The sequence below is a fragment of the Dromiciops gliroides genome, chromosome 4 (genome assembly GCF_019393635.1).
Source record: "Dromiciops gliroides isolate mDroGli1 chromosome 4, mDroGli1.pri, whole genome shotgun sequence".
Lineage (NCBI taxonomy): Eukaryota > Metazoa > Chordata > Mammalia > Microbiotheria > Microbiotheriidae > Dromiciops > Dromiciops gliroides.
Window position 1 is genome coordinate 453105287 of NC_057864.1, and position 114975 is coordinate 453220261.

Sequence of the window (114975 nt, forward strand, 5' to 3'; positions counted from 1 at the left end):
ATTTCCATATTTCCTTGTAGAAATTTTAATAGCACCATAATATTACATTACATTAATATATGTCTAAGGATCTGTGATAACGTCAATATGGGTACTCCCTCCAATAGTGCAGATAACAAGCCATCCACACTTTCTTGTCCATATCCTTCCATAAAGCCTCCCTAGAAGAAAGTACCCAATATTCTGGGTGCTTCCTTCTAGGTCTTTTCACATTTTATGGGCACCATTGAAGCCTTTGCTCTACTCCATCTGTCATCCTTTGTTATATAATTAGACCATCTTCTTTTCAGATTATATTGGGTAGGCTCAATATCCCAACCCCTTCCCTCATGCAAATTGGGCTCATTTTTCCTTAAAAAGTATTGGTTCTCAGTGGCTTTTCCCTTAGGTGGGGCAGAGTGGATGGGGAGAACTTACTGGATATGTCTGTTTGCAGAGATTTACAAAACCTTTTTTGTAGAAAGGCTTAATTTTTAAGCAGTTAGGCACTGAGAGCAGCAGAAATCCTGCAAAGCTTTATAGTTCTCTGGGCCCTTGCCTTGTTGTTTCTTTGAGTGAAATCTTGATTTTGATAGCTAGAACTGCTTGTGCCCTGAATCTGCTACAAAGGGGTGTTGATATTTTTCAGGTAACATAGTTTATTAGCACAAATATTTCAGATCAATATTTAATGTTTTCTTTTCTTACAGTTATTTTAATAGCATTCTTTCCCTTTTTTGGGGGGTAAAGTCATATTGTTATGGTGTGTACTTTAGTCTGCCAGCAAACACTGTCCTACAAGCCTCCTTGAGAAAAAAAAAATGTTGCACATTATGTATATCTCAAAAAAACCCAAAATATGGTGCTCTTCTGCTTTGTTTTTATTCTAAATATGTTGTCATATCTTTCTGAAACCATTCTGAATTGAGTTGAAATTATTATTATTTAACCTTAATTTCTCGATTCAAATATATATATAAATGTTTTGGGAAAAAAAAAAAGTATTGGTCGGCTCAGGGAACTAAAGGCTTTGGCTGTTTACGTTACTTCCTGGTCACCTGAGTGAATATAAAGCACCCACAAGAAGCTCTTGGATGCTTGTTTGGTGGATAATGTTGGGCAACTCAAGTGAGGGTATTTCCTTTAGCTAAATCAACTTGAGGTATCTTCAATGCCTATCCTTTTCCTGCTATGGATAAGCGAATCTCTATTTAACTGTCACGTGACCTAGAAATGTCTCCTTTTTTTCCAATAACAAAGCTTCATTAATAGATTTTCTTCACTAGGGAACTTGATGTACCAATAAAATAATAGGTCTAGTCTAAATAATTCTATTATATTTTTAGGATAAAATCCAATCAATGAAATTTTGGGGTCAAAAGCTATTATCAGTTTTGTCACATTTATATGTATTCAATTTTACCATCAAGTTAACTATTCTGAAAGACTACAGTTGAGTGCAAGAGAGATTGTGTCTCTGAGGAACTTGGAAAGTTAAGTGTCATCTCTGAGGGGGTCTGAAGAGACATTTTTGAGATAACTGAGTTTACTTCTTATCCTGTGGAGAAGACATCCCAAGAATTCCTGAGAAATTTTAACTTCTATCCTCGGGGAACTCAGTTGTTGGACCTAGATTTCAGTGTTTTGGAGAAGTCAGAAGTTGTAGCCATTAGTAAAAAGGTGACTCTAGCTGTGACCTTTCTCACAGCTGAAACATTGTTGAAATATTTATCTATGTTTTAGTATTATTTGTTACTGTTAGTAGATCACATAGCTAGTAATATTGATGCTTGTCTAAGCCCATGAGACCAGAGTTTGAAACTGAAAAAGGAGAAAAAGCTTATTCAAAAAGAAGTTTCTTCTGATAAAGAAGGATGACAGCTTGGAGATAATTAATTATCTTGAGAGATTTTGCATTTTTTAATACAATTTGGGTGTAATTCCCATTCATATCTCTTAGATTGCCTTTGAACCCAGTTAGAGAGAATTAAAAGGTAACTATCAAATAGGCAGGCTAAGGGATGTGGTTTCGGGATTTTTGTCCTCAAGAGCACTTGAGAAGTATTGCTCAAAACCTGTATCACACTGACACTCTACAAAAGTTTCTGTGTGGGGGATCTCATCAATGGGATAGCTACATGTGGCGCAGCAAACATTTTCTTATATATATATAATACTTCATCTAGACTTCAGTATATACTGAATATATGTTACATATATTCATATATATATATATATAAAATACTTCTAGACTTCAGTGGTTATCTACTCTCAGAAGAACAACTGATCTTATTCAGCTAAGTGAAAATTAAATATTCATGTGTTCAGTATGGGAAAAATGCAAAAGGTGGAAAACAAAGAAAAGACAGAGCCAGGGAGCCTATCCTATAAACTGCTTCTTTTTTCCCTCTTCAACCAACCAATCAGCAGACATTTACTGAGTACCTATTGCTACTCTGTTAGAGGGCCAAGGACAGATCCTAGGGGAACACCCATAATTAGGGGTGTAGACTGGAGAAATTAACCTAACAAAGGAGACTGAGAAGGTGTGGTCAGAGAAATAGGAAGAGACCCATTGTTATAAAATGTTATGAAAACTAAGAAAGGAGAAAGTACAAAGAAATAGGTGACAGTTTCAAAGGTTGCAGAAATGAGGATTGAGAGAAGGACATTAGATCTGTCCATTAAGAGACCATTGGAGGGGCAGCTAGGTGACACAGTGGATAGAGCACCGGCCCTGGAGTCAGGCGTACCTGAGTTCAAATCCAGCCTCAGACACTTAACACTTACTAGCTGTGTGACCCTGGGCAAGTCACTTAACCCCAACTGCCTCACTTTAAAAAAAAAAAGAGAGAGAGAGAGAGAGAGAGAGACCATTGGAGAGGGCAGCTAGGTGGCATAGTGGATAAAGCACCAGCCCTGGATTCAGGAGTTCAGGAGGACCTGAGTTCAAATCAGACACTTGACACTTACTAGCTGTGTGACCCTGGGCAAGTCACTTAACCCTCAATGCCCTGCAACAACAACAACAATAACAGAAGAGACCATTGGTAGCTTGGAGAGCAATTTCAGTTGAATGATTAGTTCAGAAGCCAAGAGGAGAGAAAGTGGATTTTCCTAAAGCACAGGTCTGACCATGTCACCCCCACTACTCAAGAAACTTCAGTGCCTCCCTATCACCACTAGGATCAAATACAAAATTCTCTGATTGGCATTCAAAGACCTTCATAACCTCTTTTTCTTTTCCAGTATTCTTTTACCTTATTCCCAATCCAGAAGGACATTGGCCTCCTGGCTGTTCTACAAACAAGACACTCCATTCTTAGCCCCAGGCATTTTCTCTGTATGGTCTACATGCCTGGAATACTCCCCCTTCTCATTTATAACTCCTGCCTTTCCTTGTTTCCCTTAAGTCCCAACTAAAATCCCACCTTCTGGAAGGAAGTTTTTCCTAACCTTTCTTAATTCTATTACCTTTCTTCTCAATTATTGTTTTCTATTGGGGACAGCTAGGTGGGGCAGTGAAATCAGGAGGACCTGAGTTCAAATCCAGCCTCAGACACTTGACACTAGCTGTAAGACTCTGGGCAATTCACTTAACGAGGAAAAAAAATAATATCAATTATTTTCTATTTATCCTGTATATAGCTTGCTTTGTATACGTTTGTTTGAATGTCCCCCACCCCTTAGTAACTTGTAAGCTCCTTGAGGGCAAACACATTATCTTTTGCCTCTTTCTGTGTTCTCAGCACTTAATTTGGCACATAGTAGGATCTTTTCTTTCTCTTTTTTTTGGTGAGGCAAATAGAGTTAAGTGACTTGCCCAGGGTCACACTGATGTAGGATGGAATTTAGGGTCAAATTGATCGTGAGTTGTCCCAAAATAATTATAAGACTGGGGCAGCTAGGTGGTGCAGTGGATAGAGCACCAGCCCTGGATTCAGGAGGACCTGAGTTCAAATGTGACCTCAGACCCTTGATACTTACTAGCTGTGCGACCCTGGGCAAGTCACTTAACTTCAATTGCCTCACAAAAAAAAAAAAAAAAGAATTGCAAGACTCAGTGACTGAGTTTCCCAAGTTTTATTGCAATACTGTGAGTGAACACAGGGAGAGAACCAGAAAAGTGGAAAGGTATCTCGAAAATAAGGAAAGAAAAGACAGTTATATTTATAGTATGGATAAATTGATTATCAGTCTCATTATAATAATCTCCACTTTAGGGAGGGTTTATCCTAATTTGGAGTTCCTGGGGGCTTGGCAGGTACCTTTTTCAGTGGAGGTGTGTTTTGGGGATTTACGCGGTGAATCTGGGGACAAATTTTGCCTTTTCCTTGCATGTCACCTTTTCATTCCCCTGCTTAGTTTCAAAATATTTTCATTTATCAGTTTGAATTTCTATGCCCTTTCTGTGTATCATTGTTTGTTTTTTTTTTGTTTTTTTTTTAGGCAATGGGGGTTAAGTGACTTGCCCAGAGTCACACAGCTAGTAAGTGTCAAGTGTCTGAGGCCGGATTTGAACTCAGGTACTCCTGAATCCAGGGCCAGTGCTCTATCCACTGCGCCATCTAGCTGCCCCTTGTGTATCATTGTTAAAGTTAAGATCTCTATGACCTGCCTCTTTATGTTCTTGTTAAGGGTGGTGATTAATGTGGGTAATAAGAGCCTAGGCTCTGACTTGTTTCCCAAGTTTTAAGTTATCCATTAATCCCTTTTGGGGCTGGGGTCTGTAAGTTATAGCCCCTCTTGGAGCTCAGATCTAAATTAGAGCTCCGGTATTAGGTTTGTCTGTTAACCTTTTTTAGCCTCCTCCATCAACACAGCTAGTAAGTGTCAAGTGTCTGAGGCTGGATTTGAACTGAGGTCCTCCTGAATCCAGGGCTGGTGCTCTATCCACTGCGCCACCTAGCTGCCCCCACACAGTAGGCTCTTAATAAATGTTTATTCACTGACTGACTAAAGAGTTTACAATATAGTTGTGAAGACAAAACCTACACACTTGAATGAGTTTAAAGAGAGTGCTATAATTTGAGTGATTCTAGTTTCCATGCCAAAAAATTTCGACATATGGTCTGGTAAATATCACTTTCTTGCATAAATCTCCTTTAAAATGTAATTGTTGTTCTTGAAATTGAGAGTGTCCTAGAAAAACCTAGGTGATGGTTGCCATAGGCATAGTACAAACTGAAACCTTCAGTGCTGAGAGAATGTAAAGAAATGAGGAGGGTAGAAAGCAGATAAGGTGAAAGTCCAGAGACTAATTTTTTGCTCAAGTCGGATCATTTTTGTAGGGCCAGAGAATCTGGTCCTGCTAATTTCCTGTAGGGCCCAATTTCCTGTTTTGTTTTGTTTTTTTCTTTTAAAAAAAAACATTTGTAGACAATTCTTCCTCTTCATCAGAACCATATTAAGTCAACGTACTCCCCATATTTCCTGGCTAAGAACGATGTGAAAGTCCAGAGGCCTGATCTAGTCCCGGACTAGTCTAATTTCCTCGAGGGTCCAATTTCTCTCTCTCTCTCTCTCTCTCTCTCTCTCTCTCCCCTCATTTGTAGACAATTCTTCCTCTTGATCATGACCACGTTGGACCACGTTGGCTGCCTAAAAATGAAGGAAATTGTCGACTACCAGCAGCTGCCAAATGACCCATCCTGGGGCTGTAGCTTGTTATTCCCCCTGAACTAGAAGTCCTGAGGCTAGCAGAAAAGGCGGGAAAGGGAAATCAACTACAAGTTCCGACAGGCACCGCTCCCGAGCGTGAAGCCATCACCCGGCCTCGCCTCCCTCCCTGACGGCCCGTCCCCAACCTCCCCCACACGGAACGCTCCCGGTATACACTACATTTCCCGGGAGGCCTCGCGCCGCCCAACAGTCCTCCTCTCCCATTCCTGCTCAGTGAACGCCATAGGCTGGGCGTGCGCGCTCGCTCGCTCGCTGGCTCGGCCGCCTGAGGGGAGGGAGCGTGTGAAGGAGGGGGAGGACCGGGCTGGGGAGGGGGCGGGGGTACGGCTCTCTCGCTCGCTCGCTCGCTCGCAAGATGGCGGACGAGGACGGGGAAGGGATTCACCCTTCAGCCCCTCAGCGGAACGGCGGCGGCGGCGGCGGCGGCGGGTCCGGGCTCCTGGGCGCCGGGAACGGCGGCGGGGGCGGCCCGCGGGTGGTGCGCATCGTCAAGTCCGAGTCCGGCTATGGCTTCAACGTGCGGGGCCAAGTGAGCGAGGGCGGGCAGCTGCGGAGCATCAACGGGGAGCTGTACGCGCCGCTGCAGCATGTGAGCGCCGTGCTGCCCGGGGGGGCGGCCGACCGGGCCGGGGTGCGCAAGGGGGACCGCATCCTGGAGGTGTGAGTATCGGGGCCCCGGCCCCATCCCCCGCCCCGCCCCCGCCCCCCGGGGCTCCGTCTCTGCGGCGCTCCCCGGACGGCGCCCACCCTGCCCCCAGCCGCGGCCGGGGACACCCCCCAGACCCTGGCCGGGCCCATCCCTCTGACCCCCGTGGGGGGGCCACTTGGGCAGGACCCCCAGCCTCGATGCCTGCGCTTTTCCGCCCGTCGTCCCCCTTCGCTCGTGCCTCCTCCCAGTGCCGTGACAGCCAGTCGTTCCCCCGTGCCCCCCGCGTGTGCTCCTGGCCGTCCTCTCCCTTCTCCTTGGAGCCCTCTTCTGCCTTGGCATCCCTTCCGCTGCCCTTCCACTCCGGTACCCTCCCTGGACTTCCTTTTGTCTGTGTTTCGGTCCTCCTTTTGGGCACCCTGGGTCCCTACTTGTGCCGGGTGGCCTTTCCCATTCCCCTGCCCTACATCCTGTTCTTCTCTTCCCCCACCCCCCAGTCTTCAAGTTTCGTGCCTTTGCCTTTCTGCACAGTTTCGGCCCTTCCCTCCCCCTCCACTGCAGCCCATGCCTTTCCAAGTTCTCCACTTCATCAGCCTTATTGCAGCCCCGACACTTTGGGGACTGTTGCATGGTCAATCCCATTTTACATCAGAACGGCAGGGGATTAGATTTATATTGGAAGGTTTAGAAAGTGTGTGTGTTTAGGGCTCATCTGTGTTTTGGGTGTAGTACTCCCATCGCCTCCATTCCCTTCCCCGATATGTCCTTCACTACTCTTTCTGTATTGCCTGTGTTCCTCACTCCTTTTCTCTCGAACATCCTGCTCAGACTGGCTTGCGTCCTCCTCCTTTAGTAGAATATTCGGGCTTTGCTTCAAGTCTTCCTAAATTTGCTTTCAATCACAGAAGTCCCTCCCTGCCTTCAGGCCTTCACCTGGTAGAACTGTTGGTTAGGCCAGGGTTTAAGAGGCAGACCGTATCCTGAAGGTGTGTCTGGGGAATGGAGTGGCCTCTCCCTCCTTAAACAGTTGGCTCTTTCTGTGGCACTTTCCCCTAAGCTTAAGTTCCTCATCCTTCCTACCTCGGTGATAGTGACCTACCTAAGAAAGTAGGATGTTAGGAGTTCTACCTTCTCCCTGGATAGATGAATGTTTTCTTTTTCCTCTACTTTCAACTGCTTTGCAAACAGTCCTGCCCCAGCCTCCTATACCAATATATTAATCTCATGGGGTTCAGGGCACTAAGACCTTTATTGCAATGGTGATCTTTCTTTTTCCATTACTTGAGCCCAGAATTCTGTTCTTTCCAGGCTATAGAAAATCTATGCCTCTTATCCTCTCCTGTCAGCAGCCCTTGGGAGGTGTCAGTTTCCTTTCCCTGTGGAAGTTCATGTTAGGTTTATTTGCATTTACTTTTGATTTTCAAAATCCACAACGTTTCCCTGGGCACCATATAAAGGAAAAAAGTGGCAATTGCATCACAGAACTGAACAAATTGGGAAACCTTCTTGAAACCTCATCTATATACAACTTCCTTCCACTGTTCCAAATTCAAATCTTGTCCTTTCTTGTACCTTCCTTGGTCATGCTGAGTAAGAGTAATAAATCAATTACTAGGTAGACCTGACCTCCCCCCCCCTTTTTATTTTATTTTATTTTAAAAATTTTTTATTTTTTTTTCAGGGCAATGAAGGTTAAGTGACTTGCTAGTAAGTGTCAAGTGTCTGAGACCAAATTTGAACTCAGATCCTCCTGACTCCAGGGCTGGTGCTCTATCCACTTCGCCACCTAGCTGCACCCCCCCCAACTTTTTTTTTTTTTTAGTGAGGCAATTGGGGTTAAGTGACTTGCCCAGGGTCACACAGCTAGTAAGTGTTAAGTGTCTGAGGCTGGATTTGAACTCAGGTACTCCTGACTCCAGGGCCGGTGCTCTATCCACTGCGCCACCTAGCTGCCCCTTCCCCCCCCCACTTTTTGAAAAAAAGTATTGATATTTTTTGTTTTTACATCTCCTTCATTTCTGAATATATCCCTTCATCATTCTTCTAAACACAGGATTATAAAAAAAGGAAAAAGAAAGTTCAGCAAAATTAACCTGTACTTCAACTGACTCTGACCCTATTATATATACACTCTTCCATATCCACAGTTTCTCATCCCTTCTTTGGGACCAGGCTTAGTCATCATAATCACCTGTCCTTCAGTTATGTTTTCTTTTGTCTTTGTTCTTTCCAGTTATATCATCTTAATCACATATATTGTTTTTTTCTGATTCTACTTCCTTCAGAGTCAACATCAGTTCTTTTAAATCTTCCCAAGCGGGGGCAGCTAGGTAATGCAGTAGATAAAGCACCAGCCCTGGAGTCAGGAGGACCTGAGTTCAAATCTGGCCTCAGACACTTGACACTAGCTGTGTGACCCTAGGCAAGTCACTTAACCCTCATTGCCCCACCAAAAAAAAAAAAAGAGTCCCTTGGAGAGTAAATCTTCCCAAGATTTTTAGAATTCATGTTCATTTCTTATGGTACAATAATATTCCATCACATTTATGTGCCACATTTGTTTAGCTCTCTTCTAGTTCATGGGAATCTACCTTGTTCTTGCTATCACAGAAAGCGTAGCTATGGATATTTTGGTGTGTATGGGTAGATTCGACTTCTTAAGGGGAATGTTTGGTTGCCAGAGGAAGGACAGCAAGAATTTCGTTTCCTGCTTTTGATCAGGGTTGGTGAACATGCTTATTTTCTTATAAAAATTTATATGCTTACTCCCAGAAGTATTCCAGTTCTTCCTCTGTAAAATATTTAAGAGCACTCCTCTATCTTTTAGATAGGTTCTTTGGCCTATCATATCTTGTTCAGAAAAGCTTTGCTTGTTGACATCTCAAGTGGGGTCAGGGCTGAGGATAGGTAATCATTGTGTAGCTGTGGTTTGAATTATGCTTCCATTTATATCTTGATCCTGTGAGTGTCCACATAACTAAGTTGTTTTTTTTCTCTTTATGCTGTTTGTTCTTTTTTTCAATAGAATTACTGTTGTGTTTTTCATTTTTATACAGTTTGGACAATTTGTGGTGGTATGAGTGGGCAGAGGAACTTATAATTTAGGATTAAAAAGTGTGCTAGTTTGAATGTAAGTGAAATTGTTAACTAAAAACAATATTCCCAAAGGCCCTTTTTATACTGGGATATGGTATAGTGTTTGAGTCACGTTTAGCCACCATGGATCACTTTCTCCTTCTCTACAAAATAGTATCTGATTTAGGAGATTGTTCTGTTGGAGGGTTTGGTATATTGCATTATGAACAGGACTTCTGGGCTCTAAATCTTTACTGCAAACTCAAAGCCTTCCTGTTGAGCAAACTTAGTTTCCATCTTGTAATCTTTCCCAATGTAACATAATTGAGTGTCTCTTTCCTCTGATGTGAATGCACCCACAGGCTAAAGAGTAAAGAGTGCATCCAAAAAATAGAACCAAAATAAATGTCTTTGCACGGTGATAGTATGGGAAAGAACTGTTGACTTTAGGTTAGTTTTCTTTGTATTATTGCATTTATAAAGGTTCTTGACTGATTTCTTGTTGCCTTGAGGAAGGCTTTGGAAATGGAATTTGTGCTTTGGAAATGGAATGGGTGCTTTTCCTCCTTATTTTGAGGGCTTATCCTTGTCACTTGGTGACTTGTCGTAGTCTCTTGGGTATGTGCTTTTTAGGCAGATCTGGTCTTTGGGGGGTAGAGTTTGCAGCCTTCAGAATCAGTAGGTTTGTTAATATAGTAAGTGAAGGTCATGCCAATGCTTCATCATGTTGGATTAGTTGATTGGAGTCCTATTGAGATGGGTGATTGCCAGTCACCGTAGTGTTTGTCTGTGGTAATACATAAGAAAATGTACCTTTTATCTCAGATCTTTTACCCCTGAATAAAAAGTGAAGCATTGGGAAGATGCCTACTGAAAGCTAATTTTTAAAGAGTCAGTTAATTTTAAAGAGAATTCCCTGGTCATAAATTTTTTTTTTTGGCTTCACTCTATAAAAGTGTCTGTGGGGGAAAAGATGGCTGATTGCTCTTTGAGAAGTATCCATTACAAGTCAAGTTCAAGAACAAAATCCTAACTGAGTAGGGCCTCTTAAAAGCTGCTTCCTCCAGTGTGGCATGATTCCTGCTCTCCAGTTAATTTTGACAGAAGGAAATATCTGTTATATGACTGGGATTCTGAATTCAGTCCTTATTGTTATGTGCACTGTGGGAAATGCCAGAAGGAACCAAGGCTCTATTTAGAAAATGGATTTAATTGTTATGTTCCTAGTCTGAGTAGAAAAGCAGTTAAATATTGCATAGAACAGGAAAGTAAACTGACTGTAGTATCAAGATTAACTTGACTTTGGTAGCTCCACCTGTATCACTTCCATGATCTAAGATGCTAAACCATCATTGTATTTATTTGTTTGTTTTGCTCTGAACAAAGTTCCTTGACTTTGTAGAAAAAGTGTGGTACAGAATTTAGTTGGTTTATTGGGTTCTCCTACCATTCTTGATAATGACACACCGTTTTGACCTCTTTGGAGTCCGGCATGTCTTTGTAAACTCAGGTAAAAGGAGAAATTTGGTGGCCAGTCAATTACTGGAGATAATTTAATAGCTTTGTGTTTATGTCTTTATCCTCTTAATTATTTTCTAAGTTGTGTAAGACAGACAACTTAAATAGGTATTTTGTGTTCTTGTTAACGTCACTCAAATGACTGCTAGTGAAGGAACTATATCCATCATAATTATAAACCCAGGAAGTAACTTAGTTTTGTAGGGAGAGTGGAAAACAATAAAACTAAATCCAGAAATAGCCTGTACTTTCCTTTCAGAATCAGCTCCCATAGCAGTACTAAGACTAGGAGGAGGCCAGTTGTGAGTATATGTACATTTACCTCTGTGTATGGATAAGGTGGTATGCTGGGACCAGTTCTCTTTCCAGTCACATTGGCTTGGGACACCTTGCTTTCAGATGGTGTCTCCAGTTTGTTTCTGATGTGGACTTGTTAACGTGTCCCCTAAGGCAACAAATTACTTCTGAAATGAGTCTCATTGGGAATTCCTATGATCTGACAGAAGCAAAGTGACTTAATTGACACAGTGAATTCATTGTGATGCTTAAAACCCGTGCACATCTTTGCTATTTAACTGCACTGGTTCTGTCCTATGCTTGTTAAAGCTCATTTGGTTAGAATTTAGTATTAATGAATCTAAAGTTTGTCAGGTTAACTTTACTGTACCCCTAATCCTGACTAACTCTCCTGAAAGTGAATACTGTTAGACAGGAAAAATGCCTTAGGTATATAGTCCTATATCCTCACAAGTAGAAAAATAGCTCAAGGGAGATACTCTACCAACTCCTTGATGTGAGTGTTTCCCAAGGGTCTTTCCAGTGGTCCTGTTTTCTCTCCATATTCTCTCCCTTAGCAAACTAATTCACTCCCATGGCTTCAACTGCTCTCTCATAGCAATTGACTCTCCCACCTCTGTTTTCAGTCTGGACCTGACTTCTGAGCTCCAGACCCACACCTCCATCTTCTTCTAGGATATTTTCCCCTGGATGTGCTCTGGTATCTCAAGCTCAATTCCTCAATTAAGCTTGTACTGTTTCTCCCTACACCAGATTGTTTTTCCAACTCCATTATTTCTAATATTGGATTTTATCAGTCACGTAGACTCTCATGTTTGAAACCTTGGGATTATCTTGTACTTTTTTCTTTCTCTGTGTTCATATCTATCTAGTGACCAAGCCCTTTAGATTGCACTTGTACACTACATCTCCAATCTCTAATTGTCTTTGGCTTCAAATCTTTGCTGATTCCTTATTGTATACCAGGTAAAATTTAGACTCCGTTGTTTGGCATTCAGGGCACACCACAATTTGGTGCTATCTTATCTTTATTTTTAAGATGATTTCAAAGTGCAAAAATTTTATTTTCTCTCCTTCACCATTGAGGGGGAAAAATGAAAAACAAAACCCTTGTAATAGATATACACAGTCAAGCAAAACAAATTCCCACCTTGGTCATATCCAGAAATATGGCTCTGTTTGAGTCCAGCACCACATGGTCAGGATGTGGGTGGCACAGCTCATCGTGGCTCCTTTAATGGTGTGCTTTGTCATCTCCTTTCTCCAGTCTTATGATTATCTTCTTTTGTACTTGTTATTTACCTCAGACTGGATTACACTGAACCCAGAACACAGCCTGTAATGCCCCACCTCTGTACCTTTTTTCATGTTATTCCCTATGCCTGGAATGTTTTCATTTCCTTCTTCCCCCCTTCCCACCATGCTATGCCTGTTGAATTACTATCCATCCTTTTAAGTCTAACTCAAATGCCTCCTTTTCCATAAAACCCTTCTCTGAGTTGCATCTAGTATTGACCTTCCCCTTTGTACCTTACATAGCACTCGATTTTGTAACTCTCATGTAGTTAGGTAATATAGTGTATTTGAGGCATTTGGATTTGTATCTTATTCCTCGCCTTGACTGTAAGCTCTGTAAGGACAGGAAATGTGTCAAATTTTGTGTCTTCCTCAGCACCTACCACAGTGTTCTCCATAGGACATTTGGTAAATATTTGTTTAAGGGAGTGAATAGTAGCTCACTACCATTTATTTTGTATGTGAATGACAGAACATGGCTCTATGTCTATGATATCAGGGAGGGTGATTGGTCTCTTTTTTGCCAGAAGGGGAAATTATGGCATAAGGAGTCTTAAGTAGCTTTCTCAAGATTGAACTAGATTCAAGAATTTCAATGTTTGGTTTCTTGTATTGTCTCAGGTTTGATTTCCTTGGCTTTTCAAATCTGACACTTAGATTTAAGAGGGCATCTAGGGGAGAGCAATTTGAGTCTTACTATATGTTTCAAACCCCGAATTACTATAATCTGATTTTGGAATTCCTTCGGAATAGAAGTAAGATGTCAGTTTCTGCAGTCTGTAGATGCAGGATCTGGTGCCTTCTCCCTTTGTGGCCCTGTCACATCTTTGCTGACTACTCTCTGGATCTATTTTTTTTTTTTTTTTTAGTGAGGCAATTGGTGTTAAGTGACTTGCCCAGGGTCACACAGCTAGTAAGTGTTAAGTGTCTGAGATCGGATTTGAACTCAGGTCCTCCTGACTCCAGGGCCGGTGTTCTATCCACTGTGCCACCTAGCTGCCCCTGGATCTATTTCTTTAACTCAGAAATGTTTCCTTTAATCCTTTTCCTTTTGGCATGTTGCATATTGGTGGGAGTTTAAAAAATTAAAGACAGAAAGTGATCTATTTTAACACCAAGGGTCGCTTGCCTCTCCTACGTTCAATTTCATAATGAAAGTCAAAGAAAAACACTTCAAACAAATGTAAAGATTAATGATGACAACAAAGTTGATTCTCTTTGCTTGAAACGTCATCCATAATACTAAGAAGGTGAAGTTTTCTAGTGTGGAATGAGTCAGGTACTAGGTAATACACATACATTTGGAATTCATTGGTAATTACTAATTCTTTTGGTCCCTACCAACTAATAGTGGAGGAAATAGACTTAATCTGCAGGGTACTTGAGGACCTGAGCAAGAAATAAGGATTTATGATTTGTATGAGTACTGCTTGTTTTCTTCTCAACTGTGCACTTTCACTGTAATAGAAACATCTCCTTCTCAGTGATTTGTTGTTATTTAAGCTACCTGAAACTCTTCAGCCATGATTGCCAGACCTCATAGTAAGACTTCAAAAAGAGGTCTGTATCTTCTGGGGACTTGAGACATAAGTTATTAGCTTATTGCACTTTGGAAAAGTACAGAATGACCTCCAGGAGCATGGTGGCATTTGCTTATGCAGTTATTCTCTCAGCTGGTTGCAAGGAGGGCTGCCTGCCAGAAAGTCACCTTACAGAAATATGCAATAGCTTAACTAGATTGACTTTTTAAAAAATAGCGTTGGGGTATTTTTGGAAGGTACTATGCGTTTTTGTGTTGAGTTCTGTTGTCTGGTATATTTAAGCAAAGAGACTTATTAAATGAAAACACTTTTTTCACTATCCAGTTTTGAGAATGGAAGTTTTGAAAACATTGGACTTCTAGATTCTCCTGCAGATTAGACATTTGATGTGTATTCCCTCACCTTCCCTACTTTGTTTTTCTAAGCCTCTCACTATCATTAAGCTTCTCACTCCTCTTTTTTTCCCTCTCATAGAAGTTTTCCTACTATATACTAAGTTGAGTGCCTCTTGATCCCATACTTTCCCATTTTCTCCAGGTTGTTGCTGTTAGTACACATTCATTCTCATTCTCTTTTTCTCTCTCCCTCTTCCTCTCTCCCTTTCTCTTATGTTTCTTCAAATTTTTTTTTTGGAGGGGTGGGGCAGTGAGGGTTAAGTGACTTGCCCAGGGTCACACCACAACTAGTCAGTATCAAGTGTCTAAGGCCAGATTTGATCTCAGGTCCTCCTGAATCCAGGGCCAATGCTTTATATACACTACACCACCTAGCTGCCCACTTCGAGGTCTTTCTTCATTGATTCTTTTTCCTACCTACCTATAAACCTACTTAGGTCACTCCAAACTTTAAAAAAAGTCTTGCTTTGGATCCTTTTGCCCTATATGACTACAATCCTATTTCTCTATTCTTCATTGCTTAAGTTTCTGTGTCTCAGTGCATCATATAAACCCTGAGAGATATACAGGTCAGTCCCTCACAATTTAGAATCCTGAAAATGAGAGAACAAAAAGAATGATTGAAATTGACATTACCCTTGCATAATTGACTGCTCATTAAGAGGGGAAGGATATGTAACAGCTTTAGTACCAATGTCCACAGCTTTAAAAAATAATGTTAATAAAAATAGTGAACATTTATGTAGCTCCTTAAGGTTTACAAAGTTTACACATATCATCTCACATAATCTTCACAACAGTCCTCGAGGTAGGTGCTATTATCCCCATTTTACAAATGAAGAAGCTGAGGCATACAGAGTTTAAGTGACTTGTCCAGGGTCTCATAGCTCATGTCTGAGGTAGGATTCAAACTCAGGTCTTCCTGACTCCAAGTCCATCACTCTATTCACTATGCCATAACATCTAAGTTGTGTTGCTGTTTAAAATTGTCTTCATTGATAGACTTGTAATCATCATCTGTCTTGTCCTATGGGTTCTGCTTTCTTCAGGGTTCAATGTAACTTCATACAAATCTTCCTATATTTCTTTGAATTCTTCCTATTTATTCGGTTCATATGGTATAATAATATTACATACATTCATTTACTACAACTTAACTATTCTCCAGTCATTGGGCACACTCTTTGTTTTCAATGTTTTGCTCTTAGAGATAGTACTCATGCCATTATGTTTGTACAAATAAGTCTTTTCTTGCTTTCAGTAAACTCTGTGATATAAACCTACTTGTACAGTCTTTGGGTAAAAGGTAGTAAACAATTTTGTGACTTTTCTGTATAATTCTAGTTTGTTTTCCAGCATGACTGTGCCAAGGGACAGTTGGACCAGCAGTGAATTAGTGTGCCAGTTTTGCCACAGCTCTACCAACACTGAATCTTTTCTTTTAGTATTTTGCCAATTCGATGGGTGTACAGTGATTCTTCATAGAATTTTTTTTATTGTCTGTTGTGATTTTTCTTGACAAAATTGTCCAAGCTCAAGCCAACAAGCTTATATTAAGTGCCTTCTAAAGTACCCAGGGCCAATTGGGGATACCAAGACAAAACAAAAAACAGTCTCTGTCGTCAAGGAGATGTAAACAAGAATATATGTGATGATTTTTGGAGGAAGGAGCAAACAGTGTTAACTTTTCCAAAGGCTTTGCATGGGAAGTGCCATATAAGCTGACCCTTGAAGAAATTTATAGATTCTGTGACAGAGAAAAGAGGAGGACATTTCAGGCAGCAGAAACAGCATGTGCTCCAAGGCACCGAGGCAGAAGATTGAGTGCTGACTTAGGGGAAGAGGGAGTAGACCAAATGTAAGGGAACATATTGTGCAATAAGCCTGGGAAGTTGGTCAGTCAGTAAACATTTTGTAAGTGCCAGTTATGGGCCAGACATTGTACTAAGTGCAGGCTATGCAAAGGAGAACAGAAGACAGTCCTTGCTCTCATGGAGTTTACAATCTAATGGCACAGACAACTCTGTACAAATGAGATATAGACAGGTTAAGTTGGAAATAATAGGGGTAAGTTACTTGAATTTAAGACAGAGGCTTCCTGTTGAAGGTGGGATTTTAGCCAGGACTTGAAGGAGTTCAGGGAAGTCAAGAGGGAGCATATCAGGTAGTATGAGGGACAGCCAGTGAAAATGCCTGGAGTTGGCAGGTGAGGGTGTCTTGTTCAAGGACCATAAGGAGGCCAGTGTCACTGGATCTCAGAGTACATGGTGGGGTGTAAGGAGCCTAGAAAGGTAGAGGGGAGGTCAGGTTAGGAAGATCTTTGAATGCCAGAGGATTTTTATATTTCATCCCGGAGGTGACAGTGAGCCACTGGAATTTTGTGTGTCTGTGTGTGTGTGAGAGAAAGAGTAAGAGACAGACAGAAAGATATGATAGAATAGAGCTAGATTCTAAAGGGTTTGTATTGTATTCTAAAAGTAAAAGAGAATCATTAAAGTTTGAGCCAGGGAGTGACATTGTCAGATTTATGCATTAGAAATATTATTTTGGCAACTATGTTGAGGTTAGATTGGACAGGGAGAGACTGGAAGGTTGGAGTTCCATTTAAGAGGTTCTTGTAATGGTTCAGGAGAGAGGTAATGAGGTCTTGAACTGGAGTGGTGGTGATAGCAGTGTGAGTGGAGAGAAAAGGGTGGATTCGAGAGATGTGGTTGTGATATCAATACAACTTAGTAGCTGATTGCATATGAGGGAAGGGGAATTAATGTGACTCTGTGGTTACATAGCTGAGTGACTGAAAGGATGATGATTCTTGCAACAGAAATAGGGAAGTTTAGAAGAGGTTGAGTTTAGGGAGTATATTATGATTTAGATGTGCTGAGTTTGAGATTCCTGTGGAAAATCAGTATGGTGATATCACAACAATATCAAATTGGTAATTGGTGATGTGATACTGGACATAAGGAGCAAGATTAAGTTTGGGAGTCACTTCTCTATAGAAAATTTTTGAACTGGGAGGCAGCTAGGTGGCACAGTGGATAAAGCACTGGCCCTGGATTCAGGAGGACCTGAGTTCAAATCCAGCCTCAGACACTTGACACTTAATAGACCCTGGGCAAGTCACTTAACCCTCATTGCCCTGCAAAAAAAAAAAAAGAAAGAAAGAAAATTCTTGAACCTGTGGGAGGTGATGAACTTACTGAGTATTGAGAGAGAAGACCTAGTTTAGAACCTTAGCTGCCTCCAAACAGATACTTCCATTTCCTCATCATCTTTTCTCCCTTCAGTCCCCTGGACTATAATTTCTGTTCTTATCATTTTACTGAAACTGCTCTCTAGAAGTTCACCCATGACCTTTCTTCATGATCTTTCTAAACTTGATACTGATCTTCATCTCTTTCTACTGAAGCCATCTTTTCCTTTGAGTTCAAAGACACAGCCGTCTCTCTTGGTTCCCCTGCCTCTAACTACACATATAGCTTCTTTGTTAGCCCCTTATCCACTTACCATGTAATTAATGTGGATGTTTCTGATCAGTCCTTGGCCTTCTCTTTCCATTGTTAATCTCATTCATTACATTGGCCTCAACTACCACTTGAACAAAAGGGGCTCAGTCGTGTATCTATAGCCCTGACCTCTTCTGTGCTCCATTCTCACATCTCCAGTGCCGACAAGACATCTCCATTTTGATGTCCCACTGACAACAATGTTGAATTCAACATGTCCAAATCAGAGCTTTATTATCATTTCTTTGAAGCCTGGTTTACCTTCTGACCTTACTGTTTGTTAGTGCTAGTAGCATCACCATTAATTCGGTCTTCCATTTTCAAAACTTGGGGACTATTTTTGACTTCTCCTTTTCCTTCAATCCATAAGCAATCAGTTACCAATTCCTTCTGTATCTTCTTTCTCATCCCCAGTTTCTATTATGAACACAGGATCTTAGAAATACCTGCCTTAATTATTGTAATACCCTCCTTTTTTGTTTTTATTTTAAAATTTTTTTATTGAAATCTTGCTTTTGCATCACTTTTATTTACAAATAAAGCTTTCCCTTTCCCCCAACTCAGAATCATCCTTTATAACAAAGAATAAAAAGGATACAGGGGAAAAGCAGTTTAGTAAAACTAACCAACAGATTAGCCAAGTCTGCAATGTACCATGCCCACAGCCCCCCATCTCTGATAAGAAGGGTCAGATATGCATTTTCTCCCCTCTTCTTCTGAATCAACCTTGATCATTCTAATATAATAGTCTTTCATTAGTTCTTCCTGCTTTTACTCCAGCAACCTCTTCCTAATCTGTCCATACTGCTACAGGTCTTTTTACAAGTCTTCCTTATAAAGAGATTTATGTTATTCCTCTTTTCAAAGCTCTTTAATAACTTCTAGTTTCCTCCCAAGTACATTTCAGACTTTTTTATTTTAAGTGCTCCCTATCTGGATGCTACTGTACCTTTCGAGGAATATATTGTGCCTGAGCACATACTCTCAGCCTCACTTAAACTGAACTCTCTGCTCTCCTCTTTCCCTAATTTTGCTCATGGTTTTTCCCTGTGCCTCAATTACCTTTCCTCCTCAATTTTCACCTGTTGGATTCCTCTGCCCTTTGAAGCCCAACCCTAATGCTCTCTTCTCCGTGAAATTTTCCCTCACCTTTAATGCACGCCTGTACTATTGTATGTTAAGGTTATTTGTGTTTGTATTTCATCTCCTTGCTCTAGACTGTAAATTCCCTTAAGGGCAGAGACAGTGCTCTGTACATAACAGGTGCTTAATAAATGTTTGAATGAGTAGCAGCGGAACATTTAGTAATCTATGGGTTGTTAGGGCAGTGGGTTTGTATCTTGTGTCTTATAAAGAGGCAGTTTTTCTCTCACACTTTGGTTACTTTGGGTTTTCTAAGTTTTGAAAGTATGTCTTGTTCATTGTACTATCTAAATTTCATCCTGAGTTGTGTTATTTTTACTTGTATTGATCTCAGTGAAAATATAAAACTGAATTTTCTTTGTTGAATCACTTGGTTGGTGGACTATTGTAGCTTAGGTCTTTATGTTCTAATTAGCAATTATGTATGTTTGTGACTTAAAAAAATGTATGTTTCTGTCCCATTTAGTTCTGTACCATAGGCATATTAAGTGTGTGCCTTAGTACCTCAGAGTGTGGTTGTCATTTCTAATTGCTCAACTTAAGATAAGTTTGCACTGAAAGAGTTGATTGTTAAACAACTGTATCTAAAATAACAAGTTCTTTTTTATTTTTTAATTTAATTTAATTTTCAGTTCCAAATTCTTTCCCTTTCCCTTCTCCTCTACCACCTATTGAGATGACAAGAAAAACAAAATCCCTTACATAGAATTGTGCAAAAGAAATTCCTGCATTAGCCGTGTCCGAAAAGAAAATTTCAGTTTGCATTCTTAATTCATTTGCTCTCTTTTTGGAGGTACATAGCATGTTTGGTCATAAGTCCTTTGGAATTGAATTTAGTCATTGTGATCAGTTACTAAGTTTTTCAAAGTTCATTATCTTCATAATATTGCTGTTATCATATAAATTATTTTCCTGGTTCTGCTTATTTCACTTTGCATCAGTTCATATATGTCTTCCCAAACTTTTCTGATGTGTTCTTCCCTTTATCATTTCTTATAGTGCAGTTGTATTCAATCACATGCATATACCATAACTTTTAGCTGTTCCCCGATTGATGGGTATCCTCTCAATGTCCAATTCTTTGCTACTACAAAAAGAACTGTTTTGTACATGTGGGTATTTTCCTCTTTCCTTGATCTCTTCGGGACAGATTCTTTTTTGTGCTGTTAACTTGTTACCAATAGACAGTTGTTTGATTTCCAATGATGTGGATAGATTTGCCCAGATCCATAGTTTGGGAGATGGCTGACTGGGATTAAAGGACTGTGGCCATAGTTTGAATAGAGAAAACTAAGTGGTTCATGGGAATTGAGTCTATGACCTTGGCTTCATTAGCCATAAAACTTAGTAAAACAGAACTTAAAAAAATATATATCAAGGTTTCTTTTCAACCTCTAAATTAGATTTGTAGCTAGTTTTTTTTGGTAGAAGATTCAATACTTAGTTACATTTTTTAAAGTGGCTTTTTTCATCTTGATTGATCAAAGAGTCTCCAGTAGTGATAAATGCAACATGAAAAGAAAGTAAGAAGGAAGTAGGGTTGGGAAAACCACTATGGTGATTTCTGACCTTATTACCCCCTAATGGAATTACCACTGTGGAACATTCCCGTAACTTTTAGAAGAAATGTCCAGTCTTGCTTCTTGAACAGCTGTCATAGGGTTGGCTTTAGGAAATCTTTGAAAACTGGAAAAGATCACCCAGTGGCAGATATTTGTCAGTTTCACCCTGAAAACCTCTGAGATTCCTGTTGTACTTTGTTTTATGTTATCTGAAGGGATGAGGGCTTGGGGTTTAAATTTTATCTTTATCTTTGTGAAAAGGCAAGTGATTATTCTTCAAATTGATCTGAAAGAAAGGCTTATTTTTTATATCGAAATGATTATTTCTTATTCTTTTCCGACTCTATTTTGGCATAAAATTGAGCTGCTTGAGATGCATATTTATCCTTTTAAAAACAAATTTAGTTTATTTTTTAATTTTAAGCCCTTCGAATGGAAGAAAGCTACTTTATTTTTAATTGTGTCCATGTTGAATGCCATATTCTAATTTAAAATATGTAATTTTGTTGCTCAGAAAGCAAAGTAGTCACTGCATAATACTGTACTTGAACAATTTAGAGCATACATAGCATATTAGTACTTTTCCCCAAGTAGGAGAACCAGTGTGGATTTTTGGTGGGGTTTTTTTTTTTTTTTTGTCTTTTAAAGTATTTTGTTGTTGTTGTTCAGTTGTTTTCAGTTGTGTCTGACTCTTCCTGATACCATTTGGGGTTTTCTTGGTAAAGACACTGGAGTGGTTTGCCATTTCCTTCTCCAGCTCATTTTACAGATAAGGAAATTGAGGCAAACAGAGTGAAGTGACTTTCCCAGGGTCACACAGCTAGTAAGTGTCTGAAGCCAGATTTGAATTCAGGAAGATGAGTCTTCCTCACTTCAGGCCTGACCCTTTATCCATTGTGTAGATCTAAGAAGTCATTTAGTCTAAACCCCTCATTTTATGGATGAGAAAAATGAAGCCCACACAGGTGACCTGCCCAACATAGATAATAAATAAATAGTAAAACTCAGATTAGAACTAAGGTTTTTTAACTCCAAACCCACTTTTTCTGTTGTACCATAAAATTTACTATCACTGAGTCTTTAGATGACCCTAATATTCAGAGACTTCAGATTCTACCTTTTATATTGACTTTTTTTTTGGGGGGGTGCGGGGCAATGAGGGTTAAGTGATTTGCCCAAGGTCACCCAGCTAGTAAGTGTCAAGTGTCTGAGTCCGGATTTAAACTCAGGTCTTCTTGAATCCAGGGCCAGTGCTTTATCCACTGTGCCACCTAGCTGCCCTCTACCTTTTATATTAAAAGAGAAATAGATGAACTTTTTTCTCATTCCCTGATTGCCTAGCGTGTATGTATGCATGCATGCCTACCTCCTTCATGCGGCTAGGCAGCTCAGGCATATTTTAAAATAAAAATATATTTAACTCAAATTCTTAGTAGGATTGTAGAACATTTATAGTTCCTTTCCACCTTTGTATTAGAGGGTTTTGAGGTTTGGGGATCTTTTTTCCCCCTTCCTGTGTTCTTCAATGAAATAGTAGAGCATGAAAGACAGATGGGTCTGATTTATGTTGATATCACTGTGTCTGAGAGGCAGAAGTTCTCTTGAGAAGAGTGGTGAACTATGGGTAAAAAGTCCATCTCAAACAGGGAGCAGCAGCTTATTAGATATTTTGGTCTTTTCTTTCCTTTTTGAGAGCTGACCAGTAGCTGATAGACACTTGTCAGTTTCTCAGCCCTAGCCAAGAGTTTAAGGTTTGACTCTAATAGATGAGTTGTAGTTTTCTTTCACTTGCTGCTCTTTCTTCTGAGTGTATTTATTCTCAGTCTTGCTTATTTATTCTCCTGGAGGGCAAGGAAAGGAATCTTAACCTTTGGGTCACTGGATATTTTTGAGGTTTAGTGGGTCCCATAAAATGATGGAAATCTGTTAAATTTGATCCTTTTGAGGTTAGCTTTTGTTGTGTATCAAGAAACAGGCCTAGAATATATGATTTGTTTTTCAAGAAACTTAATTTCTCAGTCTTCTTGTCCCCAACAGGTAGAAACTTGTCAGAAGTTTTACAGTAAAGGAGGGTTACAGAATGCTGACTTTATCTGTGAGTTCTTGAAACTATCTAATAAGGTAGAGGTTCTTTACTGTTTTGTGTGTTATGGACCCCTTTGGTAGTCTGGCAAAGCCCCATGGACATCTTAGAAGCACGTTTTTAAAATAAATACATGGGATTACAAAGGAAGCCACATATATTGGAATGCAGTTATCACAGTCTTTAAGAAACAAAACAAGTTCATGGACTTAAGGCTAAGAACCCCTGTTTTAAGAAGGCAGGAAGGGGGAAGGATGAAATTACTTTCTTCAAATTCAACAAATATCTGATTGTAATTTGTTGGGTTGTATTTGTTTTTGGTTTTTTTAGTCTTGTAAAAGTTTTCTGCTCTTACCTTTATTTGGTAAGTTATTTGTTTCTGACTGAAAAGTGCACTGAATTTATGTGGGCGAGTGGGATGAGGCAGGGGTAAATGTTGAAAATTTAAAGTTTTCATTGGGTTGAACATGAGTGATATATTGCAGGAGGAAGAAGTGACATTTTTCTGACAAAATGCTGTTTTGGTTTTTTTTCCTTTATAGCAGCAACTGGAATAACTAATTGTATTTTTTTTTTCAGTGAGGCAATTGGGGTTAAGTGACTTGCCCAGGGTCACACAGCTAGTAAGTGTTAAGTGTCTGAGGTCGGATTTGAACTCAAGTACTCCTGACTCCAGGGCTGGTGCTCTATCCACTGCGCCACTTAGCTGCCCTCAGCAGCTTGATACCTAATCTTTTGACTTGAAGAGTTTTGGTGTTTTTAGTGTAGATGGAACCTAACTGTATATTTTTATTGAGAGCTATTTCTCATTCTAAAGTGACATAAGATCTAAGTAGGGATCAGAGAGGCAAACCACACATGTTAGGTGGATAACTTAGGTTTGCTGTTGATCAGAGTTTGGAAGTATTTCTGTGACCCTTGTAAACTGGATATAAAGCGGCTGGTTTCGGGGAGCATAGAGGACTATTTCGTATTTGTTGAGTGAAATGCACAATATCTGACTCAAGCAGTTGAAGCACAGCCCTTGAAAGCTAATGTGTTAGAATGCAGAAGCAGCTTTACTAATGAGCTTGCACTGCTCCTTCTTGGACCAGGTTTATTGCTTATACTTGTGTCTCATGACTCAGGAGTGGAATAGTCAAGGGCAAAGTGCAGCAGGATTTTGAGAGAATTACTCAATGAGTGGAAGGGAAAAATACTGGATTTGGAATCAGAGGCCTCAGATTCAAGTTCTGTCTGTTTCCAACTTCTCGGATGTTCACAGACAAATCACAACTGCTATGAGCCTCACTTTCCTCATCTGTAAAATAAGGAATTGAGATGGGACTGGATAAGCCATGATGAGCTCCAAGGTCTCTTCTAACTTGAAATCTGTGACTTCATGCTATTCCTTGTATTAGGTGTCTGTCTAAATAAGATGTGATCAACAGGGAACCAATTTGAATGGATGAAAGGGAGGCCACCCTTTGTTGGTCAGATGCTTACTTGCAGATTTAAAAAGACAACTCCTAGTTAAAGTGATGGAATAGTTCCTTATTTTAATAATCTAATCTTCATTCTTAGCTAGCCTCTTCCAGACTGTCACCAAGCCAATAAATAGCAGAGGAAATGCTTCCTAGTGTGCTGCCAGGGGTCTTATTTTTCCCTAAATTGTGAGGTCTTTTCACCTAGTTTGTAGCAAGAGTTAGGTGGGGTGTGTGGGGAGAACAATTTACAACACACTTTTTGAAATAGACTATCAGATTAGAATGCTTTAAAGTCTTATCACTTATATCCAAAATTGGGAACCTAGGCCTTCTGAAAAATGTATGAATCAGATTTGCTGTTCAATATAGTTAATATCATGGCTGTTTGTGTAGCATTTTACAGAGTGGTTTCCTATGTGTTTTGCAATTTGGTCCTCACAACAACCCAGTGAGGTTGGTGAAGGCAGATACACCACCTTACAGACAAGGAACTGACTCAGCTCAGAGTGGTTAAGGTCATACCACCAGGAAGTGAGGGGCAGAGACAGTCCCAGGATTCAAGTCTCCTGACTCCAGCTCAAGATTTTTTCTTTCCTCTGTCTTTTCTTGGGGAGGTGCTGGACTAACTCTGTAGTCAACTGTGTTGTCGTCTTTGTCATTAGAAGGCTTGGATTGTATGTCTTTTTTTTTGTCTTTTTTAATAAGGGGTTGAAACATAAAGCCAAGCAGAAGTCAGAGACACTAATTCTTAGCCCAACTACTTTCTATGGAAAACAGTAGGGCATTGGGAAAGGTTCCCGGAGTGGGCTGACTTCCCATGAAGTTCCCATGAAGGTGCTAAAGGAAGAAGGGTATGGCTTCTCCAGGAGGAGTGTCATGGGTGTCACTTACACATCACATTTCTAAAGATCAGTCCCCTACCCCCTATCCCAGTCCCTCCTCACTCATCTTCCTGGCACCCAAGAAGCCACTACAGAACTTCTCCATTCTCCTTTGCACAGGACAGGTGTTATGGCATGGGACTCGGGAGGTAGAATAAAGTGTAGGTGGGGCTGAATCCAACTCTAAACTGAGTTTGGAAGGATTTGAAAAAGTTTCTGATTAGCTCCAGGGACCTTAAAATGACTGCTTTGTGTTTCAGGTATGCTTTAGTCTTTAGATTTTCATGTACAGTGCTTGTCTCATTATAAAGTCTGTCTCATTGCCAGAAGTTATAGGAATTTCCTGCCTGCATTTGGCACTGTCTGCTGCAGATCAGATAGACTGTCTTTAACGTCTCGATGACATATAGGGGTATGCCACAGAGCAGGGCTTCTTCAACTTTTTCCACTTGCAACCCCTTTTCACCTGGGCATGTAGGTATATAAAATAGGTATACATAACCTCTTACCATTGCCACATTTTTGCGACCCCATATGGGGTCAAGACCCACAGTTTAAGAAGGTTTTCCATAGACTATGTAGTGGGTCCTTGCTGCAATACATATGATTGGGTGGTTGTGTCCCTGCTTTTTCATTCAGCTTTCTAATCTGTTGAATGCTAACTCTTCCTCATCTCCCTAGTAGGGTTTAAAGCAGCTTAGCTATTTGCCCAGCTGGTTAAGCTAACTTCAGAGTCTTACTTGAAGTCACTCCTATTATCTATGCTAAATACCATCCCATGGGAATCGAAAGGAAAGGAATAAGCATTTATATAGCACTTACTGTGTGCCAGGAACTAGATTATGTACTTGACAACTTTTATTTCATTTGAGCCTCACAATAATTCTGTGAGATGGGTATTGTTTTATCTCCATTTTTCAGTGGAAGGAACTGAGGCAAACAGAAGTTAAATGACTTAACTTGCCCAGGATCGCACAGCTAGTAAATGTCTTAAGTTCAGATTTGAACTCAGATCTTTCTGACCCCAGACCCAACACTCTACCACTTAAATGCCATGGCAGGAGATGGAGGTATGATGCAAGAATAAGAATCTCACTGACATGATAAAATGGTCTGGTGAGGCTATTATATGTTGTGTAAATTTGGCAATAGCCAGTTGTCTCAAGGGATGAAATTTTAGGTTTGTTTGGAAAGGTTTTGGGTTTTTTTGGAAAGGAAGGGGGTGAAGAAGCTTTATGGGGATTGTGTTTTTAATGCAAGTTTCTTTTTGAGTTAGCCCAAATGGTATATCATAGTAGATTGTCTTTTATTATGTTTTCCTTCTGTTTTGGTTTGGGAAATTTGTTTCTTTGCTGGTTGTAAGAAAAGCCTTTGTACCAAAAGTCCATCTTTTGGCCTCCAAGGCTTTTAAGTGGAAGGATCAATCACACATTTCTAGTTGTTATTGCCTGTAGATAGATGACCTTACAGGATTCTGATTTTGACTTATGGGAGTGAAGGGATAGTAAGAAAAATGAGGGGGCTATACGAAAATCAGGTAACACAATTGAAAGTGAGTATGGATCTTCAAAGTATCTTATTGATGTAAGGTACTGTGTTAATTGTGGGGCACTTGTTGCCTCAGTTTTTAATTGTTGTTTTATTATTACTTCAGTATTTCAAAAGATCTGTGAATTCCTTATGAGTATGCAGTTTGCATTAGAATCCCTTAGTCCATGGTTTTATTAATTACTGTTCCCCCTCCCCAGTTCATATCATGGCCAAACCATTGGCTTATAGTAGGCACTTACTAAAATATTTATTGGACAAATGAATACAGAGATGAAAAAGATACCATCTCTTGCCTTCAAGGAGTGTATAGATCTAATAGGGAGAGAGTGAAGATAACCTTGAACTTTAATAGATACAACATAAGTCAAAAGGTGATATTTACTGTATTAGAGAATAAACAGTGGTGTCAAGCTCAAAAGAGAGAGACATCACTTCTCACTTGGAAGCAGGGAAAGGAGAATTTGAGAGAAGATAGTATATAAATTGGCCATTGAAAAAATGGGTGAGATTGAGAGAATATTGTAGGCAAAGTCATGGAGGTGGGAAACAAATGACATATTTGGGGAATAGTGAATCATCTGGGGTGTATGAAATAAAACTGGAAAAGTAATTTGGAACAGGTTGCTAAGACCCTTGAATGTCATGCTAAAGAGGACTTTTTTGCATTAGGGAATCATTGAAAGTTTTTGAACAAGGGAGTCAGTTACACTAGCAAAGAAAACAAAATACTGTCAGATTTCTTTCTTGTGCTCCATTTATTGTTGAATTTGTTTAATATTCTTTTGTCTCCCAGATTTCCTCAGGAATTGGGCCACATGTAATTTCACTCTAATTTGTAATAGTCTTAAGAGAGATGAAGGTGTTATTTGAATTTCTATGACCATATAGAGACCTCTTAATTCTGAAAATGAGAGGACTGTTTATGAAGTCAGCCATCCTAGGTTTGATCTTTTTTTAATTCTTTTGTAACTGAAGGAATGTTCAGTTTTGCGTTAACTTGTAGATGATACAACATTCCTTCCACAGTTGAACCAAGTAAATGTTAGCAAATATGTTTAGAATATAACACTGATAACTGTTTCCTGTCATTCTTTGATGTTTTGGGTGGTCAACTTGCCCTTTTTATGTGAAAAGCAAAGATGAAGATGGAAGCCTACGTTAAAGGATCCCATTTTTCTGGAGTCTCACTTTTGGGTTTCTCTGACCATTTGTAGGGCCCATTACTTTGAACCACCCTAGATTTTAATTTTGTGAAAGATGTTGTAGCCTCTTTTCTTTCTTTTTTTTTTTTTTAAAGTGAGGCAATTGGGGTTAAGTGACTTGCCCAGGGTCACACAGCTAGTAAGTGTTAAGTGTCTGAGGCTGGATTTGAACTCAGGTATGCCTGACTCCAGGGCCGGTGCTCTATCCACTGTGCCACCTAGCTGCCCCTGTAGCTTCTTTTTTAAGAAAAAAATTAACTCAGCTGAGAAATGGTGGTTGAATGGTGTCTGTTCCTGAAAATTTCCCACCAAGCAAATTTTTCTTAAATGCCTAAAAAAATCTATTGGTCTTAGGTCAGAAATGCTATTTGAATTTCAAGTGTTGCCTGGAATTGCCTCATCTTTTTCTCCTTTCTAGCTCTTTAAACAAAACAAAATGCTCCCCAAATTCCTAGCCAGCTTTTCAGATATCTATGTTGATGGGGACATGGATGGTTAAAATCCATGACAGATTTGCCTAACTTCAATTTTACCTAGCATCTCTTTTTCTTTCCTACCTTCCCTTTCCCTAGAGGTATTAGCAGAGTACACTGTTAAAAGTGTGATTTCAATACTTTGCCTTAAAGTGTTGATAGTGATATGACCAAGTCACAGGCAGCACTGTAGAAGAGGCCATGTGGTGCATTGGAAAGAATTATGTCTATTTGGTGTTTGTCGAAGTTCCGAATTAGAAAAAGAAAAAAGAATACTAATTTTGGAGTCATAAAATTGGGGTTCAAGTTCTTGTTCTCTACCACCTTTGTGATGTGGGACAAGTTACTTAATCTCCATGGGCCTCAATGTCCATATCTGTAAATTGGAATAGTTGACCTCTGAGGTTGGGGTTTTTGAGTACTCAATCTGTGATCCTATGAAATGAGAGGAGAAATCCTTAACAATCCAAAAATGGAATCATAAATCGTTGATTGTAGAGTTGACTATGTTTTCGATTACTTAGCCAATTTGGATCTACAGCTTCAACTAATCAGAGGTGTAAAGACTTCTCGAATTTCTTCAAGAATGATTTCATCCTTATGTGATTGCTGGCTCTCTTTGGGATTCTGTGTATATCAAGTAGACTTGGGTTTGTAAAGGGTTGAGTAGTGTGTTTACTGACTCTAGTTCATTGCACTCAGACTGATGAATCAGGCAGACTGAGTGATCTTCTGTCCTGTTTATACATGATATTTTAGCTAGAAGACTCTAACAGAGACAATTCCAGTGACTGAAAAGTTTATAGAAGGTTTGTTACTAAACTTAGCATCCTTCTCAGGAAGGAAGAATTGTTGGTTTGGGTCAGAACTGGAAGAGAGGCCAGTTTTATGTGGTTAGAGGCCAGGTGTGTGTGTCCTGATTCTTGTGGGATATCCACAGGAGGCTCCCTCCGGGCCAGTTGCCTGGTGGTTTTTGATGGTTGGATCCTGTCCTTAGTTAAGGTAGTTAGATTGTTGAGTAAATCTTGTGGGACTTAGAAAGTTTTTGTACAAAAAAACCTTTAGATTTCTGGATTTGTCGTTTGGATTGTAGTTTAATTGTTTGCCCATTCTATGTACGTACTGACAACGGGGAAGGATGGGGACACAGGCTTCTTCTATAGGATCCAGGTGAAAGAGATAGTCATTTGTTCTAGTTCAGAATGAGTAGACCAGGCTTTGGGTAGAAATCATATAGGAGAGAGATAAGATGAATTGGAATAGGTAGGGAAAATGAAGCAAGCAGGCTAGAAAGTTTCTTTCAGTCTCGGTATCAGATGATGCAGAGAAAACATGATTGGGTAAGAAGAGAAATTCCATTTAATTCCTAAAGAAATTGCTTCCTCTAGAAGAAATTAAGTACTGTAGTAAGAAGGGTAGGCCATTTGGAGGACATGCATACAAATCAGAAAGTAATATAAAAGTACAGCCATTAAGCTGCACTTTGAAAACTAAAGAGATGAATTTGTAAAAATTTCCATTTAACAAAATTCCCCTGCGGTTACAAAGGACAATCATTCTGTTCAAATAGCCCCAGTGGCAGGAGACACTTGGTGTACATAAATAGTTCAGATGAGGAAATTGGACTGTTTAGCCTAAAAAGCTTTGCTTCCCTCCTTGGCTTCCCCCTGTTTCTCATATACTATATAGCTGTGTATAGGATTGCAGGCCTCTCACCTGTTTCTATTGGATCTTTCATACACATGTTTTCATATCAGGCTCCCAGCAAAGACAAAATTTTTTTTTGCACACAAACCAGTTTTTAAAAAATCTTTAATGGATTATTTAAATCTGTTCCAAGTAACTAAAAAAAGGTTGTATTATAACAGAAAGTAAGAGATATTTTGTCCATAGCAGAACATATGGATGTGTCTAGAGTTTCCTTCTGTTTCTGTTGCCTTGATTTGGGAGGGACCTGGGAAGGAGTCATGGACTCTTATGCCTCATGGGTTTGTTTTTTCCTCTTTCCACCCCCCTCAGGAATGGCGTGAATGTGGAAGGGGCAACACACAAGCAGGTGGTGGATCTGATCCGAGCTGGTGAAAAGGAATTGATCTTGACAGTGTTATCTGTACCTCCTCATGAGGCAGATAACCTTGATCCCAGTGATGACTCATTGGGACAGTCCTTTTACGACTATACGGAAAAGCAAGCGGTGCCCATATCAGTCCCCACATATAAACATGTGGAGCAGAATGGCGAGAAGTTTGTGGTAAGTGTCAGCCTGACTTCATCTTCAAGCATCTGTACTTCATTTTCCTCCATTTTGTTGTTTTTAATGTTCTTAGAACAACAAAAATATGAAATGCCTATCTTTGACCCATTGATTTCCTTCTATTTCTGCTAAGAAAGTGGTACCTGTAGAAGTAATAGACCTTGGATAGTCAGAATTGCTGCTGTTGGGAATATTTCAGTAGGGAGAGGAACTCTGTGTCTCTGTGTCTCTGTCTCTCTCTCTCTCTCTCTCTGTATAATTCTAATTTTTTCCCTCCCAAATAGCTCTTTGCTTGCTTCTGTTCTGGTATTTTGTAAATATTTGTAGGATTTTTAAATGGGCATTTCTATTTACTTAAAAGTAGCCTTTCCCTTCCTTTTGTCTACAAGGGGATAAAGCATGATCAGTTGAGAAAAGGTGATATCCCTAGATTATCACGGCAGTACAGTTCTAACCATTTTAGAACTACCATTTTGTTTCTCATCCTTCTAGTTAGAATAACCTCATCAAGTTTTCATTGTCTTCTGTTTGGCAGTATGGGGCTGCTAGTATTTAACACTGGGTTTTCTCAGGGTCCTGATTGCATTGTAAATGTAACACACATGAGTTATTTTACACATTTCCAGTCTGTTGCTGTTCTTCCAGAGATGTAGAAAACTCATCCCAAATCCTGGGTGATGTATTCCAATGCATTTCCTGGTGCTTTTGTTTGCTCTTAAAAATCTCATTGTCAGTGATAGCCTAATCTTCTTGATTTTTCTCTTGACTACAATTATACTTTATTTACCTGTGATCAAATGAAGGGGTAGTGTTAATGAGAAATATTCATTATTCTTTGTGGGAAGTGCAATGGGTTATGTTATTTGCTGGCAATCAGGCCACATGCATTTAAGAAGACCTGATAGCTGTATTTGTATCAGCCTGGGAATTAACCAACAGTTTTGTGGGAATGAATCTTTAGACTTGTGGTGAATTCATTCTGGTGATAGGGGTAGTAGTTCAAAATACAGTTAGAGAAATTGCAAAAAGATTGTTTCATTCTTAACAGAATTTTGTAGTTGAATTAGCACAGGGGTTCAGTGTCAGTATGTTTTCCATGTTTGGAGGGAACTACATGTTCAGAGCCCAGAGTTTTTGTTCTTTAGAAGTCCAACAGTTGGTTCATTTGGGAGATTTGTTACATACTTGTTTTATGGTGACGTGACAAGTACAAGAAATCAGATTCTAGGTCAGGGAGACTTGGACAACAAAAACCTTTGAGGCTATGTATTCCTAGGTTTGGGGGGGATCTCTACTCAGAAAAGGTAGTGGACTTGACGTGTCAAAGTAACCTGTTTTGGGTTAGTGGTGCTTGATTAACCCTGACTCCTTGTTCCTATTGACTGTAGAAGTGATATGGTTTCATTCATTCCCCATTTTAGGGTAGGAACCCAGGTTGCTTGAGAATTTGTTCTTGTCCTCATTCTCTTGTCCTTGTAAGTTCTCAAGGAGCTTTTAGCAAGATCTAATAAGCACTAATTTGACAGAGTTTCTCCCAAAGCAGCTGATAAACTTACCTCATATTGTCCTTACCAGCACTTTGTAAATGGCAGCCTGGAGAAGTTGGAGCATGAACAGGGAGGCCGATTTTCAGCTCGTCTGTAGAATTCATGGCATTTGCCCTCACATGGCATTGGGAAGGGTTTGGGGGGTCATCAGTCTTATCTGGCCATCGTCCATACCAGCAGAGGGTCCATTTGGGTGCCCAAGGAAGCTTGGAGGCTGTCGCCATGACAGAGTTCTTGTTTCTAGTGATTTCTTCACCTCCTCTGGGTCACTTAGACTTAAGAAGGGTTAGGGTTAGGGTTTGTCCAGGAGTATCATTGGCCTGTGGGGAGAGCAAGACGTCCTAGACATTCCCCACCTAGAAGTGAAAAAAGAAATCGAAAACAACAGTGTTGGCAGTTTTAAGAGCCAGTGTTTGGGATCGGATGCAGAAGCCAGATAGATACTTCTGGGGTCTTGCGGCCACCAGTGGTTTGTGCTGCTTCTACACAGTTATCAGTTACCATCTCCTGGCTTTCATCCCCTAGAACCATGTCGTGGGGGTGGGGAAGGGAAATGGCACAGCATGAACCTTCAGTACTTAGACATTGAGAAACGCACAAATCATTTGGAAGCTGAAAACTGAAACTCTTGCCTTATAAACCACAGGAAGAAAGATTTAAAAATAGACCCACTGACCAGATCAGTTTTTCCTTTCCTCCACCCATATCTTCCCTTCTCTCTTCTTGGTATTCCTTACATTAAGGGCAAGTAGGGAACCAAGCATGCTGAAATTTTCCAGCCTCAGACATTGACCCAGTAGCTTGTGTCAGCATGATGGCTCTTGTAGGGAAGTCTAGATGATCTTAACAAATGAAGGGATGAGTTATGATCACTGACCGGCTCTATCATTAAGCCTCCCAGGCTGAAGTCTGAGCCAGACTGGGTAGGTCCCAAAAGTATTGCCTGCCTCTCTCGGTCTCTTAGTGTACAGTGAGGAGTTAGTTCATATTAAAATCATTTTCCCCCTTCCTGGCCAGAGATGGGAAGTGTTTTCCTGTGGAGGCTATGACACATAGGCCTATTGTCAGTGGCCCTAAGCAGAGACTTAGTGAATTAGTCATTTTTGTAGATGAGTGTGTTAACATTAAGGGGATGCTTATGGCTGGTTCTTTGTTAATTTTAAGGACTAGAGAAGGAAATGGGCATTGTGATTACTCAGACTCTTTTGCTTATATGTTCTTCTCTTATTAAACAGTTCATTTTAAGGAGCATTAGGTATTTTTAAAAAATCATTTGGTATTTAGAGGAGCCCAACCTTCCTACCATAAAACATTGATGTCAGTCACCCCTACTTCTGCTGGTGCTTTTGCTCTTAACTTCATTAAGGGGATTAGAATGTGATGAAGAGATTATTTGATCTGAAACTTCTTATATCTGTAAAAATAACAAACATTTTATTTGGGAGCTTCTATATCACATTATTTTATGAATCTCCGAAGTAGTAGGTCTTACTTCTTTTAGGAAATGTCTTGTTGGCATTGAAAGATGAATCTGCATTACCCTCCAGGTAATGCTCTTCTACCCTCTATCCTTGTGTTAAGTGACTGCAGTGAGGCCTAAATTAAGAGAATTGAAGAGTATAGAGAAAGCTCTAGCTCAATAGGTATTATTGAAGACCTCCTACTTTAAGGTCATTGAAAAGGCTAAAGATATGTCTTTGAGCCAGGAGCTAGTTTGAGGTCTCCTTTTCTTCCTCCCATGAGAAACTGTTAACAACAGTCTTAGTCGGTAGAGTTTTTATGGTAGGCTTTTAAAGTAAATGGAGAGGGGCAGCTAGGTGGTGCAGTGGATAAAGCATAGGCCTTGGATTCAGGAGGACCTGAGTTCAAATCCGACCTCAGACACTTGACAGTAGCTGTGTGGGCAAGTCACTTAACCCTCATTGCCCCACAAAAAATAAAAATTAAAAAAAAAATTTAAAGTAGATGAAGAGCTCAGTTACTGAGAATGTTCAGAATGTCGCCTCAGGTTGACCAAGTTTGGAAAGAAGACTCTTATGTGCCAGATCTTTTCAGAGTCTCTATAAAGAGGACAGGTACTACTGATCCAAGGGAAGACTATTTCCCTTTCCTTACCCCACCATTCTTCCTATGGTCATTCTTAGAAGGCACTGAAAAGCACTTGATGGTAAGGATAGAAAAGGGTTATACTCCCAACCCGTGGCCCAGAAGTATGTCACATATTATTTTGCACTATAATGTAGTGTAAAGACAAAAGGGAAAACATTTATTGGTAGCTCTTTTTTTTTTTTTTTTTGAAAGGGAAGTGGCTGGATGAATAGATGGATGAAATAAGCATGTATTAAGCACCTGCTATGTACTAAGCACTTAAAAGTATCTTATTTGATATTCACAGCAACCCTAGGAGGTAGGGGCTATTATCATCCCCATTTTACAGATGAGGAAACCGAGGCAGACAAGTGACGTGACTTTCCCAGGATTACATCGTTAGTATATCTCTAAAGCTAGATTTGGACTCTGGTCTTCCAGACTCCAGGCACAGTGGCTAGAGTACTGTACCTTGAGTAAGAAGAACTGAGTTTGAATGCTGCCTCCAACACTTACTTAGCCGTATGACTCTGCACACAGTTTCTCTGTGCCTCAGTTTTTTCCTCTGTAAAATGGGGATGATAATACTAATAGCTCCTGCCCAACAGGGTTGTTGTGAGAATTAGGTGAGTTGACATAGGTAAAGTGCTTTGCAAACCTCACTTGCTATTGTTAGTGAGGGGCATATGGTGGAATGGTTATCTTTGTATCAAGTGCTTTTTTGTTATTTTGAAAGGCAGTGTTGCATGAAATCTTCTTTCATCCTCTATAATGTTGTGCAAATCAAAGCAGAGCTTGTACTTGTACTGTAGAGTTTTCACTCTGAATTCTTATGGCCTTGGCTGTCAAGTATTTCTGGTTTGCAAGAACATAAAGTATTTGTTGACTGAACCTGTTTCTAGGCTCTTTGTCTCCTCATTGTGGTGACAGCTTAATAGATACAAAATTTCTCTAAGAAAAATTACAGGGAAAGTCACTGTCTTTTGTCCATTTCCCATTTAAAAATATTTTTATAATCAGCAACTCATTGAAAACAATCATGGTGAAGGTGTCTTTTTCTCATTTATTCTTTCTTCTAATTTGGTAATACTTTACTCTTTATTCTAGCTAGTTGTTGAACAGATTGCACATAGACAACTGGTATTGAAATGGCTTCTGTGTCTGTGTTATAAGATAGAATCATTTTCATTTTTTATGATCTTATATAGTTTATTACATATAGTGCTTTCTGACTCTTGGAAAAAAGTATCTATTAGTCCAGGTCTGACCATTTCTACCTCAATGGCATTTCTTCCCTTTATATCCTCCTCTCTGTACTACCAGCTAGTTTGTTCTTCCTGTTACCAGGCTCTCGCCTTCTCTAACAAGTCCATTACACAGCTACTTAAAGAATTCTCATTTTTAAATTTTTCTTTCTTTTTTTTTTTTTTTTGGTGAGGCAATTGGGTTTAAGTGACTTGCCTAGGGTCACACAGCTAGTAAGTGTTAAGTGTCTGAGGCTGGATTTGAATTCAGGTCCTCCTGAATCCAGGGCTGCTGCTCTATCCACTGTGCCACCTAGCTGCCCCAAATTTCTTTTTTTAAAAATAAATTTTTATTAATATCTTTTTTTCATCAACAACATTTTCCACTGTATTTTTCTCTTTATCCCTTTCTAGAGAGAGCCATCCTTTATAATGATGTATGAAGATAGGAAGAAAGAAAAATTAAACATATCAGAAGAGTTTGACGTTCTATGTAGTATCCTATATCCATTCCTCCATTTCTTTAAAGGTCTAAGAGCAGGTGTCTTTTGGTATTTTCTTTGAGGCGAAGCTTGGTCCATATAATTTCATAGCATTCAGTTTTAGTTGTTTTATTATTGTTAAAGTAGTTGTATATTTTCCCAGTTCTGTTTACTTCACCTTGAATTGGTTCATGTCTTTCCATGCATCTCTATTTATCATGCTCATAATTTATTATAGCACAGTAATATTCTATTGCATTGTATTGCAATTTGTTTAACCATAATCCAGTCATTGAGCATCTACTTTGTTTCTAGTTCTTTGCTGTCACAGAAAGTATTGCTATGAATATTCTAATGTATATGAGGATTTGGGGTGGGGTGGGGTTATTGACCTTCTTGGGATGGGGTAGTGGTGGTAATAGGCCTAGTATACCTGGATTAAATGATATGTATATTTTAGTCACTTTCTTTGCATAATGGAAAACAATCTGCTTCCCAGAACAGTTGAAACAATTCACAGCTCCATCAACAAATCATTACTATGCTCATCTTTCCACAGCCTCTCCAATATTGACTCTTCCTGCCTATTTTTCATTTTTGCTAATTGCTTGGTGTAAAATGAAGCCTCAGGGTTGTTTCGATTTATATTTCTCTTATTAGTGATTTGGAGCATTCTTTTTTTTTTTTTTTTTTTTGGCACAGGGTAATGAGGGTTAAGTGACTTGCCCATGGTCACACAGCTAGTAAGTGTCAAGTGTCTGAGGCCGCATTTGAACTCAGGTCTTCCTGAATCCAGGGCTTGTGCTTTATCCACTGTGCCACCTAGCTGCCCCTGGAGCATTCTTTTATACAGTCCTTATTTGAGAAATATTCCTGTCCCTTCACCACTAAATCTATTGAGAAATGACTTTTGGTCCTACATTTCTGTTAGTTGGATATATATCTTGGAATCAAACTCTTGTTGGAGACATTTGCTACAAAGATTTTTTTCCCAGTTGACTACTTCCCTTCTAATCCTACTTGCATTAATTTTGTTTTCACAAAAGCTTTTCAATTTCACATAATCAAAAGTATCCATTCTGTCTTGATAGTCATCCCAGAGAACATGTCTGTGGCTCCTTTTCTTCTCTAGCATAAAATAGAAATTTCATAGCCTGACATTTAAGGCTTTCCACAATTTGGCCATAACCTACCTTTCCATCCTTACTTTACTTTACTTCCCTTTACAAATTCTATGTTTTAGGAAGAGTAGACTACTGGCTTTACCCCAATGCCTTTTCCCACCTCTGTGCCATTCTCCATTTCTAGACAATACCTTCTCATTTCTGCCAGTTTTAGAATCTCTCTTCAGGGCTCAGTTCTTTTTGCCATTTCTTCATGAATCCCTGCATCAAATATCCCTGGCCAGAAGCCTTCCCCTTTCCACCTTCCCCACCCCCCCAGCAAATTATCCTAAAACATTTTGTCTTTATTTCCCTTTTCCCACTATTATACTCTGCTTCACATGATCCTTATCTATGTACATACCATATTGATCCTGTAAAGTTTAAGCTTGTTGTTGGCAGGAGCTCTTTTTGTTTTTCATCTTTGTGTCCATAGCACCTAACACGGTGCTGGTGCAGAAAGAAGATGCTTTATGAAAGTCTACTAAACGGGGCAGCCAGGTGGTGCAGTGGTTAGAACACCAGCCCTGGATTCAGGAGGACCTGGGTTCAAATGTGGTCTCAGACCCTTGACACTTACTAGCTGTGTGACCCTGGGCAAGTCACTTAACCCCAATTGCCTCACCAAAAACAAAACAAAACAAAACAACCAAACAAACAAAAAGTGAAAAAGAAAGTCTACTAAACATGTGCATCTTCTGAGTACTGTGCACATTCTGTCTTCTTTGATTTCATGATCCAGAACCGTGTTTTCTAGCCTCGTTTTTGCCATGCTGCTTTGTACCCATCTTGACTTTGAAGTAACCAGTTCATTGGTAATTTCTCAGTTTATTTATCCCCTGTAGCATATGTTGACACATAAACTGCAGCAGACATCCTGGGCTCTTATTTGCTTATCATCATTTTTAGCACTTTGCAGTGAGATGACCAAGGGTTTTGTCAAAGATGCTTCTTGTTTTGGGCACTTGGGGAAACCAGCTCAGCTGACTCCTTATGTGCTCCTCCAAGAAGGAGCTGTAAACCATGACTCTACTTCACCTTGACTTTTTTTTGGTGAGGCAATTGGGGTTAAGTGACTTGCCCAGGGTCACATAGCTAGTAAGTGTTAAGTGTCTGAGGCCGAATTTGAACTCAGGTCCTCCTGAATCCAGGGCCGGTGCTCTATCCACTGTACCACCCAGCTGCCCCTTTCACCTTGACTTTTAAAAAATTATTTCTTTTAAAATTTGAGAGGAAAGTTATAGAATAAAAAATTAGAAGGACCAGATCAGGGATCTTTTTCATAACCATGGTCATAGTGAGACTTCTTAACTAAACTGGGATAATAAGAGATCATAAAAGACACAATGGATAGTTCTGACTACATAAAACTTAAAAAGCGTTTGTGCTAATAATATCAGTGAAGATAGAATAAAAAGAAAAACCAAGGGGAGGGGAAGTATTTATAGCAAATATCACCGAGAATTTGATATCTAAGGTTAAATAAGGAGCTGATCACATACATATCTTTTGAGTCATTAACCAATAGATAAAAGGCCCTGAAAAGTTTTCAAATGAAAATTTGAAAACTATAAGTGATTACATGATAATATTCTTCAAATCATTAATATTGGTAAATTCACACTAAAATAACCTGGGAGTCACCTCCTCCCCATTCCTTTGTGTAGGTGAGAGTTCTACAGGTATAGAACATTTCATAAATTGTTTAGACTATTTCAAAGTATTGATCAGTTTTGATGATTTTTTTCTCTTCCTCTTTTTCTTTTTTTTCCTCTTAAAAAATTCTTTGCTAGGGGGCAGCTAGGTGGCGCAGTGGATAGAGCACTGGACCTGGATTCAGGAGGGACCTGAGTTCAAATCTGATCTCAGACACTTGACACTTACTAGCTGTGTGATTCCGGGCAAGTCACTTAACCCTTCACTGCCCTGCAAAAACAAACAAACAGAAAAAAAAATTCTTTGTTAAATGAGATAGTTTTCTGGAGGTAGGGGAGGGGAAACAGGAGGGAAAGAGATACTGGGAATTTAGGTGATGTAAAAGCAAAAGAGAAAATAACTTTATACCATGCAAATTGACAAATGACTAAAAACCATGGAAAAACCCATGCTGGAGAGCCTGTGGGAAGACAGATTTACTAATACACTGTAGAGGAACCTTTGAATTGGTCCGGCTAGTCTATATGTCAAATCAAATTATGTTTTTGTTGGTTTGTTTTTTTGTTTTTGTTTTGTTTTTGGTGAGGCATTTAGGGTTAAGTGACTTGCCCAGGGTCACACAGCTAGTAAGTATTAAGTGTCTGAGGCTTTATTTGAACTTAGGTCCTCCTGAATCCAGGGCCAGTGCTCTATCTACTTCGCCACCTAGCTGCCCTGTCAAATCAAATTATGCAAGAAATGTGACTAAACTGTTGCTTTTAACCCAGCAATTCTATTCCTGGGTTTATGCTACAAAAAACCAACAAGAGATCAACAAGAGAAACAAAGGTCCAATATATAGGAGTAGCTCAGCGGTGCAGTAGATAGAGTGCTGGACCTGGAGTCAGGAAGACCTGAGTTCAGTTCTATAGCCTCAGACACTAGCTGTGTGACCTTGGGCAAGTCAGTTAATCTTTGTTTGCCTCAGTTTTCTCAATTGTAAAATGAGGATAATAATAGGACATACCTCCCAAGGTTGTTATAAGGATCAAACGAGATGATATTTGCAAAGTTCCTGGCACATAAGTGCTATATAAATGTTAGCGATCATTATATACAACAACAACAATAATAATACAATATTAGCTTGAATTTATAAAGTGCTTTAAGATTTGTAAAGCATTCTACACATATTATATCATTTGTTCTTCACAACAACTTTGTAAGGCACTAACTGTTGTTATCTCTATTTTCAAAATGAGGAAACAGATCAAGAAAAGTTGTGACTTGTCCAGAGTAGCACAGCTAGTCAGTGTCTGAGGCAGGACTTAAATTCAGATCTTCAGCCTCCAAGTCTAATACTCATTGTGCTACTTTGATGTCTCAAAATATTCAGAGAAGTGCAGTATGATAGCAAAGAACTGCCAATGAGGTGCTACCCACACTTGGGGATTGGCTGAAAAAGATGGGGCATTAATGTAATGGAATATTGTTATGCCATAAGAGAGAATGAATATGTCAGACTGAAAATCCCATTGAGAGGATTTGTGAAAGCTAGTGCAGAAGTAATTAAGCAGAGCCCCAAATCAGGTGATCACCAAATAATTATTAAGCATCTCCTATTTGTTGCATGTTATGCTGGGGAGCCATAAATGAAAATGAGAAAGCCCTTGCTGTCAGAGTTCACATTCCACCAGTCAATAAGTATTTATCAAAAGTGCTTACCATCCAGCCATTCTGGAGAACAATTTGGAACATTGCCCAAAGGACTATAAAACTCCACATATCTTTTGATACTCAGGATACCACTATTAGGTCTGTATCCCACAGAGATCAGAGAAAAAGGAAAAAGACCTGTATGTACAAAAATATTTTTAGCAGCTCTTTTTGTGATAGCAAAGAATTGGAAGTGGAGGGATACCCATGATTTGGAGAGTGGCTGAACAAGTTGTTTTATATGTTTATTGGAATACTCTTGTACTATGGGAAATGATGAGCAGAATGGTTTCAGAAAAACCTGGAAAGATTTTTATGAACCAATGCAAAGTAAAGTGAGCAGAACCAGAAGAACGGTGAGCACAGTAACGACACTATTCTAAGGATAATCAACTGTGAAAGACTTGGCTACTCTGATCAAGACAATAATCCATGACAATTCCAAATGACTTATGATGAAAAATGCTATGCGCTTCCAGAGAGGTTCTAGAACTAATGAACTCTGAGTGCAGATTAAAGCAGACTATTTTCCCTTTCTTTATGTTTCTTGCTTTTCATTTACTTTTTTGCAATATAGTTAATATGGAAATACGTTTTGTGTGGGTTCACATGTGTAAGTGATATCATTTACTTGCCTTCTCAATGAGTGTGGAAGAGGTAGAAGGTAAAAAGAATTTAGAACTCAAAACATTTTTTTAAATGTTAAAAACAATTTTTAAAAAATCCTTACTGTAACAAAGGATGAAAAAAATCCCTACTTACAATGAATTTAGGAGAGACAAGTACATAGAAAAAATATGAAGCATAAATATAAGATTAGTAAGTATGAATATATACAAACTAGTTTAATATAGGTTAGTTTGGCTGGGAGGCAGAGGTATGCTAGAGCCAGTTCCATGGAGTCATTTGTAAAATTTTTAGTGTGAGCATCTATACTTTGGAAATCGGCAAACTTCAAATCAGGGCTTGATTTATTATTTTTTTTTATTGTCTAGATTAAGAAAATATTGGAACAAGGATGCCCATTGTCACCAATATTATTCAGTATTGTATTAGAAATGCTAGTAATAGCAGTAAAAGAAGAAAAAACTGAAGGAATCAGAATGGGCAATGAGGTAATGCAACTATTTATTTTTGCAGACAATACGATGACTTACTTGGAAAATCCTAAAAATTCAACTAAAAATTTAGTGGTAACAATAATTTTAGCAAAGTAGGAAGATATAAAATAAACCCACACAAATCATATTTCTGTGTATCACCAGCAAAACTGTGCAAGAAGAGATATCTCATTTAAAATAATTGTAGACAATATAAAATACCTGAGAGCATACCTACCAAAACAAACTCAGGAACTACATGAGAATAATTGTGAAACACTTTTTATACAAATGAAGTCTGATTTAAATAATTGGAAAAATATTAATTGTTCATGGCTAGGCAGAGCCAATATGATAAAAATGACAATTTTACCTAGACTGATTTATTTATTCAATACATTCAAATTAAATTAGCAAAAGAAAAAATTTACCAAAGTAGAAAAAAATAACAAAATACATTTGGAAGAACAAAAGGTCAAGAATATTAAAGGAATAATTTTTTTTTTTAAGTAAAGGAGGGGCAACTAGGTGGTGCAGTGGATAGAGCACCAGCCCTGGAGTCAGAAGGACCTAAGTTCAAATCCAGCCTCAGAAACTTGACACTTACTAGCTGTGTGACCCTGGGCAAGTCACTTAACCCCAATTGTCTCACCCCCCCCCCCAAAAAAAAAAGGAAAGGAAGGAAGTTTAGTAGTACCAGATCCTAAACTATATTATAAGGCAATAATTATCAAAACTCATCTTGTACTGGCTAAGAAATAGGTAGGTAGGTTAGTGGAACAGAGTAGACATATAATACACAGCAGCAAATGGTTATAGTAACCTTATGTTTGATAAAGATGTAAGCTTTGGGGATAAGAATTCATTATTTGGTAAAAATTGGTGGGAAAACTAGAAAGCAGTCTGGCAGAAATTGGGAACAGATCAGTATCTTATACCATTTACCAAGATAAGGTCAAAATGGATATATAACCTAAATATGAAGGGAGATATCGTAAGAAAATTAGAAGAACTTGGAACATATCACCTATCAGACTTATGACTAGGAGAACAATTTATGAATAAAAAAAGAGAGAACATTGTGAAGTGTAAAATGGATAATTTCAATTATGTTAAATTTGAAAAGGCTTTGTCCAAATAAAAGCAATGTAGCCAAGATTAGAAGGAAAACAGAAAATTGGGAGAAAAATTTTATAGTTTCTTGGATAAAGGTCTCATATCTCAAATATATAAAGAACATTGTCAAATTTATAAGAATATGAATCATTCCCCAATTGATAAATGGCCAAAGGATATGAACAGGGAGGTTTTTTTGTTTTGTTTTTGTTTTTTAGTGAGGCAGTTGGGGTTAAGTGACTTGCCCAGGGTCACACAGCCAGTAAGTGTTGTGTCTGAGGCCGGATTTGAACTCAGGTCCTCTGGAATCCAGGGCCAGTGCTCTATCCACTGCGCCACCTAGGTGCCCCAACAGGCAGTTTTTTAATGAAGAAATCAAGCCAATTTATAGTCATGAAAAAATGCTCTAAATCTATTGATTAGAGAAATGCAAGTTAAAACAGCTTTGAAATACCATCTTACACCTGTCAGGTTGGCTAAAATGATAGAAGAGGAAAGCAACAAATGTTGCAGGGGTCGTGGAAAAATTAGGACACCATTTCACTGTTGATAGAACTGTGAAGTGATCCAACCATTTTGGAGAACAAGCTAGAATTATGTCCAGAGTTATTAAACTGTGTATACCCCTTTTGACCCAGCAGTACAACTATTAGGTCTGTTTCCCAAGGTGATTAGGGGAAAAGATAAAGAACTTATATGTTCTAAAGTATTTATAGTAGTTCTCTCTGTGGTGGCAAAGAACTGGAAATTGAAGGGATGTTCATCAATTGGAGAATGTCTAAACGAGTTGTAGAATGTGATTGTGATGGAATACTACTTGCTATTTAGAATTTTATTTTTCCCCAATTACATGTAAAAACAATTTTCAACATCCCGTTTTTAAAACTTTGTGTTCCAAATTCTCTGCCTTCCTCCCTCCTCATGCAAAGCATTTCCATATTAGTTATGTTGTGAAAGAAAACATACCAAAAAACCCTCAAGAAAAATATGCTTCAATCTGTATTCAGACAGTATCTGTGATGGATAGCATTTTTCATCATAAGTCCTTCTGAGTAGTCTTGGATCATTGCATTGCTGAGAATAGCCAAGTCATTCACAGCGGATCATCTTACAGTTGTGATGAAATACTATTGTGCTATAAGAAATGATGAGTAGGATGCTCTCAGAAAAACCTGGAAAGACATACACAAGCTGATACAAAATTAAATGTACCATGTACAAAGTAACAGTAAGATTGTAAGATGATCACTAGAAAAGAGCTACTATAAATATTTTTTTGTACATATAGGTAGGTCCTTTTCTTTTATGCTTTTTATCTCTTTTTGGATACAGACCTAGAAGTGGTATTGCTAGGTCAAAGAGTATGCATAGTCTTATAACCTCTTGGGCATAGTTCCAAATTGTTCTACAGATTAACTGAGACTGGTTGATTTTGGAAAAATATGGAAAGTCTTGCATGAAACCAAGAGAACGTTGTATACACTAGCAGCAGTATTGTTACAACTTTAAATGATTGTTATTTTGAGAATCCTAAATCAACTACAAAGTACCTATGAAGGAAGATGCTATCCACATCCAGAGAAAGAACTGAGAAATAAAAGTATGTATAGTATATTTTTACATACATACATTCATACACACACACGTACATATTTGTATCTAATAGTCTTCTCTAGGGTAGGGTGGGGAGGGAGGGAGGAAAAAAGTGCACAGCAGAGAACAAAAGAAAACTTAGTAGGAAGCACTGAAAAGCAGGGTAGCATTGAAAACAATGTTCAGTATTTATCGCATATTTTTTTTTAAAAAGTAAACAGTATGAAATGAAAAAATGGAGAAAATATTAATAATGCAGGTTAAACTTGAAAGTGTCTCCTATGTACATTTTTTTTTCTCCCTGAGAGCATGTTGTTAAACATTTATCAGCAGCCCATAGAGAGAGAGTAATTGTAATTGGGGGGGATCAGGAAGATTTCATGCTGAAGATGGTGCCTGAGCTACATCTTAAAGGAAGAGAAAGATTCCATGAAGATGAAGTTAGAAGGAAGTGTATTGCCAGAAAGCAGGTTGGCTAGGCCAGAGGCATGGAAACAGGAGACAGAGTGTGTGAGATTCAGAGAACCCGTTTGGTCTGGAGCATAGACTGAGGAAAGGGGAGTAATAGCCAATGAAACGGGAAAAATAGGTGGAGGCTTGGTTGTGTAGGGCTTTAAAAGCTAAACAGAAGAGTTTGTATTTTATCTTAGAGTCAGTGGGAAACCACTGGGGTAGGGGAGACCTATAGTTAGATCTATGCTGAAGGAGTGTTACTTTGGCAATAGTGTATAGGATAGACTGGGATGGTAAAAGACTAGAAGCAAGGGGAACACATACTAACATGCACAGAATAAAACTGAAGGGAGGAAAAAAATTTCCTTTGCATCAAGTGAATCCAAAAAAGCAAGTGTTGTAATCATGCTATCTGACAAAGCAAAAACATTAAAAAAATAAATAAATTGGGCATAGTAAGGAGTTGTATTCTTTTTTTTTTTAATTTTTAATTAATAAAGTATTTTTTTTCCGTTACATGTAAAGATAGTTCCCAAGGAGATGTATTCTTAACCAAATGCAATTACAAAAGATAAAATAGGTAACATTACATGAAAAAAAGACCTCTCTCTCCATGAAGTATCCATATGTGGATATATTACATAATATAATATCCACATATTAATGCTACTATGAATTTTTAAAAATAGCTCCTGCTTTTGATAGCACAATCAAGCTACATTTCCAATAGTACACTTATTGGGTAAAGGGGTATGTTTAGTTTTAAAGAATACCTTTATTTTATTATTTTTTGGTGGGCAACGGGGGTTAAATGACTTGCCCATGGTCACACAGCTAGTAAGTGTCAAGTGTCTGAGGCCGCATTTGAACTCAGGTCCTCCTGAATCCAGGGCTGGTGCTTTATCCACTGCGCCACCTAGCTGCCCCATATGTTTTGTTTTGTAACCATTATTGCATACTCCCAGGTTTTCTCCAAAAGGATCCAATAAATTTGCAATCTCACCAGTGAATGAATGAATACACCTCTACAACCCCATTAGTGTCATTGCATTGCTTTTAATTCTTTTTGCTAGTTTCATGTGTGTGAGGTGGTACCACAACATTGTTTGAATTTACACATTTTGATTATTAATATTTTGTATAATATTAATATAAAATATTAATATTTTGATTTATTAATAGTTTCTCTTGAAAATTATATGTCTATATCCTTTGATGATTTATACATCATTACTAATTTATCACTATGACTTTTTAAACAGATATTCATATGTATGTTTTATATATCAAATATATATGTCTTATTTGATGTAAATATCCCCAGTTTATTGGGGTTTTTTGTTTTTGTTGTTCAGAAATTTTTTATTTTCATTAAGTCAGCAATCTATTCCCTAATGATTCTGTTTGTTGAATTGAAAAAGCTTATTCTCCTCTACATTCTTTTATTTTGTGGTCATCGTCTTTTTTTTTTTTTTTGTAATTTCCTGTTTTATATGTTTGTCAGTTATCCAGCTGCAATTCACTGGGAGTGTGTAGTATAAGATGGAGGTCTAAATCTATTCTCCACCAATTTACCAAACAATTTTCTCAAGTATATTGATTCAGTAGAAGCTGGGGAAAGGATTCATTACTTTCTCTAATCTTTTTTTAGAAAGGCAGCAGCATGAGGCAGTGAATAGGAAGTCAGTCGTTAGCCATGAAGACCAGGAAGGATTCAGGTCCTCCTTCTGCCATACATTGGCTGTGAGCAAGAGTACTGTAACTTCTTAGAGGCACTAGGGGATACCATGGTGCACAGAGCGCTGGACCTGGAGTCAGAAGACTTGAGATCAAATCCTGAAGCAGACACTGACCAGCAGGGTGACCCTGGTTAAGTCACCCAGCCGCTGCCTGCCTCAGTTTCCTCAACTGTTATAAGGGGATAATACCACCTCCCCTGTGGGATTGTTGTGAGAATCAAATTAGATAAAATCTGTAAAGCATGCAGTATAGTGCTTGGTGCATAGTACCTAGGTACTTACAAAATGCTTGCCCTCTAGGGGCAGCTAGGTGGCGCAGTAGATAGAGCACCGGCCCTGGATTCAGGAGTACCTGAGTTCAAATGCTGCCTCAGACACTTGACACTTACTAGCTGTGTGACACTGGGCAAGTCATTTAACCCCAATTGCCTCCCTATAAAAAATAAAAATGCTTGCCCTCTGCCCTTTTCCCACAAATATCTAAGACTCTTAAATTATAGAAGTTGCCCATCAGCATTGATTGAGAGACTTTCCTTACTGGGAATTATCTATACTAATTACAAAAGATTCCAAAAGCTTTTGTATATCTTTGTTTGGTGGCTTGGTTGATCTCTCCTGGTCCATTTGCCCATTTCTCTATATTTTTTTGACACAGAAAAAAATAGTTTTGATCAGTGTTGTCAAATTCAGATCGAAACAGGGGCAGCTAGGTGGCGCAGTGGATAGAACACCGGCCCTGGAGTCAGGAGTACCGGAGTTCAAATCCGGCCTCAGACACTTTACACACTTACTAGCTGTGTGACCCTGGGCAAGTCACTTAACCCCAATTGCCTCACTAAAAAAAAAAAAATTCAGATAGAAACAGGGGCTACCCAACTGTACATAAGGATCCCTGTGGGCTACAGATTGATGTAGAGAACCATATAACAATATTGCCTATGTCTTATTGTATTTTAATTTATTTTGTTAACTATTTCCCAGTTATATTTTCACCTGGTTAAGTTGCATGAGGGAGTGTTATGTGCTATTTGATACTTCTAGTTTTGAATATAATCCCTTGGTATTATGTTTTGAAGTCTGGAGAAAGCAAGGTCAACTCCATTAGCTTTTTGTTTAGTTCTTCCTTATGATTTTCTTTTCCATTTGTTTTCCCATATACATTCAGCATGTTTCAGTTTAATGCTATAAAAAAGGCATTTGGCATTTTGATTGGTGTCACATAAATTTATTTAGGAAATATTGTCATTATTAATCTGACCCATTCATAAACATTAAATTTATTTGTCTTCCCTTTTTTGGTCATTGTAGTTTTAAAAATTGCCCATACAAAGACTTTTGTATCTCTAGTTAGGTTAATTCTCAAATATGTGGTGTCTTTTGTTGTTATAAGCAGGATACTAAGTAGGATGCAGATGATTTTGTGGGCTAATCTCTTATCCTCTGATTTTGTTAGACTCACCACCTATATTAATTTTTTTTGGTTGAAGCAGTTGGTTTGCTATTTTAACCTCTTTGTTTCTAATATTAAATTCTCTAATTTTTTTTTCCTGTCTTGTTACAATTGCTACAGTATCCAATACTATAAAAGTGGTGCAAGTGGAGCTCACATAGAGCTGTTAACTTTTCTGTCATAGACTTTATTTTAATTTTGGAAGTAAAAACAAAAAGATGTGACTTGAGGAATGAATCAGTAAGCGTTTAATATTGATTGATAGTGGATCAAGCACCAGGCCTGGAGTAAAGAAGATCTGAGTTCAAATATGGCCTTAGACACTGACTAGCTCTGTGACCCTGGGCAAGTCACTTAACTCCTATTTGCCTCAGTTGGTAGAATTGGGTGTGACTGAACAACAATAACCTATTGTATGTTGTGTAAAGTGCTAAGTAAGCACTTGTGGATACAAAGGGGAAAAAATGAAAGGATCTTTTTTTAAAAAATGGTTCACTTGATAACAGGCCTCAATTCGCATCTTTGGGTTTTTTGGATATAAGTAAAAACAGGAAAGAAAATGGAGAGAGCACAGGTTTTGGAATCAGAGGCCCTTATCCATGTGAGTCAATGAGCATTTATTAAATGATTGTTGTGTGCAGAGCAGTAGGCTAGTACTGAGGATACAGACAAAAATGAAACAGATTTTCTTCCTTCAAGATCTTACATTTTAAAAGGGAAGCCAGCTTTCCCTTATGTCAGTAACTTTGGTGGGGACAGTCCTAGTAGCTGGGGGAATCCAGCCTCATGCAGAAAGTGACTCAAGTTGCCTTCTGCTGTGTGTCAGCCTGGGAAATGTATGTGTAGTATTAGGGGACTGGCTGTGAAAAAAAGCTAATATGAGAATTGAGTTTGAGATGTGGCCCTCAGCTCTGTCTGATTGTAGTCATTACTTTGTGGAGGACAAATCATGTCATTTTTCAGTGACTTGGTTGGTAATCCTTAATTAAACTAAGAAGCATGCTTATCTGAAAGTCTGTTGTTAGGATTCTTGATTACGTGAGTTTGAGCCCTCAGACAAAGCCTGTATGGAGGCTTGCTTTGCTTTTTGAATTTGATCAAAATATGTCTCTTGGGGAATGGAGGACTTTTAGGATTTAAGCCTTCTTGAATATCAATAACTTAACCATCTTTATCATCTATTAATACACGTGTGGAACAGTGACATTTGACTAAGCACATAAGGATTTGATGATCAGACAAAATTAGCTACAAACCCTGCCTGCATTGGCATGGTTTATAGTTTAGTTAAAAGTTGGAATTGTAGAATTCTGGAATAGTCTTCTCCAAGGGAGTTTGTATACTTTTTTGAGATTTTCAAGATTTGCCTAGGTAATTGAATTAGGTTGTAGAACTAGATATTCCTAAGTGATCTCTCAGTTCTGATGATAAAACTACCTCAAGACTATAACCAAGTCTTTGCTTATTACATGAAGTGTGACTATCAAGTAATGAATCTGGTTTTTCAAGGAGCATACCAGAACTTTAATGCCCAAATGAGCTGTGTCTTTCAAAGTAAGTCATTTTGGGAGGTGATATACTTAACCGTGTTGCCATTACTCAAAACTTTTTTAACTTTTTGAGTTGCCTCAAGAGCCATTTTATAAACCACATGAGAAAATAATTCTTATCATGTCATTTCAATTCAAGCATTTATTGAGTAACTGCTGTTTGGCAGGCACTGTGCTCAGTGCTGGGATACTGAGAAAAAACAAAACATTCCCTGCACTCAAGGAACTTATAGTCTACTTAGAACAGAATTATCCAGCTTGCTGCCTTTATTTACCTGGCTTGACTGTAAAAAACAGGTTTACCTCCAAAGAGGGAATATTTGCTCTTGTTTAAGATGTTCAAAGTACAACTCAATTGGCAGTCTCAGAAAAGGAGCTTAAAATGTCATGGTATCGGGGCAGCTAGGTGGCACAGTGGATAAAGCACCAGCCTTGGATTCGGGAGAACCTGAATTCAAATCCAGCCGCAGACAATTGACACTTACTAGCTGTGTGACCCTGGGCAAGTCATTTAACTCTCATTGCCCCACCCAAAAAAAAAGTCATGGTATCATTAGAACTGTAATGATTAGAATAACGGTGTAGCATGCTAGGACATAAGACTCATTTGGTTGTATACATTCTGATATGTTTGCTTTAAAAAAAATCCCGCATGCTGGATCTTTGCTCCTAGGGAGATGGAGGCTTGTGGATTACTTGAGCTTGGGAGTTCTGAGTTGTAGTGTTCCAGGCTAATCAGGTGTTGGACTAAGTCTGGCACCCCTGGGAGCTGGGCTGCCTAAGGAGGGATGGACTGACTTAGTCCAGAAAAGGAGAAGATCCAAACTTCCACGCCAGTCACTAATGGGATTGGGCCTATAAGTGGCTGCTGCTCTTCTAGCCTAGATGAGATAGACACAGCCTCAAAAACGACCACCTCCAAACCAGATTAAAAAACAATCTGTGATGTAGTATTATAATTCAGCAGAATAAACATTTGTTAAGTACCTATATGCAGGTCACTATACTAGGCCTTGGAAACACAAAGAGAAGAAGTGGTGTAACCCCTGCCTTCAGATTGCTTACAGTCTAGTGAAGGGATAAAAATTATATACAGAAAGATAATTATCTTACAGGTGAGGCAATCAGGTGACACAGTGGATAGAGCACTGGACATGGTATCAGGAAAGCTTGAGTTCAAATCCAGCCTCAGACACTTACTAGCTATGTGTCCCTGGGCAAATCACTTCACCCTGTTTGCCTCAGTTTCCTCATCTGTAAAATGGTGATAATAATAGTACCTACCTCAGGGGTGTTTTGCAGATTAAGTGAGATAGCATTTGTAAATGCTTTGTAAACCTTAAAGTGCCATATAAATACCAACTATTATTATTGTTTAAGAGAGTTCAAGACGGATGAATCGTTGGAGAGAAGAAATGATCACTTCTACCTGGGGGAGAACAGTGAAGTTCTGGAGTTGGCACTTAAGCTTGAGGGAAAGAGTATTTCAACAGGTAGAGGAGTGTCGGGAAGTCCATTCCAAATGCAAGGAATCAGTGGCCTTTGCAAATGTAGAGCACTGGAAGAGGGAAGACTAAATTAGAGATTGGCTAGTATTTGTAGGGGATGGTGTGAAATATGTCTGGGAGAATAGAGCAGAACTGGATTCTAGACAGCCATAATATGCCTTAAAGCATTTGCGTGTTTTCTTGGGCAGCTACTGAAGGCTTATGAGCCAGGTATGTGACTTGATAGGACCTGGGTCTTAGGGAGATTCCTTTGGTAGAAGAATGAAGGGTGAATGGGGAACACTGGGGGCAGGAAAACCAGTTAAGAGACCTTAGTAATTGTCTGGACCAGAGATGATGAGGGTCTGAATTAAGGAGATGGCCCCTAGAGTGGAAAGGAGAAGGGGGTGTGAAAGATTGCAAGATTGGAATTGATAGAACTTGGCATCTGGGTGTGAGGAATGAAGGAGAAGGAAGAGTCAGAGGATTCCAGAGTTTCAAACATGGGTCATCTGGAGAGTAGTGATCTCATCAGCAGAGTCTAAAGAGAAGGTCAGAGGAGCAAATATAGGTAGGGACGTGATGAATTCACCTTGATGTGTTGAGTTTGAGCTGCCAACATGACACACGTTCTTATGGAGATGTCCAGCATCCAGTTGGAAATGTGGGAGTCTGGCTTTCATGGGAGACGAAAACTTGGGAATGCAGATTTTGAAGGTCACATGCATAGGGGTGATCATTGAAAGCATGAAGTGAAGGCGATGAAGGGACGAGAGGGAGAACACAGATGCAAGGTAGACTCTTGTGGGCCGTCCACATTAATTAAGGGAATAGGAGGAGAAGGAAGGGATTGTAAGCTAGGAGGAGAACCATGAGAAAGTACAGGGATGAAATGCATGAGAAAAGTTGGAATTGATGGTCTTTGAGGAAGGTTCTGATCTAACCCCCTAAGATTCTGTGAAATCAAGAGATGAAAAAGAATAAAACAAAAAGGTCAAGCAGTGTCAAAGGTTGGAAAATGAGGACCGAGAAAAGACCACTGACACAGGTTTTAGTGTAGTAATTGAGACCGATTCCACATTGTACAGGAATTGAAAGGCCTACCCTTCATATAGAAAGCCCTGTTAGTGACTAGCGTTGGGTAGGCTGGGTGTGGCCAAGACCAATCCACTTCTGACATGACTGGTTTTATTGCTTTTATAATCAATGCATTTTGCTTTGCTTTCCTCTCTCACCAGGTGTACAATGTTTACATGGCAGGAAGGCAGCTGTGCTCTAAGCGGTACCGGGAATTTGCAATCCTGCACCAGAACCTTAAACGAGAGTTTGCCAATTTCACTTTTCCTCGCCTGCCGGGGAAGTGGCCGTTCTCATTATCAGAACAGCAATTGGATGCTCGACGTCGTGGGTTGGAGGAGTACCTGGAAAAAGGTAAGTTAGTTGGTCCTCAGGACAAATGTCTGGAGCTTCCAGGTCGCTTGGAGTCCCCTTGGTGCTCCAGTGTGCCTCAACTGAGCTTTCCATAACTAGCTCCCTAGTCTGTTGGCAGTGATCTCCACTGAAAGTGAGCCTGTAGCACTTTCTTCTTTTTAAATAGTATTTGGGGTTTCTCCAAATATATGTGAAGACAATTTTTAGCATGCGTTTTTACAAAATGCTGAGTTCCAAATTTTTCTCCTTCCCTCCCCTCTTTCTAAAACAGTAAGCAATTTGATATAGGTTATATATGCTGTAGCCCATTTCTAAACTGGATTGAATGACGGGAGCTTTGAAGTACGGTTGAAATGCATGCTCAGTGTTGTGATTAATGGTGTACTTTTATTAGCTTGCCAGATACTTAGCAACAACACACAAATGCATGAAGGACCATTGTTATATCATTTGCCAACAAACACACACGTATGTATGAAGTCAGATACAGTTTGATTTTACAAGGGAAAAATGATTAAATGGTTATCTTGAAGACACTTGGTCCCTTGCTGCCCTCAGCCAACATTCCCTATGAAGCAATTCTTTGCCTTTTTTTTTTTTTAATCATATCCCTCCCTTTACTCCCCACTTCTGCCATGTCCTGGTGTCCCAGTCCCATGTCCTGGTGTCCCAGTATGCAATTTCAGCTACAGCCCCCCCCCAGCTTTGATAGATAGGATTGCAGAGTTTGCTAGCTAGGTACTAGATTTTCTTTTGAAGCTTTAGTTAAAGAATTGTTAGAATAATAGTCTTATTTAATAAATGGTAGTTTTTTATCCTTGTACAAGAACTGACCTAGTTGGGATTTTTTCTTTTGGGTTTCTCTTTTTTACTTCTAGAGTGAATTGTTGTGCTAGAAGAAAAAATCTTTGTAGAAGGTGGTGAATTTCTTCTGTCACCATTATCATTTTTCTATAATGGAATAGCCTCTAAACTGGGCTCTTGGGAAACGTGAAAGGGTTAAAATGAGGTGTAGAGCTGCCTTATAATTGATAGAAAAGCCTCACAAATTCAGTTTCCTAATCGAATAGGAATAAAATCATCAGGGTAATTTACCAGCCACATGAGACTGAGTCAGGAAATTACCTTCTTTAGATCAAGGAGCGATTTTCCTTCCAATTTGAAGAAAAAGTCAGGTGAAAGGATGTGTTCAACAACACACTTAATTGACCAACATGCTTGTGCAAAAGCAGCTTTAAATGCCTGTGGTTCTCTGACTGCAGCCTGTCTGTGGCTGAAATGGAATGCCACTACTCCTTTTTTTCAATTTTGTCTTGGATTAGTTTTTCCCATTCTCTGAACTGTCTTGTTTTAGCTACTAATAGCTAGCAAAGGACAGGAAAGTTAGATTCGGCTCATTTCAGTTTCTCTCTGTTTAGAGCTGTTCCAAGCCAGATAGATGGGCCAGTGTTATGCTTACTGGCAGTCCCACATCTATCCCTCTAACTGCAGTGTGCCCAAGGTGGAGCTCCCGCCTCTCAGCCTCACCCACCAGAGCTGCCTCATAACTCAACCAAAGTGCCTTCGTGGTTTCTTTACCCTTCAAATTTAGGGCCTCATGCCAAGGTCTGTCTTTGTGTTCCATAGTGTGTTCGATACGAGTCATTGGTGAGAGTGACATCATGCAAGAGTTCCTCTCGGAGTCAGATGAGGTAGGTTGACAACCTCCATAGTGACTATCTGCTCTTTAAAGAAAAATTCACAATAATGGTTTTGGATTACAGTAATTGCTATGAAAATGCCCCAGACTGTTCCAGGCGCTTCCTTCCTTTCCATCAATCTCCTGCTTGTTCTTCAAGGCTTACCCCAAGTTCCATACTCATGAAGCCTTTCTTAATAGCTGTAGACCACACAGGCCTCTCTGTCTGTATCTTTTTTTTTTCTTTTTTTCTTTTTGGTGAGCCAATTGGGGTTAAGTGACTTGCCCAGGGTCACACAGCTAATAAGTGTCAAGTGTCTGAGGCCAGATTTGAACTCAGGTCCTCCTGACTCCAGGGCCGGTGCTCTATCCACTGTACCACCTAGCTGCCCCTCTCTCTGTCTGTATCACCATTTAGGGCCTTGTTTTAGACTGTCCTCTTCACCTCGCTGACTAGTACTTTATGTATTAGCATTGATTCTGTATGCATGCATGCATCTCTGTATTTAAGCAGACCTGCTGCCTGGCTCTTTTCCTGATATTTTCCGTACCTTATCAGAAAACTCTAGTGTTTTTTTCTTCTACTGTCTATATAAATTTTATTTTTCAAATGGGAGTTACTATTTCACTGAAGTCGATATGCATGTTTGGAAGGCGTTTACCATTTGTATTTTGAAATCCCAAATTAATGAACATAGTGAGCTGTTATTAATGTCACTAGCTTCACCCCAAATGACACCTTCTTACTTTTTATTCTAAGTTCTCTGGGTTCCTTAACCTACCTCCTGCCCCACCTCCTTTTCCTTTTATAGTGATTTGGGACAGCCCTTGTTGATAATGCTAATCACATTGAGAGGAAGGGGTAAGGGGCATCACTGCCTGGGTTCAAGGTCTCAGTGGGTGGATCCTGCAAAGGGATCACAGTGCAAGTAAATCAGGTCATTTCCTCTGCTCAAGTCCAGATGTCCACTGTGGCAGCCATGTGATCCTCTTGTATTTATCTGCAGCCTTGTGAACGATCATCTTCCAAGGATTGCCTGATCACTTTACTGGTCCATTTGGCATCTTTGGGCTGGGAGATCCTAGTTGGCCAGTCAGGGTTGGGCTTCTCCTTTTCCTCCAAAGGACTGATATCCTAATTATGTGCTTGTGGGCCTTAGCATATTCTCCTTGCTGTTCCAAGTATTTTATAGGAAGGTCTGGCCTACTCCTAGAGCTGGGGTGCTGACAGCCTCATTGCTTTTGTTAGGGGAAGAGGCCAAGAGAAGAAGTTATCCTGTTGAATCCTCTAAGCACTTTGGGAAGAGACTTGGATTTCCTGCCTACTCTTTACTGTCTTTTTCCAGCTCTCAGTGATCTTCCATCTTACTCACTGCTTCCTCCCACCTCCTCCCCTCTCCTGTATCCTGTATTCCTGTCCCTCCCATTAGTTATGTATCATCTTCCTGACATTTCTCCTTTGGGGGAAGAGTGAAACAGTGTGGATTCTGTCTAATCTACCTCTAGCACTATGTTAGTAGACAAATAAGGAGTTAATAGTTAATGAGTCTTACTGGCCAAGCCTAGGGATATTAATTTGTGCTACAAAAAGCACCGAGGAACTCTTTTTTTTTTCTCCAAAAACCAAATAGACAAACAAGAACCTAAAAGGACAGAGTTGTAGAATAATTTCTTGATTATCATTTAAAGCTATAGTAGAGAAAGGTCTCTTTTGAATTTAAAAGGGTAAGGTAGCACAGTTTGTCAGAACAAATGGATATAAGGACTCAGATCTCTGAGTGTTCATTCCCCTTTTTTAGGCAGTGTGGAATAGTAGGTAGAGTATTCAGCTTGGAGTTGGAATGACCTGGCTTCAAAACCTGCTTTTGACATTATTAACCATATCTCTGAAGTCACCTAGTCTCCTTAGTTCCTTCAAATCAAGACAAAAATATTTGTAGTACCCTTCTGCCTCATAGGATTGTTGTGAGGCTTAAATGGGATACTATGTACAAAGCATTTTGGGAATCGTACAGCATTTGGCGATGTACAGATGTCAGTTTTTAGTCCCTCAAAAGGACCACCTTTTCATTTCAGTGGCCAGGCAGGGTCATATGGGTAGCTCTTCATCAAGTCTAGCTTACCCGGGCATTTTAACAGTATTTGTTGAAGCAACTTCCTCTGGAGGTTTTCTTCTTTTAGTATTGGGTTCTGAACTGGTTGGAAAAAGGAAACAGAAAACCCCACAGAGTCCTAGAATGGGCTTACTGGTGTCTTTAGGAGGGAAGCAGAGACACTGAGCTTGTCCGGGTCCCGTTTTCCAAGGACCTTTTAGATTGAATCTTGCTGTAGTTTTCAGGGGGCTTCTTCATGACTTGTCAGGTTATTGATTGTTAGCATGCCTTCGTTTCCTCTCTTTACAACTTCCCTTATTTCTGTTTAGGATGGGGATTTACTATCTCTCACGTGTTCAGGTTATTGTTGAGCTTATGTGCTCCAGGTTAAGAGAGCGATATGAGTTACGTGCTACCACACATTCTCGTTTCCTCCCAGAACTACAATGGCGTGTCTGATGTCGAACTGAGAGTGGCTTTGCCAGATGCCACCACAGTGACGGTCCGAGTTAAAAAGAACAGCACCACGGACCAGGTGTATCAGGTAAACGGAGCTCACACTGTGTTAGCGAGATCAGTGCAAGAGTACCTGTGAGTGTCCCGTTAGTGGCAGGGGCATTACCTCTGACACTGTCTGGAGGCCCACACCATAGACAAGGGACGGCAGCAAACGTGCAGTTGTACAAACTGTCTTTTATTTCCCTCAGCTGTTTCTCCTGCAAGGGCTCATTTTCTAAGACCCCCAGCTTGGAGCCAGCCTTGGGAAGGACGGGGAGGGAATATACATTTATAAAGTGCCTCCAGGGAGCCAGGTGGCTCAGTGGACAAAGCACCAGCCCTGGATTCAGGAGGACCTGAGTTCAAATCCAGCCTCAGATACTTGACACTTACTAGCTGTGTGGCCCTGGGCAAGTCACTTAACCCTCATTGCCCCACAAAAACAAACAAAAAACCCCACACAAATAAAGTGCCTCCTCTGTTCCAGCTCCAGTATCTGATAGGCTCCTCACAACAACCCTTGAAGGGAGGTGCTGTTACTATCCCCCTTTTACAGTTGAGAAAAATGAGACAGAGACGAAGTGACTTGCTCAGTGCCACACAGCTAGTAAGAGTCTGAAGCTCAGTTTAAACTCAGGTCTTCCTGACTCCAGGCCCATCACTTTGTGCACTGTGGCGCCCCTGCCATTTGTGCTCAAGTCCTGGATGTGTACAGTGTGCCAGTTAAGTGTTGTTATGAATCTGGAATTAAATGTGAACAGTGTGAATGAATGCTCAGGTGAGTGGGGAAGGAGGCAGTGTATGTGGCTGTTATTCAACTGGGGAGGCCGTTATGGGCAGCATCCTCCTATGTAGCCGCCCGCTCAGATCCAGGTTGACTGAGGAGGAGGCCTGCCCCTAGCGTCTCCCAGTTTTCACAAGGGTGCTTGGTAATGGTTTCTGAGGAACGTACCTGTCCGGTAACTTTGTCCAGGCCACTTGGGGAGGAGGGAGCTGAGGGACTCTGGGACACCTGGAAGACCAAGAAAGCAGTTTGAGTAGCACAGTCACAATGGCCAAAAGGCAGTTTGTGTTGAATGGCTAAAAATCTGTGCTTGTGTTCACACAAAGAAAGCTTAACTGTGTGACCTCAGTGTTGAGCACTTTTTTCTAGCTGTGAATTTTTGTCTTGGCCAGGGGGTTCTCCCTACCCCCACTTCCACCCCAAGCCTTGCCAGGTTGAGTTTCCCTCCTGTTGATCCATCCTTTCACTTTTGCTTTAGGCTATTGCAGCAAAGGTTGGCATGGACAGCACGACCGTGAATTACTTTGCCTTGTTTGAGGTGATTAATCACTCCTTTGGTAAGTACCAGCTACTGGTTTGAAGGATTCTACTTTGGAATTCAAAACTTTCAGTAAATTGTCAGGTTCAGGGAAAAAACAACAAAGTAAAGGATGTCCCATCGTTTGGGATCCCCTTTGTCAGGCAGAACAGGCAGACCTCTGAGGCCTAGTCATTTAGCCATAGCTCCAGAGGTGTTCAGTCACTTTTTTTTGTTTGTTTGTTTGTTTTTTGTTTTTGCAGGGCAGTTGGGGTTAAGTGACTTGCCCAGGGTCACACAGCTAGTAAGTGTCAAGTGTCTGAGGCTGGATTTGAACTCAGGTCCTCCTGAATCCAGGGCCAGCGCTTTATCCACTGTGCCACCTAGCTGCCCCTTGGTCACTTTTAAAATACACATGATTCTGTAGTGTCTCAGAGCAGATGCCTGATTTCTCCCTGGCACAGTGCCATTTTGTCTGCTATTGCTGAATGGGTTAGGCACAGTTTTGGAGATTGTGTCTACCTTTTTTTTCCCCTAAAACTAAAATTTTAAATCTTTGTTCTCTCAGGGAATGGTCCTGAGAAGAAGGAGGAGACTTTTTAGATTAAATTAAAATTTTAATTATGACTCTAAATGCTTTTCCCACAAAGTTTAACTGGGGGGGCGGGGAGAGACTTTTTGTTTTCAGCAGTTAAGTGGACAGTTGACTTAAACTTTCTTGATTTATTATATGTGTTCATATTGCTAAGCTCCCTCCTAAGAAACTCTGAATGGGCTGTTGGTGGGGGTGGGGTTCCCAGTAACTCATTAGAAAGGAAGTCAGAGGACTCCCTCGTACATGACATTGAGCTCTTACTAAGTGTGATCTGTTCTACATCAGCACTGAAGTTTCAGGAATGAGGCTAGGGAGAACATGGACAGTGTTGGTTGGAGCCTTCATACTTCAGTTAAATAGGCTTGTGGTCTGCTCTCAGAACTTGAGGGAATCAGTTTATTTTCTGCTTGATATTTTGTTCTCTTTCTGTTCCTAGGTCGGTTTGACCTATTGAACTTCTTATAGAGACCCATGTGACTAAGATTACAAGGAACTTGATACCTCATGGATTAGTTATTTGAGCTGTTAGAAAGGAAGGCAGGATCATTAGGTGAAAGACTCCCAAGGGGTGGCATGAGATGAAGCATTTTAGCTTAGCTCTCTGAACATACCTGTTTGACAGATATCTAGAAAATGTACCAGACTGAATTCTGATTGAGAGAGTCAATATTCTAGCCTAGTGCAGCCTTGGAGGTGGACAAAAGGGTCCATGACCACTGGGGATGGAGTCTGGCCAGGAAGGCATGGCGGCCATGGCTTCATTGGCAACAGCGGGGAGCATTCCAGAGCCAGGGATTGAAAGAGGACTGAGGCAGGGTGCCAGGGCAGGAAGAGGTCTCAAAGAGATCAGAGAAATAGGTAAAGGACCCATATATACAAGAAATACTTAGAGCAGCTCTTTTTGGTGGCAGAGATTTGGAAACTGAAGGAATGCCCATGAATTGGGGAATGGCTGAACAGGTTATGGTAAATGAATATGGTGAAATACTATTTTGCTGTAATAAATAATGAAGGAGATGGGTTCAGAGAAACTTGGGAAGACTTGTATGAACAGATGCAAAGTTCAGTAAGAACCAGGAGAATAGTTTATACAATCACAATAATATTGTAAAGATAATTATGTTTTCAAAACTTAGTAACTCTGATGAATACAATGTCCAACCACAGTTCCAGAGGACTCATGATTCCTCCAGACACAGAACTGATGGACACCAAGTGCAGATTAAAGGCTCTTTTTCTTCATTTTTTTTTTTGACATGGCTAATATGGGAATTTGTTTTGCATGGCTGTACATATTTGTAATGGATTTCTCAATGTGAGGGGGGGGGGAAGAAGAAAAGAAAGAATTTGGAACCGAAAATAAAATAAATTGAATGAATTAAAAAGGAAAAAAGACTCCCAAAGTGGGCACCAGTATCCTTGGATTCTGATCCCAACCTTATCTCTGTCCTATAGGAAAATTACTTTTTCTTCTCTTCAGATTTCAGTTTTGTATTTTGTCGTTCTTCATCTTTTGAAGAAGGCGAATCAAGAGGAGGAAGTTTTCTGGGCTGTTCTTTAGAAAGGCCCTATAGAAATTAAAAGTGGTTTTTGTAGTTCCTACTTATATACTATTAGGCATGGGAAGTAGCATTCCTCAGAAGATAGGTAATTTTGAAGGGTGCCTTTTGGGATCCATATTGGTGAAAGAACTTCTCACGCATCAATAATGAAAATAATTTGTTGAAAATTGAAATCCAAGAGTCTGAAAATGCCTCAGCTATATGAGGGAGAGACTTTCTTTAGATATGTTCTATAGACATCAGCTGGATGTACCTTATCAAAGAATCGTCCAGAGATTTTAACTAGAGAGGACTTGGAGGCAGTTATTGCTATTAGCATGTTAACTGTAGGTCCTATTGCTCAGGTGACAGAGAATGGAATGCCAGTCAGTCTGTGAAGAGATGAGAAAGAGTGGGAGAAACAGATTTGTCAAGGAAACACCGATTGATGCTCCTGAAGTGCCTCTTGATGGATCTGAGCTGGTGTCCTAATCTCATTTGGGTCATAGTTTGCCATTCCTGCTTTGGTCTGTGCAGTCTGAATCAGGAATATTCGTATCTTTATCCCCTGGTTCTGTAAACTTTGTTTCTTTTCTCTAACTTGTAGTACGTAAGCTGGCTCCCAATGAATTCCCCCACAAACTCTATGTCCAGAACTACACGTCAGCTGTGCCAGGCACCTGCCTGACTATCCGAAAATGGCTCTTTACTACAGAAGAAGAGGTTCTTCTCAATGACAACGACCTTGCAGTTACCTACTTCTTCCATCAGGTAGGTATACTGGCTTTTTTGCCTGGCTTTGACTTTCTTTTCCTTTCCAGGTGGTAGATCATAATCACAGTTTTTTGACTGGTTGACAGCCTGTTTAATACAATGGGAATTGACAAAGCTGAAAAGGATAGCTAATACTAGGCTCTAAGCTCAGAGGGCAAGAACTTTGTCTTAGCTAAATTTTAGGTCTCCATCAACTAAGATAGTGCTTTGCACATCTGCACACCTCAGATATTAATAAATATTGTGGAATGAGTGAATTTATTGCATAATACTTTGCATGACAGAATGGGATTTTAGGTCAGTCTCAATAGGTTAGAATAATTGGCATCAACTGTATGGGAAAAGAATGGATGGAAACATCACTAGATGGCATTTCATGTGGAAGAGACCTTAAGCTTAGTTGACTATAAGTACATTGAGTCAGCAGTGTGATGTTGTCCAAAAAACACCCCAACCAAACAAACCTTGATTTTTGGTTATATTAATAGACTTTTAGAGTCTAGAATACAATCTGATAAACATTTATTAAGCACCTACTATGTGCCAGGGGCTGTTCTAGGCACTGGAGATACAATTAATAAAAAGAAAGACAGTCTCTGCCCTCAGAGAGCTTAAAACCTAATGGGGAGGGGGGCGCAGCTAGGTGACCCAGTGGATAAAGCACTGGCCCTGGATTCAGGAGGACCTGAGTTCAAATCCGGTCTCAGACACTTGACACTAGCTGTGTGACCCTGGGCAAGTCACTTAACCCCCATTGCCCTGGGGGGAAAAGAAACCTAATGGGGAGGGGGGAACAATACACAAAAGGAGGTAGGAAAGGATGTGTGTGTGTGTGTGTGTGTGTGTGTGTGTGTGTGTGTGTGTGTGTGTGTGTAGGGGGCGGACCAGGGGCATCTTGTTCTGGTGAGTTGAGACCAGGCAGAGCAACAGGTGCAGAGTGGGGATTTTCTGCCCTCTCTAAAGGAAGGCATTGGGAGGAATTCAGTATTCCAAGCCCTTTACTCAAAGGAGAGAAGAGGCAGAGGGAGGGTAGAGTCAATAAGGCTTGAGTTAGCAGCATGACGGTGAGATGTAGAAGTGATGGGCTTATCCTGAGAGGGGCATCTTGTTTGTGGAGTTGAGACCAACTCCATCAGGCAGGGCAGCAGATGCAGAGATTCCATTGATCACCTTCTTGGGGGAGCCTCATTTCAGATGTGTCCAGGACACCTGGCCTGCAATATCCAATAGGTAATTGGTAATAAAGGAATGAAGCTTTCCATCTGTGTACCTTTATTAAAATCTTTGTTAAAAGTGTTAAGGAGTACAGAGCTACCTAACATAGGTAGTGTAGCACCTTGCATATTTTATTTTTTTCCATAAGAGTCTTTTATAATTTTCCAGTTAAATATAGAGATAATTTTCAACATTTGTTTCTATAAGATTTCTAGTTTCAAATTTTTCTCCCTCCCCCCTACCCAAGACAGCAAGCAATCTGATATAGGTTATATATGTACAATCACATTAAACATATTTCTGCATTAGTCATGTTGTGAAAGAAGAATCAGAACAAAAAGGAAAACCAAAAAAAATAGAGATAATATGGTTCAATCTGCGTCTAGATTCCATAGTTCTTTTTTTCTGGATTTGGAGAGCATTTTCCATCATGAGTCCTTTGGAACTATCTTAGACCAATGTATTGCTGAGAAGAGTCAAGTCTATCACAGTTGATCAACACACAATGTTGTTGATACTGTGTACAATGTTCTCCTGGTTCTGCTTATCTTACTCAGCATCAGTTCATGTAAGTCCTTCCAGGTTTCTCTGAAATCTGCCTGCTCATCATTTCTTACAGCACACTAGTATTCCATTACATTCATTTCCACAACTTGTTCAGCCATTCCCCAATTGATGGGCATCCCCTCCATTTCCAATTCCTCGCCACCTAGTGTAGTACCCTGAATGCCAGACAAAAATGTTTGAAGTTTACTTGATAGGCAATTGGAGGGCTTAAAACAAAAGTGTGACATGACCAAATTTATTCATAAGGAAAATCATTTTGGCAGCAGTAAGAAAGTTGATTCGGATTGGGAAAAAAGTCTTCTGCTGAGAGATTTTTTTACAAGGCTGTTATGGTCGTCCAGATAGGAGATGATGAAGACCCGTACTAAGGTTGTACTAGTGGGAGCCAAAGAGGGGAGAGCAAGATGGTAGGTAGAGATGCTGTGAGTCGACGGCACTTAGTAGCTGATTTTTATCCTAGCTGAGGGAGAGGAAAGAGCTGACACTATAATCTCCAGGTCTTCAGTGGTGGGACTGAATGAGATACAGTGCTATTGCCATTGACATCATTAATGAGGTTATGATGAAGAGTAGCTTTGGGGGATTGTCCTGTTTGGATATATTGAATTGGCTTCTGGATTTGGATCTGCAGCACAAAAGAGAGATCAAAGATAAATACATAGAGTTGAGTTGTCTGCATCGAGGTTGTGGTTGATGCTATAGAATAAGATTATTAAGGAAGAGAATAGAAAGAGAAAAGAGGAGGCATGCAAGGACAGATCCTTGGAGAACACCTCAATGAAATGTTTGGGAAGAGGAAATGAGGACTCAGAGGAAGAGATAAAGAAGGAACCGTTTAGAGGGAAAGGTGAAAGCTAGGATACTTGGTGACTCAGTTTCCTCCAATGGAAGATGAGGGGGATAGGTTAAAATGGTCTCTGTGGTATATTCTAGCTCAGTCTATTATTCTGCGATCCTTTGACTGGTCCCCAAAAAGTATAGACTAACTAGTAGGGAGGGTGTGGTCCAAGAGAATGAGGGCTGATGAAGCGTTTTTGATTTGGATGTGAGGCTACTGTTAATTTTGGAGCAGTTTCAGAACAGTAGTAGAGTTGGAACAAGATTGCTTGGAATTGAAAAAGTGGGTAGAGAAAAAGTAGAGGAAACTTTTCCAAGAAGTTTAGCTATAAAAGGGTAAAGAGATGGGTTGGCAATAGACCAAAGCTTTTTTTTTTTTTTTTTGGTGCGGCAGTGGGGGTTAAGTGACTTGCCATGGGTCACACAGCTAGTATGTGTCAAGTGTCTGAGGCCAGATTTGAACTCAGGACCTCCTGAATCCAGGGCTGGTGCTCTATCCACTGCGCCACCTAGCTGCCCCAGACCAAAGCTTCTTAAACTGTGGGTCACAACCCCATATGGAATCATGTTGAATTCATTTGAATGCAGGGGTTGTGAAAAATTTGACAACAGTAAAAGATTACGTATACTTATTTTATATCTCCATATACCTAGGGTTGCATAAAAACTTCTCAGGGAAAGGGGTTGCAAATGGAAAAAGCTTAAGAAGCCCTGGAATAGACTATGTGGTTTGTCACAAGAAGGCATTAAATATATTTGGGAAACCTGAGTATGTTTGAAGGTATCTGGAAAAGAGTCGAGGGAAAGGGATTCCGAAGTTGCATGTGTGAGAGAGGTTCTTTGAGGAGGATGGAGAGAATAGGCTTACAGATGCAGGTCTTAAGGGTTAGTCTTAGCTATAAAATACCTTTCTTTGACTGGAAGGAAAGAATAAAATGGGTGATGATACTAAGAACATTTAAGAAATGAAGGAAGAGAGCTAAGAGAAGTTTTGTCTGAGTCTTTTCTTTTTTTAAAATAGTATTTTATTTTATTTTTTTCCAATTCCATGTAAAGATAGTTTTCAATATTCATTTTTGTAAGATTTTGAGTTCTAAATTTTTCTCCCACCCTTCCTTCCCTCCCCCTCCCAAAGCCAGCAAGCAGTATGATAAAGGTTCTACATTGTAGTCATGTTAAACATATTTCCATATTACTCATGTTGTGAGAGAAGAATCAGAACAAAAGGAAAAAAACACAAGAAAGAAGACACAACAACAAAAGTGAACATTTTATACTTCAGTCTGCATTCAGATCCTTAGTCCTTTTTCTGGATGTGGAGACATTTTCCATCATGAATCTTTTGGCATTGTATTGGATCATTGTATTGCTGAGAAGAGCTATTTCTATCACAGTTGATCATCACACAATGTTGTTGATACTGTGTACAATGTTTTCTTGGTTCTTCCTAGGTCTTTTTAATGAAGTAGGAGTGCATTTACTTGCATTAAGCAAGAAAAAAGATCTGGGACATTCACTCTGGGGAATGAGATGAGTTGGTAGGATAGAATAAAAGTATTATGCATCAGCAAGTACCCAGCTGAGGTTATACATCATTGCTTTTTAGTGCATGAAATCAGCTTAATTTTGCAACTTTCTCCTGTTTAAACCCAGGAGAGTTAGAGAAATCATGGTGAGGATATATGAATTCACAGGTTTAAAAAATAATGGAAGGTCAGTGGGGATAAAGTAATTACCTAGGAAAATAGAGGCAAAACATTTAGGTCAAGACTGAATATATTGGCAAGTGAAACTAGAATAGGGCATAATAGGTCAGTGTACTGAAGGCACTTGGGAATCGTCTTTCAATATTTCTGAGGTGAAAAGAATAGAAAAGATCAATGATAGTATTAATACCAAAATAAAGTTAAATGAGAAGACATTTGCAGCTCCTGACCCATATGACTACTTTCTCATCCATATAAACTTTGTGAGAATGGTCTATCCATATATTGAAGGTATCCTTGATGAAAACATGAGAGTAGACTTTCATAGCCAATTTTCTACAGTAGACCAATTTTCAGTCTCACAATTGACTAAATAGCATAGGGAATATAAGATACGACTATAATTATTGTTGCTTGGTTATAGAAAAATATTTGATTCACTAAATCTAAAATACAGTATTAAAGACTGTTCTCCAACATGATGTCATATATATATATATATATATATATATATATATATGTAGGTATACATATACATACACACATATATGCATATATACACATACATATATATGTTAAGACAATATAAGGTGTAATTTTAAAGGTTGTTTAGTTATCAGAAAAAGACTTGGTAAAAGTGTTTTTCAGTGTTACTGGGGATATCTTGCACAGTGTCTAAAAGGAAGAGGACTGGGGCAGCTAGGTGGTGCAGTGAATAAAGCACTGGCCCTGGATTCGGGAGGACCTGAGTTCAAATCTGGCCTCAGACACTTGATACTTACTAGCTGTGTGACCCTGGGCAAGTCACTTGACTCTCATTGCCCCACAAAAAAGGAAGGAAGGAAGGAAGGAAAGATTTCCTTCTTGACAGTGCGATGTTGCAGCTGCTCCTATTTGTGAATGACAGAGTTCTAGAATACTGCAGACCTACTTAATGAAATCTACAACAATGCCATTCCAGCAATCCCAAGCTCTTCTCTGACCTAGAAGCCCAGATTTTCAGCATTGGTATTTTCTCAGTGATGCTGTATGGTTGTGAACCATGCAACACCATGATTCTGAAAGAATCAAAGTTACAGGTGACCAAGTGGTAAGAGAAGTAACGGTTGTAAGCAGGTTGCAGCATGTCAGCACCAGGATGTAACTGGAAAAGTAGGTGGGCAATACAGCAAGAGAGAACAACAATGAGGATTGGCCTGAGTGTTACATCCACAACCACTTGTACCCACAACATATTAAAGACTTAGAAGATCAGTGCTCTATGGAGGATTTCTGGATAAGCATGAACACGAATCAGAGAAGTGGAAAAGGCCAGTTTTGATGAGGTGCTATTTGCATCAGGACCCTAATCCTGGCTCACCCATCCACTGAAGTAGAAGAACAAAGCCCTTTGCAGCTGGGGACTGGTGGGGAGGCAGATACAGTCCTTGGTGCCTGCACTTAACAAGTTTGCAGTCTCAAAAGGCAACCTGACAAGGCAGATAGAGAGCTGAACTCTCAGTCAGCTCCCTGGGTTCAGGTTTGGCCTCTGTGTCATCCTGGCTCTGGGAACTTGGGCAAGTCCCTTAACTTCTCAGTGACCCAGGCAGCGCTCTAAGACTTGACCTGCTTGGTAGAGGAAGTACCCTACATAAGTATTTCGGAGACCGGGTAAACTTTAAAAAAAAAATCTTGTAGGAGTGAATGTACATATTAGGAGTTAGCTGTGATGTCACGGACAAAGCAGACCTTGAGTCATAAGACCTGAATTTGGATCCTGGATCAAATGCTCAGTAACTGTAAAACCCGAGGCAAGTTACACGATCTGGGAGCTTCAATTTGCTTCATCTGTGAAGTGAAGGTAATAAAACTTGTACCACCGACTATATCCAGTTGTTTTGGAAGAAGGAACTTGGTGAAGTTTTAAAAGTAGAATAAAAATGTGTGTATTTTGTATGGGATTCCCTGCAGGCATGTTGTTTCTGCCCAGTAGACTAAGTTTCTTGAAGACAGGGACTGTTTCATTCTTGTCTTGGCATTCCCATCAGCTTACATAGTATCTTGCATTTTAATAGGTGCTTAGAAATATGTTTGCTGAATGTAATTATTATTTCATCCACATAGATAAAGTGCAGATTAGAATATGATAAATGTATCAGTATAAAGCTCTAGGAGAGCATATTACTGCCCGATGAGGAGATGAGGGAAGGTTAAACATTTGAGCTGGTCCTTGAGGAATGGCTATGATGTTGATAGCTGGAGATGATAGGGAAGGAGGCCAGAGAGAGGGAGGGGTCATGCTCCTGGGAAGATTAAGAGTAGCTCAGACAACATAATGGAGGGTAGTGTGAGTTAGGGCTGCAGAAGTGGACTGAGGCCAGATTAGGGGTGGTCTTGAATGTTAGGCTAAGAAGTTGAGAGTTTTTATCTAGCAGTCCATGATTGCTGAATCAGTGTACCTAAGAGTCATCCGTTAAACAAATAATGATCACGATGGTGAAAAAGGTCAGGATGAATAGAGTAACTCTGGAAATGAATCTGTCCCTCCATTTTAAAGACCTAACATTACAATCATTTTTTCTTTCCTCTCTTCCTTCCTTATGTTTGGATACCAGGCTGTTGATGATGTGAAAAAAGGTTATATCAAAGCAGAGGAAAAATCGTACCAGTTACAGAAGCTGTGTGAACAAAGGAAGATGGTTATGGTAGGTTTGTGTTCTCCTTAATTCTGTGATTGAACTTCCCTAATGCAAAACCTCTCCCAGCAGTGCATTTGCAGGGCAGCCATGCAGTCCTGGTGATCAGATCAGACAAGGGTTTTTGCCTTGGCCCGACTTAATTCGTTGTAAGATTTGGGGTGATTCATTAACCCCTTTGGTGTGCTTGGTTTGTCCCTCTGCATGGTAGAGATATTCAGGCTGCCAAGAAAAAATGAGCTTTGTGTAAGTGATGTTCCCTGTTCCAAAAATTTCTTCTTAGGGATTGTTAAGGGGGCCTTCTAGTCGTGGGGGTGGTTTTGTGACACTTCCCTAAAACTTAATGCATAAGGGGATGGCCAGAAACAAAAAGAGGACTGCTCGTATCCTTGCCAAGGTTTGTACCCCCTATTCATTCAGATATGTTTGGTTTTTTATATCCTTCCAGTTCTCAAACAGAGTTGGAATGAATTTCAGTTTCTGTAGAAGGTAGAATGTAGAATAGTGGTCTTCTTCTGACTCGCACTTAGAGATTGAAATCAGGTTTCAATGATTTCTTCTCATGCTGGGATCCTCCACACCCCAGTGTGCTCGGGCAGAGCTGACAGACAAGGGATTTCCATGTAAGTCTGGGCGTCAGATGGGGAAAATGCGCTTAGTGGTTACTTTTGTTACCTGGTTTGACCCTAGGCAGGTTGTTTTGGGAATTTAAATTCCTCCAAAGTGGACCTTGACCTGTTCAGCAAAGTGTTCTGCTCTGTTAAGCCCAGAGTCCCTGCTTTAATAATTCCTCTCACTCTGTATTTGCCTACCTTGATGAATATTGAACACTTGTAAAACGACCCTTGCTATACTTTTCACCTTGAGAAAAGTGCTTTGTTAGCTGTAAAGTAACATATATGTGTGAGTTGCTGTTATTGTTTGGTTAATGTGGGCACCTAGTTAAATAGTGTTTAAGGCACTCTCAGTGCGTAAGAGGAAAATCACTGTGTTGTAACTGGACATCCATGACCCTCACCTGGATATGGTTATAAACAAAGTCCCACTTTTGTTGTGTGGAAACTTTGGGTTTGTCTCATTGGTAAATCTTTTATCCTTTGACCAAACCCACACCCCTTCTCTAACTTTTATAAAAAATGGCACGCCATCAATTCCAGGTCATACTCTCCCTACCCTCAGACACACACACCCCTCCAAACAGAGATTCAGCTCCATGTGGTTGGACTCACTGGACTTCAGTTGACCCTGTGAGACTTCCCCACGCCTCCTCACCAAAGCCCAGGGGTTGTTGGTTTTCCTCTAGGTTACGGTCTAAAATGTCTTCCTTCCCAAATGGATGTCGATGGTAATAACTCGCCTTTCTACAAGCACTTTGAGGTTGAACAGTCATTTTCCTTACAACAGCCCTCTGAGGTAGGCAGTACCAGGCTTCATTCCCTTTTCCCTTTTGCAGATGAGGAAATTGAAGTAGAGAGAGGTTATAGGCCCTCCTGTGGTCACCCGACTAAGATGTTTTCCAACGGGGCTTTGGCCTTGGCTCTCCCGACTCTAGGGCCATCCCTGTTTCTGCCATACCTCATTGTTTCTCAGTGACAAAAGAACACAGGAAGAACCGGCTTTAAGGCTCCAAAATGCTTTGAGAATTGTAGAAGTCTTACCAAAGCATTTTTCTAGCTGAATCTGCCTTTTATTCAGCCCGTGGAGAGCTTCCGATGAACATGCTGAGAGGCTGAATCTCTTTCTCCCCAGATTCAAGGCTAAGCTGTGTCTGTGGGTACCAGAGGAGGGAGGGGGGCAGGGGAGAGAGTGGTGAGCAGAGCCCCTTGCTGTGGCCTGAGGATCCTCCCAGGGTCCTTTGCTTTGGCCCTCTAAGGCTGCCTTTATGATTCATTTTTGCTTGTTTTGGGTTTTATCTGCATGGAAATGTTAGGTGAGGAAGAGAGCACATTCCTAGGTTTCTCCCCCTCCTTAGGGGAAGCCCTGGTGGCATCTCTAATGGCCTCAAAGTTCAGGGGTTTTCCCCTCCCATTCTGGAGTTGTGACCTTTCCCTCCAGCTTCCCAGAGCATTCCACTCTTGTTGCCAGCCAGTCTTGTGAAGTTCAAAGGGGATGGGGGTGGGGGGAGTGGAACGAGGTTTTTATCTTTGACACTCTGTTTACATCCCCAATTTGTCTGTCTCCTTGAGGACGTATGATTGAGGGTGTGAAGGCTCAGTGCCATTGAATTATTTTCTGGAGGCCTCTCATGGAGTTCAGGACAGAATCCATAAGCCATTCTTCAAGATTTTCACACCAAGTTCCTTAGCTTCCTCTGAAAGCTCAAATGGCTTTTAGTTGGGAAAACCCCTGAGGTCAGGATCCTGGGCCATGGGCTATACTTAACGGGAGGAGATCTGGGGACGGAGCATTGAGGAGTCCTCCCCTACATTCGCTTTGTGGCACCATGTGTGTGAGTCCTGAGAAGCAGCATTGTAGACAGACTGCTGTGTGACTATGGGCAGATCTTTTTACCTCTTCCTCTCAGTGAGGTTTAAACGAAAACTGGTGTGAACCTTAAGAAGTGCTGTCTAAATGTCAGTGATCATTATTATCTGCCGACATCCATTAAACACTTAGCCAAGCATTTTATTTTATTTGGGGGGGGGGGTAAGGCAATTGGGGTTAAGTGACTTGCCCAGGGTTACACAACTAGTAATTGTCAAATGTCTGAGGCTGGATTTGAACTCAGGTCCTCTTGAATTCAGGGCCAGTGCTCTATCCAGCACACCACCTAGCTGCCCCTAACCAAGCATTTTTAGGAAATTCCTGTAGGGAAGACCTTACCCACTTACACCTATTGTCATAACCGAGATTGCTAACTTCCCCGAGGCGGAAAGAAAGAGAGGGATGGCAAACCCCTCTTTCCTGGATGTCCATAATAACAGATGCTGTTGGTCTGGGCTCTGTGAAAGGGACGAGAAGAAATGACTTGACCCTGTGAACGCTAAGATTTTGGACAAGAATGCTTCCGCTGTCCTCCCTGGCAGCCTCTCTGAGGCCTGGAGAAGCAGCGAGGGAGGGGGTGTCATTTCTCCCCTCATTTAAGAGATGGAGGGGCAGAAGTAGGACTGGGTGACAGGTCTCCAGGTGCTGGAATGTGGGGCAGTTTTTCCCCCTAGAACTTTCTTTGTCTCTTGTGCTTTCTTTCCTCCTAGCTTCTCTGTAGGAAGCTGACTTCCTAGTGATACAGCTTTACCCCTTCCTCTCCCCAGTACCTCAACATGCTTAGGACCTGTGAGGGCTACAACGAGATTATCTTCCCCCACTGTTCCTGTGACTCTAGGCGGAAGGGGCACGTCATCACAGCCATCAGCATCACGCACTTTAAGCTACATGCCTGCACGGAAGAGGGACAACTTGAGGTGAGAGCCATGCCGAAGGCTGGGGAAACGAGGGGAGACGTCACTAGTGAGGCTTCCACGAGGGAGGACGTGTGTTTGGTACGGGCTTGCTGCCAAGGCCATTGGCCACACTGGGAGCCCTTCTCCTTGGAAGAGAAGTGAACCACAGCTATTGCTCGGGCTGGCAAGCTGGCAGTTAGAGCTCCGTGGCTTCTTCCCATCCTCACTGTCCTGCTGCCGCTCTGGTTTTCCTTCCTGGCTGGCCCTGGCCCTACCCATGTCCATACCCTCTCCCCTCGCTGCCTGACCCAGACCCCATTTGTCGAACTGTCTCCAGCTCAGAATCGTCAGTGTTCCCTTGATGGTTTTGCTCTCTGATGTTCAGAACCAGGTGATAGCATTTGAGTGGGACGAGATGCAGCGATGGGACACGGATGAAGAGGGAATGGCTTTCTGCTTTGAATATGCACGAGGGGAGAAGAAGCCTCGCTGGGTTAAGATCTTCACGCCGTATGTGAGTGCTTACCTGGGCTGCATGTGTTGATAAAAGCTGGGTGGGCATAAAGCCGAGAGTCAGCCAAGGAGGAAGATGGAGATAACCTTGCCCTCTGTCCCTGTGTGAATCCCAGAAGCCCAAACTCTTCATGTCCCTCGAGCCCAGAGAAGGTGGTAGATGGAGCCCTTGTCTTCTTCTCCATCTGCCACAAGGAGGAGCCAGAAAGCTGGGGATGAGCTGGGAAGTGGTCTCCCCCACTGGGTGCTCTCAGCCTGCATGCTACTGCCTTGTCCTTCCTCAGGGGAGGCGGGGGGGGGGGGGGGAGTGTGGGTCCTGGCAGTGAGGGGGTGGTGAATGTGGCTGCTTCTCTTTCAGTTCAATTACATGCATGAGTGCTTCGAGAGAGTGTTCTGCGAACTCAAGTGGAGGAAAGAGGTAACTCAGAGCTCTTCTCATTGGTCTTTGCTTCTTTGAACAGAGGATCATTGGGACACTAGCCTGGCTCCTTGCTAGTGCTTCCTTCTTTCCTTCCCACTGCCCCCCATGAGCTCACATTGCATCCAGTACATGGCCCAAGGCAGCAGTACAAGAGAGACGTTGGTATGTGCTGGGTGGGAATCGGGCTGAGCAAGTGAAGCCCCTGCCCAGCAGACAGTGGCGATCGAGACCCCTGTCCTGGCTTGTCTTTTTCTGATCTCTTCTCTCCTCCTCCACCCCCAAACCTCCCAGTATGTCAGGACTGAATCAGGACCCCAGGTCCACAAGAGCTGCCCTGGCTTTGATGAGGAAGAGTCTCAGTCCAGATTTTATGCCTGTGGGCGTGTGCAGGTGCATTGCTGTCCCTCTCCTGGTCCTTGTCTGAGCCAGTACTGGGGAGGGTCTCCTAGGAAGCTGCTTTTGTAGGCACTCTGGTTTCTCTGGCTCTTTACTCTCCAGAAACAACTGAAAGGGTTTGGGAAGGAAAACTTGACCTATGGAACGAGAAGCGGCATTTTGATGGACATTTATCTGGATGGTGCGGGGAGGAGACACGTTCTGCCCCCTCCCCCCAATGTTACCTGCACGGCTGCTATGTCTCGGGTATTCCACACTGGAAATGTGTGGGGGGGCTCCCGAGGCTCCCTCGTAACCAGGCTTTTGTTTTTTGTCTCTTCTTTCCTTTCAGAACATTTTCCAGATGGCCAGGTCACAGCAGAGGGATATGGCCCCCTAGCCCCCCCTCCCCCTCCTTATGTCAGAGTAACCATTAACACTTCCAAAAGAGGAGAAAAAGGAAAAAAAAGAAAAGTCATTGTATTAACAAGCCCTAAACCGAATATTAATCATCCCCCTTTGTGAATTTCATGTCTATGGAACTGAGCTGGTAGAAAACATAGGATGGTCAGCAGCAGAAGCCAACCAAGTGGTCATGTGGAAAGCAAATACGCCCACCCAAGCCGCCAAAGGTGTTTTTGTCTTTTGCCCAGGCCTCACACCAACACACTTTCCTTGGACTATTTTTAAAACTGGAACTACGAACTCCATCCATTTGCACTGTTCAAACATATAGATGTATGTATGTAAAAAAATTATATATATATATATATACACAAATTAGCTGCACGTATATACATATATATATTTCTTTTTAAATTTCATATTGACGGCAGTACCTTTTTTAGCTTGCATTTTTACACACCTTTCACCAGGTTTCATTACTCTTGTCTCTCTCTCTCTCTCTCTCTCTTGTTCTTTTTTCCTTTGAAACAAACTTTAAAAAAAGAAAAAAAGAAAAAAAATTTACAGGGAAAATACCTCTCCTCATGAAGGACTTGAAAAGTTTACAACCTGTTTGGGGTTTTTTTCTTCCTTTATTTGTGTTGGGTGCAGATTCGGGCTAGAGGTTTGACACAGAGCCTCAAAAGCAAGAAGCTTGGTTCTCTTTGCCTTCCAAGAGATTGGAGGGCGGAGATGCTGGGGAGAGGAAAAGGGACGGCCACAGGAATGGCAGAGAAGAGTGGTCCGGCAGGGAGAGTGAGCTTAAGCAAGGCTGCTTCTCGGCTCTGAGGAAGGTGCCCCAGCTTCCATATCCTTCTTGTTCCTCCCCTCACCCAGCCACGTTCCGCTCTTTACTTCTCTGCTTGTCTGAGGAGCTTTCCCAGGGCTACATACAGTAAGGCCATGGCATGGGCACAGCAAGTTGTTCTCTGTGCTCCATTTCCTGCCTTGTGGTCGTCATGCTCCTCTCTCCACTCCCAGAATCATTTTTGCCAGGAACAGTGATTAAGGAACAGTTCTAGACCTGACAGCCTTGGACATGAAACGAGGCTTTGTATAGAGGAAGAAAAGGAAAGTAATACCCTGTATATAAAAGCACTTCACCCAACAAGAGCACCATTACCCTATGAAAGTCACACGTTTAACAGTAGTTTTCTGGGGCAGTAGTGTTAGGGAGGGATTTGTTCGTGATTTTATGAATAACTGATACCCTCAACCCTTTGCTCTGCCAACTGATCCCGACCTGCGCCATCAAAATCAGTTGAGATCCAAGGCAGGAGCCCCATGAGAGAAGTGGTGGATGACAGAAATTGAGACGTAGAGAAAAGGGGAACCTTTTCCACTCAGAGAGCCCATTCTGACTTGTTAGACCTTTGAACAAAGTAGTTGCGTTTGGAGGGCTCTGTGTGGGCTACATTAAAAACACTAGGGTTGGGGGCAACTAGGTGGCGCAGTGGATGGAGCACCAGCCCTGGAGTTAGGAGGACCTGAGTTCAAATTCAGCCTCAGACACTTGATACTTACTAGCTGTGTGGCCTTGGGCAAGTCATTTAACCCCAATTGCTTCACCAAAAAAAAAACAAAAAACACTAGGGTAGCCTGCGATGCTGCCGTTCATACTTCTCAACCTCTCTACTCCCCCCTAAAAAACAAACTCCAGAGTCATGAGGGCGGCTTGGTCAGCTTTATGGAAAGTAATTCTAACTTGAGGTTATTAATCTCCCTTGAGCAGGACTTGGAGGGGTTTGAAATTCATTTTTTATGATCTCTGTCTCAAAACCAGAAATGTATTTGCAGAAAGTTGTGAGTCTACTTTTCTTCCTCTCTTTCCCCTCCTGTCGTCCTGGCATCTGCCCACCTGGTGATTTGGGTCTGCATAGAACGCCTCTCCATCCCTGCTAACTCAGGTGGACTTGGAATCAGACTTTGCAGAGCTCAAGAATGTGCTGAAAGTTTAAAGTTGTGGGAAGCGACTCCACGTTTGAAGGCTTTTACACAAGATTGACGTTTTCATTTGGGGTTTTTAACCAGTTTAAGACTGAGCCAAAAGCTTTGGACAGAGATTATGCTGGCTTCCTCCTCCAAGGTGCTGGGAGGTTTTTGGCCACAGTTTTGTTCATGTTTCAAAATGATAGAAACCTGCCCCTCTCTGTCAGGAGGAGGGACAGACCAATCAGAGAACCCAAGAATAGCAGAATCGCCGGCCTCGGAATAGTGAGAGAGACATAGTTAATGTCATTTGGATTTGCCTGCCCTCTTTGCATGGTGATGGAAAGACCAATGCTGGGGAGGAAGAGATGAGGGAGTAATGCTTTCCAGATAATGTCCTCTTGATTTCCTTTTCAGTTTCCCCCTAGATGGTTCCCCCCTCCCCAAATCTCTACAGTATGCTGCAGCTGCCATAGTCCCTTCCTGACCCTGTACATTTATCCTTTTATGCGTGGGCATTCTGGGAATGGAGCCCCATGGGAAGATGCCCAAAGGCTGGATGTGATAGTCTGTGGGCAATCCCCTCTTGAAGCTGCATCATGAACAAAGCATCCCGTTTGCAGCACAGAGGAAGAGACCCTCCCCCCACCCCCAAAACACGCTATACCTCAGGCTTCTGGTGGCACAGGTCAGCATGGCTCCAGGGTCTTGCAGGTTAGGAAAATGAGCCCATCTCCCATGAGCCAGTGTTAGGTCTGACATACTTCTCTCCCTCATTTGGAGTTCCCTCTACTCCTTTCCATTCTGGGGTTGGTGCAGCCTAAATGTATCCCCCAGTAGAGCCAGCAGGGTCTTCCTGGCCCCCTCCCCCTTCCTCCCACTGCCTTTGGCTCCACTTTGTTTCTGTTCTCTGAGGCAAGTGCTGAGAGCTCTGAGGGACTGAGGAAGAGAGCCGACCTGGGCTCACTCCCGCGTTTTAGGGAGGCCCCCTTTGGCCAGGTCTCCTATTTCCCGAGGCCCATAAATCTTCAGCCAATCTCTCCGACTTTATACTTTGCAGAAGCATTTGATAGTTTTTTAATGGTTTTGTGCTTTTCCTATATCCGCTCCTAAGTCCCATAGGGAGTCAGCTCAGCTACGGTACAGATCTGAGGGTGCTCGTGGCAGCTGCTTGGCCTGAGCTCTCATGGAGGAATTCGAACCGAGGCTCCCAAACCACAGCCCTTGCCTGCGTTAAAGAACTCTGGTGACTGGTCCAAGTGAGGCCCTGACGGGCTTACCTCAGCCTCCTTGTAGGTCCAGGTCACCGTCTGGAACAGGCCCTCCGAAGGCCTTTCTTCTTCTGTCCCATTCCCCAAATCCATTGGCTTAGGGGCCTGGCTCCTGGGCAGCAGTGTTCCCCAAAGGTTCCCAGGCCTGGTTGATCTGTAAACCTTGGGGACTTCTGCTGTGGCCACTCCTCTCTTCAGGAGCCTGTCATCCCTAAGGCTGTGGGCTGGATTGATTGGTAGCATGTGAGGACCCCATCGTTGGCTCTCCATATGCCCTTCCAGTATTCCTTTCCATATTCAGTGGCACTTTATCTTGGGGGGGATGAGGAAGATGTGGTGGTGTGCATGGAGGAAGAGGAAGCTTTTGACCTTAGTGGTGGGTGTTGGGGATATACTGAGCTCCCCTTTCCCCCCAGTCTTCCTGTACCACTTCCTCTGTCTCTCCACGCCATCCTCCCCCAGATCCCAGCACGTCATTTCAAGCCTCATTCATCCCAGGGCAGCATTGCCTTGCTGTCCACACTAATAATTTGGAATGCATGGACAGTTTAGAACTATGGAAAGGAAGGCTAAAAGGAGAGAGGGAGAATGGGCTGGGGAGTTTGGGCCAACAGCTCACATGGAAACCAATGTTGTATCATGTTCCCCTTTTTGAACTTAGGATCTGGTCTCAGCTCTCTCCCCAGGCCATGCACTCTTTTAATTTATTTGAGAGAAACTCTAATTGTATTTTCACTGCAGTCTCTTGTATTTTTTATTTGTGATTTAAGAAATGTGAAGAGAAAACACACAGTGGCTAACAGTGTTTCTTTCATTCCTTGTTCTAGAGCTAACCACTCTACGATTGTTTGGTAATGTCACTTAGTGTAATTAATTGTAACATATTCTTTTAAATAAATTGATTTATTGATGAAAGGGCTTAGCCTCATGCTACTTCTTGGGGTTGGCAAATGGGATGAGCTCAAGGAGTGGGTGGAGACCCTCTGTGACTCCCAGGTGGTCCTGATCAGGACTGACAGGGCAACATTTTGAAGGCTGGGGGCCATCTAAAGTTCCAGCATCGTCTCCAGGGGAATTCCCTTCTGAGAATTCATTTTTCCCCACTAGAACTTTCCAGATCTAGGAGGTTCCTGCCTCTGGGCAGATCTTTGGGGAAATCACACAAGAAATTTAGTTTAAGATATCCAAAGATGGAAAAGGGAGCAGAGGGGAGGAGGTGGAAGTGGAGAAGAGAGGTTGAGGCTCAGTGTCAGTGACCCGCAGAGAAGCAGGGGCAATCTCCCTTTCCATTTCCCAGTCACCATTAGGAGTAGAAGGATTGGATGGGTGTAGTGTTCCCTTTGGGATCTAAGTTGAAAGGGGGTATGGCTTCTACTCTGGCATTTTTTGCTATGGTCATACCTTTCAAAGGACAAGAGTATATATCTTGTTTTTTCTTCTCTGGGCCTCTGGTCCATGGGCTAGTTCCCAACCCCTTGGGAGGCCCTGAAGCCTTTCCCTAAGGGTGTCTTTCAATGCAAGGGGCTCTAGAGTTGGGGCAGGACCTACCCAGGGGCAACTCAACCTCAGTGAGAGCTCAGGTTCATCCCCAGGCCATGGGGCTTATGAGTAAAACAACCTTCCATGGCCCTCCCCCTCACCATGCCTCCATTTGCTTTTTTTTTTTTTTTTTTTGGTGGGGCTATGGGGGTTAAGTGACTTGCCCAGGGTCGCACAGCTAGTACGTGTCAAGTGTCTGAGGCCAGATTTGAACTCAGGTCCTCCTGAATCCAGGACCAGTGCTTTTTCCACTGTGCCACCTAGCTGCCCCGCCCCCATTTGCTTTTGCTGCTTTAATGGTTTCCTGTTTTGTTGATGCATTTGGAGGAGCAATGTTTTATATAGTAGAGAAATTCACTTGGACGTCGTCAGCATCATTTGTTTGAAATCTGATGAGTATTGTCATTCTGGGGAAATGGGGCTGGGAGATTTTATTTCAAAGATGGCTTGAACCAGAAGAGGACCAACATGGACAGTGGCAGGTGGGAATATCAAGGCTATGATTCCAGAGCGTGCTATGATTGGACCCAAAGTAGTCTCTGATAAGACAATGAGAATCATTAAGGCCAGGGGAAGTCCCTTAGTCTAAAATGCAAGCAATGCAAGTCCCAGTGGTCTGGGGGAGGAATCTTGGGGCAGCTAAGTGGCACAGTGGATAGAATACCAGCCTAAAGTCAAGATGATCTGAGTTCAAATACAGCCTCAGGTGCTTATTAACTGTGTGACCCTGGGTAAGTCACTTAACCCTGATTGCCTCAAAGAAAAGAATCTTAAGATCATTTTAAAGCTGGATGAGATCCAAGTAGCCCTCGTAGTCCAGCCCTTCTCCACCATCTACCTGAAAATGTCCAGCGAATGAGGGGGAACCCGCTATGTCCTGAAACCTCCTATTCCATTTTTCTGCAGCTCTAGATGATGGGCAGTTATTCCTGACATCGAGCCTCAATTTGCCTCTCTGTGACATCCGCTTTGCTCCTATTTATTCCCTGCTGGGCCGGACAAGAACAGTCCCTCTTCTACACTGCAGTCCTTCCAATAACTTGAAGGCAGCCCTCCTGTCCCCTGAAACTTTTCTTCACCTGGTTAGATGTTCCTGGTTCCTTCAATTCCTTATTAGGCGTGGATCTCGCCAAGCTCTGCTACCAGAAGCCTGAATTGGGATGGAAAGGGGGAGGACCTTTCTTCTCCTGGACTCTCCAGCCTTTCAATGCCTTTCCTAAACTGTGGCCCCCAGATCTGAGCACAAGACAGCAGATGTGGTCTGCTGAGGTCACAGTAAGCAGATCAGGACCATTGGCTTATTACTGAAAGCCCTGGCTCTCGTTGCTGGCGTTTTTGGCGGCTTTATTGGCTCTCTCACATGGTTGACTCATATTTAGTTTATAGTCCGTTAAAGTTGAGATTTTTGGTCTAATTATGTCTTCTCCACTGTGTACTCCTGAAACCAATTTTTGAACCCAAGAGTAAGATTTTACATTTATTCCTACTATATTTCATCTTACTGGGTCCAACTAGGTGCCCAAACCTGTCAAGGTTTTTTTGGATCCTGATTCATCCTAAGTGTGAGCTATCCCTCCCAGCTTTGGGTATTTGATCAATATGCTATTTTTGTCTTTATCCAAGTCTGATAAAAGTGTTATTCAGCAGGGAGACATGCACAGATGCACAGACAGGGATCTCATTCCAAATTGACATCAAATTATTAATAACTACTTATTGAGTTCAACTATTCAACCAATTCCAAATCATCTAATTGTTGCTAGTCCACATTCCTCCTTTTGCATAAGAAAATCATGAAATACTTTATCATACACTTTGCTGAAATCTAGGAAAACTACAGCATTTTCCTGATATAACAGCTTTATAACCCTGTCCAAAAAAGGAAATAAGGTTCATCTGGCATGGAGATAACAGTTATGTGGTATGGTTTATATATATATATACACATATACATATGCATATACATATGCATATACATATATACACACACATATATGTGTATATATTTTTGTGTATATACATATTTGTGTCTCTAGGGCAGGGTGGGGAGAGAGGGAGAAAAAAGTGCACAGCAGAGAACAAAAGAAAATTTAGAAGGAAGCACAGAAAAGCAGGGTAGCTTTGAAAACAATGTATTTATTACATAGTTTTTAAAAAAGTAAACTGTAAAAGGAAATTCATGTTTTTATTTTAAATCCTCTTATATTGTGCTACAGACATGGAAATGTTTCTTTTTTGTCTTTTCGTATTTAAATTTAATTTTTGAATTTTTTTTTTTTTTAGTGAGGCAATTGGGGTTAAGTGGCTTGCCCAGTGTCACACAGCTAGTAAGTGTCAAGTGTCTGAGGCAGCATTTGAACTCAGGTACTCCTGATTCCAGGGCCCGTGCTCTATCCACTGCCTATCTATCTAGCTGCCCCTCATATTTAAATTTTAAATGATTTAAAAATTTTAAAATTTGAATTAGCATGATGAAAAATAGTGTCCACTCTCAGAGAGAGAACTGATCAACTCTGAGTATAGATTTTTCACTTTCTTTATATTTCTTGTTTTTTATTTTTTTATTTTTTGGCAACATGACTAACCCATGTTTTGTATAACTTCACGTACATAATTGATATTTGTTTGCCTTCTCAATGGCTGGGGAAAGGGAGGGAGAGAATTTAGAACTCATTTTAAAAAGGAATCAAAAATAAGTAATTTGAAAAAAAAAATTAGGGTAGGTAAGGAGGCAGCTAGGTGACTCAATGGATAGAGGACTGGGCCTGGAGTCAGGAAGACTCATTTCCCTGAATTCAAATGCGGCCTCAGACACCTACTACGTGACCCTGTTTGCCTCAGTTTCCTCATCTATAAAAGTTGGAGAACGGCAAACCATTCCAGCATCTTTGCCAAGAAAATCTCACAGATAGTATTGGTGTGCCACAATCCATGGGGTCACAGAGAGACAGACACAACCATCAGCTAAGTGGCGCAGTAGATAGTGCATGAGTCCTGAAGTTGGGAGGACCTGAGTTCAAATCTTACCTCCAACACTTACTAGTTGTGTGACCCTGGGCAAGTCACTTAACCCCAGTTCCCTTAAAAAACATCTCCAGGGGGCAGCTAGGTGGCGCAGTGGATAAAGTACCGGCCCTGGATTCAGGAGGACCTGAGTTCAAATCCAGCATCAGACACTTGACACTTACTAGCTGTATGACCCTGGGCAAGTCACTTAACCCCAATTGCCTCACACACACACAAAAAAACCAAAAAATCTCGTCGTCCTGATATGTATGTGTGTGTGTATACACACACACCCACACATATACATATATTTAGAGAGAGATGTCTGTCTCTCCCTCTTTCCTCTCTCTTTCCCTCTCTTTCCTTTCTATCTCCCCACTGAACAAATGGTCATACTGCTAGTTAAGTTCAGGGAGGACCAAAGCAAGGTTTCCTAATGATCTGGATTATCTGACCTTTAAGGTCCCTTCCAGCTTCCAGTTCTCTTTTACTGAAAAGCTGATGTGAATTATTATCCATTCAGTAAACTCAGTTTTCCAAGGAAGGTTCTTTTCCCATTCATCTCTAGACACTGTATTAACTTGGCATTTCTCAGATGACTCTACTCATTTTGACTCTAATTGGGTGAGAGCAACGCAGTATTTTTTCCTGTGTACCCTCCCCACCGCCATTTCATGATATCCTTTATACCTCTGCTGGCTGGAATGGTGGGTGTTAGTGACCGTGTCCATTAAAGAAAGCTTTTTTTTTTTTAAGTAAGGTAATGGCCACTAAGGGGCGCCATACTGCACACTACACTAGACCTGGAATCAGGAAGACTGAAGTCGAAATCTCACCTCACGTACTGTGTGACTCTGAGCAAGTCACTTAATCCCTTTCTGCCTCAGTTTCCTAATGGGGTTGAGATATTTACAAAACGTTTTGCAAAACTTAAAATGCTATAGAAATGCTAGTTATGATTTTTAATAAAAAGAGTAGAAAGATGATTGAATCTTTTCATCTGACATTGTCACCTCTCTAGCACATACCCTCATCACCTCCTGCCTGGACTGTTGCAATAGCTTTTGGGGGGAGGAGGTCCTGTCAGCTTCCAGTCTCTCCCTACGAGACACTCCCCATTTAGCAGCTAAAGTGATTTTCCTAATGTATAGGTCTGACCATGTCACCTCCTTAGTAAACTCCAGTGACTCCCTATCACCTCCAGGTGTATCAAATGCAAAGGCCTCTATTCGGGCCGGCCCTCTCATTTCCCCCCCACACACACACTCTTTCATCCAGCGACATCGGCCTTCTGGCTGGTCTATACTAACTCTGGTTCTCCCCCATACCTAGAACATTCTCCTTCCTCAACTCAGCCCCCCCCCCCGGCTTCTTAGATTTTCTCAAAGTTCCAGCTAAAATTCTACCTTCTACAGGCAGCCTGTCCTAATCCTTCTTGATCCAAGTGCCTTTCCTCTGTTGTTTATTTCTGATTTATCTTGTCCATAGCTTGTTTGTACAAACTTGTTTGCATGTTGTCTCCCCTATTAGATTGTGGGCTCCTAGTGAGCAGGGAATGTCTTTAGTCTTTCTTTGAGTCCCTAATTCTCAGTATACTATCTGGCACATCATAGGTACTTAACTTTTATTGACTGACTGACTGACCTCCAAAGACAGGTTCTTTCCCCAACAGACTGCGCTACATTGTAGCCCACTCAGAGGAAAAAGAATTGTGTTTTGGCATCATCTGGAGCCTACCAGAGTAGCCTGACACATTGTAAGTGCTCAACAAATAATTCAAAAGTAACCACAGGAGTCATTTGATACAGCTCTTTGAAGTCTTCAGAGAGCTTCCCATGTATTATTTCATTTGATGCCCACAAGTATAAGGCAGGTACTTATAGGGATTATCCCATTTTACATAAATTTGTTGAATAAATGATGAATCTCTCCAACCTTTTCTTTCCTTGGGTAAGTTCCTCCTTTGGCCACAAGATGCACCGATGCAGAGAAAAGAGTGGTGTGTGATGGGATGAGAAAACTTGGTTTATCTGCTAGTGGGAACCAGGTGTTAGAAAGGGGCATCTGCTTCTTGCCAGAGCAATGAGAAAGTAGGGCTTTAAGTGGCTCCTGTGTAATCAGGATGGGCATGATGCAGTATTAAAGAAGGGGACTCTCCCCTCCTCTTGATCCCCTTCAAGTTACTGATTCATCCCAAGAAAGGCCTTTTGCCTCTAAAGCCAACCTAAGCCCAACCTTCCATTCTTAGTTGGGGAGCAGGGAGGTGTTGAGGGGGAATGCTTTGGGACCTTAATGCGGCCGTATAGCCAGACACTCTATTTGATCAAGAATGAGCAAACAAACACAGTCTCCAAAGACTCTAGCCTAGAACCTTCTTGTTGAGGCATTTTTCAGTCATGTTAAACTCTTCATGACCCCATTTGGGGTTTTCTTGGCAAAGATACTGGAGTGGTTTGCCATTCCCTTCTCCAGTTTATTTTACAGATGAGGAAACTGAGGCAAACCGGGCTAAGAGACTTGCCTGGGGCACACAGCTAGTGTCTTCTTGACTCCAGGACCAGTGCACTATGGTGTCACCTAGCTGCTTTAAGAGCCTTAACACTCACTGATCAATTCCCATTTCCTGAGGCTTCAGGCTCTTCATGGGGACTTGCTTTTGGCATCAATAAATTTTCTCTTTCCCTTATATTTCTTATCATAAAAAGATCATAAGCTTAGAGCTGGAAGAGACTGTAGAAACTAAATCTGCTCCCTTTATTTTACAGTTGAGAAAATTGAGGTCCATAGATGTTAGGTGACTTGCCTTGGGTCACTCTGCTAGCAACGGTCTGAGATGGGATTGCAACGTCTTTCTAACTCCAAGACCAGCATTCTGCCCACTAAGATACCAACCATGCTGCCTTTTTCCCCCCTAAGCTTTATTTACAAGGGAAAAGAGAATATATCATCTTAGGAAGAATTTTAAAAATATTTAGTGTGTATGAAAGCAATTTTTTCTGTAACAGCAAAGAACTGCAAACAAAGGTCGTGCCCACCAATTGAGGAATGACTGAATGAATGATGATGTATAAATCTAATGGGATGTTATGGTGTTGTAAGAAATGACAAGAAGGATGGTTTCAGAGAAGTCTGGGAAGACTCGAATGAAAGGACGCAGAGCAAAGTGGACAGGAATGAAGAAAACTATTTATACAAGGACAACACAATAAAGGCAAACAGCTTGGGAAAACTGAACTCTGATTAATTCAATAACCAACCATAAAGTCCCAAGACAGATGAAGCATTCTACCCACCTCCTGATAGAGGTAATGGATTCAAGAGGTAGAATGATGCAAACATTTTGGGACATGGCCAATGGGAGAATTAATTTTGATTATTTTGTTACCATGGTTTTTTTTTTCTTCCCACCCCCTCCCAGTGGGATGAGGGGAGGTGGGAGGGAAAGAAAATAGATGCTTATTAATTTTTTTTTAAGTTAAAAACAATCCAAAGAGTCTACTCTGTAGGGCAAGATAATGAGAACTTCCTGCAAGAGAAAATTACCCAGTCTACAGTAAATAACTAAGCCACTTTATCTAGATTGTTTCCTAGCCACAATTTGGCCCATCTTCCTCTCTAGACATAGAGAAAATGCTCTCCTTGTCATCTCCAGATCCTTCTTGCCCCAGTGGCTTTAGGCTCCACCTCCTGAGCTCTCTAGAATGACCCATCCTTTCATGTCTAAACTCCAAGGCTCGTTCTCAGCCAATGACAGAGCTGCCTTCTGGTAGGGAGGCTTTGGGTGCTCCACCCATATTCTTGTGTAACCGTTTGCCCTCTTTACCAACCCATTCCCTGCCCAGACGCAGTCCCCGAATCACATATAACACCATGGAAGGTACCAGGAAATGCAAATAGCTGGTGTGCCCATCACCTCCAAATATCAAAGGGTCTCAAATATTGGATTTTTCACTCTAAAGAACATAGAGATCATTTAGTCCAGATGAGAAAACTGAAGCACAGAGAAATAAGTGAATTGCTCAGGATAACTCAAAGGATTCACATACAGGACCCAGATCCCAGTCCAGTTTTCCTGGTTCCAAATTGGGTGAATTCTCTATGACACTGCCGCAGAATCCAGCTCTACTCTAAGAGCAGCCATGCTGACCATTCACACGTTATACCTCCCTCCCCCATAACTTCCCCATCCTAGGAAATAAGGTTCTGGCCAAATAGCAACACGACCCATCTCTTCTTAGGGAATATCTGCCTTTCCAAGAAACGATGCTCACACGTGGGACCTCTCTGTACAGTACTGCTGTTCTCACGGACTCTTCGGGGCCCCTAATGCCAACCAACACTAGTGACTGATGATTCCTACTTAACTATACCAAATTGCACCTCACCGTTTCTTATTCCTATTCCTCAGGTCAAGACAAATGTAATGAAGGCCCAGGTTAATTCGTGGTCTCTTTGGTGCCCTAGTCACAGGGTCAGTACCCACACAACTCACATACCACCTGCCCAGCCATCACTATACCTGCCCACGTACTTACCCATGAGCCTCAAGTCTCATGCACCACACAAATTCAGCAGATACCTCACACACCTATACACACACTCATGTGGGTCATACCTAGCCCAGACTCCAGGGTGGGTGGCCTCACACACCTTAGACCTCTGAATTCTCCCCTTGTCTAGCTCCTATCCCTCCCCTCATTTTGGAGTATATTTAGAGGGGGGGATGTGGATATTGTTCCCTATGGGGCCTAAAGAATGACCCTCCCTTGGGACCCTGCCACATACCCCAAGCCAAAGTCTCATGAAAGGGTTGAGGGGAAAGTGGCTGGAGGCTTAACTAGGCAAGGCCAGGAAGGTGGCTACTTAGGGGATGGGGAAGAGGACAGACACCAGGCTTGGCAGCTTCCTACCAGATGTCACAGGTTACCCTTGGAGCTCACCCTCCTGACTCCTGGCCTCCGTCCAGTCCCTATGGCTAATGCCACAATATAAAGAGAACAGAAGGGCTCCTCTGTTCAGAGGACTTAGTGACATCTCCGGCATCATCCTTAGAATGAAACAGGGACAATTCATCCATCTCACAGCAGGACATAGAGTCCAGAAAGGCCAAGGCCCTACAGAGGCCATTAGGAGTGAAACAGCTATCATATCTCATCTTAGCCTTACAACAACTACATGGGGTGGCTGTTGTTATTACCCCCACTTTAGAGATGGGAAAACTGAGGTTGACATGTTCAGTGACTTGCCTAAGGTCACACAGCTAGTTTGAGGAGGAATTTGAACTCATGTCTTCATGACTCCAAATCCCCAAGTGGCCACACCTCCCTCCTCCCCAGCTCTACATAGAGCTCCGGCCTTGACCTCTGCTGAGGGCAAATAGGGGAAAGAGGGAGTAAGAGTGGGAGAACATGCCGGAGAAGCCTCGAAGGCCTGAAAAGTGCCCAGAAGTGGGGGATCCCTGGGGCTTACAGGCCTTCGTGGACACTCCAGATATAGTCCAGGTGTCCTCCATCTCCTCTTCCCCCCTCCCTCCTCTCCCCCCACAGCTGACCTGCAAGCACTACTCTTCTTGGACACTTTTCAAGTTCTTTTCTTTATTTAGACAGAAAAAAGATCAACTTATTAAAAGTAAAACGCAATAAATAAATAAGTTAAGCATCAAGAACTGTTTGAAATTTAGACTCCCCAGGCTCCCCTTCCCATCCCCTCCCTAGTCCACCCCCACCCTTCCCCTAAAACCTCTTCCTAAAGAAAATGACCAGGTAACAAACCCCTCCAGCCCTCCCCCTTTTCCCACCCATGCCCCTCCCCACCCCTAACCGTCAAACCAAAGAGAAAAAATTAAGAATGAAAAAAAAAACCACGGGGAACATTGTCTAAACTCCCAGAAAGAGAGATGGCCTGGCTGGCTACCGCACCAATGTGGTATTTACAGGAAAGGGATCGGCAGAGACTGTAAACATTAGTTGGGGGAGGGGAGGGCTTTTTTCTTGGGGAAGGGTCTCTCTGGCTGAACAGGAGATGGGCAGCCCAGAGGGGAACTTGGGGAGGCAGTGAGCTTGAGGACCCGAGGGCCCAAGTACGGGAATGTCCTAGCTCTAGTAGGGGCAGAGGAGTCGGGAGACAGCTGCTGGAAACCCCTGGAGTGGAGGGGAGGCTAAGAATGGAGGGAGCGGAGGCCCTCAGTCCCCTCCTGGGGGTCTGCACAGTTCAAGAGAGAAGAAGTCGTCCCCTAATGGGGAGAGGTGGGGGGAGAAGGCTGGGTGCTGAAGGTGCCAGGGCACAGGTACCACGCCCCAGTAGGAAAAGAGATGCCCTACAACACTCTGAGCTGTGCCCCCCTGTTCCCACTCTGCAGCCTTTGTGAGGTCCAGCAGGTCCCCGGGAAGGAGGTGGGGGGCCCAAGTGAACTACAGGGGCTCAGTCACGTCATTCCCCTCAAGACTGTGGTGGGCGGCGGGGAGCAGAAAGTTGGTTTTTGAGGAGGGGTGAGGATAAGTGAAGGTGTCCTGCTTCCCCAAGACTCGAGGCAGCTGTCCCCAGGGGGCCCGGCTGAGGGCCAGAGCAGATGTGCTGAGAGGGCTGGGGGGTGGTCAATGGGGGAGGAGGGGATTGGGGGTATCCCCTTCCTCTGGCATCTCCAGACCTGTGAATGAAGGAAACATCTGTGAGGGGGAAGAAGACTGAGGAAGGGGAAGTGGTGTGGGGAGAGGAGAGAGGCTTATGGGAGTGCATGAAGAGAGGCCAGAATTTGTGGTCCTCAGGGGGGAAGGGAACTCTCAGTCCAAAGGGGTCTAGGCTCAAGGGGAGGGTTTGGGTTGGGGGAGGGAGGAGTCAAATGAAGGAAAAGAAGCTACAAGAAACCACAGGAGGTTAGTGAGAACACACTCAAACAGCAAATGGGAAAGACTTGAGGGGCCAAGGCAGAGACAGAACTACAGGAGAGCAGAGAAAAAGGAGGGAAGCAAAGGGACCAGAAAACGGAAAAAGGCACGGATCAGTGGAGGGGGGGAGGGAGGGAGGGAGGGAGGGAGAAGGGAGGGAAAGAGCGGGAGAGACAAAGGATCGTGTCTCTGGGGCAGGATGGGAGGGAGAGCTGCGACTGCCGGGAGCAGGCCAGGTGGAGGAGCGGGAGGCTGGGTGGGGGCAGGGGTTTCCATGGGAGCCGAGGCTCCTGACCCCGCTCCCGGGCCTATTTCCTCAGTTTGAAAAAAGGGAGAAATGGACAGAACACAGAGCACGATCACCAGTCTGGTCAAACACGGCCCGCGTGCTGCCCCCCGGCCCTGCACGCGCGGGCTTGGGGGGGCATCGTGCTGCCCCCCGGCCCTGCACGCACGGGCTTGGGGGGCATCGTGCTGCCCCCCCGGCCCTCGCACGCACGGCTTGGGGGGCGTCCTCCCCCCACTTCCGCGGCCCCGCCCCGAAAGAACAAACATTCGGCTCCAAAGACAACACGCTCGTTCCATGCAACTTACAGGGGCCCGGAGCAGGGGTCCGGGATGGGGGCGTCGGCCGACTTTGGACACGGGCCCTGGGCTGGGGGGGCCCCCAGGGTGGGGGAAGTTAGCAGCCGGGAGTGGGGGGAAAGGGGGAAAAACAGAAAGTGTGGGTATTGTTCTTGGCTTGTGCATTGGGGGAACTTTGTCCAGGGGAGATAAACAATAAAAAATAGAACTAGCTCTCAGGTCTCTGGGACCATGAGGTCAGGGTGATGGCTATTGTTGGGGTAACGAGGACGCTGGGTAATTGAAATCCCCAATAATTCAAACCATGAACCTCCTCCTTAACCTAAACCAGAACTGCTCCCAAGGATGCCAAACGTTTGGGGTTTGCTTCGTTTGGCTGCACTCAGGCTTCCCCACTTCTCTCTCGGACCCTGACCCCACCCTTCACCCCCACAAGGCTCCTGCTGTCAGGGAAACGGGAAGATGCTGAAGGGTAAAGGAAGGGGACCTGTGATGGCCATTCAGCTATTTCCTGACCTCCCCCCTTAGTCCTCTCCAATCCGAAGGAGAACCAGGAGGGAGGCAAACACATAGACACATGGACACACAGACCGGACCGGACACACAGAGAGAGACGGGACACCAGGTGGGTCAAGGGAGGACACAGACAAGGACAGATACAAGTCTGGAGGCCACAGCCCCAGGAGTAATTTATTTGTGTGTGAGGAAGATGGGCATGTACGGGGGACACTGTGCCAAGAGGTTTAGGGGGGACAGGAGGAAGACCCTAAGGAGATGAGGGGAGCTGCCCCGCATGGCTCTCCTGGGAGTCCGGAGTGGGGGCACAGAGAGGAAGGGGAGAAGGGGAGGAAGGTGATGGATAGCCAATGGGCTGTGGGGGAGTGGCCCTGGGGAAGAGAAGGATGGAGAAGGGGGAAGAACCCACCTGCTGCCCCTCAGTAGGGTCGGTTGGCATCCTTGGGCCGCTTGAGCTGGACTTTGAGGCGCTTCATGCCAATCTGGAACCCATTCATGGCCTGAATCGCAGCCTGCGCGCTGGCCGGATTGTCAAAACTCACAAAGCCTGAAGGGAGGGAGGGGGACGTATGAGGCCCGTTAGACCCAGCCAAGAATTCTACTGGACAGATATTTATCAAGTGCCTACTCTGTGCATGTGCAAAGGGCTGTGGCCAGAAAGATGGCCCCAGTTAAGCAGACTTGGATACGAGTCTCACTTCTGACCCATCCTGCCTGTGTCTGTCTCAGGCACCTCTCAAGTCTAGAGGTTACACAAGGATTGCTCATCCCTTGGTCCAGAGTTTCCTTATCAGGAATTCCCTCCACCAAGGAAGTCACACATCTGGACTAAGGCACTGAGTCAAAGCCTGGGGAGACAGACAAAATGCAAAGTCATCCCTGACCTTGGCACCTGCATTTTGTGGATCTGGGTAAGAAGCCACCACACCTCAGTACAATCATGTCGTGCCATGGGCCCTCCCCTGGCTTCCCAACTAGTCCTGCCCAGGCTCTGCCCTCTCCAACCCATCCTGCACAGATCTGCCAAAGTGCCGCCTAGCGCACCGTCTGGCCAAGTCTTCCTTCTCAATTACCCAGCGGCTGCCAATTCCCACCAGAATAACATACAAACTCCTCTGGCATTAAAGGCCTTCCCACCATGGTTCCAATCGACCTCTGCCATCTGTCTTTTAAACACGTTCCTCTCTTTCATGCACCCACGGTCTGGCCAAACTGGCCACCCTGTTGTTCTTCACACAAGGTGTGCCATCTCCAGTCTCCGAGACTTTGCCCTGGATTTCCCCCAAGCCTGGAAAAAGCTCTGGGCATGCTGGTTTCAGGATCCCTCACTGCCTTTACACGTAGCTCACACGCCACCTCTTTCATCCAGCCCGTCCTGACCCCCCCCCCATTAATTCTGTGTGTTTATTTTGAACACGTGTGGTATGCACTTACACGTCTCTGTGTTGTCTATGTCTAGTTAAGAATGTGATTTCTCTGAGAGCAGGGACCATATCAGTTTTGTCTTCATAATCCCAGTGCCTGGCCACAGTGACTGCCCCCTAGTGGTCACTTAATCATGTTTGTTGACTGACCCTGACCAGCACTGGGTCCTCAGACACAGGTCTACTGGAAGCCTGTCCTGGTTAGTGGGACCTCCAAGGACACAGCCCCAAGGAGGCACCAGGTAGAATATAAGGTCAAAAGAGGCAACCCAAGCACTCTAAGAAAACCTGAGGGAGGAAGACAGTGTTTCTAGCCGGAGCCACAAGGGAAGGAGGCCAAGTTGCTGGCTCCCTGGTTTCCTATATGCAGACCACCTCCTCCAGGGAATCCTCTTGGATTTCAAAGGAAAGGGGAAAACCAGGCCCCTCTGCAGCATCACCAACCCTATTCCCCCCTGCCCCCGCCCAAGGGCAAGTTCATAACCAAAAGGGAGCTTAGAATTTATCTAGGCCAAATCCCCTCTACAGGACCCTGTTTGCCCGCCTCAGATGACCCTGAGCTCACCATCTCCAGGCAGCCCACCTCACTATTTATTATTATTTTTAAAACTAGCTTCCCTCTGTAGAAGGCTTTTAAAGATTGGCAGAGCAATTCCCATACAACAAAGTATGTCCTGAACACATAATCGTTCCCGTAGTACAGATGGGAGAGGGGAAGGGATTGGCCCCAGGCACCGAGCACCAGCATTTGAATTTAACACTCCAGGCTCCAAAGCCTGCTGTTTCCACCATATATATTATGCTGCTATTGGAAATGGATCTTTCATTCTCTAGCAAAGCTGTGCCTTCCTCCAGAACAAGAAGAAAGAATGCCTGGCTGGTGGGGCAGCCTTTCACTGCAATTCATCCCACCAAACCGAGCGGTGTACGCTGGGAGGCGGGTTCAGGATCTGAAAGCAGCTCTCCCGCCCCTCCCTTCTCCTCTTTCTGCGGGCCTAACCCAGGCAGCTCTTTCAACTCTTCCTCCTAGCAGCTTCTAGGCCCCCACTCCAGCAGGACTGATTGGTCCCTACATGAACTAGCTTGGCCCCTATGTGAGGAGGAGATGGAGTCACGAGGTTTTGGGGGGTAGACAGGCTTGAGGGAGAGCATCCTTACCAAAACATTTACTCTGATTAGTGGCCCGGTCGACAAAGACCTTGGCAGATATGACATGGCCAAAGGGGACAAACATCTGTAGGATCTCAGAGTCAGTGAACTCCTGGGGCAGGTGATAGATGAAGATGTTGCAACCATCAGGGCCTGGGGAGTTGGAGAGAGGGAAACAGTGACAGAGCAATGAAAAGAAAGAGAGAGGGAGAGAGAGGAGGAGAGAGAGAAAGAGAGAGGGGGAGAGAGACAGAGACAGAGACAGAGACAGAGAGGATGGAAGAGAGAGGAGAGGGAGGAATGAGAGGGAAGAAGGGAGAGAGACAGAGACAGAGAGAGAGGATGGAAGAGAGAGAGGAGAGGGAGGAATGAGAGGGAAGAAGGGAGAGAGACAGAGACAGAGAGAGATGAGAGGCAGAGAAAAAATGACAGAGATGGCTGAAGCAGGCCAGAGCCTAAAGGTAAGTAAGCTTCCCACCCTAATGTAGGTTGGGGTCTCAGTAACACTGGTTCCACTCCCCTCTTCATTTTCAGACATCTGGGCCCCACACTCCCCAGCAGTAAGATCCCATGCCTGAAGGGCCCCCCCCACCCCACCCCCCCGCCACTATCCAGCCCTGCCCCCGACATGTTCCTATCCCCCAGATGCCCCCACCCAAAGATACCTTCTCTCTGCTGTGGTTGCTGCTGCTGCTGGGGGGGTGGAGGGGGCTGCTGGCCGACCAGGGCTGGAGGCTGAGGGAAGGCGGGCGTGACCAGGCTGTAGGCTGCTGGGTAGGCTGCTGGGGGGAGGGGAGAGAGAGCCAATGGGGCTCTCCCTGCCCCATGGCCAGCCTTCTTCTCCCCCCCCCCCGCCCAAGTGTTAGAGGTCTCTCCAGAATCACTCCCCCCACCCCCGTCAGTCTTACAGACACCTATCTGGCCTCATTTCTTCCTGCTGGGGTTTCAGCTTTGCACTAGAAGCAGGTAAGAATGCCCCCCCATCCCCTTCCCGTGGTTCCCTCCGCTTTCCCACAGGCAAGTCCCCCGGGGCAGGAGCTCACCTGTGTAGTGCTGCATTCCTGCATAGGCCTGCTGGAGGGGGTCCACGGGGGCAGCCGGGCTCTGGGCTGGGGAGGGCAGCATAAGGGGCTGTTAGAGCCTGCACTTGGGAAGCACAAAGACAGAGCCCAACCAGGCAGCTCTCTAACCTAGCCCACCTGGATAGGGGTGGACACCATTGGGATAGAGGGTGTCAGGGGCTGGCTGCCCGGTGGGCTGTGTGGGCACAGGGCTGTAGCCGTTGACACCCAGGGCGGCAGGGATGGCAGAGACAGGCGTGGCAGCGATGGCAGGAGGGGTGCTGGTTCCTAAGGAGGAGAAAGGGACAGAGACAGAGACGGAGAGAGAAGTAGAGAGCCAGGTGCATCCGGACACACACGTGCACACGTATACACACACAAGGAGAGAGATGGAGAGTCTTAGGGGGAATCTGGCAGGGTCCTACTAGGAAGGGTGAGGAGGCAGGTGCCCCATCCTCTGGTTCATGGACCCCAAGCCTTTCCAGAATCCTCAAGGCCCCCCCTGAGGTCACCCCCTCCTCCCCAGCCCCACGGCGCACTCGCCTCGATGGGGCCTCATGGCAGGCCCCTCATGTGGCTCTCCCATCCCCCAGCCCTTCCCTACCTGAGGAGGGGGTGATGGGAGTGGCGATCAGCCCGTTGGCATTGATGGCAGCCATGTGCTGCATCTGCACGGCAGCCATGGTGGCCATGGGGTTGAGGTAGGCACTGTGAGCTGCTACCAGGGCCGCCTGCTGCTGCATCAGCTGGGGGTGGGGGAGAGGGCATGAGGGGGGCTGGCTCTCCGATGTCCCCCATGTACCCTCCCACACACCCCACCAAGCCTGCGTTTGGTCCCTTCCCAGTTCGGGCACAGAGTGGAGAGGAAAGCTTAGGGATGAGGGCCGGGAGCCAGGGAGGGCAGGACTGCGGCTGAGACTGGGGGTCAGGAAGGAGGGCTGGGGAGAGATGGGGCAGAGAAGTGAGGCAAGGGTGGAGGGTGGTGCTCACGGCTTGGGTGTAGGCGCTATAGGCTCCAAACTGGAGGGCAATGGGGCTGAACATGCCCAGTTGGGTGGCCACCTGCTGCATGCGTCTAAGGCCTCGTTCCTTCTCTGTGTCGGCAAATTTTACCACCAGGCTGGATGAAGCACCCTGAGGACAGAGACCCGGCAGGGGTCAGAGCATGAGAGTCAGAAAGTCTTCCTCTGTTACTGGGTAGGCCTCCAGCGGCCTATTCAAGGCTTTTTCTCACCAGTGTCCACAGCGGGAGGCCAGCACCACACCTGGGTGGTCAGCATCCTGCCCCCTTTACTAAGGAGTAAGGACACCCCAGGCTCAGGGGAAGTCCCACTAGCCTTGATAGCTCTTGGAATCGAGCAACCAAGCAACCAGCTAACCAACCAATCAATCTTCGGGGACCTTAAGAGGGAAAACTGTCTCCAAATCGCAGACTTTCACCCCCCTGCCCCTTGCCTACCACAGTCTTTCAGGCAGTCCATTTCTGACTGCTTGGGGCTGCCTCTGCAGTTTCCATGATGTTCCTGGTTCTGCCTCTACGGTCAAACAGGCCTCTCTTCAAACACTTGGGACACCGTGTCTCTTCCTCCACCCTCACTCTCAGCCTATTGCGACTGCTCTTTCTCGAGCAGACAATCCTCTCTGCCCTGTCTGCAGGCCCTCTGCTCATCACTGACCTCGCTACTCTGACCTCGGCCCTCCATCTGGGTTCTGACCCGGCAGAGGACACGTGGGGCATCCCAACAGCTTCTCTGGTGCATCATACCATCAATGCATGGGTACGATGCTGTCCCCTCTAACCTCCTGACCCTCGGCAGATGATGTGCTAACTAATGGTGCCTCCCCAGGCTTGTACTCGTGAAGTTGAATTTATGAACCCGAACATAAAACCTGATGTTTATCCCTACTATGCTTCATCTTACAAGACTCAGCCTGATGTCCTAGACTCTTAATTCTTGGTGGTTCCCAACTGTCTCCCAATGCACTGGCTATCCTTGCCAACCCTCCTCCCTTCCTTCAAAAGGACAAAAGGAGGGGGCAGCTAGGTGGCGCAGTGGATAGAGCACCGGTCCTGGAGTCAGGAGTACCTGAGTTCAAATCCAGCCTCAGACACTTAACACTTACTAGCTGTGTGACCCTGGGCAAGTCACTTAACCCCAACTGCCTCACTAAAAACAAAAAACAACAACCACCACAACAAAAAAGGAGATGACCGACCTGCAGGCACTGAAATTCAAGGGACCACCATGACCGTCACCATCACCACCACAACTCTAGATGATCTGATTTGTGGATTATCTGGGGTAAAGGTTTATAAACCCAGTCTCGGGTCTACCTAGCCCCTTCCCCAACACTGGAGGCTGTTTTTTCTTTGCCCCCCCCCCAGCCCTGTGCTGGGGAAGGCAGGCTTGAAGCATCAGTCTGAGGCAGAGAGAGACTTTTTTGGTTGGAGGGGGGAGAATCTCCCCTTTTTAAAGCTTCCCGGGCAGGGCGATTGAGAATTGATTCCCTTCCTTGGGTAAACCATGCCAAGGCCACAAGGATGAGGAATGAAGAGGTGTGGGGCTACTCGAAAGGCCAGCAATGTTCTACCCATTGGCACCCATGGCGAGGGAAAGGGTTTAGCTTAGGCAGGTAGCTCAGAAAGTGGTCCCACCCCAAGGGCAAAGGTTCTCACCGGGAGGGTCCGGCTGCTGTGGAGGGTGTTGATAGCAGCCTGGGCCTCTGCATGGGTCTGAAACTTAACAAAGGCACAGCCTGGGAGAGGGGAAAGAAAAGAGAGAGTGTAAAGGGGCAATTGTCTTCCTTCCACATACTCATCTATCATCACTTTCTCCCTGTCCCGCTCAGAGTCAAGATGCTGGGGAAAAAAAATTCTGAGTCCATATTCCCTGCTCCTTGCTGAAGGTGAGGCTGGGTCATGGAGGACCAGAGAGGCCACAAAGGTCGGGGCACAGCAAGCACCTAAATGTCTGGGGTCAAAGCTTCAGGACTGAGAGAGAAAAGCAGGTTACCTTTGCTGGTCCCATCAGGCCCCCGGAGCACAGTGCACTCGTCAATGGTCCCGAATGGTTCGAACATCTTCCTGACGTCTTCATCCGTCTGCTGCTTCCCTAGCATCCCCACAAAGAGCTTCCTGTCTTCTGGGAACAGGGCAGAATGAGAGAAAAAGGCCTTCAGAGGTTTCTTCCTTGCCCTCCCACCATAATGGAAGAATGGGAAGGGAAGGGAGGCAGGCTATTTCCAACCCATCCTAAGCCCTGTGTGCCACCCCCTCCCACTCCAGAGCTATGAAGGGGAGAAAAAACCAAGGTGAGGGAAGAGAAGAGCTGGGCTACAACAAGATGCTCATCTCAGCTCTGCCAGGACCTCAGTTTCCCCAACTGCACAACTGGGACAGCCACTATTCCCTCTGCCTTGGTTCAGGAACCTTTCTTCAGAGGGGTGTCCCATCCACTCCTTTAGGCTCTAGGTGACCTCGTAACCAGGACAATGGGGATAGCTGGAGGAACGAGCAAGAAAGATCACAGCTAAGGAGAGAGCCTACCTCCTCGGTTCTCGCTGTCTGCTGGTTTCACCTGGATAGGCCGGTTCATCTGAAGGAGAGAAAATAATGGAGCTGCCGGGGACCCTTCTCCAGTCAGCCTGAGGCTGGGCCTTGGGAGAGGGGTAAGAGGGGCTGACTCCCCAGTCCAGGTCATTCTCCCACCTCCACAAATCTCAGGTGGTTGGCCTGGGGTCAGGGGGAAGGGAGGAATGAGTCGTATTCCTCTCTTGAGATTAGGACCTGGGGAGATTAAAGGACCATGGAGGGAGAGGATCCGAGGGGAGGAAATTCTCCAGGGGGGCACAGCATCAAGATTCGGAAAGCAGGAGCAGAAATGATGCTGGTAGAGTAGGACGGAGCCAGCGGAATAGTTTTCAACCATGGCCAGCTCAGTTGTAAAAAGCAAGGGCTACAGAGGCATCCCATCAATGATCCCGACTGAGAAAGCCCACAGACGATCGGAGGTTGAAGTCCTAGACTGATGGAAAGCCCACTTAGGGCTCCAGGATAAGGGAAATCCCCCAGATGCCTTGGCTTCCTCCTTGCCCTTGGGGGTCTCTTTGCCTCCTTTCCATCCCCCTACACCCCTTGACCCCGGGGGAAGGATCTTGGGCAGCACAAAGGGAGCAGATGCCCAGTCACCGTGGCAACGGGAGAATGCACGCCATGGCAACCGCCCACTCAGCCTGATTTATCCGTCCCTGTCGCCCCGGCGACCAGTGACGTCATCACTTCTGGCTCAACACACCCAGAGAAGGGGTGGGGAGAATGGGGGATGCTGAGGGCGAAAAAATTAGTGGGGGCTGGGCAGTGAGCACCGGGGAGGGGACCAGGAAACCTTCCTTATTCCAGAGGGAAAAGAGAAGCAAAGGCCCTTTGTGGGGGGGGGCAATTGTACCATTCTCCCGTCTCCCCTCCTCCAGGTCAAACACCCAGTTATCTTTTCCAAATGGAGCGATCTCTGAAGATGGCCCAGCCTCCCTGGCAGCCCTCCCCTGGCCACGTGTCCCACCTATTAGTAAGTTCTCCTGATCGCTAACCTCCCGACCTCCATGGTGGCCTCTCTCTTTGTTCAGTCCTCAGGGGAAATGGAAGCATCCTGAACCCCTCTCCCCTCAGTCCCTTGGCCTTGGGGGAGGCTCTTATGTCCTTACAGGACACTTTCTCAAGCAGGGAGTGAGGCACCTCAGAGACTCGTGGGGAGGCAGAGAGAACTGCTGTCCACAGAGGAGGTTCTGCTCCCTGGGACTGCCCACCCTGTGGTCCTTGCTGCCTCCCCACCTCCCACCCAGTCATACCCAGAACCCCCTTCGTCCCTGCCATTCCCTCAGCCCTGTGGCTAGTTCGTTATAAACAATGCCTCCACGGTGGACTCCAAGAGAAAATACATTCAATTGCATGTTGTTTCACATCTCTTGGGAGCTCCTTCAGGATGGGGTGAGGGGAGGAGACACAGACACACGGGCAGACGGGAAGAGCCCTGCAAGGAAGTCCTGGCTTCTAGTCTGGGCTTTATCACAAACCAGCCAGGTGCAGACCTTGTCATTTCCCCTTCCGGCCTCAGTTGCTTTCCTTCGTGGAATGGGACCATCCTTCTATCCCTCATCCTGTGTCCTCTGGGGTTATTCACTTGCTCATAGAGACAAGCCACACCCGCTCATTTCTCTTACCCCTTATCTGGCCTTTTGCACGGTGGTGTTCCCCCCACGGTTTGATTGTTCAGCCTTAGCCTGGGGAAAGTCCCACCTGGTTAGGTTCTGCTTGGATCTTTTCCCCCATTCTCTTCCCCATTCCTAACTTCTCCTAATGAGACCTAAATCTTACCGTGATTTTATCCCTAAACTAGGGGCCCTCATGGATCATCAGATCAGAGGGCAGCTGGTGGAGGTGGAGGGGGATAGGCAAAACCCACCCAAATCCTCTCTCTCTGCTCCCTCCCAAGCAATTTCTGTCCCCTGCCAATCCAGGATTATCCCGTCCAATGTAAAGCGGCTTAGGGAGGAGAGGGTGGAGTGTGTGTGTCTGTGTTTAGCCTCTGCCGGGCGTGGAGTGGTTGGGAGGGTTCTTGATGGATGGTGGACAGGGTATCTCCACTGCTGTTCCTTCCTTTTCACTCGCACATAAGCAATGACAAACGAGAGATCTCCTCATGACCTGCCAGTCTGCTAGCCTTCCCATTCAGCCCCAAGAGAGATAGAGGACTTAAAATAGGCGTCCAGGGAATTCCTGTTCCTGGCTGGAAGCCCCCATCACTGGAGGAAACTGCGGGCTCTTCTTATGGTAGATAGGGAAACCGAGGCCTTCAGAAAGGAGGCCAGAGAAGGAGGGAATGAGAAGGGAGCTCAGGCATCCCGAAAACCCCGAAACAGTAAATAAAGACACTCTTCCCTCCCCTCACAGGGTAGACAAAACAAAACCCACGTGCCTGCAGACACAATAAATATCTACGGATGATGATAGAGACATAGCACAGAGAAGGACATCCAAGCATACAAGCACCCGGATGCAAAGTGTTGGCAAACAAGCCCCTCCAGTGTCCCTAAGTCCCCCATTTGCAGCCTCTCTCCCCTCCTCTGCCCCAATCCTTCCTGTGGGAGGCTCTGGCTTTGTTAGCTCAGCTTGGGCACACCTGCACCCCTCCCTGGAGTCCAGATGTGCCCTGTTTACCTGGCAACCAGGCAGCCACTGGGGCCCCGTTCCCTAGCTACCCCTGGCCAGGTGACAGGCCTTCTACAGGGCTTCCAAAAGAAGCAGGGGCTATTTATACCTCAGGCAGGTACAGCTAAGGTCTCAGCACCAAAACATAAGCTTTTAATCCTCCCAGTGCCTCGGCTTTGCTTAGGGTCCTCTCCACCAAGATATTCCCAAGTCTATTCATGAGAGGCGAAAAGCTTCCCCAGTGATGTCCAAGTGTCCTGGCCAAAACTCGGGCCCTTTGGGTAGAGAATATATGGACTATGATGGGGAATAAAAGTCAGCAATAACAGCCCCAGGCAAACTGATGGGGTGAGATTATTGTTGAGTCTCAGGTCAGAATAGAGTGAGTAGAAGATGCCTTCAGTGCCTCCTTGAGACCACATCCTACTCCTGAGAGTACATCCAAGGGCCCACAGGCTCCTCAGGCCTCATCCTGACCCACCCCGTGGAGTGGCTCCTTCCCATCAGGCTGGGTACTTTCAGGTTCTAGGGTGAAGAGATAGGGAAAGAGGAAAAAGAGAACCAAGTATGCCCATAAAAAGGGGGACCAGGCAGAAGAGAAGAGGGGTGAGTGGGGAGACATTAGGAAGAACTTTCCAACAGAGTTCCTCTTGTGTGTGAGCATGCACACACACACACACACACACACACACACACAAAGGCTGTCTGTGGGGAAACAATGAAGCTCCCAAGGAAGGCAGGTGGCAGGAGAAAAGACCTGAGGGAGGGGGAGGGGAGGCACAAAGGGCCAGGCGGGGCCTTGGGCACAGACATCTGCTCCCCCAACCCCTGTCAGTACCCTCGTCCTACTCCCCCAAATACCCTGCTTGGGGTATTTACTTTCAAAGCCTACCCCAGGGGTGCTTAATTCATTCCCTGCCCCCAAGTCTTTGGAAGCCCTGGACTCTGCTCCCCAGCATGAAGGCTGATGGGGTGAACCTTGCTTCAGCTAGGTGCTTCAGGGCCTACACCGGGCAATCATTAACCTGTCACCTAGCTTTCCCAGAAACCCATCCCCCACCTTCTTGGCTCTAGAAAGAGGGAGAATGCCTCTCCTTCCCCAGTGTTTCCTTCTGGTTCGAGCAGTCTCAGAGGCCTGGGGAGGGATCCAGGGCAGATGCCCACCCCACCCCCCAAGCTGGTCCACACTGAACCCAGAGCCTGGCTGCTACCACACTTACTTCCTCCCTCAGCTTCTTCTCCTCTCCCTCCCCAAACTCTCTGACTCCTGAAATAGAGACAAAAGGGATACACACACACACACACAGGCAGAAATGAATGGAGGCTGCTCAGATATGAAGTATATCCCAGAGCCACTGAGAAAGGAATGAAAGGACAAATGGAAGGGAGAGAAGGGAAGCTCCCCATATGCATGTGCTCTCTGGAACACACTATTCCACAGAGGCACTGACACACGCAATGCATATCATATATATGTATCTGCACGCACACAGACCCCGGAGCCCATATGCCTCTTGTGACTGTAGCCATTTGCTTCATGGAGTCATGGCCACTCTAAGGCCCCTTCTGTGGGTAAGGACTGGGAGGAGGGGGAAGCACAAGAGGGCGGCTTCCTTCTTCCGGATGAGATGAAGAGGAGGCACTTGTGAAGGGCTTTGGGTTGGGAGCTGCTAGAACTGCCTTGTTAGCCCAGGTCCCCAGGCCTCTTTCCTGGCTCTCCCTAGCATCCCTGGGTCACACTCTCTCTAGGAAAAAGAGCAAGATCCACTTCCCATCTCCAGAAAGAAACGGGGGAGAAGCTCAAGCAGATGGAAGAGAAGTTAGGTCTCAAAGAAAGGCTTCCTGCCAGCCATAGGGTGAAGAGAAGGGGGACTTGGGCATTTTCTTCCCTTGGGAGAGATCACTTGTCTGGGTGGCGGGAGTGAAGGGGCAATGGGGGGAGATGGGATGACCAGGGGTGGGAGGGAGCTGGCTAGCCTAATGAACCTGATTCTGTCCTTTTGGCTTCAGATGCCAACAGGCCCTGTGTGACAGCCTACCAGACGGACTGAGATTAGGAACAAAGAATCGTTGTTTGGTGGGGAGCGGGACCTCTCTTTTGGGAACCCTCTTTGCTTTCCTTAGCATAACTGCTCAAACCAGGTCTGGTTCCCCAGCATGGTAAACGAGCCTAGTATCGGCTCCAAGTCTGCCCCTCCCACCTAGGGCTCCCCGCCCCCCCCCAGCTCATTCCTGTCCACATCCTGACCCATCTTGGTATTCTGTGGCTGTCAGCTACTCCCGCCTGTCACAAGTTGGGCCAGTCTGAGCTCTGAAATGGGCACCGAGATGCCAATCCAGCCGACGCTCCCTATCGATTTCTCAGGCCACCATAGAACCCGCCCACCCCCTCTGCCTCACGCCTACTCTGGCTACTGCTTCTTTCTCAGCCATGGATACAGTGCCCTTGGGGGCCTCCTGCCTATCCCAACTGGCACTCAGAGAGCAAATCTGAGCAAGTGAACATTCCCTTCCTCTAGGCTGGAATCAACTGAGCCTCTGGGGGACAACCTTTGGGTGAGGCTGGGTCAACCTTTCCCCACAGGTCACTGAGCTGAACAGGAGAGGGAATGAAAGGAAGAATGGAGGCTTGACAGGGAAGGACTTCTTGATAACTGAGGAGAAGCCTGATGCTGGGTACCCCTTGTGAATCAGCTGGCTCCTGTGTGCTAGCAAGGGGAGGTAGTGGTCCCCGACTACTTCCAAGTACTACAGCCCTGCAAGCACTGCCCCTGCCAAGGCTGGGACTCACCCCTGGAAGCGTCTTCTGCTCGTGCAGGGCGCTCTGCGCCTTCAGGGCTGAATCGCGGGCACAATATGTCAGGAAGGCACATCCTGGGGGGTGGGGTGTTGGCAAAAAGATAGGGGGGGTGAGTCGGCCGACCTCTCCTCCCTCCCCTCCCCAAGTGCTTTCTTAGTGTGGGGGCCTGAGGGCAGGAGGCCCTTCCTCAGCTGGGCAAGTCTCTCCCTTTCCTTCTTGGCATCTTTGGCTAGCTGGAGGGGGAGGGGAGGTTTGCAGGGAGTTTGCGGGGAGTTGTGAGAGATGGAGGTGGTAGATCTGGGTGGAGAAGAGGGCTGAGACCCCGAAGGGAGGGAGGTGGGGATGGAGGGAGAGCTCTGGAAGAAGCGGGGAGATGAGGCCTTGGATTGGGGAAAAGGGACTGGAGTTCCCAGACAAGTGAATGGCACTCTCCCCCTCCCCTGGCTTTCCCTTCCTGTCCTCAGCCTCCGCTGGCGCTCTCTCTGTCTCTCTCCACCACTATCCTACCATCTTCTGATTTTTCTCATTTCCTCATTACTTTCCAACTCCAGATCCTTCTTTGTGTCTCCCATGGAAAGAAATGTGGGTGGGTGGAGTGGGCTAGAGGGGCAGAAAGGGGAAAAGCCATTGCCTGGAAGAAGCCCCTCTTAGGGCAGGCGGGGGTGGGGGCACCAGGCGAGGCGCCGAGCCCCGATGCTGGATCTCACTGTGACCTGACCGAGCTTCAGTCCCTGCTCCTCCAAACTTGCCACAGCTCCTGATTCCCCTCAGATGGTCCTGGAGACCATCCTGCCCTTGCCAACCTTTCCAAGACCCCCCTTCCTGAGTATCCCCAATTCTTGCTCCCCAACCTCAGGCTCCCCTTTCCTGACCCCAGTGGCCCTCCCTCTGGTGCCTTCTCTTCGCCTCAGTTCTTCAGGCCTGACCCTTGTTCTCCCTACTCCCCGGCCGGGGTTTCTCAGACGCTCAAGCTGTTTCTGTTTTCTCTTCCCCCCAACCAGATTTCATATCTGTTGCTCTCGATCCTCCTCCCCAGCATCCTGGATCTCGTACTCTCTCTTCTCAGCTCCCCGCCCCGCTCCCGCCCAGCTCTTAGCCAAATTCTCGGTAACCCTCCAGCCTCTCTCTCTGGACCCCTGACCAGAGTTGAGCTTTTCTGGGCTGCTCGATGCTTCTGCCCACAGTCTCTAGCCCCCCATCCCCCCGTTTGGGGTCCTCAATGCTCTCGGCTAGGCGCTCTCCCACCTTCCATCTTCCTTGACCCATCCCCCAGAGCTTTTGCACTCATCCCCCCCAGGCTCCAGGTCACGCCTCCCGAGGCTTGCCCCTCAGCCCCTCACCCTTGTGCAGCCCGGTGTACTTGTCCTTGATGACGGTCAGCTCGAAGATGCGGCCAAACTGCTCGAAAATTGGCTTCAGGTCCTTCTCCTCCAAGTGCCTTGGGATCTGCCCCACAAACAGCTTGATGGCATCTGGCTCCTTCATCGGGGCGGCCCAGGAGGAGGGGCCGAGGGGGGCCAGGGAGAGAGGCCCGAAGGCCAGGGGTGCTTCCCGGTGAGGAGGACTCGGGTGGGGGCCGGGGGCACAGCCGGGGCTGGCTCCCCCTTTGGCCCCCAACCACACTGCCTGAGAGGAGAGGGTGTTCTTCACACAAAGGAGGCTGAGGGGGCTGGGAATCCTGAGAGCCCAAGGGTCAGGGGTCTGGGCTCACACTGCTATGCCAGGGGGCATAGCCCAAAGGATTGATCTCCCTCCTAGAGATTTTGGCCAGTGTCCCAGGATTGCTGGTGGTGGTGGTGTTTGTGGGTCAGAACCTGGGAAGTGAGGTTGGACAGCAGGACGCTGAGACTGAGTGCTTGGGCTCTCGAAGGCTAGAAATTGGGGACTGAGACTAACAGCTGGCTGTGGGGAGGGGGCCTGGAGCTCAAAGAGCTGGAGGCCTTGCTGGGTTGCCTGGAGTGTCAGTGGGGGAGACCCCCAGATTCCTGATTTGGGACAGGCAGGTCCTTGCTTAGCTTCCCCCCTGGCGGACAGCTCCCCTGTGGGCTGATCCTTCTGGTGGGTCCGATGACTCCTGATGCCCAATTCTTGATCTTTGATGGCGGCTGGACTCCAGGGCGTCACTTTGCCCTGTCCCTCCCCCCCCAGTGCTGCCCCTCCCCCCCACCCACCCCCACCCCCAGTCCCCGGGCCTAGGCGGGCTCCCGGCTGCTCCAGCCGCTGGGGTTGCCCGCTTTCCCAGTCACCTGGGTCCTGGAGCTCTGCTCCCCGGCTGTTCTCTCCTCAACAAAAACCTCCCCCTCCACACCCCCCACTCCCACCTCCCTTCCCCTGACATCAGTGATGTCAGCCTCAGGGGTAGACTACAAACTCTCTACCCTGGAGAGGAACGAATAATCAGACATGAGCCACACCCTCCCTCTAGCTCAAGCCTCTCTTATTCCCAACTACCCCCAGCAGAGCAGCTGGTCCTATTGACAATTACCCCCTCCTTCTCCCTCCCCATCAGTAGTTCAATGTGTAACTAAGAAAGAGAGTTTGCAGAGGAACCCTAAGGTAGGGTCCATTGTTCCGGGGCTGGAGCTGTCCCTGGTGCTGGAAAGGAAGGCCCTGGAGAGGGGAGAGGGGGAGAGGGACAGTGGGGAGCATGGAATCTAGGGAAAAGGAGAGAGAGGAACCAGAGAGGTGGCCCGGGAGGGAAATCTGGGAGAGGAAAAAAGGTCCGGGTGGCCGTAGAGTAGCCTGAAAGCCAAAGGGGAGTGGAAGGAGGAGGGGGGACACAAGAGTAGAGACGAAGGACCAGGGAAAATGGGAAGAAAAGGAGGTTAGAGGGAAAATCTAGGGAAGAGGAGAAGGAACAACCAGGTGGAGATCAGAGAGAGCAGGAAGAGCTCCGCATTTTACTAGTAAAGGAGACAGAAGAACTAAAGTTGGCTGGTGTATAAAAGCCATTCCTGTAAGCTCCTTAAAGGATAGTTATTTCATTCATCTTTGTATTTCCCACAGTGCCTACCTAGCACAGTGCCTAGCGCATGCCCCCCCTCCCCAGACATCTATGGAATGAATGAATGAATGAATGATCTTGGGAGAAGCAGCTGGGGGAGAGGCTTCTATGAAGATGGGGTGATAACGGTTCTGAACACCTTCAAGAGGAGGCTGATCTGCACCTTTTTCCCCCCTGTCTTTTATCTTTCTTTGTATCCTCAGCACTTAGCATGGTACCTGACACACAGTTGGTGGTTAATACATGTTTGACTGACTGACTTTATCCTATTAAAAGTTTCTCTTAGTGAGACTCCCCAGACAAATCTAATAAGATTCCTCATTTTCATATTGTTTTAGATTTACAAAGTACTTTCCTCATGACAATCTTATGAAAGAGATGGTGCAAATATAATTTCCCCACTTTACAGATAAGAAAGCTAAGGTTTGGCGAGGTTGTGAAGTCACACTGGGCATCAGATCCAGGACTGGAATTCAGCTATCCTGAATCTAAGCTAAACCTCTTTGAATTTATGATCTCTTCCAGATACACAAATATAAGTGGGATGTAAATTTGGGATTATTCCCTTTCCCCACAAACACTCTGACTGATTTATATGACTTAAAATATTCCAAAAGACTTTTCATTCTGAGTGGTAGCTTAACTATGGTGGAAAGAGCACCGGTCTTAGTTAATAAGCATTTATTAAGTACCTTATTAAGCAAGGTGGGTCAGTGGATAGAGCCTTGAGCCTGGAGTAGGGAAGATTTGAGTTCAAATCCAGTTTCAGGTACTTACCAGCTGTGTGACCCTAGGCAAGTCACTTAACCCCCATTTGTCTCAGTTCCTCATCTGTAAAAATGGGGACACGATGGAGAAGGAAATGGCAAACAACACCAGTATCTTTGCCAAGAAAACCCCATGAACAAGTCTATGAGGTCGCAAAGAATGGGACTCAACTGAACAACAACAACAACAAACACCTACTATGTGCCAGGCACTGTGCTCAGAGCTGGAAATAAAAAGAAAGGCAAGAGGGCAGCTAGATGGTGCAGTGGATAAAAGCACTGGCCCTGGATTCAGGAGGACCTGAGTTCAAATCCAGCCTCAGACACTTGACACTTATTAGCTGTGTGACCCTGGGCAAGTCACTTAACCCTCATTGCCCCACGAAAGAAAGGAAGGAAGGAAGGAAGGAAGGAAGGAAGGAAGGAAGGAAGGAAGGGAGGAAGGAAGGAAGGAAGGAAGGAAGGAAGGAAGGCAAAAGACAGTCCCTGCCCTCAGAGACCTGTTTTCTAATGCTTTTTGCCACATAACCTTCAATAAGCCATTTGATTCCTCTAAGCCTCAGTTTCTTCAGCTATAAAATGGGGAGAATAATATTTGTACCACTTACATCCCAGAATTACGAGGAAAATGTGAACTACATGGTGTTCCTGTGGTTTTACTTGTCTAGGGAACTTCCACTTCTACCGCTGCAAGCCAGCATGTTCTCTGAAACACAGCCCTGGAGAGAATGCCTTGCCCAGGGCCCCACGGCCAGTAGGAGGCACAGGCAGGATTGGAACCTGGGTCTTCCCCACTGCAGGTCTCTAGCTCTTAGGCCATACTACCTCTCCCTATATGAATTATTCAATAACTGAAAACCTTAATTAAGCAGACAGTGTGTTCAGAACATTGTGCCATGTGATGTGAGAGGCAGGGAGTTTAGAGAAGCCCAAGTCCCTGCCTTCTTGAACTGCAGCTCAAGCAGAGGGATCAGACACTGCAGGGGATGGGGCACAGGGGAGCCCCATGGTCTCCTCTCAAATAGTTCCCAGCTGTTCCTCACCTATTACCTGCAACCAGGCATCCTGTGACCTCCAGCCCCCTCCACAGTGGTTATCACTGCCTGGCTTCTACCAAGAGTCCAGCTAGCTCTCCTGACTCCCACCGTACACATCCATCCTGCCCCCTCTCCCTACTCTAGGGGTGCACTGCTTTCCTTGAGAGGTGTGTCCCCCCTCCCCTTCCCCTTTGGCTGCCAACCATGCTCTTAATTCTAGTAACCTCATCTCTTTCCCTGCCATGCCCTGGGTGCTGGGTCCCTCTGGAGCCTTTGCCCATGCCACAGAATGGGAAACCATGTTCCTTCCCCTTTTCTGACATCCAATCCTAGGAGCACGAGTTGTGTAGACTGGAATCACGCATTGGTATTTGGAACGGGTGTGTGTATGGGGAAGTGTTATAATCTAATTGCTTCGTTCTGCCCAAGACTCATTACCAGAGAGTTGTCTCTGCCAAACCCTCTGTGCCCAAGCTGGTGACTCAAGGCACCATGACTAGACAGAGGGCGAGGTGTACAAAGGCAGGGAAAGGCAGATGGAAAGTGCAAAGAGGATAAGAAGGGAACTTTCCATTCTCCGCCTCCCTCCACCTGTCTGGCCTTCTAATCTAACCTCTCCTTATTGATGGAGACAGCCAACAGATCACACCCTCCAGGACAAGCCGAGGAGGACCCCATGACGCTGCTGATCTCATTATTCCATGTCTTGTCAGCAGATCTGCTGCCCTCCTACTCATTCAGGCTTTGTGTTAATCATTTTTTGTGTGCTAATCATCTTAAATGAAATATTAAACATTTCACCAAAAAGATGAGTGATGATAAACCCTGCCCTCTTCACCAGGACAGGGAAGGCAGCTCTAGACAGAGAATGCCCCTAGTCTCTAGTTTTAAGGTCCACAAAGAAGGTCACTGGATGGTCCGGTCTGTGGGGAAGGTTTTAGGAGAGGAAAGCTTGGAGCCAAGGTAGCTTGGATTTAGTTCAGGATTGTCCTTATTTAGTGGATGACCTTGAGAAGTCCCTGATCCTTCTTCTACCTCTTGTGAGCTGCTGACTAAAGCACCTGTGTCATTTCTAAGGCATTATATGAAAGGTTTCTTTGCAAGGAAGACCAGGGGAGAGTTCTAGACAGATCTCTCACCTCCAAACCTTCATGTGGGCCTTATACAAGGAAAGCCAAACAAAGTACTGGGAGAAATCTGAGGAAGGAAAGAGAACTTTCAGAAGTCAGGGAAGGCTTGTGGAAGAGCTGGCAAGCACATGCATTAGGCCTTGGAGGGAAGGACTTTAATAGGAGTTACTCCCTAACTCGGGGGTTCTGGACCTTTTTTCCCAGCCATCTTTGGCAGGCTGCTGGAGCCTTTAGACAAAAAATAATAACTGAAGGAATTGCTCAATTTCAGTTAGAACTTAGGTAGAATAAAGATGTGAGCTTTCCCATCCAAGTTCATGGCCCCAGTTTTATTTCTTCACGGACTCCCAGTTAAAGAGTCTTTCCTCTAACGGGTTGTTAGAAAGCAGAGAATCACAGGCTCACCAAATTCTGGAATTGTAAGGTGCCTCAGAAGCCACCTGGTCCATTTCATCCCTACAGAGGACCTCCCGTTCTGCCATGCCCAACAAGGGGTCACAGCCTCGGCTGGAAGACTTCTGAGGGGAAGCCACTGAAAGTGTCCATTCGACTTCTGCACAGCTGGGAGAGGAAGTTGTTCCTGGCACATTTCCCATCTTAATTCCTATTCCTCCTGGCCCTGCCTTCTGGGGCCAGACAGAACAGGGGCAATGCCTCTTCCACAGGGTGACCCGCCCCATCCAGGGATCATATTCCCCTGGAGTTGTTTTGTCTCTGAGCCAAACCTGCCCAGTTCCTTCAAATGATCTTCATGTGAGACAGACATCCTGGCTGCCTTCCCTGGACACATTCCAACTTCTCAATGTCTGCCCATGGCTCCCAGAATGGAATACAACATTCTAGATATGGTTGGTCCAAGGCAGAGGGTGGCAGGACTCTCAGTCACTTATGCCTCTCCTCCTAATGCAACCCAAATCCCATTAGCTTTTCTGGTGACCACAGTGCATTACGTGGAGCTTGCAGCACATTCAATAAGCCTCCATAGCTTTCTCAAACAGACTGCTGACTAACCACATCTCACTCCACCTAGAGCGTGAAGTTGACTTTTTAAGCCCCAAAGATGTCATGCTCATCCACTGGCAAAAGTCATTAAATTCATGCCAATGCTCAATTCAGTGAAAATCCTCGTGGATCCTCACTGCCTTCCACTGTGTTAGCTGTCCCAGCTGGCTCTGTGTCAGACCCTAATGTGGACTGGCTACCAGCCTCCAGGCCATTCTCTCTCTTTTCTCAAGGAGTTCAGACTCTTGCTTCACTGTCTTCCTCTCTCTCTCTTTTTTTTTTGTTTTATTTTTTTTTAATGACAAGTACTTTTTTTTGGTTTTGCTTTGCTGGGCAATGAGAGTTAAGTGACTTGCCCAGGGTCACACAGCTAGTAAGTATCAAGTGTATGAGGCAGGATTTGAACTGAGGTCCTCCTGAATCCAGGGCCAGTGCTTTATCCACTGAGCCACCTAGCTGCTCCCAACTGTCTTCCTCTCCATGCCAACTTTTGCCCTTACAGTAGGGACTCCCGCATATGGCTATGCTCCCATAAATATCCTAACCTTCAAATCCTACCATTTCCTTAACACCCTCCACAACCTCAGCCATGTGTAGGGATCAGAATGTCTTTGTTCTGTCATCATCCACTGCCATGACCAAAAAGCTCTAGAATTCCTTTATCAGCTCATAACTTCCAATACTACCATCTCTTTCTATACCTTGAAACTTCTAACCCATTCTTCATTCTCCCTGGAATCTCCAATCCCTTCATTCTGGAAGACTCTTCCGGGCCAGCGCCCATGCTCTAACTTTACCTTCCTCCTTCCTAATATCCATCCTATAATAAATTCAGTTCTTTTTTAGATCTGTTCTCTTACATTCACCAACCTCCAACCCTGTATTAACAGAGATACCATTCTGTCATTTTTGAGATTACACCCCATCTATTTTTCTCGCCCTATGAAGGCTACTTCATTTCTTCTTCTTCTTCTTCTTCTTCTTCTTCTTCTTCTTCTTCTTCTTCTTCTTCTTCTTCTTCTTCTTCTTCCTTCTTCTTCTTTCTCCTCCTCCTCCTTCTTCTTTTCTTTTTTGATGGGGATTAAGTGACTTGCCCAGGGTCACACAGCTAATAAGTGTCAAGTGTTTGAGGCCAGAATTGAACTCAGGTCCTCCTGAATCCAGGTCCAGTGCTTTATCCACTGTGCCACTTAGCTGCCCCTTACTCCATTTCTTCTAAGGGATTCTTGCCCACAGTTGTATATGTAGTGATTACCTGAATTAAATTCACCCATTTAAGTTCACTGACACCCATCTTTCCATCTCCTGTTTGACCACATCCAGCTTACCTTGGTTCATAGATCTTACATTCCAGGTTCCTACATAATATGGATAGGACTTTCCTTTCACCACCAGACACATCCCACAGTTCAGTTTTCTTTAGGCATTGGCCCAGCCGCTTCATTAGTACTGGAGCTACTTGTCCTTGTCTTTCGCTCTTCCCCTCCTGCCTTTGGGGCTCATCTTCCGATGTCATCTTTTTTATCATTTTAGTACTGCTGTGGGGTTTCCTTGGCAAAGATACTGGAGTGGTTTGCCATTTCCTTCTCCAGTGGTTCACCTTTTGTCCGAGATTAAGAAGTGGCAAGAATACACAGAAGAACTATACAAGAAGGCTCTTAACATCACCAACATCCAGGATGGGTGTGGTTCCCGATGTAGAACCAGACATCCTGGAAAATGAAGTCAAGTGGACCTTAGGAAGCACTGCTAACAATAAGGCTAGTGGAGGGGATGGAATTGCAGCTGAGCTGTTTAAAATCCTGAAAGATGATGCTGTTAAAGTGCTGCACTTGATATACCAGGAAATTTGGAAAACTCAACAGTGGCCAATGGGCTGGAAAAGATCAGTTTATTCCCCAACCCTAAAGAAGGTCAATGCAAAGGAATATTTAAATCACCAAACAATTGCATTCATTTCACATGCCAGTAAAGTTATCTTAAGATTCTGCGTGCTATGCTTCAGTAATATGTGAACTAAATATTACCAGAAAATCAGGCTGGTTTTTGAAGAGGCCGAGAGAGCAAATTGCCATGATTCAATGGATTATGGAGAAAACAAGGGAATTCCAGAAAAACACCTATTTCTGCTTCATTGACTACACTAAAGCCACTGACTGTGTGGATCGCAACAAAATGTGGCAAGATCTCAAAGAGATGGGAGGGCCAAATCATCTTACTTGCCTCTTGAAAAACCTGTATGGGGGTCAAGAAGCAATGGTTTAGAACCAAACATGGAAAACTGATTGGTTTAATATTGGAAAAGGAGTACAACAAGGCCGTGTATTGTCACCTTATTTATTTAACTTATATGCAGAGTACATCATGCAAAATGCCAGGCTAGATGAATTGAAAGCTGGAATTAAGCTGGAATAAACAGAAGATACCACTCTGATGGCAGAAAGTGAAGAGGAATTAAGAAGCCTCTTGATGAAGGTGAAAGGGGAGAATGCAAAAGTCTGGCTTGAAGATCTTGGCAACTGGAGGGAGAAGAAATGGAAGGAGTGTCAGATTTTATATTCTTGGGCTCAAAGGTCACTGTAGATGGTGACTGTAGCCATGAAATTAAAAGACATTTGCTCCTTGGAAGGAGTGCTATGCCAAATCTGGACAGCATACTGAAAAGCCAACAAAGGTCTGTATGTGTATATATATATTCAAAACTACAGTTTCTCCAGTGGGAGAGTTGGACTGTGAGGAAAGCCAAGTGCCGCAGAATCAACACTTTTGAATTGTGGCTCTGCAGAAGACTTTGAGAGTCCCTTGGACAGCAGGGAGGTCAAAGCAGTCAATACTTCAAGAAATTAACTCAAGCTATTCACTAGAAGGTCAAATACTGAAGCCGAAGCTTAAATACTTGGGCCACATAATGAGAAGATAATAGAAGGGCCTGGCGTCCTATCTTCCATGGGGCAATGAAGAGTTGGACAGGACTGAATGACTCAGCAACAACAACAACAACGACAATGACAATGACAACAATCCTGGATTACCCTAACCATGCCTCCTCTGTTCCTACTCACAGGCTGCTGAACAGAATTGGAGGAAATCATGCAACCAAGCTGGCTGGGTCATCCATCACAAATTTCTGTTAGCTGATCTCATCCTTGTCCTCACTATATAATCCTTTTGTTTCTGCCTAAGTGACTCTCTATTCCATTCCCTTCAGAATCTGTTCTAAACCTCTCCCATCCAAACCTCCCCCACCCTCTAAGCTGAAGAAAACCTTCCCTCACATTTTGCTGAGAAAATAGAAACAACTTGCTGTGAGCTCCTGTGTCTCTTCCTTTCTATATCTCAAAACCCCTTGATATCATCCTCCATTTTCTCCTTTCTCTTAGTCTCTGATGAAAAGATGACACTTGTCATACCTTCTATATGTGTCCTGGATCCCATCTCAACCTCTTTTCTAGCAGATTGCCGCTACAATTGTCTCCTCTCTCTCTCTCTCTCTCTCTCTCTCTCTCTCTCTCTCTCTCTCTCTCTCTCTCGCAGGGCTATGAGGGTTAAGTGACTTGCCCAGGGTCACACAGCTAATAAGTGTCAAGTGTCTGAGGCTGGATTTGAACTCAGGTCTTCCTGAATCCAGGTCCAGTGCTTTATCCACTGTGCCACCTAGCTGTGCCCTTCCCTTTTCTCTCTAATCTTCGATCTCTCCCTGTCCACTGATTCCTTCACCGATGCCCAAGTCCCCTTAAAGAACACTCAGTAAACCCTGCCACACCCTCAGACTGCTTCTTTGCTTCTGTACTTGTTGCCTCCACTTCTTGACACTGCTCACCTTCCCACCTGGGTCTGCTTTACTAGTTCACTATCTATCTCCTTTTGCCTAACCATGCTCCCCTAGGCTCTGTCCCTGGGTCACTTTCTCTTCTCTCTCTCATCTGATGACCTTATAAGCTGCCATGGGTTCGATGAATATCTCTCTAGATAGGACTCCTAGATCTATTATCCATTCTGGACTCTTGGCTTTACTCCAATTATGCATTTCCAACTGTCCAGGGGACTTTTCAAGGTGGATGTGCCATTGGCATCTCAAAGTCAACATGTTTCAACCAACCGATTCTCTTTACCCCATCTCCACCAAACTTCCTTGTTGCTATTAAGGGTGATACCATCTTTCCAGTCACCCATGGTATTTATTATCTTCAATTCTTCACTCTTCCTCACCCTGCATATTCACTCAGTTGTCAAACCTGGACATTTCTCCCTCCACAGCATCTCTTGCAACCAAGCCCCTTCTTTCTATTCACATAGCTACCAACTTAGTTTGAGCCCTTATCCTCTCTTTCCTGGACAATTACAACAGCTTCTTTATTGGTCCCCCCACTCCAATTCATTCTCCAAAAGCTGTCGAAGTGTTTTCATAAGCACAAGTCTGATTATGTCACCACCACCACCACTACCACCACCCCCTTATGCAATAAACTACAGTGCCTCCTTATTGCTTTTGGATCATATAGAAAGCCCCTAGTTTGGCGTTTTAAGCAAGCACTCCTCCAGCTGGACTTCTAAATTAATCAAGGACTTCTAAAAACTTATTTTAAGCCTATGATTGATGAATTTAATAGGTAAGTGGTCTCATAAGGTATCAGGCAGAGTATCATGATATTTTTAAGTGGAATGAGGTGATTTTATGGACTCAGTCTACCCCTACCCTTACAAAAAGAAAAAAAAATGAATCTGTTCTGTTACTTGAGGAGTTTTCATTCTATCAGAGGAGACATGTACACATAGAAAGATATACAGAAGATGATAAAAAAAAAAGTGCAAGGTAGTTTTGGAAGAGGGAATCTAGGTGGTGCAATGGATAGAGTGCCAGGCCTGGAGTCAGGAAGACCTGAGTTCAAATCCAGCCACAGACACTAACAGTGTGACCCTGGCCACACAGGGACCTGTGACCCTATATGCCTCAGTTTCCTTGTCTGTAAAATGAGCTGAAGTAGGAATTGGCAAACAACTCCAGTATCTTTGCCAAGAAAACCCCAAAATGGGGTCATGAAGAGTCACAACTGAAAATGACTCAACAATAACAACAACACAACAAAAAAGGTTTGGAAGGGAGGGTTCTAGCAGTTGGAGGGATCAAGAAAGGCTTCATGTAGAAAGTCTTGAAGTTAAAAATAGACTCTTAGAGCACTCAGTATTATGGGAGTGCATCCCCGGTGTAGCACAGGGATGTGAGATGGAGAGTCCTGTGTGAGGAAGGGAAATAATGCATAATAAAGCTAAACAGGCTCTAACTGCCCAGCAGAGTTTGTACTTTATTCTAGGCAAAGGCAACCACCCTAATTTACTGAGTAGGTCACGTGGTTGGAGCCTCGCTGACAAAAAACCACTTTGGGAGCCTTGTAGAGGCTGGATTGAAATGGGAAGAGACTGGAGACAGGAAGGATGATTAAAGAGACTGAGTGAAGCCTAGCGCCATGGTGGGTGAAAGGCAGTGAGAGCCTGAACTAAAGAGGTGGCTGAGGGAGTGATGAGAAAGGGTCACTTTTCCTAAAATGGCTAAAAAGGATTACTGCTGTTGTCCTTTGGTTTCCTCATCAGCTTCAGCTCATTCTGAATTTTTGAAATCCTGATACTATTTTTCTATCCCCTGTTCTTACGTTTATGCTCGATTACCTTCCCTTCTCTTTTGTGTGTGTAAATATATTATATATAGATATATACATAAAGATTATATATGTATAAGGGGCAGCTAGGTGGTGCAGTGGATAAAGCACTGGCCCTGGATCCAGGAGGACCTGAGTTCAAATTCGGCCTTGACACTTACTAGCTGTGTGACCCTGGGCAAGTCACTTAACCCCAACTGCCTCACCCTCCCCCCAAAAAAGATTATATATGTGTATATGTGCTTGTTACATATGTTCTTTTTTTTATACATACACTTTTTTGGGGTAGGCAATTAGGAGTAAGTGATTTGCCTGGGGTTACACAGCTAGTAAATGTCTGAAGATGATTTGAACTCAGCTCCTCCTGACTCCAGGTCCAGTGCTCTATCCACCGTGCATCTAGCTACACCCCCCCCCCCCCCCGCCAATTCTAGGATCTCTGTGCATCTATATCTATCTCTTCAGACAACTCTTGTTTTTCCTTTGTACTGTAATTTCCCCTTTGTGTCTTCAAAATTTCATGCTTGAGAACTTCCCATTCCTCTTAGGCTAATTTCTCTTGTAAAATTTTGGAACATGGGATCTTATCTATACTCGTCCTGATTCCTTTGAAATCTTCTTTCCTGGATTGTCATGTACATGTCAGACTATGCCTAGCTTTCCTGTCCTCTACCACAAACTAGGAGGGAGTGGTTATTTCTCAGTATGCCTGTCATTTTCATCCTAGCAAATGATTCCTCCTTATTAGTGAGAATAAGATCTAGAGTAGAATTTCCCTTTGTTTTTTCCACAGTTTGTTTAAGGTTGAAATTTTCATTAGGACAAGTTAAGAAGTTATAAGCTGTTCTGCTTTTGGAGGGGAGCCATGTGGAGGAGAGTCAGAGGAAGGAAGGAAAGGAAGGAGTCGGGGGGGGGGACATTATTGCTAGCTAATTAAAGATGTTGGGAAAATTGAAGTCCCCCATCACTATTTTTTTTTTTTTTGGCGGGGCAATGGGAGTTAAGTGACTTGCCCAGGGTCACACAGCTAGTAAGTGTCAAGTGTCTGAGGCTGG

The 114975-nt window shown here is 43.8% G+C and overlaps 2 protein-coding genes across 5 annotated transcripts; one reads left to right on the forward strand and one right to left on the reverse strand.

Annotated features, from left to right (window-relative positions):
- The first annotated feature begins 6016 nt into the window (after positions 1-6016).
- On the forward strand, positions 6017-77072 carry SNX27 (sorting nexin 27). Of its 2 annotated transcripts, none has more exons than XM_044002334.1 (12): positions 6017-6321; positions 30316-30547; positions 52152-52344; positions 53971-54035; positions 56555-56659; positions 57876-57954; positions 60658-60821; positions 67744-67833; positions 71076-71225; positions 71590-71718; positions 72076-72135; positions 72866-77072. In XM_044002334.1, the coding sequence occupies exons 1-12, from the start codon at positions 6017-6019 to the stop codon at positions 72911-72913; spliced, it is 1620 nt and encodes a 539-aa protein (XP_043858269.1). In that variant the 3' UTR covers positions 72914-77072. The 2 variants fall into 2 exon arrangements, with proteins under 2 accessions (XP_043858269.1, XP_043858268.1); XM_044002333.1 differs by having other exon boundaries at positions 74838-77072.
- Positions 77073-86502: 9430 nt separating this feature from the next.
- CELF3 (CUGBP Elav-like family member 3) lies at positions 86503-103456 on the reverse strand. Of its 3 annotated transcripts, none has more exons than XM_044000320.1 (13): positions 102667-103456; positions 101318-101400; positions 95869-95917; positions 95336-95461; positions 94999-95078; positions 93312-93455; positions 92926-93067; positions 92460-92609; positions 92304-92369; positions 91926-92042; positions 91270-91413; positions 89097-89234; positions 86503-87348 (listed from the first exon to the last, which is right to left on the reverse strand). In XM_044000320.1, exons 1-12 carry the CDS (start codon positions 102809-102811, stop codon positions 89107-89109), a joined length of 1374 nt encoding a protein of 457 aa, XP_043856255.1. In that variant the 5' UTR covers positions 102812-103456; the 3' UTR covers positions 86503-87348; positions 89097-89106. The 3 variants fall into 3 exon arrangements, with proteins under 3 accessions (XP_043856255.1, XP_043856256.1, XP_043856254.1); XM_044000321.1 differs by having other exon boundaries at positions 91926-92039; positions 95336-95464; XM_044000319.1 differs by having other exon boundaries at positions 95336-95464.
- Positions 103457-114975: the final 11519 nt, after the last annotated feature.

Bases quoted from the DNA above. Each gene is read 5' to 3' on its own strand.
- CELF3 (XM_044000319.1), bottom strand. From the start codon at position 102,811: ATGAAGGAGCCAGATGCCATCAAGCTGTTTGTGGGGCAGATCCCAAGG. The intron at 101,401-102,666 runs GTGAGGGGCTGA...CCCACCCCCCAG, and splicing joins GTACACCGGGCTGCACAAGG to GATGTGCCTTCCTGACATAT. The intron at 93,456-94,998 runs GTGAGAACCTTT...CTCTGTCCTCAG, and splicing joins ACAGCAGCCGGACCCTCCCG to GGTGCTTCATCCAGCCTGGT.
- SNX27 (XM_044002333.1), top strand. From the start codon at position 6,017: ATGGCGGACGAGGACGGGGAAGGGATTCACCCTTCAGCCCCTCAGCGG. The intron at 57,955-60,657 runs GTAAGTACCAGC...TCTAACTTGTAG, and splicing joins GGTGATTAATCACTCCTTTG to TACGTAAGCTGGCTCCCAAT. The intron at 71,719-72,075 runs GTGAGTGCTTAC...CTTCTCTTTCAG, and splicing joins TTAAGATCTTCACGCCGTAT to TTCAATTACATGCATGAGTG.